Source organism: Solanum dulcamara, chromosome 4 (assembly GCF_947179165.1).
Source record: "Solanum dulcamara chromosome 4, daSolDulc1.2, whole genome shotgun sequence".
Taxonomy (NCBI): Eukaryota; Viridiplantae; Streptophyta; class Magnoliopsida; order Solanales; family Solanaceae; genus Solanum; species Solanum dulcamara.
This window is the reverse complement of record NC_077240.1, coordinates 4261800-4405978: the sequence shown is the minus strand read 5'-3', so window position 1 is coordinate 4405978 and position 144179 is coordinate 4261800. Positions and strand designations below refer to the sequence as shown.

General features: G+C 34.1%; 12 protein-coding genes across 30 annotated transcripts in view; 7 read left to right on the top strand and 5 right to left on the bottom strand.

Moving 5' to 3' along the window:
• LOC129885617 (protein DWD HYPERSENSITIVE TO UV-B 1) overlaps positions 1-8578 on the top strand; it is a 10326-nt gene extending 1748 nt beyond the window's left edge. The window contains exons 3-11 of one of the 3 annotated variants that reach the window (XM_055959964.1): positions 1-131; positions 1200-1785; positions 2151-2789; positions 3247-3687; positions 4659-4853; positions 5009-5065; positions 6000-6062; positions 6150-6267; positions 8446-8578. The exon at positions 1-131 is cut by the window's left edge and continues 123 nt beyond it. In XM_055959964.1, the coding sequence (XP_055815939.1) occupies positions 1-131; positions 1200-1785; positions 2151-2789; positions 3247-3687; positions 4659-4853; positions 5009-5065; positions 6000-6062; positions 6150-6233 (2196 nt within the window). In that variant the 3' untranslated portion in view covers positions 6234-6267; positions 8446-8578. The other 2 variants (XM_055959966.1, XM_055959965.1) reach the window with 2 other exon arrangements.
• A 1043-nt stretch (positions 8579-9621) lies between these two features.
• Positions 9622-15486, bottom strand: LOC129885616 (uncharacterized). Its single transcript, XM_055959963.1, has 6 exons — positions 15196-15486; positions 14000-14208; positions 12110-12383; positions 11646-11753; positions 10296-10540; positions 9622-10124 (listed from the first exon to the last, which is right to left on the bottom strand). Exons 1-6 carry the CDS (start codon positions 15403-15405, stop codon positions 10019-10021), a joined length of 1152 nt encoding a protein of 383 aa, XP_055815938.1. The 5' UTR covers positions 15406-15486; the 3' UTR covers positions 9622-10018.
• A 14534-nt stretch (positions 15487-30020) lies between these two features.
• Positions 30021-32447, bottom strand: LOC129885615 (probable indole-3-acetic acid-amido synthetase GH3.1). Its single transcript, XM_055959962.1, has 3 exons — positions 32016-32447; positions 31796-31897; positions 30021-31686 (listed from the first exon to the last, which is right to left on the bottom strand). Exons 1-3 carry the CDS (start codon positions 32333-32335, stop codon positions 30315-30317), a joined length of 1794 nt encoding a protein of 597 aa, XP_055815937.1. The 5' UTR covers positions 32336-32447; the 3' UTR covers positions 30021-30314.
• A 19058-nt stretch (positions 32448-51505) lies between these two features.
• On the top strand, positions 51506-62440 carry LOC129885614 (pathogenesis-related homeodomain protein). Of its 2 annotated transcripts, XM_055959960.1 has the most exons (9): positions 51506-51872; positions 54516-55268; positions 56399-56564; positions 56659-56782; positions 56894-57006; positions 57107-57667; positions 60403-60672; positions 61277-61366; positions 61499-62440. In XM_055959960.1, exons 2-9 carry the CDS (start codon positions 54769-54771, stop codon positions 62012-62014), a joined length of 2340 nt encoding a protein of 779 aa, XP_055815935.1. In that variant the 5' UTR covers positions 51506-51872; positions 54516-54768; the 3' UTR covers positions 62015-62440. The 2 variants fall into 2 exon arrangements, with proteins under 2 accessions (XP_055815935.1, XP_055815936.1); XM_055959961.1 differs by lacking the exon at positions 60403-60672.
• Positions 62441-62962: 522 nt separating this feature from the next.
• LOC129885613 (TIP41-like protein) lies at positions 62963-69676 on the top strand. The gene is made up of 8 exons (XM_055959959.1): positions 62963-63269; positions 64065-64250; positions 66074-66161; positions 67092-67205; positions 67319-67378; positions 67460-67501; positions 67629-67757; positions 69447-69676. The coding sequence occupies exons 1-8, from the start codon at positions 63130-63132 to the stop codon at positions 69561-69563; spliced, it is 876 nt and encodes a 291-aa protein (XP_055815934.1). The 5' UTR covers positions 62963-63129; the 3' UTR covers positions 69564-69676.
• A 2791-nt stretch (positions 69677-72467) lies between these two features.
• On the bottom strand, positions 72468-73489 carry LOC129885612 (zinc finger protein 4-like). The gene has a single exon (XM_055959958.1). It carries the CDS (start codon positions 73289-73291, stop codon positions 72770-72772), a length of 522 nt encoding a protein of 173 aa, XP_055815933.1. The 5' UTR covers positions 73292-73489; the 3' UTR covers positions 72468-72769.
• Positions 73490-77668: 4179 nt separating this feature from the next.
• Positions 77669-81622, bottom strand: LOC129885611 (uncharacterized). Of its 3 annotated transcripts, XM_055959955.1 has the most exons (4): positions 81369-81622; positions 80546-80664; positions 80199-80266; positions 77669-78001 (listed from the first exon to the last, which is right to left on the bottom strand). In XM_055959955.1, exons 1-3 carry the CDS (start codon positions 81515-81517, stop codon positions 80244-80246), a joined length of 291 nt encoding a protein of 96 aa, XP_055815930.1. In that variant the 5' UTR covers positions 81518-81622; the 3' UTR covers positions 77669-78001; positions 80199-80243. The 3 variants fall into 3 exon arrangements, with proteins under 3 accessions (XP_055815930.1, XP_055815929.1, XP_055815932.1); XM_055959954.1 differs by lacking the exon at positions 80199-80266 and having other exon boundaries at positions 80504-80664; XM_055959957.1 differs by lacking the exon at positions 80199-80266 and having other exon boundaries at positions 81369-81620.
• A 2939-nt stretch (positions 81623-84561) lies between these two features.
• Positions 84562-86422, bottom strand: LOC129885610 (uncharacterized). Its single transcript, XM_055959953.1, has one exon. It carries the CDS (start codon positions 86284-86286, stop codon positions 84673-84675), a length of 1614 nt encoding a protein of 537 aa, XP_055815928.1. The 5' UTR covers positions 86287-86422; the 3' UTR covers positions 84562-84672.
• Positions 86423-90739: 4317 nt separating this feature from the next.
• LOC129885608 (LYR motif-containing protein At3g19508) lies at positions 90740-91413 on the top strand. Its single transcript, XM_055959952.1, has 2 exons — positions 90740-91083; positions 91231-91413. Exons 1-2 carry the CDS (start codon positions 90874-90876, stop codon positions 91282-91284), a joined length of 264 nt encoding a protein of 87 aa, XP_055815927.1. The 5' UTR covers positions 90740-90873; the 3' UTR covers positions 91285-91413.
• A 6385-nt stretch (positions 91414-97798) lies between these two features.
• On the top strand, positions 97799-100019 carry LOC129885607 (transcription factor bHLH113). 2 transcript variants are annotated; one of them, XM_055959951.1, is made up of 5 exons: positions 97799-98235; positions 98357-98452; positions 98567-98632; positions 98727-98855; positions 99609-100019. In XM_055959951.1, exons 1-5 carry the CDS (start codon positions 97975-97977, stop codon positions 99780-99782), a joined length of 726 nt encoding a protein of 241 aa, XP_055815926.1. In that variant the 5' UTR covers positions 97799-97974; the 3' UTR covers positions 99783-100019. The 2 variants fall into 2 exon arrangements, with proteins under 2 accessions (XP_055815926.1, XP_055815925.1); XM_055959950.1 differs by having other exon boundaries at positions 98357-98473.
• A 2892-nt stretch (positions 100020-102911) lies between these two features.
• LOC129885605 (DNA repair protein REV1-like) lies at positions 102912-121009 on the top strand. Of its 13 annotated transcripts, none has more exons than XM_055959949.1 (27): positions 102914-103180; positions 104021-104165; positions 104540-104655; positions 104752-104828; positions 104927-105426; positions 106563-106706; positions 106883-107015; positions 107103-107191; positions 107296-107346; positions 107423-107626; positions 108395-108514; positions 109794-109886; positions 110663-110722; positions 110803-110889; positions 111011-111094; positions 111184-111256; positions 112825-112893; positions 112996-113094; positions 113582-113827; positions 113950-114011; positions 114140-114732; positions 116646-116706; positions 118532-118626; positions 119838-119935; positions 120033-120238; positions 120372-120435; positions 120557-121009. In XM_055959949.1, the coding sequence occupies exons 1-23, from the start codon at positions 102987-102989 to the stop codon at positions 118586-118588; spliced, it is 3357 nt and encodes a 1118-aa protein (XP_055815924.1). In that variant the 5' UTR covers positions 102914-102986; the 3' UTR covers positions 118589-118626; positions 119838-119935; positions 120033-120238; positions 120372-120435; positions 120557-121009. The 13 variants fall into 13 exon arrangements, with proteins under 13 accessions (XP_055815918.1, XP_055815919.1, XP_055815921.1 ...); XM_055959948.1 differs by having other exon boundaries at positions 113941-114011; XM_055959940.1 differs by adding an exon at positions 118755-118830 and having other exon boundaries at positions 112825-113094; positions 113941-114011; positions 119838-119879.
• A 3910-nt stretch (positions 121010-124919) lies between these two features.
• Positions 124920-143013, top strand: LOC129885604 (DNA repair protein REV1-like). The gene is made up of 27 exons (XM_055959934.1): positions 124920-125184; positions 126025-126169; positions 126544-126659; positions 126756-126832; positions 126931-127430; positions 128567-128710; positions 128887-129019; positions 129107-129195; positions 129300-129350; positions 129427-129630; positions 130399-130518; positions 131798-131890; positions 132667-132726; positions 132807-132893; positions 133015-133098; positions 133188-133260; positions 134829-134897; positions 135000-135098; positions 135586-135831; positions 135954-136015; positions 136144-136736; positions 138650-138710; positions 140536-140630; positions 141842-141939; positions 142037-142242; positions 142376-142439; positions 142561-143013. Exons 1-23 carry the CDS (start codon positions 124991-124993, stop codon positions 140590-140592), a joined length of 3357 nt encoding a protein of 1118 aa, XP_055815909.1. The 5' UTR covers positions 124920-124990; the 3' UTR covers positions 140593-140630; positions 141842-141939; positions 142037-142242; positions 142376-142439; positions 142561-143013.
• Positions 143014-144179: the final 1166 nt, after the last annotated feature.

Here is a 144179-nt window from a genome sequence, read left to right as displayed (position 1 = left end):
GCAGTAGATATTATAAATAGATCTGTCTGCATCCTGAGTTGGGAGTATCTTCTTGCTTTGGTGCGTGCTAGCAGTAGGAAGCTTCGAGTTGTTGATCTCCAGGATATATTGTTTGGAAAGGACTTCTTGCTGTACGTATTGCCACAGTTGTATATTCTATTCCCAACTCTTTGCCACAATCGATAATATGTTTTGCTTTGCCGCAGATGCAACCATATTTTGAAAAGGTATATTTGAAAACGTAAATGAAGAAACAAATGCATTTTCACTGTAGGGATTGAACACACCTTTCAATTATGAAATATGAATTGCATCTGTCGGTTTCTTGCTAACATATAGACTATCTCATCTATTACCTGTAAAACTTTTTTCCGCTTAGATTTCTATATTTACGTATTTCATGAGAGATGTTTTAGTTTTGATTAATATATACAGGAGGAATCAGCACATGGTACTAAAGTTATTTTACCTTTCTGGATGGGTTGGTTAAACTCATAAGAAAAGAATAAGAAACTTTGACTCTGTCCGCCAATCAGAATTTACCTTCTAAGATTTGTAATTGTCTGAAAATATTTGGTACATGCATGATATTGATTGTTTGAATAACTGCGATGACGATGTTATGAAAAATGAATACTTTTATAAAGAAGATGTAAACAAAAATAAAATACCCTTACAATTAGAAGAACCTTATTTACCAAAGATTAAGTTTGAAATCTATGGGCTTAGCAGGGGCGGAGCCAAGTGGGTGGAAGGGGTTAAAATTATTTATATATATAGAGAGAGAGAAAGAGAGAGAGAGATTTGAATCTCCTTGACTTCTTTGTGTTTTTTTTATTTATATTTTGATCCCCTTTACTGAAAATCCTGGCTCCGCCATTGGCTTAGCTGATGTAGATTGAAAATGTTTAGATCATATACTCGAAATATATTCGGAATTGGATTGAACAGAAGTATAAAGGGGAAAGTTGTTTTGGATCAATTATTTATTGGATAAACATGTCATGCTATTTCAAAATTGAATGATTCTAAAATTGATCATTTTCTCTTGTAGTGTGCGTGTTTGTTTTCCCCCTATTTTTGACTGATGCATATATTGCTTTTTCTTTTGGTTTGTTTAGGCACAATGAGAAATAGATAACTCCTTTATGCAGTAGTTAAGTTGATGTGCATTCATTTCCTTTAGATGTGTTTTTCAGGGATCTTGCTCAACGCGGCTTACCGTGCCAAGTCCTAAATCTGAGGTCCTCCCATTTCCGAAAGCTTAACATGATTGGGAATTTTACGCGGATGCACACTCTTAATTTGGATTTCAGTGCATCACTTATGAATTTCCGTGAGGACTGTTTTACCTGTATGCCAAATTTGAAGTTCCTCTCATTGTGCGAGACAAGAATCATTAATTTATGGACTACCGCTGCTGCACTTGTGAAACTCCCTTCCTTAGTTGAATTACGCTTTCAGCATTTCTTACAAGATGATGAAGCACAGAAGCATGCTGCATCAGATAGAAGGAATGATTACTGGGATTCAGATCATATGGAGACTAGTATTCGTGATGAAGCACCATCAGTTAGTGGTGAAAATATCATGTATAGGCTTTTTAATGAAGAAGACCAATATTTGAATAATACTGATATGAATCTTGATGTGAGTAGCGAAACAGAAGATTCATCTGATGACAGTGAAGTGGACTTTTCAAGTCAGGATCGTGAAACGAGTTTCATGGAACTCTTGCCTGATGTACCTCCTGGTTGGGAGGATCTGGTTGATCTGCGAAATGAGGTATACCACATTTATTTTTGTATTATTGTTACATATATAACTTAGCGTGGACACTTGACCATATTCCCCTTCTTATTTATATTGGGCTTGGAAGACCAGTGATATAGATAACTGAAATACAAATTACTCCTTCGTGTATAGCTCTTTTCTATTTTCTTTTTCTTTTCCTCTGATCTTAATATCCAAAAAACTAGGGAGTTGTAGTTATAAATTATCCTATCTTTTAACGTCATCATCTGTCTGCTTCTACGAGCTGCTAAAGCTTTGCATGCTAAAATTTGATTTCACTGTTGAACCCATCCCTGAGCCACCCCTGTATTTGAGTGGGGGAAAATGACTATTGTCTTTTTATTGCACCATAACAGGTGTCTTTTGGAACGTTGGAGATGCAGGATGACGAAGAACCCTTCTTCCGGTTGTCTGACACACGGCTTCCTTACATTACTCCAAAGAAGTGTATATCTCATAATCCTTCACCCATATGTTTTGAAAAATTCTATCGAGAGTACATGATAGTTTCACTGCCAAACCTGAAAATTCTTGACAACTTACATATTAGGAAGGTTGACAGAGAAAGGGCCAAATTGATCTTCTCACAAAAATTTGAGCACCTACCATATAAGAGGAAGTATAAGGAGAGTGTTGTCAGCATTCTGCAAAAGCGTGAGATTAGAGCAAACCATACTCATGGGCCCTCTCCTAGGCAAAAGTCGCAATACTTTTATTCTAGGTCATTGTCTGCTGCAAAAGTTGGTTCTGTTGCTTGGCCTGCCCTTCGTCCCCTCTCGATCGTGGGCACCACAACAAGAGATGATAGAAGAAGCTACCGACCACGCCAATTTGAGTATCATCCATCTGATGCAAGCCTTATGGTTTTTGGAACATTGGATGGTGAAGTAATTGTTATCAACCATGAGAGTGAAAAAATTGTCAGTTATATTCCCTCACTTGGAGCAATGAACAGTGTTCTGGGTTTATGCTGGCTCAAAAATTATCCCTCCAAGGTATATCATGTAAAAGGTGTAAGTTATGACTGTATCTTATGAAGTAATCTCCCTGGGAATTGTGTTCCTTGAAATCTTAATCTGTGCGTACATGCTCCTTGCTATTTCTGGTTTTCGCCTGATACTATTATATATTTAGACGCCCATCGTGGTTCATTTCTTGAATAATGTTGTCCAAACACTGAGTAATAATCCATCTTTTGGGCACAACCAGAGGTTGTAATTCTCAAGTAATATCAAAGGGATTTGCCTATATTATGGAAAGTCCATTTCTATGATAAATAGCCATTGGTCCCCTATTTGTTTCCATGAACTTTTCTGCAGAGCAATTGTCAGCTGCGGGGGAAAAGATACATTCGCCATGCATATTCTTTTTTGGTGTTGTAGGCTTAACCATGCCAAGTCATTGAACTTGAGCACCTGCCTAGTTTGATAAAAATTCTTATGTTTTTCTCAGGTCATTGCTGGTTCTGATAATGGTTCACTTAGATTATATGACATCCGGTTGATGCCTACAACAGCCACAGGTAGTCATCAGAGCACAGGTTCAATTATGTTTGATGACTTTGACCAGTTAACATCTGTTCATGTCAACTCTACCGATGAATTATTTCTTGCAAGTGGATACTCAAAACATGTTGCTCTGTACGACATTAGCAGTGGCAGACGGTTGCAGGTGTTTGATGATATGCATCGAGAACATATAAATGTCGTTAAATTTGCACACCACTCTCCATCTATTTTTGCCACCTCATCATTTGATCGGGATGTTAAGTTGTGGGATTTAAGACAGAAACCAAACCAGCCTTGCTACACTGCTTTAAGTTCTCGAGGGAATGTGATGGTTTGCTTTTCCCCTGATGACCAATATCTTCTTGTATCCGCTGTTGACAATGAGGTAATTTATTATAAGTGAAAGGTTTTGTCCCATTTACAATGAATGATGCGTCCGATCCCTGCTGTCATTGTGCTTGTCTGGAACTTTTTTGTGATCTGTCCCTGTTACAAAAATTTCAATGCATAGCACAGAGTAATCATATCATATAACATATTCTTATTAAAAAAAACCATATTGTATTGCATAATCTAGTTCCTGGATTTCACCAAGAAACCTTTTAATCTTAAATGGACTTCCATCGTCACCCTCGTATTCTTTAATCAAGGCTAGATAGTAGCGAGAGAACTGAATTTAATCTGATAAAATCATCAAATTGATAGGAAATGATAAATTCATAATGCGGATAACATATTTGGCCAAAACCTTACCTTGGAAGAGGAACATGGAGAAACGTCACCTGTATGCGCTAGCTGCTACACAAAGAATTGGCCAATGCAACAGGAGAAAAGAGACTCAAGTACTGGCTACGCTCTACAGAATGAGGATTGATGTTTTATACATGCAGCAAAGCTTCTATTAAGTGTGGCAGGAAGAGGACAATCGTTCAGGATCAGCTTCCTGGACTATATCCCAGGAGGCATGTTCCTGTGAAACCAAAGATTGATATGCAAAAAGAGAGCAAGAACTTCTAAAAGCATTTAAAATTCTCAATTCTATGACTCTTCTCTTACCATGTTGTTGAAGCATCTATAAAGCTCTTAGCCAGTCGTTTTTAACTGAGGAATAACTTCTTCTTCCCCTAATTTTCTTTGAGAAGTTGAAAGAACTTCTAACTTTGTTCCATAAAAATTATGGCCCACCATTCATGTGGAGGAGTTCTAGGACTGTTCTAAGCGGAATATGTACCAAACTGACATAATACAAAGTAAAATGAAAAGATTTTATGGAAGTGTTTTTTAATGGATATATTATATGCCGCAAAACGTCATCCTTTTCCAAGATTTATTGAGAAGATGGAAAATTATTGGCAGGTGAAACAACTGTTAGCTGTTGATGGGAGGCTCCATCTAGATTTTAGTATTACTTCAACAGGGAGCTCTCAGAATTACACGCGTTCTTATTACATGAACGGAAGGGATTATGTCATCAGCGGAAGCTGTGATGAACATGTAGTCCGCATCTGTTGTGCTCAAACGGGTAGGCGGCTTAGAGATGTATCATTGGAGGTAACCTGGGTTATTGATTGACACACTTCCATAACCTTCCTTGCTTTTCCATCGTGTCTTACAAATCTAACTGATTCGACAACATGATGATTATTTTTACCATCATAATTGCCACTGAATGCTGTTTGACTTAGATTGTATTTCATGTTGCTCAGGGAAAAGGTTCAGGAGCTTCAATGTTTGTCCAATCATTGAGGGGTGATCCTTTCAGAGTGAGTCCTCTTTTCTCGTGACAAGTTTTTTCTACTTCTCTTTTCTTTCTAATGTAAAAATGCTTCTACTAGTTTTTAAGCAAATTACATTCCTCTTTCCATGTGTCAATTAACGAAATTAGATATCAGCTTTTATCAACATTTGGAATTGTAATTATTATATAACTAATAGCAGTCAGTAACCTAGCTGCATCACTGGTAGTCCATGAGTGTTTAAATAGAGACTCATTATAAAGAAAATGAGTAGCTCATAGTTGATGTATGTAATTATCCAAGGATCGTACCAGACAAAATCTAGAAATTGCAAGTTGAAGAAGTGAGCTGATTTTTTCGCTGGTCTGTTTGTGAGCTTAGCTGCTAGCTAATGGGTCTTACATCATCAGTGAAGAGGGTTTGATTCAATCTGTCCAGAAATAGTTCTTGTGTGTGAGCGCATGGGAGAGAGATTTTGATGTTGAAAACATATTTTTACAGATCTATAGGCTTTTGCATCCAATCTATAAACACGAGGGGAAAAAAAAAGAGGTAAACTAGTATATAAACTTAGTGCTTAGTAGCTTAAAACATCTATTTGGAAGGAAATGTTTGGTTTAATGAGGAAATTTCAAATGACATGATTTAAGTTTCATTTGAAATAAACACTAATTAGAAACAATCTGTGTGATTAAGCACCTTTTTTGCCCCTCAAATTTGATGATCTAAGCCTATTAGAATGCGATACATAGTATCAAATTCTCCATCTAAACAGGTCTAGTGTGCCAAATATTTAGTTGGAACAAGCTAGAGGTTGAAATATCTTTCATGAAGCTTCTCATGCAACCTTAACTTGACACTTGTATTGGTTGAGATCAGTTCAGTCAAGTGTCGAAGGCTGATACAGCAACAAGTCAATCCCTCAAATCTTGAAAGTGTACTGATATTATGTTGTTTTCAGGATTTTAGCATGAGCGTTTTGGCAGCCTATATACGTCCAAGCTCAAACTCAGAAATTGTTAAGGTCAATTCACTGCCTTGACAAGTCAATTTTTGACATTGAGCTGTTATTTCACCTGGTGCCTTATATTCTTTCATGAATATGATGCAGGTAAATCTGCTGGCATCAAATGACCAAGACAAAGGGCACTCGCACACTCGGCATTCTCATCCATTATGTAGTAGCGGAGGTTGATCTTTCTGCAGTCACATCACATCAACTCAAAAAGGTACTTAATGGTTTCTGCATGTCCGGTAGTCTTTGTAGATACACTGTAGACTAGCTAGGTATTGTAGAAATGGAATTAGGACAGCAACAAAAGCGGAATCTAGTATTTCTTCAACTATCTGCTTTTCTGTTTGAGCAACCTGGTGTGTGTTGTAACATTTGTATGTAGTGCAGTGCTGATTTATGAGACATCTGAACTGGTTGTGTACGACTAGGAACTCTGCTGAAGTGTCTCTTTCTCTGATGGTCTCTCATCTTGTACCTACGTCAAATATTGTAAAGACTAGCATCTTGAGCTGTTGATGGTCTTAAAATTAGCGAGGCATTGTGGATTAAATTATCAATCTAGTTGCTCTTGTAACAGAGCAAAGTCTTAATTAAGGTGCATTCTAGAATGAAAAAGAAGGAAGAAATATGAAGTTACATAGCAGAATATTATGTACCCAGAAGCTTCTCTTAAATTAGATTTTGAAAACATTGGCTTATTGCTAACACCAACTTTAGTAGGTGAGTGTACTTAGATGTTGATCCAAATTAACAAAACCAGTACTACTTTTAAGATTGAGAGCGATTCCTAGCTAGACAGAGGCCAGTTCAACACCCAAAATATCTTTTACAAAAAACAATGGATCTACCCTTGCTGTTTTTGCACGTAACGTCAAAATGTGCAAGCTGATATTACATACAAAATCAATAAGCTGTACATTGTGGATTTATGTCATACAATAATGTCCCATCACCATCAGAAGATGGCACGCCCAGTTTCAGAAAGATATAAAGATAAGTGATGAGACAATGGACGTACGTTTTCTCTTTGCAGAAAAATCCGTGTACTGACCTTCCTACACAGCTGTCTCTGCTCACTCTCCTGGCTCCTCTGCTGCCTCGCCCAATTTGTTTGTTCTTGTTTGAATTTCAAAAATAAAAAATAAAAAAATCCGAACAGTTTAACATATATAGCCGGGTTTACCGTAAAAAAAATCTCCATCCGGGATATAATTTGTCATTCTACCCATTCTCGGCTTAACTGGTGGAATTACACTGGGTATGTAATTTATCAAAAAAAATTGTGTACAAAGGCATAACATTTGATTTCTCAAAAGGAGTAAAACTTAGACAATCCATAATTAAGAAGATTCAGATTAAAGATTTAAAATCAAAATAAGTGTTGAGATATGTGGAAAAATGGACATAGAAAATTTCTATTATGGTTTGAGTTGAAATAATTAGGTGTGGAATTATTTGCTTTTGGTAAAAAATTAAAATAGTGCAATTTGGCTAGCGTGTCGGAGACCCCTTCTGCAAGGAACGATGCCATCTAATTGCTTCAGTAGTGGAGCCAAGAATTCACATAAAGGGATTCAAAAATGTATTAAAATGTTCAAAGAAAATTTGAAATCATGATTTGAAGTAATTATCGAACTCCTTTTGCTATTACATTATAATTTTTCTTGTGTTAAAAGAGATTCAATGATTTATATATAAGATGAAAAAAAACGTTTTTTACCCTATTGACATAGTACCCCTAACTCCAAGCTGGATGCTTCACCTAGAAAATTGACTAAACATATGTAAAAATAATTTTTAAAACCAATATACCTTATATTTATTGTTTCTATTAATTAGCGTGAAAAAAAAACACTTATTAAGGAATAGAAAACAAAATAAAAATTAAAAAAATCCCTCAGCTATCTTGCGACGGGTCTATAAATGCACTGTAGTGCCTTTCCACTTGGCTTAAAATTCTTATTTTCCAAAGAAACATTTCTACTCTAAAGTGAAGAGAGTTGAGAGCTAAAATGAAGAGGCTTTTGGTAGCTTTAATGTTGGTGTTTGCTCTTCTTTTGACATCCTCCTTTCTTCAACCAGCAACTGCCAAATCAGGTAAATATCACTGCCATTCACTCTTAACACAAGTTCAATCGAAAAAGATCAGTGTACAAAGTTTTCGCTAATGCACATTGCTTTTAAGAAAAAAAAAAAACCACATTAAATCTGTTGAACAGCCTTCATGGACCGTCACACCATGACAACTCTTGTCGTTTCGTAACAGAATTTCTCACTTGGCCTTATTTTTCGAGTTAGTGGTATTTTTGTTGTTATCTTTTAGGTAATCTGATACTGATTTAGACTCCTAATAATTAAAAAAGTAAAGCTCAATTTCATATGGTATATACAGTGTACTGTGCGCAGAAATGCCAGGTTCGGTGCTCCAAGGCAGGATTGAAGGATCGGTGCGTGAAATACTGCGAGTTGTGCTGTGCAAAGTGCAAATGCGTTCCAAATGGGACTTATGGCAACAAGCATCAATGCCCTTGTTATAGGGACATGAAGAACTCAAAGGGCAAGCCAAAATGTCCTTAGAAATAATAATAATATCTACCAGATTTCAGAGAATAAGGAGTTCCTTTAGGACTTATTAATGTTTGCAAGTCTTCACTATTACCTATTCTTGTACTATGAGAATTGAGATGAATTCTGGACTTTAATTCCTCCCATTTCTTTGTTTTTACTTATCAATGTGTGCAGCCTGTGTCATTTGAAACAACCTCATTACTCTGTTATTCTTAATTCAAAATGTTGTTCTTAAGGGATGAGGTCATACATTAATGTATTTACAAAGTAGGGTATTCTTCAGAAACACTTGTTGCCAGGTTAGAGCTGTATTTCTGTTTTGGAAAGAATTAGAGAACAACAGAACCTATTACACTAATAAGTCCATAACTGCTACAAGCAAGGATTCAACTCTTTTTTCAATCTTACTTCCAAATAAAACACTAGGCGATTACCATTTATGAGGTGTGCAAACTGATCAGGGCATCACGATTATACATCAATAATTAGCAAGACAACTACCGTGACGAACGACTTCAAGCAAAAACGCTAAACAAGATTCAGTTACGAGCGGTTAAAAAACATGATCATATTGCATCTCACCTATAATTAGTGCAAAATAAGACGGGCTAGCTACTTATTAGATTACACTTAATGTTCTGATAAAATCAGTGAATTATTTCTGATCTCAGACAAAGGACACTCTTGGGATTCTCCTTCAGCCTGTACAAACACAGCTGTATAACAAAACAACCATTTTCATTTGTTGCAATATCAAGTTAATTCTCTATTAACACGTCCAAAATATGTTGCAACATGTATCATCTTCTGGGAAAATATCTTGTATTAAATAAGTTAATGGAAATCATGGTTACCATCAACCAAATGAAAAAGTAGATTTAGGCTTTTAAACATCCTAGACGCCAACATAATCACTCCATTTTGATTCAAATAAATTGTGAGGAATGTCCAGGGATCTAAGCTCCTCCTCCAGAAAGGGAAAAGGAAAAAAACTTGGAAGTAATAAATTAGTTCTTCCCTGCTTATAAAAAGGAGTTCTGAACAGTACATCATGAACATCTTAGCACTAGTTCAAAGCCTTAAAAATACTCTTACCTAGTCATACATCAAATTACATATTTTATATGCCATCAACAGTCTCCAGACAAGCATTTGTAAGTCCAAATAACAGGAGAAGACGTACTTGACAGACTAGCATGATGACCATTCTATCGAATATTCCATCAAATAATTACAGAATCACCTACCATATGCAGAACCATACTTCAGCCTGCACAGTGTAGTCAAACAAACTCGCCTATTTACAGAGTCATCCAAGTAAAACAAGAGGAGCGTTCCATCAACTTGCTCATTGATACCTTTCTCGGCCTCTTTTGGCTAAAACAAGTGTCAACTTGCTAATTGCTCGAACCTTCGCTCTCCAACCCACATGGCAAGGACAACAGTTCAGTAAGATCCACCCGATATTCTAAACCTCTAAGGTAGTGCCCCAGCAGCATGCACCTGATAAATTATCAAGGGACAAAGTCAAAGTAACTATCTTTAAATACCAAGTAGTAGTAGTAGTAAAATTCAGCATCCAGCTCAAAGGCAGAAAGCAATTTGAACATATAGGTATTACCATAGGAAAAAACAGAGAATTGAGCATTTAGATCATTGAGAAAGTGTTCTCACCAAAACAACAGACGAGCCAAATAATCTCGAGTCAATGATATCTGAGGTTGGAAGTGAATGGATGTGTTCTCAACAAGATCGATGGAATCTTCAGCTCCAATACTTACAGTTCCTGCAGAGCTATTATCTGATAAATCGGGGGCCTTAGAATGCATTCTAGGGGATAGAGTTGCGAGGAGTCCATGGACTACTGAACAGATGGTCTCCTTTACTTCCAGCGATGTTGGTTCTGATAGCTCAGCAACCTGCATTGATGTTGATAGTTGGCAAAGACAAAGGAAGACAATAAGATAGGAAGAAGGAAGATATAAGTTACCCAACTTCCAATTATGAAAGGAAGTGTGTGAACAACCAAGAGATCACACAACTACAATTACAGAAAGCTAGAGAAAGCATATCAAGAGACAGCAAAAATATAGAATAAGTTAATAAAAAATACTAACGGAAAAACAAGCTGCAATGTTGATTTGGTAGTAAAATCAATCAACACAATTGGGAAAAAAATCCTCCCTACCCTCAATAACAAAACTATGCAAAAGAAAAGAAATAAGAGAAGAAGTGCAGGGCGTGATGTGTGGGTTAGGCGGACATCTAAGATTTGAACCTGCCACAAACAAAAGCCAGATATTTCACTTTGAACCCCACATATATTTTTTACTTTGTCCATAATTCTTTGGTCTCTTTAAGAGACAGAGAGAATCCAATCTAACGAGGTCCTCTTCCATTATGAAACCTAAGGTTTTTTTCATAACCTTATCCCACCCTTTCTCTCCCTAAAATTCACCCCAAAAAAAAACTCATAACAAAAAATCTCTCTTAAATTGATTCCTTTACTTTCTGTTTCATCACATCCAACACATCAGTAAGTTCAGCAAGAACCATATTATATTCCCCTTTTTTTGGTTATAAGCAACAAGAACTCTAATGTATCCAAGCAGATTATGGAAAACAAAGGTGGAGCCATGAAATACATCTTTTCTATATTGTTTTGAACCTGACACTTCCCTTGGATATTTTTCACATACATAAAATGTTTATGCAAAAGATCCATATAGGTAACTAGTTAGGGTTAAGCTTAGTCATGTTGATACACCTACATTAGGTTTAGAATTTGCTAAGAGTCCTTTTAATCTTTCTAAAGATTTATATGTCAGTAGAAAATATATAGAGCCACTTGAAAATTGAAATGAAAAGGGTCCCAAATGGAACGAAGTGGATAGTGAAATTCATACAGCAAACCTCAGCTAGCTTGGCTTGAGGCGTAGTAGTTGTCATTGTTGTAGTATAAACTTCTTATGGAGCTGTAAGCAAAGGACAGTTGACATGTTATACAGGAAAAGAACCATTTACCTTCTCCGGAAGCAATGATCTTAAGTAGTCCAACAACTCATTCTTCTCCTCACCTACAAATTGTTGCATCTGAAGAGCTGCACTTTTCCTCTTAACTTCGCGAAGTTCCTTCCACACACAAAAACAACAGACAGTACAATTTACTGTTCAGATAAGACGAAGCAAGAAATATAAACAAGAAGATATTCTGGAAGTAAACCCTACACTTAAAGGGGACTAAACCATGAATATAAGGTGTATACACCTGTTCAGCTGGAGTAAACAACATACTGTAAACAATTTTTATCAGTTTTTTGACGTTGGCAGCTCCCTAGTAAGCATGTTGGAAGATCTCTGTACTGGAGCTAACCGATTTGACTTTTGCTTGTAATTTTTCAGCATCTATGGGTGCAGTCTTAATTAAGTTTTACTTTCCTTGATTAAAAGAAGAATATAAGGTGCATACACGGGAGTGCTGATTCTACCTTTTTGTAAGATGCTAAGCGAGTCTGTAGGTCTAATATGTATTGCTGAGCTTCAGGGGTCATTTTACCAACGTCTGGAATATCAAGCGAAAGTTCATTCTTTCCTTCTGATATTGGTTGTTTATGTTCTGATATTTTGCTCGATATATTTTCATTCAGCAATGTCTCATCTCCAACTTTGGAATCCTCAGGCTTTTGTCTACCAATGTTTCTATCATATATTTCAAGGTTCTTTTCAAGACAAAGCCTGTACTCGGCATTTCGTAGTGTATACCTGCAATATTACAATGGATTGCACTTTATGCTACACTTCAAAATACAAGCATTGAGTAGAATGAGAAACAGAAGCAATTCAACCTCCTTTCTGCTAGAATTTCGTGAGAATAGTTCATTTCTTCCATCTCTCACTACTCCTCTTCCCTTGCCCCAATGAAATGAAAAACATTATACCAAAAATTTTATTGATAGTAACTTGTGATTCTAGTATTATTTTGTTGTAGTTATTGTTCCTTTTTACGAAATGTTTTGTCATGCTATCTTTAGTATTTTGTCGTGGTTTCTTCACTTCCATTATTTCCTTTCTGTACTGCCTTGATATGCTTTTCCTTGAGCCGAGGGTGCTACGTAAACAACCACTCTACCTCCTGAAGTAGGGGTAAGGTCTTTGTACACACTACCCTCCCCATATGGGATTACACTGGGTATGTTGTGTTGTTTTATTGATAGTAACTTATGAACAACTCTACATATACTGGTTCAGACAGGATCTTTTTCCAAGTTAGAGTGTGATAGCTGACAGGTATGGAGGAGAACGTTTTACATGGAAAATATCTTCTGTGGAGATGTTTTACCTTGTAAAATCATTTTCTAGACCATTTTCCAATATATAAAAATTGGTGGCATATGCTAATTGTGCAACGCGCTTTACAAGGTAACAGAAAACTGGAAAAATGTCTTCATTTTCCCCAAAATTCACAATATCAAACACACCCTCGTTGATGTTTTTTTTTAGGAGAACAGAAAAAAAAGGCACCCGATACAAAGTTGAATTATGTCCCGCATTCAACACCAGTGTGATGCCTATCTATAGAAGCAGCAACACTACTTACTGATTATGTCTACCAAACAATCCTAATTTTCTGTTTTGGCCTATTTGGAAGAAAAAGACCCATATAGGTATTACCAATTAGTTGTGATCAAAGTTTAGTCATGTTGGTACGTTTACATTAGTTCCAATGTTCGTTAGGCATCTTTTAGTCTTGTCAGAGATTTGTATGCCAGTAAAAAAAATGTAGAGCACTCTAATGCTGGAGAGCTTTAATTTATAAAATAGGATTGATACAGGTCCATGTGGAGTGACATAGTTAGTGAAGATAAGAGATGCCAACTAGCCTGGGATTAAGGTCTAGTTATTATTGTTGTTATTTGCACGAAAAAGAGGAGGAATATAGTGTGTAAGGTAACAGAAAAACTGATGCAGTTTAAATCTAACACAACTGCATCCATCTAGTGTTTTAGCCTTTAGGTATTACATTGTTTCTCCTTTCCACCGTAATTAATATTTTACACAACAGGATCCTTCTTTTATTTCTTATCAAATAAAAATGCATACAGTTCCATAGGATTTCAATTGCCTTGAATAGGAGAAACGATGTAATACCAGCTTAAGAAAAGAAAGAAAAAGGAAAAGAGGGGCGCAGGTGGTTCATCATGCTAATGATACTCCCAAAAGACAATGGCTACCAAGTAATAAGATGGACATACTGGCTATAATCTTCACCAAATCTTTTTTCTTCTATCTTTGTTTTGATCCCTAAAACTAAATCCTACTAAACATAAATATGGTGAGGTTATGGGCAAGAGGTGCTCATGCTAAAAGATAAAGCATACCCAGTCATCATTGAAGAGATCAAAAGCTTGGAGATTGGTTGCCACAAAGCTTCAATTAGAACTTGAAACTGGTCTGATGGAAGTAATCCCAACATGCCTGATATAGTTCTTTTCATTGCATCAATGGTAGTGGGTGGTACATCTTTTTGAATAAGGCTCACATCCAATGGCTCTATCTCTTGTATCAAGTTTGAGAGGACTATTTTTTTCTGGAAAGAAACAAAGATGAAAAAAGAAAGAGCGGTATTTAATCACTAACATTTCCTATGAAATAATGCCCAAGGTTGCTTATTTGTGAATGAATAACCATTAGTTGTGCAACATATAAAAGATACAGTGAACAAATCATACTTTTAACCCAAGTCATTATTACGAGAATGCTTGTTTTTCTAATAGAATAAATAAAACCTCAAAAGATTTTGCAGTAGGTCAACAAGTAATGGACTTAAAGAACATAAATGCTACTCAACTCCAGATGTGATTTCTGTTACTGTTACCTACACAATAGTATATAAAAATACTTTCTGAGAAAAATATCATAGCTTTGCTGAATAAGACAAATGCCAAACCTCTTCAGTTAGTGATCTTCTACATTTTCAAGCATTTTCATTCTCCGTAATAAGTTACAGGATGAAAGATCATATGCAACCGTGAATCAACCCAAGGATAAGGATAAGCTCCCATAAGCATCAAGACTACGTCATTAAAAGGAACAAAATTCTAAAGCCAAAATACTTTCTCTTTAGTTAAAACTCATCTCCCAACCAACCAGAGAGCATCCAGAATTTAAAGGCAACGAATACGCTAGTGACATATTTACATAAATTTCTTCTAAAATAGTTCTTTAAAGTTTCAATATGTGGATACATATTGTCCAAAGTTCAACAATGCGCTAAATTCACCTCTAAACCAAACAGTTCTCATTTAAGGTCCGGAGGTGACATCAGTTCGATTGAATTGCTAAGTAGTGATCATTCAGAACCACAAATCAAATTCCGATTGGCGTAATTTGGCAATTACTTTCCGTGTATAGAGAGCGATAAGGCAACCTAATTTAGGTTTAACAGCAAAACAACAGTAACTAAACTACAACGAAAAACTGTGGATACAGACATACATATTAAACCAAATCAACAAAATCAAAAGAGAAACAAAAATAACATATCAGGATATGCAAATTTATTATCTAAACCAACCTTGGATCGAGAATTCTGATTGCTGGCACTGACACCATCGAAAGAAGAGGCTGAAGAAGCAACAATTGAGGCAGTTCTTAAGGTTAAAAATTTATTAGGAAATTTTGTGGAATGAAAGCGAAGAGAAGAGAGTGAGGGAGAAATAGATAGGCGTTTGAAATGACGTATAGGAAGAGGAGAAGTGGAGAAGAAGAAGGAGAAAGCTGCCATTGACAACTACTACTGCTCCTTGTTCTCTCACTCTCCTCTTTCCGATCCAAAACCAGGAAAACTGGTATATATCCGACCCGACCCGAAAAAGGAACGGCCCTAATTGCACTATAAACACATTCAAAGGATCTAAACGTGTGGATAACGTCGATTTGACGAATACGGTCTTTTGGAGCTAGGAAAACTACACACATTAAACTCATTAAAAAATATATTTATTCAAATTGAACTCAATCTAATATATTTAACTATAGTTTTTCTAATTATGTTTCATAGCTATAGTTTTAGTAGCTATGTCAAATTTTTGTTTGTATATCTCGCTACATTATACAAATTGGACTTTTCCATTTGTATATCTGCTATATTATACAAATTGAGCTTTTAAAGATATTGTATATACAATACAAATTTGTTTTAGAGATTTATATATAAACCCTTAAAAAATCTCTTTGTATTCAAATACAAACCTTTATAGATTTGTATATAAGCTCTCACAAATTTGTATATAAGCTCGAAATATACAAATATATAAAAAAATATAAATTTATTTTAGAAATTTGTATATGAGCCCCTAAATTCGCCTCCAAATTTGTATAATAACAAATTTTATTAAACTATAGCCACGATTCATAATTATGTGAAAATATAGTTATATTGAATAATACACTAATAATATTTGTCAATTCACATATTTTTTTCATATATTTACCCTTAATGGACCCAGTACCTAGATATTTTACCAGATTGCCCCTCTTCCCAAATTATAGCGAAATTGATTTTTTTCTACCTGATTTGTGGTCCGACCAACTAATTTTTTTTAGTTGTTTGATAAGATATTCTCTTTATTTCCTATTCATTTTCTTTCCTTTTTTTGATTATTTCTTTATTCTTTATTATTTTTCTTTCTTTTTCTTTCATTTTTTTCTCAAATTATAATATTCTTTATTTCTTACAACAATTTAATTTCATATTCTCGGTCATTCTATATTTTATTTTTTTATTTAATTTGTGATTTATTTTTTCTCATTTCATTAAAAATAAATTATTATTTTTTAGTTGCTTCAATTTGTAATAATACCATTACATTATCTATATATCATCATGATATCATTTTTATTATTTGTTTATTTTTGTCCCCTTTTCTCTTTTTAAATAATTTATCTTGTTTTTATTTTTTCTCTTTGATATTCTATTTTTAAACAAAAATAAAAATAAAACACAAAGATAAAAATATTAGCTAACCACTTTTAGATTAATAAAAAAAAAATATTAAATTCACTAATTTATTTACAAAACTATTTATTCCTTAATTATATTATGTCAGTATATGATATGTTGTGATGGTATCATTGAGAAATAAGTTGATTTTACATGAATGGCAATAGGAAACCTTAATGACACCATAGTAATATATGAATATGTTGTTATAATATCATTAAGGAAAGAGTAGTTTTATATATAAATGAAGGAAATCTTAGTGCTACCACAATAGTATATTCATACATTGGGATGGTATCCAACATGATCTGAAGAGTATTACAAATTCTATAAAATAATCCTTAATGATACCATGTCGGTATAGGATATGTTGTAAGGGTATCATTGAGAAATTATGAGTTCTTCCCTTGAAGGAATGCTCATTAGTAAATGATACCATGACATTATATATATATATTGTACTGGTATCATTGAGGAATGAGTTGGTTATACATGAATGAGTGTGGGAAACCTTAATGATACCATAGCAGTATATAATGTTATGGTATCATTAATGAATAAGTAGTATTGTGAATGAATGAAGTACTGTGTTTGTATCATACATGATATAAAGAATGTTACTGATTATATTAAATATTTTTTAATGATACTATGTCAGTATATGATTGTATCATGAAGGTGTTACTGAAAGATTGGAGTAAACATCAATGATATCATAAAAGTATATATAGATATATTATGATGGTATCATTACAAATTGAAGCAAATCTCAATAATACCAAGTTAGTATATAGATATGCTATGATGGTATCATGAAGGTCTCACTAAAGTATTTAAATATACATAATTGATATAATGAAAGTGTATAGATATATTGTGATAATATCACTGCAAACTAAAACAAGTGGGAAAAAAAACAGAAATAAAAAATAAAAACAAAATTAAATGAAATGAAAAAATAAATAACAAATACAGAATTACCAAAAAACAAGAAATTAAATTATGGTGAAAAAATAAATAATATTATGATTTAAGAAAAAAATGAATGAAAAAAAGGAAAAATAATAAATAATAAAAAATAATCGGAAAACAGCGAAGGAGAAAAGAAAAGGAACATAAAATAAAAAAAATAAAGAGAAGAAAATTTAAAAAATGGAAAAATAAAAGGAACCAATGAAGGAAAAAAGGGGGAAAAGGAGAATAAAATGGAGAAAATAAACGAATAAAGCAATAAATGAGAAAAAAATAAAAAATAAAAAGAAGAAATGGAGTATATAAAATAAAAATAGAGTATGAATTATATTATGGTATACAAAGAAAATAAAAAATAAAAAAATCTAAAAAAAACAAAAAAAATTCATAAAAATAATAATAAAAAAGAAACGAGAAAAAAATCAGCGAATAAAGAAATATATGAGGAAAAAAAGAAGAAAAAAAGTATATAAAATAGAAATTGAGTATAAAAAGTATATAAAATAGAAATTGAGTATACAACAACAACAACCCAGCGAAATCCCACAACGTGGGGTCTGGAGAGAGTAAAGTGTACGCAGACCTGACTCCTACCAAGGTAGGACGACTGTTTCCAAGAGACCATCGGCTCAATAAAAACATAAAATTGAGCATAAAAAAAGTATATAAAATAGAAACTGAGTATAAATTAAATTATGGTATAAAAAAATAAAAAATAAAAAGAAGCTAATTTCAAAAAAATTAAAGAACAAAGAAACATAAAAAAAAGTAGAGATAATGTTGATCAAAATGATTTATTCGTATGGATTAAGACCAAATTGGTGAACCTTCATGTTATAGAGAAGCTTATCGGAGCAAAATCCGACACAAAATAGTCACAGGGTTAATACCAACATACCAACTTTTAGGCACCATTTATTTGTATTTAATAGAGATTTGAATCTTAGTCATTCAGATTCAGCTTATTAAGTGTGTTTGATTTTTAGATTTGAATCTGAACCATTCAGATTCAACTCATTAAGTCCATTTATTTTTTTTAAAAAAAAATCCTCTTAATGGATTTGAAAAGATCTGAACAAATTAAATATGTAGGAGAGTTTTAATAATATTCAGGCTTATTAAATATGCTATAAAATAATTATGGATTATCTCTCTCGCTCTTTGCATGCCTTTTCTCTCACTGCAAGAAACTTTCTTTCTCTCATTTTCAATCAAACATCAATTTTTTCTCCTGAATTGGTAAATTTTCATAAACTTTACAAGTATTTTTTTTTAATATTAACAATTTTTATGGGATGTATTGATGTCTATCAAGAGCTCGTGTTATAATAATATTTTTGGTGTATTGATATTTATCAAGGTTTCTGAGCGAAAGAAATACTAGCTATGATTAAAAACAATAACCATATATACATATTTGAGGTTTCTTAATAGAATTTAGTTTTAGATCATTAATTTTATTGACACTCTTCGATCATCAAATCCACTTGTGAGATTACACTAGATATTTTATCACTGTTCAAACTCTCTATGAGATTACGCTAGATATATTATTATTTTTGAACTATGCATATACTTGAGGCCTTTTATTAGAATTTTATCTTAGATCACTAATTTTATTGAGACTTTTTGACTTTCAAACTCGCTTGTATGGTCAAATTCGTTTGTGAGATTACACTACATATATTATTATTGTTCAACTATGTATATACTTAAGGTCTCTTATTAAAATTTTGTTTTAGACCACAATTAACATTTAAATATATTCAATATTTCTTTGTATATAGTTTTGACATTAGTACTATCGTAACTTATCTTTCCAAATTTTTTTTAAGTTTTTAGTAAAATAACTATAGAACTTTATCTGATATTTTAAATTTTAAATTTAATATACTAATAATATTTTTGTCAACTAAAACCAAATTATTATATTGCAACAAATGACTAATATTTTTAAACTTAAAAGAGCTTTTTCCATGTTATATACTTATTGTTGAACTATGCATATTCTCTTATTATAATTTTATTTTAGGCAATTAATTTTATTGAGATTCTTTGATCATCAAACTCCCTGTCTCATATGCTCATTCATATATTGGAAAAAACAATCTTATTCAGATCTAGAGACCACATCTTATTATTCAAATATGTATCTTTTTCCAAGTTATATACTTATTGTTGAACAATACATATTTTCTTATTATAATTTTATTTAAGGCAACTAACTCTTTGATCATCAAACTCTCTACCTCATATACACATTCATATATTGGAAAAAATAATCTTAATCATTCATTATTCAGATCTAGAAAGCGCATCTTAATATTCAAATGTTTATTTTCTTCTAATATTACATCTACCAGCACCCTCCCTCCAACACCTTGCCTTCCAGCCTCCCCATCCAGACCCCCCACCCCTCCCCCCCACACACCCCTTTTACTTCCACTCTCCTCCCATTTGTACACAATATAATACACGTGCTTGGAAGAAAAAAAATCAGTTGGAGAGGAGGTCCCATACACGCTCTCAGGTGATGATGGAGAGGTTGCTCAGCCTCAAGCTGAACTTCCACACCTCCCCTCCCCTCCCCCTAAAAAAAAGACGCAAACCTCCAAAGTTATGCCACCCAATTTGTAATTTTAGGCGTGGACAATGTTTGTGCTTCAAAATTAAGGAAGGAGTTGATTTCGTATGTTGTTTTCAGTTTAACATCATAAATGTTTGTTTGAGAAGTTGTCTGATACAATAGCATAGTTGGGGGATATGACAAATGTTTGAAGTTAGTTGTATGGTTGATTTACCCATAAGAAACTCAATGCTATTACATACTTTGTAAAAGAAATAATTAAAAAGGAGCTAGATAACTAAAAGTTATAAGAAAAAGGGTATGAAAGTAAGGAAGTAACTATTTTTTAATAGTTTCTTTTTTGGATATAACTGTTCTTTTCTCATTATTTTACGGCCGTTTAAGTAATTTGTGCAAATTTACGATCGTTTAAGTGATTTGTGCAAAAATAAACTCAAGATTACACATTACTAGAATAATAGAAATTATGATTTCACAAGTTATATTGGATGGGCCATGATTTTAAGTATATTTTTTTTTATCTTAGTTATAATTTAAATTATTCACAATTTATGTTGGTTTGATAAATTTGTCTTGTTTACGGTACAATTTACATTTTACCAATTTTTATATTTTTCATAAGTTACAAGTTACAATGGATTGACAAACTTGTCGTATTTCAAGAGTCGTGTTAGACGACACATAACTTTAAATCTATTCATTATTTTTTTATATTTTAAAATTGTCCACGAGTTATGTTAGACGTGACATGATGTTATGTATAATCTTCGCTAATTATACCTAACTTTGGATTAGCGGATTTATGTATATGGAAGGGGCCACCCTTTAGTATCAATTGAAAATCTGTATATATATGTATATTTTTAGATATATTTATAAGGAGAATATAATACTCAATGTGGCACTCCCTGAAATAATAAGATTTGTAGTGTCATTGATTAAAGTTTAGATTTAACATCATAGGGATGCAAGTTCGAACTATGTTGTGAGTGTATTTTCTTTTAAATTTTTTTTATCATGCAAGACATCGTTATCTAATTTATTGTAAAATGAATTGTGGATAAGTAGATTAAAACTATAGACCTTTGTAAGTAAAATTTTAACTAAACCAACATAACAAGTCTAAATTTTGTATGCAAATTTAATAATAAATATTAAGTATTATCCTTTTCTATGCAAATTTAAAATTCTTTTAAAATTCTGAATTCGCCCCCGCTCGTAAGTAATGTTGGGTTGACAAATTTACCTTGTTCATAAGTATCAGATGAGTCATGAATTTAATTACAATTCATTTTGTATATTTTTAAATTACTCAGAGAGATGTTGAATTGAGAAGACTAGTTTATATTAAATCTCCAATTGTTCACAAATTATGTCAAATTGATAAAATGTGATATTATATTTGTTTTATCTATCTTATTAAATTGTTCACCAATTCTACTGGTATTGGCATGACTTTGTATATGTTTTACAATTGTTCTTAGATGAATTAAAGCAATTTAGATCCTTATCTAGAGAAAACTAGATGATGCTAAATTCAACACCCCTAAAGATGAAACCTGGTGAAACACAAAAAAATTAGTACATTTCCTCAATAGCCAGACCCAACCTAATATTTTGGAAGAAATACACAAATTAGACTCATCAAGTAAAGTATATATTCAAATTGGATCCAATCTAAACTATTTATTCGAATTGGACTCACAGCCCAAACTATTTATCCGACTGTCCTCTTGTTCTATTCACTGAACCACTGCCTCTTCATCCTTGATATCATCAGAGTGCGTGTGTATATATACATACATATATATATATATATGATCTAATGGTATTTATATATATATTCTGATAGAATTTATATACTTTAATGGTATCAAGCAATAATTGAGTATTCTTTTCTCCAAAACACTACATGTTATACATATACTATAATGGTATTAAGGAGTAACTGAATAGTATTTTTACTAAAGCACTGCTTCTTCCTCTTTGACACTATTAGGGTATATACATAATCTGATGGTATTAAGTAGTAAACGCGAATTAGCAGTTAAAAATAGGAGAGTATGAAAGTAAGAAGGTAGCCACTGATAAATAATTTCTTTTTTTTTGGAATACAAGTGTTCTTTTTCCTAATATTTTGGGTTGGCAATAATTACTTGATTAGCCCACTTAAACAGGGACCGGTCCCTGACTCCTTACTGGACTAGGTACTAATCCACCTACGTCCTACAATGCCCACCCACGATATTCCTCCGGATATATATACTATCAATTAATATATATTGTACATATTTTATAAACGGGTTAACCAAAATATTTAGGAGTGTACTTATCTTAAATCAATGGTGCAAACATAAATTTCATTAAGAACGTTCAAGATTTAACATATATATATATGAAAATAATTTTTAATCTATATACTTCGTATAATTTTTTATATAAATAATATAATTATTCAGATAAAGAGTGTTCGATGGCTCAAACTAACCTATACGTGGCTACGCCAATCCTTATGGGAGTACTTGTTAATTGTAATATGCATTTATCTATATCCACTCACTCTCAATCACTCACACTCTCTCCCCACTCTCTCTCTATATATCGACATAAGTCACGGATTGAGAGATTAGATTTTGTTTCAATCTGATCTTTTATCTTATCGAATCAATTAGAGAAAAAAAATTGATTAAGAAGGCATTATCATCACTCATGAATATGATATATCTCAGATTAAATGATCTTGGATTGATGCAACAGATTAAAATGCAAAGCATGGTTATTCAAACTTTCAAAGTTGTATGGCTCAAAATCTAAATTTCTAGTTCACATTCCTCTAACCTCTAGGCAGTAGGCATAAAGGATTAGTATGCTCACTAGTTAAGGACTCAAACGTAATTACACTACAAGAAAATTTATACTCATCTATGCTTTATTGGCTTCCTGAATGGTGAAAGAAATTTAAAAGATTTCTCAAAATTAATGAGTTTCTTCTTAATTATCAAAAGGCCCTTACCTCGAAAAAAAATCTTAGTAGCTCAGTTGACTGGTTACATGAATTTTTATTTTGTTGGTGAGTGTTTGAGTTTCCGTCTGGTAATTTCCTTCTCTATTTCCCATTCCATTGTCCTTAATTTTTTTATTTTTTAAAAAGGCCATCACCTTATTTTATGTTTTGTTAGTGTGGCATTTAACATTTTATTAAATTGAAATTTTAGCAATTGTCCATTGATGGCATGTAATGTCATCTTTATTCTATTTTGCATTAGTGCATTTATTAGTCAATCAATTGTGTTTTTTAAACATAATTATCTCTATTAAGTGGTGCACTAAATGATAATTTATTTTAACATAATTATCACTTGTAAGTGGTGCACTAAATCATAATTTATTTTAACATAATTATCACTAGTAAGTGGTGCACTAAATGTTAATGATGACATTTCATTATTTTTTCATCTTTTGAATGTTTTCCTCTCCTATAAATAGATAAGTCTTCTTTGTTTTGAAATGGAAGAAAACATTGAGTGCATTAAGCTTGTCAAAAAAAAGAGTTATTATTAGTTGAAAGGATGTGTTCTTTTTTGTGGAGTTTTAAACTCAACTCCTGTCCAACTCAACTCCTGTCCAGAGTTTGTTGAGTTACTTTTTGTGATAAGATTGTTGTATCCTAGAGGGGACAAGTCAAAAGGACTACTGCTGGACCAGTGAAAAAATTTGTTGCATTGGGCTTGAATCTCCTTAAAGAGAGCGATATATTCGCGCCTCAGCAAAGAAGTGAATTTTTTTTCTTCATTTTATTTTTTCAATTGTAATTTGTAATCTTGTAATTTCACCAACAATTTTAAAGAGATTCAATATGGCTACAATTGAAAAATCCGCGGATATCAAGATGGGAGATCTTATCAAGCCATTTCGGTTCAATGATAATTATTTCAAGAGATGGAAGGGTAATGTACTTTACTACTTAAGTTTTCTCAATGTTTCATGTGTCTTAACTGAGAAGAATCCTAATAAAGTTGACATCCTCTCCATGGATAATGATGAAGTTATTTCTCATCAAGAGAAAGTGAAAAAGTACAATGATAATTCCTACAAGTCTTGGTATTATATTCTTAATTGTCTATCTGATAATTTTTATGATTATTATAATAGAATTTACTCTAGTGCAGAGAAAATTTGGAAAGCATTGTAGAGTAAGTATGATACCGAAGAAGCTGGAGCGAAAAAATATATTGCTGACCGATTTTCTCATTTCCAAATGGTGGATGACAAATCAGTGATAGACCAAGCTCAAAAATTTAAAATTGTTGGAGAGCTCAGGTCCGAGGAAGTCAAAATTGGAGATAACCTTATTGTTTGTGGTATAATAGATAAACTTCCACCTTCATGGAAGGAGTTTCAAAAAATTATGCGCCACAAACAAAAGAAAACCTCTATTGAGACTTTGATAATGAAATTTCGTATGGAAGAGGAGGCAAGGGGCCAAGATGCACTTTTACAAAAAGAAGAGAGCACCATCACAATAAAGATAAATTTAGTTACTTCAAATAATACTACTTCTGAATCTAACAAAAATACCTCTTTGAAGCCTAAGAAGAAAAAGTTTAAGAAAAATAATGATAGATCTACACAAGAAAAATAATGGTGAAAATAGCCAAGCACAAAATCAATGAGTTAGTGATAAGGGACCATGCTTTGTCTATGGCAAGAGTGGGCATATTGCTCGATTTTGCAGATATAAAAAATGTGGTCTTATACCTCAGGCAAACGTTATCGAAGAGCCTTTTGCGACAATAATTACATACATAAACATGGCTGAGAATGTTGATGGATGGTGGGCTGATTCTGGTGCAAACCGTCATGTCTGTTATGATAAAGATTGGTTAAAAAATATACTCCTTTTGAAGAGCCCAAAACCATCATGTTTGGTGATTCTCATACTACTCAAATGCTTGGAACGGGAGATGTCGAATTGTGTTTTACCTATGGAGGGTGTTAACTTTGAAAAATGTACTCTATACTCCTTCCATGAGAAAAAACTTGATGTCTAGTTTTCTTCTTAATAAAGCAGGCTTTAAACAGATTATTGAATCCGATCAATATGTAATTGTGGGAAAGGGGTATGCTTGTGATGGAATGTTTAAACTGAATGTTGAAATGAATAAAGTTTCTATTTCTATTTACATGCTTTCTTCTACTAATTTTTGACATTTTCGTTTGTGTCATATTAATGATCGTTATGTTGGAATCATAAATAGTTTAGGATTAATCCCATTGATTAAAAAGAATTTTAAAAAGTGTAAAGCTTGTAGTAAAGCCAAAATCACTAAAAAGCCTCATTTTCAAGTTGAAAAGAAAACTGATTTATTAGAATTAGTTCACACTGATATTTGTGAACTTGGAGGAATTTTAACCCGTGGAGGAAATAGATATTTTATCACTTTCATTGATGATTTTTGTAAGTTTACATATGTTTACTTGATGAAAAATAAAAGTGATGCTTTTGAAAATTTTAAATTTTCTCTCCATGAGATTGAAAATCAGTTTAGAAAGAAAATAAAAAGAATTAGAAGTAATAGAGGCCGTGAATATGAGTCAAATGAGTTTAATTCTTTTGTTAAATCATTGGGAATAATTCATGAAACTCCTCCTCCTTATTCTCCTTCATCTAATGGTGTAGCGGAAAAGAAAAAATAGAACGTTGGTTGAATTGACTAATGTCATGCCTATTGAGTCAAATGCACCTTTAAATTTTTGGGGTGAAGGTGTTTTGACTGCATGTTATGTGTTAAATCGAGTGCCTCACAAAAAGACTAAACTAACACATTTTGAGTTGTGGAAAGGTCACAAGCCAAGTTTGACATATCTAAGAGTTTGGGGTTGTCTAGCCTTTGTGAGGCTAATGGATCCCACAAGGTTACAAAATTGGCTAAGAAAGTTACTACTTATGCTTTTTTTTTGTTATGCTTTAAATATTATAGCCTATAGATTTCTCAATCTTGTAGATAATATTATAATAGAATCAGGTGATGCTATTTTTCATGAAAATAATTTTTTTTGATTCTAAAAATAGTGGGGGTCAAAGGATTGAACAAAATATTTTATCACTACCTAGTTCTTCTTCTTCCACTTTAAAAAATAAAGAAATTGATGATTTTGAGTTAAGAAGAAGTAAAAGAGCTAGAATACAAAAAGATTTTGGTCCTGATTTTTATGTTTATATATATATGCCTGATTTTTACTTGATATAGTGTTTAAGAAAAATAAAAAAAACTTTTGAATCTTGTGATGTTAAAATAAAAGTATATAGAATGTAACAAATATTTTTTAATTTTGTAATATTAAACACGTCTTGTGGGAAGTTAAAATTTGAAGTTGCCAAAAAAAAGAGACTTTTTTTAAACAGACTAAAAAAATAAGACAAAAAAATTAAAATAGGAAGAGTAGTATAATAATTTTCCTCATAATTTATTTCCTTGTTTCACAAGTTCTTCGATTATTATTTTTTGTCTGAAATACTCTTATCAATATTTTGCCACGTTTCTCGTTGTTATAGTACTTCTTTGTAAAGTTCTTTCGTATTACTTATCAATTAAACCTATTCGATCAGTTGCTCGAATTAATCTTAACATAGTGAATTTGAGTTACTAAGGGGTTATTTGGTGTGAAGGATAACAATAAATATTTGTGAAATTAAATTATAGTGTTATTAATTTATCGTTTGGTTGGCAAGTTCGAGATAACTTATCCGAAATTAATAATTAATAATGGAATAAGTTATCCCTCATCTTGGGTGGTATAGTAATTCTGGGATAAAGTAGAGAAAGTGACTAAATATTCCTTTAAATCTTTTTTATACATCACTTTTCACATTCATATATATTCACATTATTTTTAATACCATGTATAATAATATATACATCTTCACTACTCCTTATTTTTATATTAATTCTATATATATTTTTTATTAAAAAATTAGACGATACAAATATAATTTTTATTTACTAATTTTTTTGACTTATTCTTATGTTTATTTATATTTTGATTTCTCTACTACTAAATTACATATTTTTAATTATATATTTTTTTAGTCACTTTAAAGCTTGTATTTTATATATCAACTAAAATAAAAACTTTAGTATTTTACAATTTAAGAGTGATATGTGCTTAAATGAAGTGATATAAATAATAAATTCACTTTTACTTTAGTAAATTTAAAATAAAAGTTCTATTTTTAAGCTAAATAAGATGAAGATTTTATTTTTAAATGCATATGGCACTATCATGGAAAAGCACACATAAAAATATTATGAAAAAATTATTTTTAAGAATGAATAACTAACGGTTGCAAAGAAAATATAAAAACTAAATAAAGTGGAGTATATTTTTGCAAACAAATAACTTGTTCTTAAAATTTATGCAATAAATATTATTTTGAATACAACAAACTAAAAAATCAATAAAAAATAATCTTAATATAAGTTATTTCATCAATATTAATTTCAATATAACTTATCATATTATAACTAATTTAATCATAATTTGCATTCAAACGAAACGACCAATAAGGGTGCAAAAAGGAAAGGAGTTCTACTGAAGGAGTAAATAAAATTATATTAAAAAAAGTATACTTATTTCTAATATTCTTTTTTTATGGTCCGTCATTTATTGCTATCAGTTGGCAGGCCATATTATATTATATAGCAAACAAAACTAACTAATTTTTTGTCCATGAATTTCCCATTGAATTTCTGTCTCGAGTCAAGCTGGCCGCTTTATACATCATAATTTTAAGAAATATCTACGTTTTCTCAATTAGTCCACGAAAAATATTAATTAGAGACAATTAAAAATTTATTAGAAACCCAAAAACAAAGTTGGAAAAAGGAGACTCAAATTTCTGTTAGGCGAAAAGCCAAAATAAAAATAAAAATTGGATTCCTAAAAGTCTGGCAAGAGTATCTAAGGCTAGACAGACTTAAATTATATGCTACAAATATAAAATAGAGCTCAATAATGTACCTAAAATATATAAGAACTAATGGGGACCTTCCACTTTCCGTGGAGGGGTCATGTTCATCATGAACAGATAATATTTTAAAACATAGAGCAAAATAATACCTTCCGTTTTCTTTTTTATGAGATTATATCTATTTCCACTGCATAATATTTTTAAATCATCATATCAAGTTAAGTTGCATGTATAACAACTTATAGGAAGCATAATTTAATAACCTGAAAAATAATACGATTTAAACTAGTGTGTACATTATTAGCTATAGCGTTCAAATATTCTTAACAAGTTATTTTTGGGTGAAGTTTCACCATGTATTTGGCCACAAATTTTTCAAGAATATATTTGATTATTTCAAAAATATTACTTTGTACCCATAAGTTTTAAAATTTATTAAAAATACTCATATGTTTGTATGATCAATTTATAATGAACATGTTCCGTTAAAAAAAAAATTATAATATAATCGATAACAATCAACCACAACAAAATAACAATATGTGCAAGAACAATATATTAATCACATCAAAAATAAACTGTTCTTTTTTTCTCAATCTTATTACTCAAATTATTATTTTTTGGAGGAGGTAGATAGAGATGTTATTTAATGGTGTTTGTTGGCCACGTTAATGAGTAAGTTGGTAAATAAATATTAGTTGAAATTAATAAATGATGAGTGTTTTTATAAAATATAAAAATTTGGGGTAATTTTTAAATTTTTAAAATTTTTCAAATATTAGAACTTGACCCAAGTTCTAGTTTTTTCTAGAACTTGAAAACTTGGGATGTTTGTCAAATATATTTGTCAAGTAATGACAATTAATTATATGGCCAGACATCAATTCCCAAATTTTTTCCAAAAATTATTTAGGGTCAAACGGCACTTTAGTCGAGACAATTTAAATATTACTTGGAATATGTATAAAATATTTTAAACTAAAAAGTTGTGATTTATGATTTTTAATAATCTTAACATTTATTTCGAGAATTAAGAAGTCGATCGACATCCGACTTCACATACAAACAAGGTGTATAGACTCTTCTGGAGCGGATTTCCATAGGTACTATACCAGGTTCATTTCTATCTGATATTTTCAACGTAAACCATAAAGTTTTGGGTAAAAATCACTAAAATTATAATAAATAATAGATATGAATTCATAATTAAAAAAATATAACGAATTATTAACGTTAACAAATTTTAAAAATTGAACTCGTGAAATCTAAATTTTGATCCGTATTTTTTTTAAAAAAAGGTAAAAGGTCTGATTTATTCCTGAACTTTATGATATGGACCTAATATATCCTCCGTTTAAAAATTAACCCATATATAGCCCTGCCGTTATTGAAATGACACATATATACCTCCACCGTTACAAATTAAAAATAGCTCACATATACACCTTTCATCTTAAGGAAGTGAAAAAATTAATTTTTTGATTTTTAATTTTAAAAAAAATTAATGTATGGGTATGTATCTTTTTTGAGAAAGTAAAAAAGTAAAAAATTAAAATTTATATACCCATACATATAAAAAAAATAGCAAAGTTTAGGGGTATATATAATCTTTTTCACACATAATTTTTTTTTTGACTTCTTTAATTATTATTATTTGAGTTTCTAATTCTTATTTTATTTTTATTTTTTCATTCTTTGGTGTAAATATAAGAGAAATAAAAAAAGTGTGAATGAAAAAAAGAGAAAAAAATAAGAAAAAAATTTAAAACTATTTTGCAGCTATTTTTAATTTGTAACGATGGAGCCTAAATGTGTCATTTCAATAATAACTAAGGTATATATGAGCTAATTTTTAAATGAAGGATATATCAGCTCCATATTATAAAGTCGAGGGCCCTTTCACTTAAAAATACCTTAGATGAGCTAATTTAACAAGCTTGGTATATTACATCATTTTCACAGGTTAACTGAGCCATAACGTACAAACCTAATTCTGCCAAACGTCCTCGTCTAGTTACAATCAGGACCCATCTAATCATAAAAGTAAGACAAGAAAATAAAATTAAAAAACAAAAGACCAAAAAAAAAAAGTTTAGGGAATCATCCTTCATTGACTCTCCTCCTACTGATGCATGTGTAATTAATAAACAGTTCTCCTCCTCAATGAGGTCGTTCAGGTGTCCATTGAGGCAACGATGGGCTAAAGTGTCTTGACGTTACTCTTGAATCAAGAAGTTCCAAAATAGGTGCAAAATTCACACATCTTGGAACTTTATATTGGTTAATTGAAGCACCCCTTGAAATTGCATAGTCCATTAGTTCTTCAAATGTCCCATTTTTCACCACCCGAATTTCCAATGGACCAATTGAGTTGCAAGCAACTCGGCCTTGTCGATACACTGTGTTAAGTGACTCTTCCATCGCCAAACAACACTGGTTCAATACTTCATCACTAGGTGAATTGTTCAAATCCTTCATTAATAACTCCCAATAAATCACGTAATGTCCAGGAATTGTCTTCGTATCTGCATAACTAGTGTACTCGACCACGCTGGTGTTGAATTCCCTGAGTAATTTCGAAGCATTCTCTACGGCTCCCTGTAACTCAGCCTCATCAGTTTTGTCCGAGTCAATGCTCAATAGAACATTTTTTCTCCGGACGAAATGGAACTGCGGCGCAGAGTTATGAAACCCGGTGACTCGGAGAATGTCTCCGACTCTGTAACGGTATAAACCCGCGTACGTCGTGATGACGAGTTCATACTCTTTTCCAACTTCAACATCGACAAGGTCAACGAGATTGTTAGGTGAGGAAGTTGTTGTTGTTGTTGTTGGGTCATGGGGTAAAAATTCGAAATAACCCATGTTTGGCATGATGGTGTACGAAACTTCCGAAGGTTTACACATGGGATTTAAATTTAGCCCAAAGTAACACTCGGAAGCTGCGTACATAGTGCACGCTTTTGGCAATCCACCACTGTAATAATCCAGCGTAGGAATGTACTGAGCCATAGCACCCGTGACGATAACGTCAAGGTACTTAGTCTTAGGCCAAATCCTCGTGATAATTCCTTCCCAATTTTCCTTACAACATTCATCAGTAACAAAATCAGCTAGCTCTGGATTCGGTTTCATAATTTTCCCCATACGTTCACAAACGGATGGGTTGGTAATTTGTGAGTTAAGAGTTCCAGTTCGAATATCATGAGCGAGTTGCTGCCAGTGAAGCTGCAAGAACCGAATGGCTCGGACAAGGCCCGAGGCAAAAACAGCGCCGAGACGAAGAACTTGCTCGCGCTCATAGAGACCGCAGAGCATTTGAGTGTACATACTCTGGAAAGAGTCAGCACAAAGGATTGTTTCATTTGGGCTTGTGTAAACATTGTACGGGTCATGAGGTCTGGTTTTGAAATGATCACTTTTGTAATAGCTTGTGAGAACGGGCCGGGCCAATAGCCCACCTGGAGTTTTCGTCTCGGACTTGATAAACAAGAAGTATAGTCCTTTGCCTTTGTCTAATCCAGGCACGTATCTGTCACGTAAATGAAGTTTCGTAAGAAATATGCTTTATGTTTTCCAAATAATTCGGATACCAAAACAGATAACCTAACTCTATTTGCTTTTGCATTTATTATACTTACAGGTTCATAACTGGCATTAGAAGACTGTAGAGTAGCTGGCGACGATCCAATTCTTCTTTAATTGTTGGCATCAGTTTCCTTTCACCAGCTGACGTTCCAGAGCTGTTAACCAAAAAAAAATACATATCAATAACTTTAGTTCGTAAATTAAAAGCTTAGTGTCACATAAAATAAAACAGATGGAATGATAATATATTCTCCGAACAGCGCGCTCGCTTACCTAGTGAGGAATTCAGAGATGGGATGAGCGGATAAGATAGGAGAACGGTCGCCGTTAGCGATCCGTTGGATCTCCGGTTGAAGATCTTCGTAAGTTACGACCGGAATATTGGATATAAAGGTTTGACGGTCGCTGACGCCGTCAAGTTGAAAGCGTTTGAGGTATTCAGTTTGAGAATTTCGGGTCAATATCTCATCTAAGACTCTTTGTTGGACGGCATCAGCATTTCTAGTCATCTCTTCGATGAATTGAAGTGCTTTTGCATCTTTTTCACATGCAGGAGGACCCAAAGGAGATGAAAAAACCGAATCAACAGCCATATTTCGAAGTAAAAAAAAAAGAGGGTAATTTACCAAAGCTTATTGAATAATTAACAGTTGAGATCACTTGAGAGGAAAGAAAAAGAGTTTATTTTGTATAATTGGAAAGTGTGTGGAGGATCTGACTAAGAGGGGTGTTTAAATAGGGAAGAGATGGGGGAGGTGACACGTCACGTGCCATGTAATAGTGGGACCCATAAGGGCGGCAAAGACAAAAAGAAGGTTGGAAGGAAGTCGACGCGCGGGGCCGTGCACAATTTTGTAATATCAAGATGTTGATTGAAGAGGGGACAAAGTGGGGCCCAAGCACGTCTACAAAGCCCTAATTTAGGGGTGCAAAGTGGGGCCCAATACTTGCCACCTCAGCTTATGGTTTGGTTTTTGGTTGGGGGTGGTGCATCACCCAACCACGCGACTCGTTTCTGGTAAAATTGTTGGACCCCGATTACGATAGCCCACTATAATTTCCGTTGCAACAAGCGGGGCAAAGTTAGCAAGGTCCAATGGATTCATTATGCAATATTATATTAATTTTATATAATTTAATTATTTTTAAATATATATATATATTAGATGTTGATTTCTTTTTAATTTTTTTGCATATTACATCTTCAAACCCTGAAGTTTTGATTCTGCCAGTGACTACAAGCACACGACATTATTGTGCTTGTGTTTTCTCGAGCGTTTGATCTTAAATTTTTATTTCGCAGAGTAAAATTTTTATAATAAAATCAAAAGTTGAAAATTTTACTGGGAAGGACCTTTTTACTCATTAAGCATAAATTCATTATTTTCTTTTCCCTATAAGATGGAATTTGTGAATAATTTAGCAGGTTCATTATTTTGAAGTATTCTGACATTATGTCTTATAGGCAGAATTAATTTTATGTGGCAACGAAAGCTTTGTCTGGAGAATTTTCTAAAGCAAAAGCTATTTTTTAAAAGTTTATTAAGAAACCCCTACACCTACAAGCATGCTGCATGACCTATTACGTGTTTTCGTTATAATTTATATTATTTAATATAGGATATGAAATTAATATCCTATACAGGAAAACAGACACTTAAATGTTGTGTTTTCCTGCGTGTATTATGCAAGTATCACACAAGGTAGGAGAAAGTGATGAAACAAGAAGTGTTGCTCTTTCTTAATACATATGGCATGCATCATCGAAATAAAATGATGCATAGATAATAATATTTTAAGTCTCTCTGGGAAATAATACTGAAAAAAGATCAAAAGAATATTGATTTTGTTAGCTGATAAGAGGATAATTAAACTAACAATAAGTGATGCATTTTATTGAACATATCATAACCACATGCATCTCTCTATGTTCCGCCATTAATGAGCTTAATTACAAGTTTACAGCAACAATAACATACCTAGTAAAATCTCATAAGTGGGGTCTAGTTAGAGAGAATAAAGTGTACACATATATTATTCTTATCTCATAAAAATAGGTAAACTGTTTTTAAAATACCTTCAGCTCAAGTACACTAAATCATTATTAATGAGCTTAAATAAAATGTAACAGTTGCATATATAATATATTATTTTTTTTATAAAAAAAAACGTTTGTATATAGAACTATATATATTTTTGTGGATTTGAACTGAGGAGTGTGTGATAGCTATAGATCCAAGCAAAGTGGTGGAATAGTAGTAGTAATTAATTAATATAATGGAAAATTCACGTGGTGGGTAATTTCGTTTGCAGTTCCTGGAACTTTCATTTTATTAGGAATCTCAGGATTATATTGTTGCACATCGACAAATGAAGCCCCCTAGGAACATTCAGACGGCGATTGTAGTGTTACATTTATTTTCTTTTCTAATTTATAAACTAATCATCAAAACTACTGTTGAGGTAGCAGAGTGGGACTTATATTTAATTCTCATGTCATTTTTAATTATAATAATTAAAAGCTACTTGTAGTAATTTGGTAGAACTCAACTAAGTAATTAATAATAAAGTTAGAGAATAGTAACTGTCAACCTCATTTTAAAGGTGGTTCACTTTTCCAATCCTTTTTTTTGGTTGATGAGTTGTTTTCAATTTGTGTTTAATTTGTTGTCTGGACTTGAGATAAGATCAAGACAGGAACGGACGGTTCAGAAAAACGTTTTTTTTTTATATAAAAATTCTTTATTGAAAATGACATAGATTTTTTTCAAAAATTATGATAGACCTATTAATAGGAAAAGAAATAAATCATATAGTAAGTTTTTTTGGTTGGTATCTCATTCGGGTGTCCAGTATCGTGTTGAATTCGCTGTGATTTTTCATATTCAAGACTCAAAATCGAGACATGTGATTAAAAAAGAAGCAGTCGCATTCATTGCACTATCATATTCTTTTATGATATACTTTATAATAAATTGACATCAAATGATACTCCAGAAATACTTTCTATATTATTTAGGGTATATATAAAGAGACAATAATAGATTTTTTGACTTGAGCTTGAAACTTGTCTTTTGGGTACAATGAATATGGAGCTCAATTCAGAAGAATTCAAAGACATCCATTAATGTTGCAAAATTTAAAGATGGAATAGATTCTGCCTTATCCTCCCAAGTAATATTTAAGCATGTGTTATTAAAACAAAAAGTTTCGCAAATTCTAACAATTAGTATAGTACAGCTGTGGCCAAATTTTCTTGTATTTTCGTATCATACTTTGTATTATTTCCAATTGTACTAAATATAACTATTAAAAATACGTTTATTTGTCTTGGTTCAAATTCAAAGACGGAGCCAGCTGGATTTTAAGTTTATAGGTTCGGAATTCGGCCGAACCCTAGATTATACTCTAGCTACGCCCTATATCTAGATGCAAGAACCAACCCACAGTTTCTAAATTCAGCACTAAGTTAAGAATAGGCTTTTGGTATCATTAGATGTCATTGGCTACGTCGTTTATTCCTTTTATTGACACCTTTTTTATTTCTTTGTCGATAACTTTAACACCAAAGATATATATTCTCATTTATTTTGTTCGAATTTCATGTAGTACCATCTCCACTTTTTGATTGAGAGGGAAAATGGATGTTCGTAGGCATATTTATTGTATATTACTTATTAAGTATCATATATATATTTAGTTGAAACTTGTAACTCTTATACATATTACAAAATATTTGACTTCATGTTACACGTCCATGCACACTAACACTACAAAGAATTTGTATGTTGCCAATGCAATTTAACGGGCTGCAATAGTAATATCTTATTTTCCAGATTATTATATCAGGCTTGGCATTGAGATCACATAGTGCATGCATGTTATTGCAAATCAATTTAACCTACTATAGTATAACAAATATTTACATAATAAAGTTTAAATTTTAAATCTGCCCTTCGATCAATGATAGATGCACAGACACTCTAAATATAGAGATAGAATAACAAGTTTATGTGTCACAAATTAATAGTCAGGCTGTTTAATTACTCTCACAATAATGCTTCTTCTTTTTTTCTCTAAGTAGTAAAAGAGAAATCTTTAAATTAGGATCTAAAACGAACTCTGTGTACGTATGTGTTCAATAATGTTTTTCCAGTAAGGACATATCGTACGTACAACTAACCCCGCGCTTAGCCAACTTATTAGATTCTGATTATCTTAATAGTAATATAATTAATATTTTATGTTAAACTAATTTGAGGCCAGCCATTATTAGGACATTTTGTACTTCCCCTCAATCCCCGGAAAGGTAGACATAATTTGCTTAATTGGAGTATTTGGTCTTGTTGGTACTATAACAAATAGGTATAAGCTAAACTTTCTAGCTTTTCATTATTTTAATCCCGCGTGTAAACTGTAAACTGACTCATGAATAGTAGTAGTATTACAAACAATATAATTTAATAGGCAACTGTACAGATTCCTTTTTTTTTTCCTTATGTTGAAAATCAAATAATGTTCCCAATGTGTTGACTGGTCCTCAGAATGTTAATTAACTAAAACGTTAAAAGGGATTAATAAAATAACCGCCACAATAATGCTGCCGGCCGGCTTACGATTAAAATAGTTTGCCAGTAAAATAAGCTCTTCGGGGCTGCGGATTTATGAACCCAAATACTTTAATGCAAAATTTAATAGATTAAATTTAAATTGTGAATTCGAATGTATTAAATAGATGATTTAGCCGTGTCATGCAAAAAAATATTTTTGCATTTATACATATAATTGGATTTAATGGAGACATCTTTCATGCTTGATCTGGAACGACATTTGATGAGAGGTGCTACTTCAGTGTCATGTGATTATCTAAATATAATGGACATTGGTTAGGTTTTTGTTTTGATTAATTAATAGCGCTTATTAACAATAAAAAAAGAAGAGCATGAGGCATGAACATGTACCTAACCCACACTTTTTGTATTATGAAAACAACCTCTACTATAATGGAGCTTTGTTAGAACAAAGACAAATTAAAGAAAAGTCTAGATTAAACTATTTAACAATGTAAGGATTAAAATTGCTGACATTTGGCATGGAGAGGATAATATAAACTGGATTAGTTTTTGCACAACACGGAAAACACTTCCTTAAATCAATATGATAAAATTAAAGATAACAAAAAACAAAAATACATCACCACTAATCTCGTTAGGAAGTCTTTCACTGCAACAACATACTCAGTATAGCCTCAAAAGTGAGACTTGTAGAGGGTAATGTGTACGTAAAATTTAACCTTATCAGTCTCTCAAAAAAATCTTTGACAACAATAACATAATCAATATCGTTCCACAAGTGAGATCTGAAACAATAAAATGTACACAAAAATTATCCTAACTTGTCTTATTGCAAGTAGGTCTTCGACTATTTTGATATATTATCTTAAATTCGTCACTTAATTTTTATTGATAAGAGCCTTTATATTTTAAATTTTCCCACGTACCCTGTTCCCTTTTGTCTGATCAACAGAAGACATTTAAAGTGATCAATACTTTAGAAAATGGGTTCGTTAAACTATATCTCCATCTTATTTCAAAGTAAACTATATACTATACTTTTTGTATTGAAGATAAAAGTTGTTGTAGAGTTTGGCGATCTTTCTTGTCTTAGAAAATAAAGTAAATGGAAAATAATAACGTTTCCCCAACATGCACGTAAAAGTATTGTTCGTTCATTTGAAGCACTTATTTAGATAATTTCTAGAAAGACTACCAATACCTTATTCAAAAGCCTTAATTTATCAATGGATTTATTTATATATTAGGTTAGAGTACGTGCGATGCATGTGTGTATTATGACAATATAAAAATTACATATAAAAATAATAAAGAATAGATTATAATTATAAATGCAATAATATATTTATTCAAATGAAATTACAAAATATGCAATAATGTATGCATTTAAATGAAAAATGATTCTTTTCTAATTTTACTATATGTATGTTATTACACGTGTATGTTGTGTCAATTAATTAACACTAATATATATATAAAGAATAGATTGTTGAAAAATAGCATTTGACGCTGAAAAAATATGAGAAAATTCATGTATAAGGCTAATACTATAATAAATACGGTGCTCCTATACCCCCACTAAACCTAAATCCATCAAAACGTGAGTCAAAGTTCAACTAGTTGCTAACTTTCTAACTTAATCCACGAGATCCACACTCTCCTATCTAAGGTCATGTTCTGAGTAATCTAAAATTGTGTCATATCCTATCTAATTACCTCTCCCAAATACTTCACCGGTCTACATCTAGTTTTTCTCATATCTACTATATTTAACCTCTCACATCTCCTTACTGTCATACATATATTTCTCATGCTTTATTTACAGAACTCCTGTGTTATTTTTTTGTTGATATCATGTAGAAAATGTCATAATGACTAATATAACATTTGTATAGATTATATTTTAAAAAATATATGATGGATGACTTAAAAAATAATTATATTTAACTTATAATAAAAATAAGTTTACAAACCTTGATGTCGATAATTTCATCTACTTGACGTTTTTGTTTCATTCACTTCATGGTCATGAGCTCATGGGTGCATTGCGTTTAAAACGAAATTGAAGGTTATCAATATGTACAAGAATTGTATGCACTATTCCTTCTATAGAAATTTCAATTGGATGCATATAAATTAAGCATAAAAACATATCAATCACACAAATCACACTAACAACAAAAATACTTAAATTGACGATTATAAAAGAAACTTTAAAATACAAAAAAAAAATTAAATTGAAAGAAAGAACACTGAAATAGATTTCATGTAAGTAAAAAGAAGGTTCGAATGCCGACGTATATACTTTTGCTAATTTACTTGGAAAAGAGGTCCAAAAATTCAGAACATTAGGAAAAAAACCTAAGAAAAAAACTCTTATACTTGACAATAATTAAATGGCCTAAGTGTAGTTTATTTGTACAAAAGACTCTTAAACTCGTACGAATTAGTATGCTGATACTATTGCTAATTTTATAACAAAAAGTTCCTAACAAAAAGGCTCTAAAGGAATTTACCAAAAATTCTCTGTAGGCACATCGAAAAGCAAAAGACTCCTATATGGGAAGAAAATCAAAACTTTAGGGATATATGATTAATGTCTATCACTAACTATTAAAAAATTAATTAAATTTAAAATCTTAAATATCAAAATAATAATTATTTGAGAAAAATGATAAAAAGACGATTTTATCTGAAGCGAAGTTTTTTAATGAAGGGCAAAAAGTTTAATAAACATTTTAAGGACCTTCGTGCTTTTAATATAGTATAGATTTGACATTATAAATATTTTATATTATCAATGTACTTTTAATCAGTTATAACAAATAATTTGTTTTATTTTTCAGGTTACTGATTCAACCTTTCACATATGCTAGTTCAAATAAAATATCTTTCTTTATATTATTTTACACTATCCGTGTATATGTAGAAGTCAAGTCTAAGTTTAATTTTCTAACAGTCAAAACTCAAAAAGGGTGAAGAAGAGAAAAGGAGAATCTATTTTCGAGAACTTTTAGGACATGTTTTCTTGGTTAGGTATTTATGGAAAAATGACTGTGAAGACCATGACTTAGGAATCCTAAAGCAATAATGGAACATGTCAAAGGCAAAGTAGCATTATGGATGTTCAAGTATAATTGGTATTAGGAACTTTAATTTGGCTTTAGTTCCTAACCAAACTTGAAGTTTATTAATTACTTGCACTTTGTTTAACCACGTCTCTATCGTGTTATAAATTTTATTCATATTTGAGTTTGATATATTTTACTTGAGTCAATGGTCTATTAGAAACAACTTCTTTATCTCCACAAAGTAGGGGTAAATTAAATTTGTGTACACGTAATGCTTTTTCTTGACTCCACATATAAAATTACACTGAATTTATAGGCGGTGGTGTTGACCTTTATAATTTTGCTTTAGTTTCTAACCAAATTTGAAGTTGATTAATTACATGCACTTTGTTTTGATCACGTCTCTATCGTTGTTAACTTGTTATAAATTTGTCTAGAACAAGTGACTTGATATGTTTATTTGTTTAGCAAATTACGTCAATAGCTCGTTGTGTGTCCTCTAATTAGGATATCCTTCCACTTGGTTAGGTATGAATGCTTTGTCACTAATTGCCATTTGTGATTTTAATTAGCATGTCTTAACTTAATTTTTGCCTACACATATTGAACTTTCTAAAATAATGTAATTATTTTAAGAGTGTAGTATACGCCAAAGACCGTTGAATTTTCGTTTATATTATGGTCCAGCCTCCAATAATGGTTAGATACATCATTTGTTTTTAATTTTATCATGATGCTTTTTAATTTCTAATGCTGAACTTTTAGTTGAGTATATATAATAATAAGAAAATATTTTGACTACTGCAAAACAGATGCTATATGATATTAGTGTCTAATTACTGATCATGATATCGTTCAACAATAAATGAAAATGGTTAACTCTCATCGTTAATGTTTGTAAGACCTAATCATATATTAAAGTGGACATTGTGCGTAAACTAATAGTAAAGGTGAGCCCAAAAAATATGTCTAATTAATATTATAAAAAGAGATTATAAAAGTGGGGATTATCCAAAATTATAAGAAGATCACTAATAACGATATAATCAATAAATATGGAACTGATCTAATACCCTATTGTCTATTGAACGCATGATCAACTAATCGACGCATGATAACATAAATAACATGGGACCCAAAACTAAAAAATTATCATAGGAGTAATACGTATAAGTTTGTCTCTAATTCTAAATTATGAAAATGAATATTGAATATATAATAGCTCAACTTCAAAATTACCTAAAGAGCTATGAGGTGAGAATTATTCATAACCAAAAAGAGACTACAATATAATTTATGTATACTCTCAGGTCTCAAAAAGTCTAACATCATCAATAATTTCTAGTTTAAAAAGAAAAAAGAATGGCCATTACCTCATCATCAATTATTTTTTAAGAAAAAAACACAGATATAATTATTGTTAGACTGAAAACTCATGCACAACTATATTAGTAAAATAGTTGTAATACCCAATTATTCATATATCTGTCCTCCCGGTTTATCTTTTAGATAGTCATTTAATTAATAATAATTTTCAAAAAATATTATTTTCCTTTTTAATTTGAATTTTTTAAAATTTTTTTAAAAAATAATAAATATTAATTAACTGACGATCTAGAAATCAACTTCTATCCGGCCACGTGAAAGTGTATATATATATATATTAATTACAACGCAGAGAGAGGAGGGGAAAATATTAAGGCTAAATGATTGTGTTCAGTACGACTGGCTGAATAAGACCCGAAACGAAGTCGGTTGCAATTGTAACCAACAATTAGGCCATGATGTGTTGACTAAACAATTTAAAAAAATCTCCACTTTTTCTTTTTTCTTTTTTTTTTCAACACAAAAATCTCCATTTGACTGAATAACTTTACGTAACAAATTTAGAGACACGAACAGCGTTGTGAATCATATTGATCTAGATTCATAGTCAAATTTTTAGTAAGGAGATTCAAATTTTTTTTAAAAATAGACACGTGAACTAGCCGAAGAAAATTCAACATCTAATATATATATATATAAAAAATTATTTTAATTATATATAAATAGTATATTTTTTTATCAAAGTGGATTCGGATGAATCTCCTGATTGCTACGGCCCTGGCCCGACTACAGATTAATAATGGCCGATTCAACCTTTCGCCGACGAGACAATTCGATTAGGTATCAATTTCCACCAAAATCTAATTTTACATGAGTAGAATTATCTCACTCTAAAGAAAGGTAGTGATGGCAAATGAAGAATTGATAACAAGTTGTACGTGAAAAAACGTGGGAATAATATAAGGGGGAGGCATATGGGAAGCTTCAGATAGCTAGGAATGGGTCGTGGTAGTTGAATATAATTAATTAGTTGGGAGTAGATTTTGCTCTGTCTTTTTTCCAAGTCAAAAGAGTGCACCGTGCACGTGAAGGATAACACGTCCATTTGCACAGTCCCCAAAAACTGCCGTCAGGGAAACATCCTCCCTCTATCCTAAACCTGTCAAATGGGCCGGTTGCCCCCAAAGACCGGCCCATTAAGGATCCGTCGTGGGGAGATCGGATAGGCTATTGACCCAGTATAAAAAAAAATTAAGCTGGTTTGGTTTATTTTTGGCTTCGGATTGATAAGAACGGCCTGGTAAGGAGATCGGTACCGGCTCATTGGTCCACCGGCCTGGGACCGACCTGGTCCGTCAAAATTATTTTTTTATTCGAAAATTTCAGATTTTGGGTCAAATTCAAAAAGAGTAGTTAGCCCAACGGTCAAAACTGAATATATGCCTTTTTTTAAAAAAAATAATTAATCAATTTTTTTTCTATAAATACCTACAACATTTAATCATTTTTTCCCACCAACAATCATCCAATTCTCTCAATTTCTCATTTCTCTCTTAAAGTGATATCAACCTTTTATTATTTTTTGCAATTAACAACATCAAACGGAAGTTTTTAACTTTCAAGTGTTCAACATTTCTTCAATTTTACGATTCTTTGTTTGATTCCGGTAATTTGGTATAATCGTTCCTTTTCTTGCTTTTATTTCGTAAATTAATTTTGGTATATTTAAATATTTAATTTTTTTCTTTATAATTTTTATTAGTTTAATTTGCATAATGGGTAGATTAAAAAATATAGGTAAAAGTGTTAAAAAATTGTGTTCCGATAGAAGTAGTGGTAGTAAGAAAAAAGTGTTTTCAGTAGAGGTAGTATAAGTAGAAATTATTTTCGTATGCCTGAAGCATCACCTAGTGAATTTGGAGAAATAGGTGTAGGTGCACATGATATTAATGAAAATGAATATCAAGAAACATACGGTATAGAAAAAACAAATGAATTTAAAGTAGAAATAGAACAAAATGATAATGATGATGTGGATGTTACACCAACTAATCCTGATGTAGATTTAGGTAATGTTCAATCTAGAACTGTTAATCTTCTTCCACGAATTATAAAAGAAAGAAAAAAACTAGTTTAGTATAATATTTTTTTGAACGCATAGCCGGAACAACTAAAGTTCAATGTATAGAGTGTCAAAAAAAATTCGAGCATAAAATCGGGGATAATAGTGGTGGAACGGATCAATTGACTAGACATCTAAACAATGAGCATCCCGGTTGGAAAGAACGAATAAGGGGTGCTAATGGGCCAGTGCAAGGTAGAATAAACCCACAACCCAAAAAATTAACAACGACGTATAATAAAATGAGAGACCGTGAAGAGATGGCGAAAATGATAGTTGTGGGTTGTCTACCTTTTTCATTTGCTTTTTCTGATGCTTCTGTTCATTATATACAATCAATTTATAATTCATGTTTAACTGTATCCCTGGAAGTACTTGTAGATCAGATATTTTTAGACTTCATTGACAATATGCATATTATTTACGTTGGTTATTAACAAATCTTCCATATAGAATTTCACTTACTTCTGATATTGGTCGTGCTATAAATAAAAATGATTATTTAACTGTTACTTGTCATTGGATATATAGTAATTTTATTATGCAAAAATGTATTTTAGCATTTCAATTTGATATCAATGGTTGCAAAATATTATGGTCTTAAACACAACGTTTTATGTATTTCTTTTGATAATGCATCTAACAACACCGTTGCTATTAATTCTTTGAAAACTGAGTTTTCCCCCCTTTAAATAATATTTTTCATGTTAGATGTGCTTGTCATATATATAATTTAATTGTAAAAGATGAACTTTATTTTTTTGAGCCAACAATTGAAAAAATTAGGCATGCGGTTGGTTTTATTCAAGAAAATAATAGAAAAGCTAGACTTAAATAATTTAAAAGAAAATGCGACAAAAATAATCTTAGACCTAGATTAATGCCCGAAGAAATTGAGATTAGGTGGAATTCAACTTATAATTTTTTAAAGACTTGTAATATTTATAAAACCCCTATAACTACAATTTTTAATCAGTATGCATATAAATTTTCCGAAGTCACGTTGGAAGAATCTGATTGGACTAAAATTGATGATGTTGTTTTGTTTTTAGAAAAAATCTATTTGGCTACTCTTGAATTTTTCGATGCTTATTATCCTACTGTTTCTAATATTTTAGCTTATTTAGTCAAAATTTCTGTATTGCTTATGAAATATAAAAAGATAGATGATTACAAAGAAGTTGTCGCTGAAATGATAGAAAAAAATTAAAAATATATTTTTCCTATTCTTCCTATTTATTTAATTGATGCTGTATTAAATTCGTATATAAAATTTAATACTATGTCTAGATATGTTCACCTTATATATACTTCTATAGAAATTGGAAAAGATGAAAATTCTAGTATTTTAAGGCGATGAGTGATACAAACGATGATATTCAAGCATTATATAATCATTATATCGATTTACTTGATAATGCTATCCCTAGTCATAATGTTCCTCTATCTCGTCCTTCTGACGAGCCATCATCTTCTAAAAGGCAGACACGTGGTATGCTTGCCCGTGATTTTTTTAATTTATCTATTTAGAATAGAATACAACCTACATCAAAATGGAGCATAAATTGGATGAGCTTAATTATTATTTGAGACAGACTACAGAGACCTATGATGGAAATTTTGTCACCACACTGAAATGGTGGAAGAACAATTAAAAATAATTTTCAGTATTATCAACAATGGCTAAAAATGTGCTAAATGTTCCAATGTCAACTGAAATCAAAGAGCGCATTTAGTCAAGGAAGACAGCAGATCGGAGACAATCGACACTCTTTGGGGAGCAATGCCATGAATATTTTAGTTTGCCGTAGAGATTGGATTAGATTAGAGCGTAAGAGTAAAGAAAGTGCAAAAGACACGGAAAAAGATGAAGAACTTAAAAAACAATGTAAATTGAAGATCTTTCGACACAAGCTAATCCAAGTTACGAATTTGTTGATTTTGAAAATTATGAGCCAATTCTTGTTAATATTAATACAGATGAATTGGAGAAAATAATTCGAAATATGTAGAAGTTATAATTTATTATATACAACTAATTGTAAGTTTGTAACTTGTATGTTTTGAATTTTATCAATATATTAATAAAATCAAAGTCTTTGCATTTCTTAATTTTTTTTCCTACAAATTTTGTATGATTCAATTAAATAATTATTTTACTTTACATAATCGTCTAAGAAAAAATAAATTTGTAGTCACTATAAGATTTCAATAATTAAAAAAATATTATTATAATAAATAGTATATTATGAGTATATATTTGTTATACATTGTAAGTATATATAATATATAATATAAGTAATAGATAGTATATTATGACCATATTAGATATACATTGTAAGTACATATAATATATAATATAAGTAATAGATTGTATATTGTGGGTATATTAGATATACATCGTAAGTATATATAATGTAAATATATCACTATAATATATAATATATTGTGAGTATATTAGATGTACATTGTAAGTATATATATATTATAATATACTAATAGATAGTATATTGTGAATATACAGTGAGTATATTATTATATTAGATAGTATATTGTGAGTATATTAGATATATATTATAAGTATATATAATATATAACACAAGTATATTATTATAATAGATATACATTGAAAGTATATATAATGTAAGTATATCACTATAATAGATAATATACTGTGAGTATATTAGATGTACATTGTAAGTATATATATTATAATATAAGTATATACATACCAATAGATAGTATATTGTGAGTATATAGTGAGTATATTAGATATACATTATAAGTATATATAATGTAAGTATATCACTATAATAGACAGTATAATGTTAGTATACTTGATATACATAGTACGTATATATAGTATAATGTAAGTATATACACACTAATAGATAGTATATTATGAGTATATTAGATATACATTGTAGGTATATAACATATAAGATAATTATATTATTATAATAGATAATATATTGTGAGTATATAGTGAGTATATTATTATAATAGATAGTATATTGTGAGTATATTTGATATACTTTGTAGGTATATATATAATATATAATTAATTATACCACTATAATATATAGTATAATGTTAGTATATTAGATATAGATTGCAAGTATATATATAATATATAATTAAGTATATCATTATCATACATGGTATATTGTGAGTATATAAATTATTATAATCACTTCTAAATTAAATAGATAACGATACACTATATTCATGATTGACTCAACTTTTCGGACACATAAACGCCGAAAAAAGCAAGCCCAATGGGCCGAACCGGGCCCGGACTATTAAGCATGGACCCTATACCCTTAATGGGTCATGAGTCGGTTTTTTCATGATTTTTCACTGTTTAGACCGGTCCAGCCCAGCCCAATAAGGATCTGGTCTGACTCGGACCGTCCCGATACCGAGTGATCCAAAAAAAGGTGGGCCGGTCTGACCCGGTCCGGTCCATTTAACATCCTTACTCTATCCTTCTTCACGTGTTTGTAATAACGAGCATAAATTTAAATTAATCAAATTTCAAAATAAATATCGGATACTCGGTGAACCCCCCGCCCCGCCCCACTTTCTTCTTTTTCTTCCTCTTTAATTCCCCCTTTTGACGTTTTGGACTTTATAAACTTTTATAGTTGCTCTTATATTTTTGACATGGGAGACATTAAATTTTTCATACATCATTTTGCATGTGCAATTAAGCCTCAACGTGTGAGATATTATATAGTTTCAACATCCTCGTTTTGTATGTGTTACCGTTCAATTTCTTAGTTTGCCTATATAATTAAGTTTTATGTGGAAAAGCTTATTATTCATAATATTTTCTTAATGGTGAAATCCAAAAATTCTAGTTAGGGATTCGAAAAAAAGTGCTAGAATACAACATTTACCATTTGTTAAGGAAATTCAACAATTGAACAAAAAAGGGATTCGGCAACATGTATGTATGTATATTTATTAATTAATATATACTGCTGAGAGGTAAGACTGCGTACAATAGACCTTTGTGGTCGGGTCTTTCCCCGAATTCTGTGCATAGCGAGAGCTTAAGTGCACCGGACTGCCCTTTATATACTGCTGAGAGGATTCAATCCAACTTAAAAGACATTCTCAATATTACATGTTTATCTGTTCTAGATCAAGAGAGTGTTTGGCAGAAAGGAAAATATTTTGAAGAAACATAAGTGAATTTTTTACTTATTTTTTTAGGGTTCATTGTATAAGTAAAATATATTATTCTAAAAGTATTTGAATATAAGAAAGTTTAAAAATTACAATGAGAAATGTGGGTAAGGAAAAGGGGTATGGGTATGAGAGTTACAACTTACGAGGAATGGATTGAGTGAAGATTAGGTGTGTTGAAACGGCCAGAAAACAATCAATATTGAATGGGTGAAATATATATATATATATTTTTTTTTTTTTTTTTTTCCTCGTACCAAACACACCCCAAGTCTGCATTTTTTCCCTACAATTTTTAATTTTTAGAGGTCAAAGCTGCCCCTGTTTTGTAACCCTCACCCCACAACGAAAAAAAAGAAGACAAGCCATTATTAGCCTGCCTTCCTGTGATGCAACTATTTAGCTAATGCAGTGCACTTTTGGACCACCATTTTATATTTAGGACAAATTACGCGAATTGACAAATATTATTAATATATTATTTAATATAGTTATAATTTTTAAAAATTACTCGAATTGACTATAATTTAATGAAATTTGTTATTATACAAATCTAGGGGCTCATTTGAAAGCTTAATTTGTATAATGCAGCGAGATATACAAACGAAAAATTGACATAACAACTAAAACTATAGCAATGGAACGTAATTAAACAAACTGTGGCTAAGGAGTCTAATTATATTTTAAATCTTTGCTATTTTTGAAAGTTCCCCTTTTATTTATTATATTGTCCTCTAATTACAATATTTCAAATTGAGATCTAATATTTTTTCATAATAATTTTAATTTGTTCAAAAAATAATAATTTAGGGAACATTTTTCCTCAAACAATCTGAAGAAAAAGGATATCGGGCTTGGACCATCACATGAAGCTTAACATAAGACGTGCTTCGTGTTGGGCCTAAAATGAAGTTTAATTTGAAGTGGTCCAAAATCATTGAACCTTGACATAAAGTGCCCTTATCCAATGGACATTATAATGACATCACTGAATCTTAACATAAGTTGTTAGGCCTAAAAATGACATTGTTTTGAAGTGATCCATGATAACAATTCTTAGCTCTCTGATTATATAGCATGTGATGAGTTTAAAGAAAAATCACGGGACAAGGCAAGCATATGTCCTTTGTTTTCCATTTATAGATAGAGTTTAAATTTTTTTTACAACATATAGCGATAGATTAGGTTTAATAGCAATATATCAAATTTCATAGCAAATAAATTGTTAACCCGTCTTTTTCTTTTGGTTCTTTCTTTGTAATCCCGCTTCTATTTAATCCTCCTTTACATGGAATCTAAATTTCTGTTGTGTTTTTTTGTATGTATCTTCATTGTATTTTGTTGTATGAAAGAGAGAAAAACATAGATTTAGGTATTCTTCTTTTTCATTAAGGTACACTAAAAAATTAATATGAGAAGGTTTTAATGTTTTACTTTATGTTTCAAAATAAATTTTAAGAAAATAGTTGCAAACATAAAGTATCTTCCTTTTTTTTGTTTTTGCTAAGCGGCATTATATGATATTACCTTTTTAAAGAGTGACTTCGCCGCTGAGCACACGAAAGTCGTGGAGAGGGTTGCTAATTTTAAACTTTGCTAATTTTAAGTGCTTTTTTATATTGTTATAATTTCCGAAATCCAATAAGAATGGACATCACAACTAAACTGTTGCCGAATTGCGTACATCATTTAAAATAGGTTGGATTTTAAAGGTGTGAATAGAAAATAAAGGGTTGCGATTTTTATGAAAGATTGTGCCTTTTCTAAAGGGTTGTGATCGTTATAAAAGTTATGCTTTTTTCAAAGGATTGTGATTTTTGCGAAGGTCTGTGACTTTTTTGATGAATTGTGATTTTTCTGAAAGATTGTAACTTTTGCAAAAGGTTGTGACCTTTCCGATAAGGCACAATAAGCGCATGTTCACACTATTATTATTTGTTCATAAATAAAGAATTTTTCTCTCATTTTTAAACATTTAATTTTCTCCTTTTCTGCATACATTTCTTACCAACAAAGTAGAATCTTTGTGTGATTTTGTTGCTGACTTTTGAGTTCCTGAAGTTCTTGAAGTTTAAGGTGTCGCTACTTCTCTAACAGGTATATCAGCTTTATCCTGTGAAAAAATAATCCATAACCTCAGGTACAGTGAGGAATTAAATTTCTTAAGGACACAAGGTGAATTATTTGGTCTTGGATATTTGGTTATTATAGTTAAACTTTTTTTTTATCTTTGTTCTTTTTATATTGTTGTTGAGCAAGGTACCCATCAAAATATATATAAAATTATAAAACTATATAAAGTATATAATTATTATAATAAAAGAGGCAAAAATTATAAATGGATAGAAGTGAATATATATTTTATTATAGAAATAGCACCACAAACACATTTTGACGTCGCTGCTCCTAGACAATATCATAAATTTTCAAAATTATACCAATGATGAAACTTTATGATGATGTTTTGAATTTCTTAAGTACGTTGAATTTGAAACTCCATGATAATAGTTATATTTGAAATTAGGGATTGAGTAGAAGTTACTTAAAGTGGACTAACCAATAATGACGCACAAACCACTACTTGCCCCATCCCCTCTGCCTATTTCTTTTTCGTTAAATTAAGTCTCCGATAATAAACAAAGAAATTCTAGATCTCTCTATCGCTGTGTTGCCCTTTTCTTCGATAAAGCAACACTGAAGATACGATAAGTAACCAACAACGACACAAAAATCACTGCTTGTTCGCTCCTGTGCTTCGTTTTTCTTCATATACTCAAATCTTCGATAATAGCGAGTGAAACCAGACCTGATCAACAACATACTGCTCCATTCCCCCTCACTCCTATGTTTTCATATTTATTTTCCAAATTTGACTAAATTTTATGTTTTTCGATAGTGTTCTGGTATTTTTGTTGTGGAAGCAAAGCTGTGGGTCCTCTATTCCCCCCCCCCCCGATGATGTTGATTTTACTGATTCACATTTCTCTATGGTCATTTGGTACAAATCTATCCATATAAAAATGTAGATAATGACTATATAAAAAATGTATATAATATGTATATGAAAAGTCTGTTGATAAAATAAAATAAATAAATGTATGTATTCTTGATTGGTGCATTTCATATTTTAAAAAATCATAATTAAAAATTATTTTGAATATTAGATATCAATTGATATTGTATGATGATTTTCATGTCAAAGACATAAATTCTCTCCTGAACTTATTCCGAAAAGTCAGTTACACGATTAAACTATCATGACTATCTATTACACACATTTACTACTCAAAAGTGAATTTAATACCACCCTCAAAGCTGGCGTGGAAATACAATTAAATACAAAATTAAAGAGGCGCGTTTGAGTCAAAATAAAGTCAATTTTCCCCCCCCCCCCCCGCGACCACACCCTCCCTTCTCCTTCACGCCACTCTTTCTTTCTTCTTCTTCGTTTCTTTTTTCTTATCACAAGCTCTTTTTGCTATGGCTTATGAAAAAATAAGCCAACTACACTCTTTTTTCGTGATAATTTTATGAGAGAAAAATAGAAAACATGCTGCAAAGATCGATAAAATTGTTCAATTAGTTAGGTTTGTTGTTCGAAAAAAATTCCTGTGATAAAATTGATCGATCCTTATTACTTCCATTATCAAATTCGTCAAATAAAGTACTGATTATCCATTTTATACAAATCTTCCTTTTTCTTTGTAAAAAAGTTTATGGGTTTTGCAAAAAAAATCAAATCTTTTAATATATTTTTATAGATCTTTCATCTCTGAGAAAAATCCTCTCTAAATTTTCCTCAAAATCAGCGATAAAAAATTGAGCACTATTTTTTTAATTACTTAACTAAAATCTTTACAAATAAATATTGATAATTGTTCTTTGGATGTCGAGTGGTGATATTGATGTTAGGTATGGTGATTTTTTGTGGCAGTGATGTTGTCTGATATTTGATGATAGGCGTGGTGCAATTACTAGATGGTGATGGTATTGAATTTTTTCATGGTGGTGGACTTGATAATGGTTAGAAAAGAAGATTATGAAGGAAGAAGAAGATGACATTGCTGATGGTCTTTTTGATGCAAAAATAGAGTCGTTTAGCTAAGAATGAAGAGAGAAAATAAAGCAAAAATGGTTGAGAAAAAAAAAATATTACACGTGTAAGTTTGCAAAGACATAATAGGCACGTGTAAATCACGCTGGATTGTGCGACTGGCTTTGTATGTTTAGGGGGTATTAAATTTACTTTTGATCAGTAAAAATGTATAATAGGTCACCATGATAATTTAAACGTGTAACTGACTTTTCAAACCAAGTTTAGAAAGGAATTTATGTCTTTTCCCTACTTCGGCCTAAAGGTTATTCGTGTACTTACCCCCATGCAAAATTTCCTAAAAAGTCAGTTTAGGCCCAATAGCAATTGGATCAAGTTTAAGCCCACATAAAAGGCCCATGGCGTGAGTCACAAAAAAGCACATCTGGAATGATCGAAGAGTGAGGCTAAGGAGAGGGAAACAATGGCGGCGCGGCAAAAGTGACCCTAGTGAGTGTTAAATTTTTCGCTTGAAAAATACTACCCCGCCCGCACCCTGATTTCAAGGACGACACCCACCCAGAGAGCTTTCATCTCAGAGTACTATTATTATTATCGGGGGGCTTAGAGAGAGCCTCGTTAACACCAATATCTACCAGCCACTCTTCCTACTTTTCATACTCTCATCCACTCACTCGCTCACTCTTCCTCATCCCCCCAAAAATACACCATACACCTTCAGTTTGAAGCCCTAGTTCCCAGATACTTGATTTAAACTCTCTCTGTCGATTTCTTTCTCTGCAAACAAAGGTAAATCTTGAAATCTTGAAAGTATTTTAAGGTTCCGTTTTCCGTTTTCAAACCCTCACATTATTGCAACCTAAATGTGGGTACAAACAAGAAAAGGGGGAAACTTGACACATTTTCCATATTACACTAAATTCATGTATTTGCAATTATATTGTTTGTTTATTCTACTTTTGGTTTTAGTGTTTCTTGTTTTCTTTTATCTCAAAGTGGCTGAATTTTGCCCTCTCCATTTAGTTCTGAATGCTCAAGTACAATCTTTAGGGTTTTCTTGGACACCTTTAGTCAGATGAGCTTTAAATCTGAATTGGCCGTTGGATGTTGTGTATAATTGCAACTTAAGCTTCTGTCTCTCTCATTCTTACAGATAAGTTTCTAAAGACCTAGGTTTGGATAGATAAGCAAATAAATGTTAAGAAAAAAAAAAGCGACTTTCCCCCTTTGGTTAGGAGGTAAGTGAATAAATGATTTGTGAAACACTCAAATCTAGAGGTTATGACTCTCCAGTGCGGCAAAGTATGATCTAAATGACCAAACAAATGTCTTACCAAATAGATACACATGTCTTTCCCACAATGTATGCATGTTATTATCAAACTAAATACCAGAAAATAGAAAGAACCAAAGATCTTCTTTTATTGTTTATTTGTAGGATAATAAACCAAGACCTAGCTTCCTATTCCATTCAAATCTATGAAATGCAATTTAGTGGAGATATGCGTACATTCATTAAGTTGAAATTATGATCCTCTTTTCACTTCTTGAACATGTAATTAATTTTGAGTTTTACTCTTATTCTGTCTTGATGTCCTATTTTGACTTCACAGGATGATTAACGTGAATGGTAGCAAGTTAATATATCATATAGTTCAGAAGAAGATGTATGGGTAGTAATTTCTATGAATAAAGAAATAAAATCTACTATGAAGAGTATAGTGCCACATTTCTATCATTTGTTTAATGGTATATCCTGTTTAGATTTGTTTAGGGAAGTGCACATTATTTGGAACAGACTGTTGAGGTAAGTATGCTTTTGTAGTCACACATTTATTCATTTGCACGAGGCCTCAAGCTGTCCCTGCTGGGAAAACCATTTATATAAACTGAAACTACCATATAAGTCTTTATATTTCTTCCAGAAACTGATAGTTTTGTGCACCCAAGGGTGTGACCTAGTGGTTAATGAAGTGGGTGGGAACCATTAAGTCTCATTTTAAATCCTAAACACTAGGTGATTTCTTCCCAGCTGTCCTAGGAGTCCTAGCATTTGGTGGACAGAGTTAAACACTAAGTGATTTCTTCCCATCTGTCCTAGCCATCCTAACATTTGGTGGACAGAGTTAAACACTCGGTGATTTCTTACTATCTGTCCTAGCCGTCCTAGCCTTTGGTGGACAGAATTACCTAGTATCTGTGGCTGGTGGAAGGTGACAATACATGAATCTTGTGGAATTTGTCTATGTGCACACCAGACACCATGATTATCAAAAAGAAAAAACTAATAGTTTTGTAGGCCAGGCCAGTGTACTCATGCAGTCTGCCAAAAGGGTGTTGAAACTATATGCGTCTCTATGCCCAATTTGTGTAAATTATATACGAAACAAACTTTTTAGAAAAAGTGGTCAACCTTGCAAACTTTTACTTGCCCTAGGTTCACAGCTTCTTTTCAGGTCTCACGTGGCCGCTGGGAAGTAACTAAGTTAAGCCATTCCACTAAAATGCTCTTTATTGATTGAGCTTTCTGGGAAATATTATTATCTTTTTTCCTCCGTATTTAATGTTGCACCCCTGTGCTATCAAGAAGATGGAACACTACTCATTGAGTATTTTTGCATCCATCACTGAATGGTTAAAGCACCCGACCTAGCAAGGGTCAAATTGCAGGTTCGATTCGTACTGGGCAGGCTGAGAGCAGTGTCTGCTCCCCTGTACCTGCGGGAGTTGAATGGCTGTTTCGCTATTTGGGACTTTGTTTATGGGCAAAAGAATTAGTATATTAAGTAAAAAATTCAATATATATTCATAATTGAGCTTCTAGATTCATTAAAAAGGAAGAAATGAATAGGCTAAGGGCTGTACATCATTCTCCAACCGTATTGTTGTTCCTGAGTAGTAGTCTTTTTGTAAGTAAATTATAAGTTACACATTTTAATTTTTACATTTGACAATTTATGGACTAATTACCAGTTCCTGGGACTTCATGTAGAAATTATAGCTGGAGGACTAGTGTATTTGGATAATTGTTTTTGCCCCACTAGTTGAAAGCATGAAGGTGCTGAGAGCTGGTGTTATCTATTCATGCTTCATATCCTCATTACTCAAAGGAGATCAGTTAGCCTCTGTTCTTCTTTGGCTCAGTTGCATTTATGAAGTCTAGCCAAAAGTAGACACGTATTTAATAGTGCTTCTGTAGTAACATGTGACACAATGATGCTCGTTAGAGAAAATACCAACAACCAAATGTTAACTAATATTGCATCAAACATTAATCCTCATTATTATAAGCTCATGATTGGATGAGCTTTTCTATTTTTTATCACTCACATTTAAGTATTTGGTGCAATTAAATATAACTTTTTTTTAATAACTGCAACGTGATTTGATATTTAGGTGCTCATGCCTCTTTTTTTTCTTTTTTCTTGTCAGAGAAGCAATATTGGATTTTTCAGTTTGGAGTATTAGAAATTTAGCCCCATGTTTTTTGTGACAATTGGGAGAATGGGTTTCTAGTGATCTTGTATCATTGAATATATTCATCACTGCAGTAACTTAGAACTTGAGCTCAGAGGTCATTAAGAAGAAAATGAAGAGAAGAAATTAGTGGAAGCAGGTATAGTAGGATTTACATGTAGGATAATTGTCTCGTATATACATTTTTTGTAATGCCAATCAGGAAGAGATGAGACCTCAGTTAGAAGATCAAACTGAGATGTCAACTCTTGGAAACACATCAGTGTCACCTGAAAAGGTGGCAAGAACAGCTGTTGGGGGCCATTGCACAGCATCAGCAGGTAATATGTCTGACAATCCCGGTGTTGACCAATCAGGAGAAGCATGTGAAAACGCAGTTCCAAATCTTAACCAATCAGAATGTCGAGAGAAAACACCTGGTCAGCCTAGAAAAAGAAAATCTATTTCAGGATCCCCTATTAGCAGTACTAGACTCCTACGCTCGAAGTCAAAGGAGAAGTCTGTTGCTTCTGAGGCAAATAATACTGTAGTAATTCATGATGCTACTGAGGAAAAGAAAAGAAAAAGGAGAAAGAAAAAACATGGTAAGCATATAGCTGCAAACGAATTCACAAGAATAAAGGGCCATCTGAGGTACTTGTTACACAGAATAACATATGAGCAGACCTTGATTGAAGCTTACTCTGGTGAAGGCTGGAAAGGACAAAGGTTTGTTACCTTTTATCAGAATTGTTATGTAGTAAAATATGTGATAATTTAAGTGATGAATGCTTAATGAAGGTTGGAAAAGGTAATCTTCTGTAACTTGTTGCAGCTTTATTGTACACAGTTCTTTGACGTCCAAATACTTGACAGCTCATTGCAGCTTGGTACCCTAAAGCAATATTTCCTATTTGTGAAGTGTGAACAGTATACAAGATCGATATTGATGAAAAAAGGCACAGTACTACTTTAGTTCATTGAACCGAGAGATGCAATTCTAAAATATTCTAGGTTAATGCCTGTATACTGGCCTTCCCCAATATCAATATAATTATTTACCTTATCAAAAAAGAAAAAAAAATCATCGGTCAATAGTGCTTATATGATGATGGCTTGAGGTTGCAGGTGAGCACCGCTAACATTATGTTGTGAAGTAGAATTTTTTTTTAATAAAGTAATAAATTTCATTAAAGAAAGGGTACAGGCTTTCTTCACTCTTAAAGCTCGTTGCAGGATATTTATGTTTTTTTGTTGGCAGTTTTGTATAATTGTTCTGTTGATGTATGTTTTTGAAGTACTCTGGGAGGTACCGACTAATCTAAAACCAAAAAAGTAGTCATGGAGGGGTACTTTCGAGCTGTTCATGTGTTGCATTATCAGTGTTGGTTTGATATGATGGTCTAATTACTTGCCCTAGGGAGGAAGCAGGTGTAAGCATACTAACCCTGTAGACTTATTTGTATTGTGCTTTGCTGACATCTGTCATAGTCTAAGGGCAATGGGTTTAGCACCCACTAGATTTTATTGCAACCAATAAGCTGATTCTATTTTACCCCATGATGTCACATTCACAAGGCGGGGAGAATATGTATGTTAATATGCTGAGTGCATTGTTTTTATTTTATAATTATCTGCTCTTTTACACGGCGCTGCACCCTTAGCTGCATCTGCCTGCTTAACCTAGCCTAAAATTATCTGACCTGTTGGAAAATTATATAATAGAAATCGTGTTCATGTCTGGTAGTTGTTATTTCTTGCTTAGCTCACTTTTGCTGTATTTTCCTGTTTATTTTAAAATTTTGAGATCATACTTTTCAAAGTCATTGTTGGGTTTTATGGTGTCGACACTCTTGCAGCTTAGAAAAGATAAAACTGGAGAAGGAGCTACAACGAGCCAAGACTCATATATTTCGTTACAAATTGAAAATAAGAGATTTGTTTCAACGCCTTGATACATTACTTGCTCAAGGGAGGCTTCCAGCATCTTTATTTGACAATGAAGGGGAGATTGACAGCGAAGATGTAGGGCATGCTTGTTAGCTGCTATAATTTTAGATGTGTTCACGTTGCTATGATGTGATAACTGGATTACTCAGGCATCTTTATTCTTCTGCAGATATTCTGTGCGAAGTGTGGCTCTATGGATCTGCCAGCTGATAATGATATTATCCTCTGTGATGGTGCTTGTGAGCGTGGATTTCACCAGTTGTGTGTGGAGCCACCTCTGTTAAAAGAAGACAGTAATGTTCAGTTATCCTGTTGATAGTTATTCTGATGGTTCTGTTGTTCTTTGCTATGCTCACAGTTGTTCCTTATTCTCATGGTTCTGTTGTTCCTTGCTATGTTCACAGTTCCACCTGATGATGAAGGCTGGCTTTGTCCTGGTTGTGATTGCAAAGTTGACTGCATTGACTTGCTTAATGATCTTCAAGGAACAAACCTTTCCGTCACTGACAGCTGGGAGGTCATGTCTTGATCATTCTTTCCGGATAATCAGCAGTTAGTTTTTCTGATCGTTATGATCTTAAGTGTTGTTCCTAAGTGTCTTCTTCTAACATGTGTAGAAAGTATATCCCAAGGAAGCTGCTGCTGCTGCCTCTGGGGAAAAGTTGGATGATATTTCTGGTCTTCCATCAGATGACTCGGAGGATGATGACTACAACCCCGAAAATCCAGATGTAGGAAAAAATGATTCAGAGGATGAGTCCAGTTCTGATGAATCTGATTTTTACTCTGCATCTGAAGACTTGGCAGAAGCCCCTCCTAAAGATGATGAGATATTGGGGCTTTCTTCTGAAGACTCGGAAGATGATGACTTTAATCCTGATGACCCAGATATGGATGAGCCGGTTAAAACAGAAAGTTCAAGTTCTGATTTTACGTCCGACTCTGAGGATTTTAGTCTGATAGTTGATACTAATAGGCTGCGAGGTGATGAACAAGGGGTTTCCAGTTCAGTAGATAACAGTATGCCAAACTCGGCTTCCCAAGAGGAAAAAGCTAAAGTTGGCAAAGCTAAAAGGAATTCGCTGAAGGATGAGTTGTCCTATCTTATGCAGTCTGATAGTCCTCTTGTATCTGCCAAAAGGCACATAGAGAGGTTGGACTACAAAAAGCTGCACGATGTAAGCTTCTATTTATTATTTATAATTATCCACATATATGCTTTCTAATTATCTGGAGTGTAGTATTTATGTATATAACTAATGTAGTACCTTTCAACCCTCTTGACATGCTCTTGCCTTGGTCTATCTCCTAACGGTTTAGATTCAGAGTATGAAATTTACTGATGTACTCCATGTAGAATATCTGTATTTGTTAGAAGAACACATGGAAACTCCACTGGCCTTGATAATGCGATTTTTGCTCGACCAGTTTATTTCTGTCATCATTTATGAGATTATTGTATATAATATTACTCTGGGTCTTCTTTAGCACAAAGATTCAGTTCCTGTTTGGGTTAGTTCCTTGATTTTTTTCTAGATGCAACTTATCTATCGTCAAGTGGTCATTCACATAATCGCATTAACATAATTTTCTGGTTCGGTCCATGATTTCATCAGTACAAAATTTGTCATGAGAGCCTATTCTGTTTTGACAAGGATAAAGGGAGATAAGTGGGAACAAAAAACACAACACCCTTTTGTTGGGACTCACATTCTGTCTCTTTGTGATTGGGCATTGTAATCACCTTCCGGGGTTTGAAGTTTAGAATATCAGATTGTACATGGCATATATACAAGAACTGGGTCACTGAATTTTACTACAAAAAGGTTGAAAAACAACATAAGCTCTTATCTAAAACATTCAAATTGAATTCTAACATCTGAGTCGATCTAAGTCCATATAATAGGTGATTAAGTTGTACAAGCTGTCAAGCACTTATCATTATAGCGGAGAACTGTTTCTCTTTAAGAGCTGCATGACTAATTTCTAGGTTACTGAGGTATGTTCTCGCTGTCTCAGTGGCCAACCTTCTTTTATTTTGATATCTTCCTGAGTTGGCTACTTGATATAAGGGTCATCTCCAGGAAAGAATAGGATTCTCCACGCCGTGTAACGTTCATATGATGTGGTTCAGCTGGTGGAGTTGATAGACAGTTACTCTGGCACAACCAAGTAGGAGGGGACTCAGAGCACTTCCCAGTTGTGATGGGGTTGCATCAAGGATCAGTTCTTAGTCCGTTTTTATTTGCCTTGGTGATGGATGGATTGACGCGACAAATTCAAGGTGAGGTGCCATGGTGTATGTTTTTCGCGGACGAAATAGTCCTGATCGATGAGACTCGTAGTGGAGTTAACACTAAGCTGGAGGATTGGAGACATACCTTGGAGTCTAAAGGGTTTAAGCTGAGTAGGACCAAGACAGAGTACTTAGAGTGCAAATTCAGTGAGACACTTCAAGAGGTTGGCGCGGAAGTTAGGCTTGGTGATCAGGCCATCCAAAAGAAAAGTAGTTTCAAGTACCTTGGGTCTATCATGCAAGGCAGCGGGGAGATTGACGAGGATGTCACACACCGTATTGGGGCAGGGTGGATGGAATGGAGGCTCGCTTTCGGTGTGCTATGTGACAAGAAGGTGCCACCACAACTTAAAGGCAAGTTCTACAAAGTGGTGGTTAGACCGGCTATATTATATGGGGCGGAGTGTTGGCCAGTTAAGGTCTCTCACGTTCAAAATATGAAAGTTACTGAGATGAGAATGTTGAGATGGATGTGTGGGCATACCATGAGCGACAGGATTAGAAACGAGGCTATTCGGGACAAGGTAGGAGTGATTTCGGTGGAAGATAAGATGCGGAAAATGCGACTGAGATGGTTTGGACATGTGAAAAGGAGAGACACAGATGCTCCAGTGCGGAGGTGTGAGAGGTTGGCTATGGATGGTTTCAGAAGAGGTAAGGGTAGGTCGAAGAAATATTGGGGAGAGGTGATTAGACAGGACATGTCGCAACTACAACTTACCGAGGACATGACCTTAGATAGGAGGGTGTGGAGGACCCACATTAGGGTAGAAGGCTAGTACATAGTTTTGTTATTTTACCTTATTAGTAGGCGCATTAGCGCACTATAATTTCTTATGCTCTGATTTCTGCTATTATCTATTACTTTTTGTACTTTGATTACTCTATTTTATTTGTATCGCTCTCGTTATTTGCTTTATCATATCGCTTTGAACTTCTTAACTTCTTAGCCTTATCTAACCTCTTTTTATGCTTTTATTGAGTCGAGGGTCTTCCGGAAACAGCCGTCTTACCTTGGTAGGAGTAAGGTCTGCGTACACTTTACCCTCTCCAGACCCCACGTTGTGGGATTTCACTGGGTTGTTGTTGTAACCAAGTTGAAGTATCAAGCTTGTACTTATCTTGGATTTTAAGAAGATGAATTGTTTGGTTTTGTTTCGTTTTTGGTGTAAACAGGAGTATATGGAAGATCTAAAATCAGTAATGAATGCTTTAGGCACCTTGTAATTTTTGCTTTTACAGTTGAAGATCTTCCTGATACTCAACTATATTTGTTATTAGTAAACCTGTAACATGTTGTGGCAAGTTTGATTTTTTTGGAATAGAATATAAGTTGTTACCTTCTCAAAAAAATAATAATTGTGAAGGCTTAACTACTATTTTTATGGGAGGGTTTGAGGAAAGCGCTTGTCTGCAATGGGATATACTATTTTTCGTAATTGTATTTAACATAAACAAGATCTATTATATTGAAAATCGATTTGTTTCATTTAAATGGTATGTCTCTGCATGTCATAGATTCATCAACCATGTATGCACTTGTGTTCTTCAACGTGACTCCTTATCTTTGTCTTTCACCTGTTGGATTAATTTGCTCGGATTCATTGGTGAATGAAGGAAACATATGGAAATGGATCTTCTGATTCTAGTGATGAAGATTATGAGGATGGTCCGTTACCCAAGGTGAGAAAGTTTAGAAATGCCAAAGGTGCTATGGCTTCTCCTAGTTCGACTCCTGCAGATATCAACTATCAAAGTGGGAAACAGAAAGGGAGTGGACATACTTCTGATAGTGGAATCTCTGAGAAACTCAAGGTTGGAGGCACGGGCAGCTCCGAATCTCATTCAAGTGGTAAAAGAAAAACATATGGAGAAGCCGCCACCAAGGTATTTGTGGGCTTTACCCTGGTTCCAACTGTTGACATAATTTGATCAGCGTTTATAGTTCCAGTGACATCTTACTTTCCAACAACAACAACAACAACATACCCCGTGAAACCCCACAAGTGGGTTCGACATCTTTCTTTCCAATGAAATTAAAAACAATCCCTATTGAATGTAGGAGGAGGTCATATTTATGTCATCCTTGAAGAAATAGTGTGCAATGGATAGATAAACTAAGTTCATTAGCTTTTAAGCTAACTGTATTTACTCTTTAGTTGCCCCAAAAACGAAAATAGAACTTGTTTATAGATGTGCTTGCCTAATATGGTGATGCCTTCAGAAAGGTTTTTTTCTCTTCAAAATGTTGTATGGCTTTGTGACTTTTTTAATCATGTTTTTTTTCTTTTTCCTTTTTGGCTTGAAGAGACAAATTGATTAGTTTTTGAATGATATATGTCTGAAAAGAACGGGATGGGTTACATAGGATTCATATGGCAGACCCAACTAGTTTGGGATTGACATGAAATTTTCTAGTTTACTAGAAGAATATCCTTTGTTAGTTTTCATGCATTTCCCCACTTCAGCCTAATGCATTTTTGGGTTTCAGAGACTCTACGAATCCTTCAAGGACAATCAGTATCCTGACCGTGACGCAAAGGAGAAGTTGGGTAAAGAATTAGGCTTAACAGCTCACCAGGTTTTATAAGCTCTCCCTGACATGTGTTAATTTCAGCTTCATCCTCTTTTTTGTCACTTGTATCTTCTTTATTGTTTCGTTGCTGCCATTTTTATTCTTTCTTGTTTTTTTTTTTAAAAATTAAATATGCAGGTCAGTAAATGGTTTGAAAATGCTCGTCATTGCCATCGTCATTCTTCTCGCTGGAACACAATTATGAGTCAGAAAGTGTCGAAAGAATGTCCATCCTCATCGCAGATAATTGGAGAACCACTTGGAACTGAAACTAAAAGCATCATGAATGATGCTTCCTGCAATGGGGTTGAGAAATTGGAATCACCAAAGCAATGTCTTAATGGAGAAAAAGGTCATGCAATAGATAAGGGTGAAGAAGATTTGTTGATACTGGAGGCCAGTGGAAAAAAATCTAGTAAACCAAAAGCAAAAGTTGATACGACAAATCAAGGATCGGATGACACTCCCCTCAGTAAGACTCCCAAGAAGCAGAAGGGAAAAGTTGGTACCACGAATTCTCAGAATGATAAAACAACAGATCAAGGATCGGATGACCCTCTCCAAAATAAGACTCGTAAGAAGCCGAATTCAAAGGTTGATACCCCGAATTCTCAGAACGTCCGTAGAAGTAGCAGGTTGCAGAAACAAGGCTGAATAGTGGAAGTGCCAAATTCTGGAATGTACGAATACTCGGAGTGGAATATAATCTAACCTGGAAGTTTTCTGATATCGGTGAATGGTTAAGATTGAAACGTTAGCTAGTTGAAGGTGGTGGCGTCCTCCTGTCAATCTAACTTAAATGATACGCATTATGGAGAATCCAGGAGATCAGCTGAATTTTTTTCTTATCAGTCAGCAGTGATTAAAGGTGGATGTAGAAGGGACTAGATGGTATTTAAATATCGATCATACATTACATTTATGTCTCAATCGTACAGTAGACATGGTATGGTGTCGTACGTATTGCAGATTAAAATATTTCTCTCTTTTTATTTATTTGATTTTTGTCGTCCTTCTGTTGTGCAACCTCTCAGTAAAGATGAACCTATTTCAGTTGGATTACAGCTCTATTTTGGTGAAGCGTCTAATGCGACAGTAAGGAGCTTTACAGCTCTTATTCGCGACAGAATATCCCATCGAAGGGTTAGACACATCATCGCTTAGAGTTTGGTAGGGTGTATAAAAATAACGACGATAATCTCTCTATTTCTTTTTTCTTCTATTAATTGATAGAGTTTTAAATATATGTACTCATTATATTTTTTAAAGATATTAACTCAATATTAATAAATTGAGGGTATAATAATAAGAAAAAAAATTGTCCTTTCTTGATTTGTCAAAATTGACAAGAAAAAATTATTAGAAAATATTTGACAAATAAATAGAGAGGGAGAAAGTATTAGTTATAATAATACCTAATAGAGTGTACAATTACACACAACTCTCAAACCAACATAATTCATTTCAAAACCAGCTACTAACGGAGTCCTTAATTATCTATCAACCAAATAATTTATTCAGTCAAACAAACAGTCAAGTCCAAACAGGCCTTACCAATTCTTTTGCTAATTGTGTGTTTAGGTTAGGTATTAACAAGAGAACTATTTTCAGAAATATTTGTATTAGTTTTTGTGAAAACTATTTTAACTTCTTTGCTATTTTCGTGAAGACATCTATATTTGGATCCACAATTTGTCCTTTTTGGAGAAACTGTTACTTATAAAATTTTCTAAACCAAACGGTAAGGTACTCTGCCGGACGATCGGGACATGGAGTGGGAGAGTGACGAGAGAGAATTAAAGGCTGCCGGAGCTGAGCCTCTGCCGGACGGACGGAGTGGACTCCGCATTCACGGCTGGGAGATTGAGTCTCGGAAGCGTTCCATTCTCACTTCTCTTCAGCTTCAACAGTACTCTTTTACCCTTTTTATATGTACAATTCAATTAAGCACTGATTTGTTTTTATGACTGCAACTGTTTGTTTCATGTTTCATGTTTTATTTTACACTTTATAGGTTTAAAATTCGTACCATCTTTCGTTGTACGAACAGAACTTACTACTGATGGAATCATTGATTTTGGATTGCTGCGTACTTGATTGATTAACTACTCGGAAACAGAAAGTCTTGCAGGCTACTGTAGGAATGTAGGGCTTGAATTGGTTAGGATGTGAAACATGAAATAAGACTTCTGTTCCTACCAAATTAGAGTTATAGCCTTTTCCTCTACTTAATCTGAACTGTTTTCATCCACAACAGCTATCTGGATGATAATTGATATGCCATTTCGTATTGTGTGATCTTTTGCACTGCCATGGAGAACTCCTCATGATGCTGAATTACAATGATTCATCACTCAGGCCTGAGGTTTTAATAATTCTTATCTTAGTGTATGCGAATCCCTGCAAATTTTAGGTTGAGTGCTGCATATTGATGAGGGTTGTTATGCTTTTTTGGTTCAGAGAACATTTGTCGTTTTCCCTTCCCGCATGTGACAGATGACCTGTGAAGAAGCCTCTCTAAATCTTAAACTCTCCCCAGCTCCACGAAAAGAATTTGCCATGCATTTTCTATATTGAACTTTTTTTTGTGGACTTTTATGTTTTTGCATATAATAGTTCATATCCTCTTCTAGGAAAGCACACTTATCCCTTTGATATCTTGAAAGGGTCTAATTCCACCATAAATCGCTTGATATGCATACAGATGGGAAGAAGAACTTCAGACCTCTCACTTGCCAGAGATGGTATTTGGGGACAATTCTTTGGTGCTTAAACATGTGAATACTGACACAAAAATTCACTTTAATGCATTTGATGCTCTAGTTGGTTGGAAACACGAGGCACTACCACCTGTTGAAGTTCCAGCAGCTGCAAAATGGAAATTCAGAAGGTATTAGTAGCTTTCCAATTAATTTCATTTGATGAAAGAAAGTTATCTGCTGATATTTCTGGATATATTAGAGGAATATCTTTTGGGAGGTTCACAGAAACCCAGAATTAGCTGTTAGCATGCACTTCTTTCCGGGGGGTTAAATTGCCTAAAGAACTCATTTAGCTAACATTGCGTACCAGGAGTGACTATCAATTTTAGCTTCTTTTTTGGGAGTTGGGGTTTGGTGCGGTCGGGGGAAGAGGGGGTGAGTGGGGGAATTAGTAATAGGGAAACCAAAGCTTTTGATTTTTTAATTGAGGACTACAAGATTGCATTTTATATGTCAAATTCATACTTATATCAAATATCATTTATTCTGGATCCTCTTTTAGTTCTCTCTCACCCCTGGATCCTCTTTTAGTTAACTCTTCCCTTAATCTCTATATTTGATATAAGTTTCGTATGTAACTGAAAAAAAAAAAATAGAAGTAGAGAATTCATATTGTACTTTTACTTGGAAGTACTGGCTTGTGAAGTTCACAACGATCCTAGAAGAATTAGTTGGATTTTCATTGCCTTTTATTGAGATCAACGCTCCTACATTCATGCTTTATTCTAGGCTAGTACCCATATTTCATTTGCTATATTTGTGTGGATGCTGTTAACTTTGACAAGTAACTCATGCCTATGTTGCCCAAACTCGGGTGTGGGTGTCGGATACAAATCTAGAGGTTGGATTCGGCATGATCCAAAATTTAAGATCATGTCGAGTCCAACCTCTAGATCCGTACCCGACACCCGCACTCAAATCCGAACAACATAGGCAAATAATAACAACTCTATTCTGTATGATGTTGGTTAAGTTTTTCGGTGATTCAAATGATAGAGTGCTTATGATCTCAGTCAATAAAGGATCCTAAGTCTTGCTCCGTATCTACGTAGAAGCACTACTCCCTGAAAGAGGATGTTTTGTCAGCTGGTGCAAGCACCAGCATATGGTGGTAGAGTTTTTGTGAGTTTTGTCAGCTGATACACCACAGTATGGTGATAGATTTTTTATATTGATAAAATATCCTTGTCAGGGCTTTCGTCAATTGGAAGGTTGATCCCTTCTATAACCCCGTGATAGAGTTCCGTATACTGCTGAATTGCAAGCATCCAACATAGACATAAATTTGGGCCAGTCAAATAGATTGAATGTGACCAGGATCAGCTTTCAGGCCTTTGGCTAAACAAACCAGTAGACTCTGCAAAAAATACCATCTCACAAAAACAATAGTTTGTAAGTTCAAATGGAGCTTCTCTTAGAAGTTAAAACAACCGTATGAAGGCTTTAGTACATTTTTGGTACTTGCATGAATGGTTCTTGGCACATTTGAAAGGCTTAATCTGTAAAAGAAAAACATAACAAAAGGAAAAAAACAGAAACAAATAAATAATTTTTTTTAAAAAAAAAGCACCAGAAACTGTTTTGAATGTTGTTCTTCATTCTTTCCTCCTAGTATGTCGGTAACTTCTAATAAAAAAATCTAGGAGCATGTCCAATTTCTAATAACATTGGATTACCAAAAAAATGACATGGATGATGGCGATATTTTACTTTAGCTTGACCTGAAAGAATGTTGATGACAATTGGATGATTCTGGTACAGGACTTAGACAAACTAGAGCTCATATGCTTTAAAGCAGATCATGCCTTTTACTTGGTGTTCATTTCTTACTTTTCCCTTCAGATATAGCTTTTGATATCTATAGTGAAAGTCATCTGACAGACTTTCTTCATTTCCTTTATCTTTCTTTGCCTGACTCTCTCTCTCTCATTTCATTTGTGTGTGTTTGCAGTAAACCTTTGCAACAGGTGGTGCTTGACTATGACTATACCTTCACGACACCTTACAATGGAAGTGAAACTGTCGAAAGGAATGCCGAGGTCTGAATCTTATATCATTGGAGTAACACTTATTAAAGTTTGAGGACGTTTTATTATTCACTCACACTTTCTAGATTGTTAAAGCTAATATGCCAGCTGGTTTAGTGCGTGCTACCTTGGTTAGGCTGTTTCATCAGTTATTTGGTCCTTATTTTCCAGTCAGTGACTCAAATGTTGCATTTTTTTTGAGAAAGGTAATCACTTATATTAACAGTAAAACTCCTCTACAAAATGGAACTGAGTTGTGAGCATTACATACATATAAGGGGGTTCCTGAACAAAACGAAAAGTTACACCTTGCCTATTAAATCTACCAGTTCACCTACTTCCCCCCACATGTTCTGTTTACACCAAAAAAAGAAATGACTAAGACAATTCATCCTAATTTTCTGGATAGGATTGCTAGTGCATTCAAAGTATCTTGAATTCCTTTCCTTCAATATTATCGACTATACACAAACTAGAATGATCTGCCACCAATCTTCTTCACCTCCTCTCTTACCCATACTCTTCCAGCAGTTAAGAAGTTCCATAGTAGAACTAGGCATAGTCCAGTTTATACCAAGGTTACAATTTAGCAATAATCGCTGATCACTTGGAAATTTAATCTATTTGAAGTAATTTTGAGGACGGTTTATTATTCACTCACACTTTCTAGTTTGTTAGAGCTAATATACCAGCTGGTTTAGTGCTTGCTACCTTGGTTAGGCTGTTTAATTAGTTATTTTGTTCCTATCCTCCAGTCAGTGACTCGAATGTTGCTTTTTGAGTTAGACCTTAGCAATAATCGCTGATCACTTGGAAAATTTATTTATTTGAATGGGTACATTTTTATTTATTTTCCTTCTTCTATCTTTTCCTTTAGTTATTGCTTCTTTGCCGTCAAACTCAAAGTTCTTTGAACTATTCTTGTTACTTTTGTATAATTAGTGTGTAGGAGGGTTATCGAATGAAAGCAGCTGCAGTCTTCAATGGGAGCATTGCATGGACAAAATTGATTTGGTTGCACTGACATCAAAAGAACCTATTCTCTTTTATGATGAGGTTAGTGATCAGAATTTGGTGATTTCAGGGTCAAGTAACTGAGTAATGTTATCCATTTTCTACTTGTGATACCTTTCTAGCACCCAAGTTGATTTCATTTTTTCGTTCAACAGATCGTCTTATATGAGGATGAACTTGCTGATAATGGAATCTCACTTTTGACTGTCAAAGTGGTAATGTTATTCTGGCTTTTATTAAGTCATCAATATGTCCGACTTCAAATTTACTGATGAACGACTTTTGTGTATTTCTAGAGAGTCATGCCAAGTGGTTGGTTCTTATTGCTGCGTTTCTGGGTGAGTGTCTCTGTTGGAATTTTTTTACATTAAACAATTAATACCATGGATCCCAGGGGAATCTGTTTGTTGCAACCGAGTTATTGTTTCTTTATCTCTTTTATTGATGGTTGAATGCATTACACAGCTTAGAGTTGATGGAGTGCTTATGAGGCTAAGAGACACTCGTTTACATTGTTTATTTGGGGGGCATATGAAATCAGTTATTCTTCGAGAAAGTTGCTGGAGAGAAGCCACATTTCAAGCCTTGTCTTCTGTAAGTACAATATCATCTCCATACATGTACTAGGGAGACCTACTTATAAAAAAGATAAAGAGTAGTGCCAGGGAGATCTGCCTATGATGATGACCCTAGATTTCCACAGTTGCTAATATTTGTTGTCGATTTCAAAGTTGTTAATTTTGCTATCTGAGTTGGCTTTCACTTCTGGTGCCTCCCTAACATGTTCTATAACATAGACATTATAGGTTGTTTGGGATAGTAGAGACCATTTTATTCACTGTTTGAGCGGGCAATCTCGATGTTACTTCATCTACTCCTTTTATAGACTGATTGGCATGTTTCACAATCCCTAAAGGGTTGTGATGCAGCACTGATTCAGGAAACTGTGGTGCAGAAATCAGTTACATGAAACAGAATAGTTGACAGGCTTCAGGGAGGATTTTCGTAAAGAACAGATTAGGACTTGGAATAATATTGCTTCTGTAGTGAGATGAAGAAACCAGATCCTAGTGCAGTGAGAAGAAACGCAGGAAACAAAAGAAGAGAAGAGCAAGTAGGAGAAAAGGGGTGGGAAGGTGGGCAGTCCTCTTTTACCCTCATGTGGGTTGAAATCTATCTATACACCCCACATTTCAAATCATAATCTTCTTCATAACCAGACCATTGCAATTCATGTTTCAATTACAACTAATAACAAGCACAAGTCTTGGAGATCAAAACGTCTTACTGCAAAAGAATATTAGGGGACTAAGTTGTAAGTAGACATCTTAAAGATCAACTTTACTAGGAGTACTTACTCAATTATATGTCTAGAAACGGCCCAAACCGCTATAACAGATGCCCTATTGTGCAAGTGAGCATAGGCAAAAAGAAACAAATAAGATGGGAAATGTCAAAGAAAAGTTGTTGGGCTCGTTTTGACAAAAATCTCAAAATAGCCTTGACAATTGAATGTAAAAATTCCTTGAAACTAATGTCTGCAATATTTACATCGCGTTAAAGTCTCTCTATACATGACTTCACTGGTAAGAATTTTGAGAGAGTTCAGTTTAGTCGATCCAATTAAAGTGAAGCAGATCTTTCTTCTTGTATACCCATTTTCAGAAAATTCATAACTTTGGACATGCACTTTGTATCTATTTTTTTATAAATGGTAACTAAAGATATTAAAAAAATATATACAGCAATGCACCAAGATTGTGCTGCGAGAACCCCCTATCGAAAAATAAAAAGAAGGTTTCTTTCCTATACAAATTCCTATTCCTGAAGTGAGTTAATAAAATCTAACATGCTGTTTCCAGCCTCTTAAAAAAAGTTGATCAAGTGAACAAGTTTTCCATCCTTCACATGCTGTATATTGCACCAAAAAGCCGATAACCAAAGTCATTTGTACTTTAGCTTCTGTATAGAAACAGCTTTCCCTTCAAAACATCTGGAATTTCTTCTTCCCCACAAAACCCAACACACGCTGGAAACTGTATTCCACAAGATCCTTGCTGATTTCCTGATCCTACAATTGCCTCAATCAGTCAACATTCTTCACATTGAAAGGCATATCAAAATGCTGGCTGAAATGATTGAGGAACAGATCCCAAAGTTTGTAACTAGTTAGCTCTTCATATATTGGGGATGTTAGGATTACTCTGGTGTTAGATCGCATTTACTTCAACTTACTTTTAGTTTGTCTTAGAATTCCCTTACAAATCTTCTTAATTTTTGCAGAAAGGATATCCTTCTGAATGTGCTGCGTATAGTGATCCAAGCATTATTAGTGAAAGGCTGCCCATCATAATGCAGAAGGTTCAAAAGCTCAGTATTGAAATACCATGTAAGCACTAGGTGTGCACAATATTATTGTATCACATCTTTCTTTCTATGTTCCTCCTATTTGTGGAATTTAGTCAATTATAATTAATTCTTAAGGAAGTTATGGAATTATTTGATTTTCCCGACTTCTGATTTTCTTCTTCTTCTTCCGACTTTCGATTTTCTTCCCCATGTAAGTGTAAAGGATGGGAAAAGACACCGCATTGAGACATGCAAAGAGCCCAAGAACATGTTTGGTGCCTTGGATAAATGGAAGTGGAATGACACAGTAGAGACTATTACATTCGAGACTTTCTTAATAGAATCAAAAGGCTCTATGAGCGATGAAAACACTAGGTAATTTTTTTCCATTTACCTAAGTCTTGATAGGCAGAATTACCTGGTACTTGTGCTAGTGGGAGGTAGCAGATACCCGGTGGAATAGTCGAGGAGCATGCAAGTTGGCCGGACACCACCGTTATAAAAAAGGCTCTATGGACGCTAAACTTTTGACTCTCTACACCTTCCCACTTAAACTTATTTTGCAAGCATTTGACTTTCAAACTCCCATAATTATGCATCTGTGGCCTTTCACAAGCTTTTCCTCACATAGCCAACAAAAATGTCTATCGGCACTTCATCAGGGCTTAAGTGTTGGAATTTTAGTGGTTCTCTTGGGAAGAGGTTGCTGGTAGTGTTTTGATTGCACTAGCAGAGTTGTGCTGATCAAAAAGTTCAAAATGAAAGCACATAGTATATTTTTCGTGAAACTCCCTTCCCTTGGTATAAGATCAAGTTGAGCAAACAAATCCATTGTTCATTAACTTTTTGATTGAGCAACAAATGTTATTGGTAAACTTGCTGATGAGTTAGTTGGTAAATGAACGACACAGAACCACCCATTTATGATGATAATGGTCAAGTTATAATGAACATTATTTCAGAAGTAAAATAAATAAATACAATTTAATATGATTTCAGAGCAGATAGAGGTTCTAAGTTTGAATTTCACCGCCTTCATCAACAAGACTATTTCGTGTACTTTTTACCCAAAAAATTCAAGGCTGCACTTGAAAGGACATGTTGCAAACATAAGACAAATATATCGAAGTGTTCCTTGCCAGGGTAGTGGGGTTGATTCAGTCACTAGCCAACCTTTTTCCCCATAATTACTTTCTTCAAACTTTCTCTTTGTCGAGGTTTTGTTAGAGCATGTAAATGAGATTGCCTTCAACTATAGGGTGTGGTTCTGATCTATGTATTCCAGAAGATTGCAAAGTCCATTAGAGTTCTGATGGTCTATGCCAGTACATCTAGGGAAATGATGAGATCTAAAGGGCATTTTCCATTAGTTGGCCAAGCAGGAACACTAGGTTCAACGGGTTATACTGGTATATCTTAGATAGTGGAGGAATAAAAAGGTTTATGAAGTGCATTCAAGCATATATGCAGCATGTACAAATAAATATAGTCAGAGGTGGTGAGTGGTAGTTTTGTAAAATGTGAAAGGAATCTTGTAAGCTCTGTAGAATCTTGTACCATTGTTAACAAACATTAATAATGGATGATAACTTGCATTCCCTACTATAGGTAACTGTTGACCTTTAATATCTAAACTGGCGGTCAAGTGGTGCGGGGTGGCTTTTGTCAAATTGATATGAAATATAAAAGCTTCAAAGCAATCAGTAGTAACATCAAAATTTCAAGGTGGGAGTGGGAGGGGGGTGAAGGTGTCCTGGCCTGTTCTACACCTACATTTTAACTGCCTCATGTCATATAGAAGAGCACTACTTCTTCCTCAGAGAAGTTTTTATGACAAAGTGCATGCTATGCAATAACCTGAGGAAGCACCACTTCTTCCTCAATGTTTTTGAGAAGCTCAAAACTTTAACATTGCCAAATTGAGAAGTCAAGTTCTCTTTGCTACTGACTCTGAAATGTTATAACTTCAACTGGTTATGTAGGTTCCTAAGTATGTAAGTGAAGTTACAATAGATTGAACATTTGGTGTTACAATGAGATATTATCTTAAGTTGCTATCTCTTATGTATTAGACAATCTGAAAGTTGAGAGTTGACGACTAGTAGGTCCGCTATTTCTGTAGAATCCGATGGCAGTAAGGGTATAGCTCTGAACAGTTGGAGTGATTACTGACATGCTTTCACACCAACCTTATGAAGCACTTTGTAGTGAATGGCTTGCCGACTTTGGTGCTGAGTAAAGTAGGCCTAGACTTCTGTGATTTTGGAACGGGAAAGTATAAAGTGTTATATTAGACTTGTGTTTCATGCGTGTGCGGCAGAAGTTCAACAAAATTCTTGATTGGTTCAACAAAATTCTTGAATGGTGCTATTGGTGGGTTTCTGTTTTGCTGCTTCGTGCAGTACTTAAGTGTTGTTGCTGACCATAAGGCCTTTTGATTTCTGTTCGTTTGGCATGGAAAGAGGTCTAACTTACATTTGACATGTTGAAAGCAATAGAGGTGAAGACCCATTCATTTCATTTCCCAGTGTACTGTGTGACAACTTTGTCCTGAACACTATCCACCGTCATCTAAAATAACAAGAAAGAAAGTAGGGAAGGCGAGAGACTAGCTATCCATTTCCTTCTGTTAGATGTTGCTAACCAGGGATTGGAGTTACATCTGCTCAAATATTTTTCTCAGTATGAGGACTTCCATAGCTTCCATCTGCACTATTACCTCAGTGCTCCGTTTCACGCACTGGCTCCCTCCTCTCTCTCTCTCTCTCTCTCTCTCTCTCTCTCTCTCTCTCTCTCTCTCTCTCTCTCTCTCTCTCTTTTGCGAGTGTATCTCTTTAAATTCATCAAGAAACCAAGATAGAAAATTGCTGTTTCCTCTAAAATTCTAATCGGATTTGTCTAATTTCTTAAGCTTAAACATACTGCTCTAGATTAGCGGAGCTTAATACCAAAAAGTTTAAAATGCATATTCAATAACCTTCTGCCACTATTTGGGAGAGAGTAAGATGTTAAAAAGTTGTTCTTAGTGCAGTAGGAATAACAAGAAACTGAAAAGTACATATTACATTTAGGTATCATTCATTTGACAGGTTTACGCTGGAAATCTTGACATTTAGGAGCACTACTTCTCTAGATCTTTTACTCTAAACAGGTCTCGCAGATCATACAGTCAGTTCATGTACTGATGATGAACCAAGCTGAAGCTGTTATAGGAGAGGATAGAAAATAGTTTCATTTGCGATAGATGAGTAGAATAATTACAGCTTGAGATTCAGATCAATCTTATTTGTATTTGAGTCCTGGTCTTCTGATTGTTGTGGATTTAGTCGAAAACTTCCTGGCCATCTCAAATCAAATCCTTCATCTACTGGATTGGGATGAGATGTCATTTGAAAGCCTGTACTAGCCTCGCTGAACCTTGCCACAGTTGTACTTACATCTCTACCTGTTTTATGCACAAGTGAGTGGGGAACCATGCCAAGAGATCTGAACATGGGATTGTTGATAGGCAAAGCCATCATTGTCATCATCCTCTGGGACTGATACTGTCTCACTGCCCCTCTTTCTCTCTTGTGAGCATTCTGGTGGCCTCCCAGAGCCTGTGAACTGTAGAACTTCCTCATGCAGAAGTTACATGAAAAAACCTTGCCAGGAGTAGGTCTTGTCTGTGACTCAGATTCTTTAGATGTTGAAGGTGAGTTTCTTCCTAAGCTCAAACTCAACCACTCACCTTGATCAAGTATTGAAGTTCCCCGGCTGCCATCCTCAGCACTTCTCATTCTGCTGGCTGTTGCAATTATGCAGAAGTCTTTTTTCTTCCCTCCCCTACAAGTTTGCTGAAGAGCCAATTTTAAATTTGTAGATGACTAGATATAGGAAGAGGCTTTATGAAGATACTGACCAAATGGACTCTTAAAGGGCCAGAGATCATAGAGGCAAGGAATAAAAATTAGATCATGCAGGAGGTGAAGGTGAGATTAGGTATTGAAATTTATCATATCTCTTTTCACTGTCCCCACCTAGTGAGGCTTGGTGTTCCAGGGGGACAATGCTTACGTCATGTTTCACTGCAGTCCCTGTCAAGGCCGCGATTCCCCCACTTCTTTTTTTTTTTCTCTTTTATCTAATCAAATAATACTGCCTTTAACAAGTTCTCGTTGGAGTTAATTGAGGTTGAGTATCACTGTGATTCAATTTATGGTCTGATAATATAATCCTACAGTTTCTTTACTGTGTTTTTAATGTAGACTTTGTCATATAGGATGTACTTGATTATGCTAGTATTCAGTATGATACACGACTAAAGTTTATGGGTTTGAGATCAGTTTAAAAGGCATAGATTTTGGATCTGGCTGCTTGATATTGAAGCTTGTCTGACTTCGAAGAATTAGTTGGGTTTTAGAGCAGGATATTTGCCTGATAGCTCCAAGAATAGATCTTCTGCTCTGATTGTCTGTGTCATTTTTGCTGTTATTATTGCTAGTGATGGGTAAAAAAAAATTGTAGCTTGCGAAAACTTTTCATATAAAGTAGGTGCGGAAGTATTATAAAGATGGAACCCACCAGCAGTGACTTGTTTCCTTTGTGAAAGAACGAGTGAATGAGAAGATTTAGGAAGCAGAATGTAGATGTTGGAGTGAGTGGTGGTAGTCATACTATATTGAGTGTGACTTGTTTCAATGTCTGATGGAGTGGTAGGGTCCAAAGATTTGTCAATAATAGTGATTAAAATAGGAAAGAGATGAGATAGCATCTTTTTCCAACTTTGTTTAGTATTTTCTTCTAAACATGAGGACCTATGTGGGTGTCTTCATGTTGGGTTTTCTTTTCTGACAGATAGTGGGCATTGTATATGAACAGCAGAAACCCCAGTTTACCATGAGATATAGATACCCCCACCTCTCTCTCTCTCTCAATAATTAAGGTGTTGGAGGGAGTTGATAAAAAATAATTGAGTAAAAAATATTTGTTCTGTTGAGAAACAGATCAAATCCTCTGCAACTGAATCTGTTGGGAGGTAATAAGTATCCGGTGGAATAGTCGACATCAAAACAAGTTGACCTGGCTACCACTCTTATCTGAAAAAGAAGTTTCTGCAGCTGATGCTAGAACCATCATTTCGTTACTGTCAATTGATGTTTTTTCTTTTTATGGAGCACCGAATATTTGGTTAGAGGTTCATGTAATGAAGTGTTATACTGTCACATATGTTGAAGGCAATAATCAGTTCAGCATACGTTCAGATTGTCCGTTTCTAGACGTTTTTAACAAGAGTTTTGGATTTTTCCTGCTGATTAGTCTGTTTCGTCATTAGTTCACTTCCAGAAAATGAAATACCACTTTTTACGTCCCAAATGCCTCATGATGTATGGTGGGTCGCACTATTGCACTTGTTACATATCCCTATTTCTTTATATGTTATGTTTGGGGGTTTTCCATCTTTTTTCCTTTTTTAAATAACATGGTGTTCGAGCCAACTATCTCTTGTGCTCTAGGTACCAGCTAATTCTGCCCATCAAAACTTACACGTATGAGAATAAAATCACTGATAGTCCTATATATTTTTTTGACATACTATGTTGATCAGTAGGTCACACTATTGCATGCTGGTAGTTCGGTGTTTCTCTCCTGGATCAGGGCTTACGAAAATTATCCGTACATCATTAGCAAAAAAGGTAGTTGTCATTGGAAACAAAGTGGTCCTTAGACCTAGTACTATGAAAAAACTTATTTGGCCTAGTGTATTCTGTTATATGTACACCAAAGTGGTGCATTCCAACTTTTCAAGCTTCCATGTGGTCCAAAGTACCAGTAAGGTTTATTCCTTGATTTAGGTACTAAAGAAAGCAATAGGTCTGCTGACCTAAATTGAAGAATCAATGAGATAAGGCATATTGAAGAGGATAACGATAATGATGCGACTAGTCAATCTATATGTCCTTTGCTATATCTCAAAGAACCTTTCCTCTGAACTATAGTTTCTCAAAAAGAGATAAAGAGGAATCCTTCAAGTAAAAAAAAATTCTTTGATTAAGACACTTCTTAGTGGAGGGACTATTTAAAGTGAGGAGAATTTTTAGTATTGGAACTTGGCCAATTGGGAGCCAAAATGGTGCCTTTTTAAGTGGCAGAAGGATGAAAGCCAAAGAGTAGTCGGTGTTGCTGATTATTGGACGGACGGAGAGAATGAGATAATAAAAACGATACATATTCCTCTTGATTGATTGAATGTACTTATGTAACTCGGAGATCTTCAATTATTCTTTTTTATTTGAGGTACGCTAATTATATTGAAGCTCAATTAATTCAAATTCGTGTCTGACAAGATCTATTTATGAAGCAAACAAGACTTCTGATTAAAGGTAGAGAGATTTTAATCATCCTACCACACCAATCTATATGGAGGAGATCTTTAATTATTCATTAAAGTTGAGCAAGTGCAAGGTCAACTATGGTAAAGATCAATGAAGTACTTGATGACTTGCATGAGACTAGCTAGCATACTTTAGAGAAAGAAGGTATCATATTATTCATATCATGGGTAAGATCATAGGGGCATCATGAGGACCCCTTTAGGGAAAATGCCAAATTACTTTTTTGTTCACTCGAAGGAGATATCTTTTTCGATCATTCTTTGTCATGAGGGGTTACAAAATCACTAACAGATCTGAGGAAATAGTTTTTCCATTGAGTGCAAGTAATAATTAGCTCGTTGGGCATAAATTATTATACTTAAGTATTTGCAAATATGGGTCATGATTTCTATATGCTGGACTTGAGTATTTGAACTTCATAAAATACTAAAATACTGGTTTGAAGGTGTATCGATTTCTATTTTTGCGATCGACATTTTTAGTTTTGATTTTTTAAAAAGGTGAGTGAAGTGTCTCTGAATGTTGAGTAATTCATTACATTAATTTTAATCCAAAATTATGTAATTTATGGAATACTGTATTTGGCGGAATTGTAGCGGTCACATCAGATTCCCTGAATAAAAAATCAAGAGGAATTTGAAGATTAGGTAAGCAGCAACATCAAGTAATAGATGTCGGAAAGCCTTTTATTCCGTCTTTTGGGAAAACAAAATAAATTGAAAGATTTGCCGTCCTTTGTTGGTCCTTTCATGGGAAGTATTATCGTGCTCGTTTATTTTTATTTATTCATTATATTAAAAAAAATTATTTATCTATATTAACATATATATATATATATATATATATATATTTGATGTTTTATCCTTAATATTTATTACTTATTTTTCAAACTATCTTCCAAAATTTAAAAACTATACAACAATAGGTCTTATGAAAAAATATATACTTTATTTTTTTTTAAAGTGCAGAGTCCATAGTGGACAACTAAAAGTGAGCAAAGGGAGTATCTATTTCCAAAGATACAGTGATTGATGTATTTTTTATTTTTTTTCGAATTGATCATTCAATATCTGAATTCGTCCAAATAGGCAAATGGGTAAGGTGTTCTCTACTGAAAGGTTTTTTTCGTTTCATAATACAAACTCAATATCTCTAATTAAAGGTTTTTTCGTTTCATAATACAAACTCAATACCTCCAATTAAAGATATAGCCACAGAGGAGAAGGGTCTCAGTTATTTCATCAAATCCCTTCCATTGGTGGTATGAGGTATGTTTTCATTATTAAGGTTTACTCACTTTAAGGAGTAGTTCGGGAATAGGAATGTTGGGATTAACATTTATACTACTTTATACACCTAAAATAGTTTTTAACATTTATCACTTGTAAACTTTACCAAGTTTTAAACAGTTTGTAATCTTACCAAGTCCAAATTTAAGAAGGATCCAGACTGAGACTTGACGCTTACATTTAACAAGCTATTCTTTCATTTGCTCTTAATCTCACATCATCCAGATACAAATTTTAGAAAATTGCTCCCACTGGCCGCTTCGTTCTTGAAAATATCCAATTTATTTTTCTAGATAGGCATTACAGAAATGATCAATATTTAATATCTACACCAGAACATAGAAGTAAAGGTTCTATAGAAGTTTTAAAAAAAACAAGTACTTACGCACATCTGCTCATCACCCCTCCAGTAGTCCAGTGTTGTATCGTTGCACTAACAATAAAAGATGGCCACAGTAAGGCGCACGATTGCTCCTAAAGTATGTGCACAATATACAGCATAAACCCGGTTCATTTTTATCAACCATACTGGTAAAAATTCCACTCTGACATCATACAAGATTGCGAAAGAGACAGAGAATAAGAAGATTTCAAATTGCTTACATAAGATAGGTCAACACGAATGAGCACTAAACTGAACAAATATAATCTCTATGACACTGTCCGTCAAAAATATATTTTCTAGTTTATCTTTAGAATGTGAAAAACAAAGATTACACCTATTATTTTATGCATCCAAAACAGATTGCCAGAGATGCATTTACCCGTCAAGACTACCATAAACTTCGAGCAACTTTGTGCTGCTCCAGTAATTGTGTTCAAGTACCTGTTAGATACAAATCATGTGGTATTGTGTTAGTCAATGGAAGTCTATGGAACAACTAAAGCAATTCTAATAGTGCCAGACTGCCAGGTTTCAAAAGCAACTCATGCAATTTAGGTCCACTATCGAAAACACATGGAAACGTGCTGATATTCTTTGACATAGAAATCTTGTTCAATGGTAATGGTGCGTCTATAATTCTGGATCAGAAGTATATTACATTATATTACAGAGCTCTTAGTGGATTTGAGTGATTCTAGCCCTAGATTAGACTAAACTCCTAGCAGGCGAATGAACAGAAAGAGAAAGCTATTTAGAGAAAAGGTGCTCATGAAAAGCTGCTTGATTTTGGTCTGCAGTCCACAAATGCTAGGGGGAAATGTGGACTGGAGGCCAATAGATGATGATGTTTCTGAATTAAATGGAAGTCTGCTTGTTTAGGTTTTGTACAAATTACAGACATTCCACTTATCTAAAAACAAAAGAACGAAGAGATACTTTATTAGGCCCTCAAATTTTAATTTAGGTCCACTGATTTTTTCCTTCTCCAGTTTTCCTCAAGGAGCAGTTTGTTATTTCTGTTTTTCCTTCATCAAGTTGTTATTTCTATAAATATTATACTAATGAATTCCTGTGTTCTTTGGTTTTCGCTTCTAAATTATAACTTATTGTATGCAGGTTCATTGAAGTAATGTAAGTGTGTCTTTGTATTATACTCGATGTGCACCCGCCTCCAATTTCAAGTTTACAGATTTGGGGGCATCCCTAGAATCTGTACACTTAATTTCAAGAAGAGAACTAGGATGCTGACTTATTAATATGTTGTATCTTTTGACTGACCTTACACTCCCTCTTAAACCCAAATAAGATAATTCCACAGGATGGGATTAGGTAAGGCCAACAAAGCTCCATCTTCACATCTATGTACACACTTTCCACCACAACAGGGTCAGTTGGAAATGAGTGACTTTTCTCTGTTTGTTGCACATTGGTACCGCCTGTTGTATGAAGGTGCTTCATAGCAATAAGCGAGAAACATCTTGAATTTTCAAATCTTACTATTTGGTGCTTTGAAGCTCATACAAGGTCTCTATTATAGATTGTTAGTAAAATACAACAGTGTTGACGATCTGCTTCTTTCAAACCACCAATGCCTATTGTGAACAATCTCACAACCTGCCAACCCACACCCGGGCATCTCCCCTCACTTAAATGTTTAGTTACATTTTTATTGGCTTAACATATGGCTGATTTTACTTGCTTGTCTGTAACAAATAGATGGCTAGACCATATAATTGCACTCAATCCTCCTACGCTGCATCTTATCTGGTTGAATTTGAATCCATCCACCCCTGTGTGGGAACTAAAAGAAACTTCTCAAAGATAGGAAATCCATTACGTGATAAAGATCATCTTCCAACTTGTCAATCTATAAGAGAGTTAGTCACCCCCGGCACTGAATTCTTGTCCCTCCCAACATATTTGAGTGTTGTTTTGAATTTTAGTTCCCTTTGGATTACTTCCATGATGTCTGCCTGGCTGTTTATCCCATTTGATTACCAATTAGGTTAACTCTTGACAACTCCACTATGTTATGTCATGCTCCATGGAAAACATTTGAACTGAAGTTCTACATTCACAGATCACCTCTTGAACTATACACTCCAGAAACATACACTTTGACTGAACTACTTACAGATCTACAGTCTGTAATAAAAACAAACTGTCTTGAACTATGAGGTAGTTTTTTAAATTCTGATACTACAAAGTGAATAGGAATATTTGGGAAATAACTTGTAATTTACACTAGTTAAGTAATACTAGAAAAGAGCAGAAAGACAAAAATTGGCTAGAACCTAATAGTTCCTTAAACACCAATGAGGCAATGATTATGCTAGGCTTAAATTGACCAAATGGCTTTGATCATACAGATTTAATTTACCATGCAGAAAACAGGTATGAAACGGTTTAGACGTTTAGCATAAGAAGAAGAGTAAAACAAAGAAAACTGCAAGGCGATAGCTCCCTTAGATCAAATGCCTATCTATTTTATATAAGGCCACTCAAACTCTGAAGACCTATCATTTCTCCCACTCAATGCACATTTATTTTCATCAATAATGCAGAATTGCTAACTTAAGATGATATTATATTATCAATCAAAAACCATAAAAAAGAAGGTAGAATATAAGAAACCTACAAAGCTTCAAAATGTCCCACTGGAGGTTTGGAAGTGCTGCTGACATCACCCATCTTTTCCATTCCTCCCTATAAATCCCCAATTCCTTCTTATCAACCAACATCAACAAACAAAAACAATATTTAACTAGAACACCCCTTAAGTTCACCAATGAAAAAGCAAACAACATTCTCACTTTGCACAAATAGCATACTGAAAAGAACAATTCCAGATGCAGAAGACACGATCATGTAAACAAAGTCTAAAACTGCATTCCGAACAAAACCATTTTATTTCTTCTATCCTAAAAACGGAACAAGACTCACAAAGAAACTACTAGCGATCCTGACAAGAACGTTGGAAGGTACCATGATACAGCTCGCAGCAAGCCCGCACGTTAACTGACAAGTGAGAAGTCAATCGAGTTCCAGCCACCATATTGTGCAGCGGTAACAATGACTGAGTACACCCCAAAGCTCCCAATGTCCTAAACAGATGTAAAAACAAGAGTTGTAATAAAAACTTTTTTTTTTCATTTCTTGGGAGAAGGATGATGAAACAAATCTTAAATACAATATTGATGGAATTCTTTTTTTTGACAAGGAAAAGCAATAATACTGATGGAATTCTTAACAACACAAACAAGGCCTCAATCACAAACTAGCAGCAGTGGTCACTGTGAATATTCCACATCCATTCTGCTGTATTTCGCCCATCTAATTCTAGTTTTAATTAATACGCCTCAATCACAAACTAGCTGCATTGGTCAGTATGAATCTTCCACGTCCATTCTGCTAAATTTCGCCCATCTAATTCTACTTTTTATCTCATCATCAATAACAATAATTGATACGCCTCAATCACAAACTAGCTGCAGTTGATCAGTAAGAATTTTCCACATCATTCTGCTATATTTCGCACATATAATTCTAGTTTAATATCGCACAACAACAACAACATACCCAGTATAATCCCACTAAGTGGGGTTTGAGGAGGATAAAGTGTAGGCAGACCTTACCACTAGTAGAGAGGCTGTTTCAATAATAGTTTAATATTATAATTCAATAATCAATACGCCTCAATCCCAAACTAGTTGGAGTCCGCTAGGTAAATTCTACATATTTAGTCCTCTCTATTGATATACATTTCGTTCCAATATTCAATAAGTTTGAAAAAAGTTAGATGGAGAACCTGGTACTGGTAAATGAGAAGCGGCGCGTGTTGGAACGAGGGGCGGAGATCGGAGGAGTGCGTACGCGGTTAATGGTCGGAGATGAACGGGAAGTGGAAGCCCTAGCGGTGGAAATGAGTGATCTGGTAACGGAACCACGCCAAGCCATAGCTGCTGAATTCTGTTGATTTCCTCCAAACACAGCAAATTGGTCTTTGTGGGTTTAGAATTAGGGTTTAGGGTTATACTATAGTGCTGCGCTTGACCAGGGAAATGAACGTGTACTCGCCTAAAGTGAACCCAGGGAGTATGATTTTAATTGCATAACTAGTCCCCATTTCTTCATATGGTGAATATTTTCCTCCCAAACTAAAGTCTTGTTTGATACGTGGGATAAAATTTGGTATTAATTTTAAGTATAACTTACATAAATCTCATAATATTAAGAGTCAATTACATCTTATCTCTATTCTTTTTCAAATTATAAAAATCACTTTTTTTTAGAAACTCGGATATATAAGTCATCTTCCCTGATACATAGTGATGCATTTAATGTTGTTGCGTAAAAAAGGAAAATTAATGGAAAATCTGTTAATTGAATATTTTGTTGCGTTTAAAAAGGAAAAAAGTAAACAAAGAAAGCATAAATTATGGAAAAACTTTTTTGGCAATGGGATTCAATCCCTGACAAATTGAAACATGCTAATACAATTCAAAATTCTTCTTCCCATTATTCCAAAAGAACTTTCAATTTTTGAATCAAAATTTTAGATAAATTGTATTAATACAACATGAATCTGTCAATCTTGTTGAGACATTACGAATTCTGAAAAAGTGAGGTGAGGTATGAACGATACAAAAGTGATGGAATTGTTGTTGGTCAAAATACGGGTGTTGGTGGTGGCTTCGGTAAGGCTTTGAGTCAAGATCCATGAATGGATCCATTGTTGAAAGGGAAAAAAAGTTACGGGAGTTGGTACAGAGCAAAGAAGAATGTGTAGAATGATTTCGTCATCACATTTTTTTATTTTCAACAAATCAGAATGTTGATTTTTTTTTTCTATTTTTTGTTGTTTATCTTTTTGTGATACACATAAGTTCAAATTTTTAATGTATCTAGTTGTTTTTCTTTCTAAAATTAATGTATCATGCCTTCTTTTCAATTTTATGATACATTACATTTTTATCATGTACAATATATTATGTTCAAATATTAGTTTTGATACACAACCTTAATTTATTAAAACACAAATTAGTATGTATCATGTTCATAGTTGTTTATTTAATACATAACTATTATAAATTTCATAATTTTTTACTACCAGATGCATACATCTTAACTTATTCAACTAAAAGGTTATGTATCTGTAGACATTATCCGATATAATTATTGACATATAAACACTAATATTTTTATAACAATATCAGTTTGTGTCATATTCATAGTTATGTATATGACACAATATTGATAGAACAACTTGTTGATTTTTGTTGTTGTTGTTGTTAATCTTTTTTTGATATACATGAGTTCTGGACATGATACAAAAATTTGAATTTATAATAAATGTATTTGATACATAACGACTACCAGTAATGTATTTATTTCAAATATAACATCTCATGGGCAACAATTACCTATTTAAGGTATCTAGTAGAAATAATGTACTTAACAATTCAAACAAGGTACATAAATAGTAATGTATCATGATAAATCTATCCATCTCGAAAATAAGATGCAAATGTAATATATCATAATGTTGAAATGAAGGCATTATACATTAATTTAAGAAACAAAAACAACTAGATACATTAAAAATATGAACATATATGTATTACAAAAAGATGAACAACAAAAATCGACCTTCATCCATATGTATCAGCAATTTTTTAAGATGAAAAAACTAAAAAAAATAATTAAAAAATACTTAAGTGATAGAAAGAAATCTACCTCTTGAATAACTTGAAATCATTAATTGAAAAGAGAAAATATTTAAAATTCAAAAATAGATTAATGAATGTAACTGTCGAGAGATTTGTGGAGTGAAAAAAGGAAGAAAATCATAAGTATGATATTCTGATTTGATGTATCTGAAAAAGGAGATGATGGAAGCAAAAGAAGAGATTTTTGATATTTTTTGAAACGGTAGGAAAAATAAGAAAATATGATAAAAAGGGGCGTATAGTTAAATAATTTTTCCTAATTTTAATCTATATTTAATTTGAGGTATTAATTAATTTTAAATTTATTTTATCTCACCATTTGTACTAAAACAATAAGATTACTATCCTAGATACGATAAAATAACTATACGAGATATCCTTACTTATCTTATCTCTCTTATCAAATGACCCTAAAGTTTTTGCAATGCTTGTTGGGTATAAAACATGAAGTTCTATAAATAAGAAAATAGTCATTGCCTAAACTATAGTTTCACTATACTCTAATCACTAAATCACATTTAATTGATATACATTTTCATCTGAATCGTGATTTCGCCGTGATAAATTAGTATGATTTGGTATTTTTTTAAAAATTGTAATTCGATTGAGATAAAGTAAACAAATTTCTAATAATATTCACAATCCTCCAATATTTTGTGTTTTCTATCTAGCTACTATGTCACCTTCTTTTCTTTTTTTTTTGTAAAATTCTCTTATGTGCTTGAATGCCTATGGTGATAGGATTTTACTCTATTGAGAACGGAAAATGTACAAATGCCACACTCTATTGTGACCAAAACCAATCAGCTCTAGCTCAAGCTTTAGGCAAAATCACAAATTAAAATGCTTGAAGGTGTAAATATAACACCTGTAACAGGAAAAGATAATATTGTATAATCCTATGCAAGGAAAAGGTTAACCTTAACATATTTGATAGTAACTCTTTATAGAGAGATTTTAGGGAAAATTTTATTGTTAGACTAATTATCCCTATTGGATTCTTCTCGTGATATATATTCTTTGTCCCGACCTTAAATTGTCCACCCAAAATAAGTTTTATTTACAGGAATATTGTAGAGTTTTTGTGGACATATTTTGGTTGGTATGTGTTTACAAATTCTTCAGCCTTTGACAAGTGTCTTTCATTATGTGCTACATCAAAATAGATAAAGAGCTTGGTACTATTGAATAGACGTATGACTATTAATTAGACAAGCTTTGTTATTCAATTCCCATAAGCAGTTGCAAAAAATATTTAAAAGTTGCACATACTTCATCAAATATGATAGCTTTATTTCTGTTAAACATACAAACATACATAATATACACAATATATTAGTATTACATAAAATAGGTACTTAATTAGTCACTTATATATCATTCCTAAAATATTTTCCCAGGAATCAAAGGCAAATCTACCTCATCACACCACTCCACAAACCTTGTCTCATAATATGAACTTTTCACGTTATTTGGCCAATAACTCAACCATACTTGACCCCCTACTCTCCATTTCAACACACTTCCTTCCATTTCTTTGCTCAATCTCCATCCCACTTCTTCACCACATTCCTCCCCTGCAAATACCAAACCACCCTTCTTAGTAAATGCTCTATTCCCTCCAAAATATCTTCCTCGAAAATTGTTCATAGGTTGATTATTCTTATCATCCCCATTAACCGGCTTCCATGTGGCTATTTCACAGCCAGACACGTGGTCGTATAATATCGCTTCGTATACGGCTGCATTCCCTTCAGCTTCTTGGTCCCACCTCCAATTTTTCATCTTTGATTTTGTTGCCATTTTTGCCCTTGTCTTCACTTCTGGTTGTTTGGAGTTCCCGAAATTGCCCTTTAACACTCTTTGCATCTCGAATTCGCGCTCTACGTTGTTAGTGGACCGGCCCAAACTTAACCCGCCAACATAATTAGCACCTATTTCTGGCCCAACCCAAACTCGAATCCTAGATGGAAAATACTTCTCTTGCAAATAAGAATCTTCTTCATCCTCATTTTTGTTAAAGCCCAATCTTGCCACACCAATACGTATGTTATCCAAACGGGCCCTAACTTGGATAAACCCATCATAGAATCCAACCGTATATTCAAATTGGATCACAGCCTCGAGCTGTTGATGGGCCAGTGTATATTTTAGTGCAATCTCTTTCGATTCAATTACAGGAAATTGAATTTTGTCAACGTTCATGCGCGTGGATTTCATTGCCTTCACAGGCGCGTATCCTTTCAACATCCATAACCCGTGAGCCTCCGTGGCGTATGAGAATCCTAGGCAATGAGATGCTAACGGCGTTAACGACTTTAATCCTACGCCGCCAACTTCCTTTAAAATCAACCATTTTGCTAACATGTACCCAAACGTGCGCATGAAACAGAGTTCCACGTCAGTCCCTACTGAAATAAAGAAGGTTCGCAGGACGGGCGCGTGCTTGCACGAGAAGGCTTCAAGGTTCGGAACTAGCATAGAGTGGAAGTAAAGAGAACCCACCGCCGGAGGCGCGTCGAAGGCAAACATCCAGAAAAGTCGCGTGAGGAAGATGAGATTGAAGAAGCTTGAGAATGATTCTGGTGAGTGTGAGTCGAGGATCCATGAAACAGGGTCGGGTTGGAGCTTCTGGAGGTGCGAACGTGGGCATGAGCTACCATGCGCCGTGGGCGAACGCGAGATGATTTCTTGAAGCAGTTGCAAAACGAGTGGCAAGAATGGCTTGTCCGAGGAAAGATGACACGTGTCAGAAGACCAGATAGTCACCTCTTCATGAGTGGTGTCATGAAACCCCAACAAACATATAGAGAAAACCAAAGAAGAATTTGTCTCTGTGTTATTAGGCTCAATTTTTTTTTTCTCAGCTTTGAATAGAATTGATTGATTGGAATTGGTTATGGAAGTAGCAAGATTATAAATGAGAGAGGAATCTTCATTCTCAACACTCCATTTTTCTGAGTCAGGAAGTTCACATATCCAAGACCAAACATCCATAATTTGTGTTTTGATTTTGTTGTGTCAAAATTTGCTTTTGGAAGTTTAAGGTTATAGTGTGGAAGCTAAGTGTGAGAATTTATAAAGTGAACGAGTGAATAGAGGGTGGCCAACATGGAGGTAATTTTGTCCGAAAGAATTAGTGGTTATAACAGGAAGGACTTGTATATATGAGGTTTAAGTTTATTGCATTAAATGCTCCATGCAAACATGTCAACAGATTTTTTCCGGTAAATAAATAATTTTCTATTTGGAGAAAATTGCATTATTGAATGAAAACATACAAATATTGTTTTTTCTTAGGGTACTATACGATAGTTAATTAGGATAGAGACTTATGTGGTGTAAATAGGAGGAACGTCGAAGTCATGCATGCAAATATGCCAAATTTCTACTAGATTTTAGAAAGAGTGAGTGGAGAGTTAGCAACCTTTCATGTTTCAATGACAAAATGGAGACATGGGTTTCGACGAGGGAAACACAAATCTAATAAGTAGATTTTTTTTTATATTATTAGCATTATTAATAGAATGAGGGTTTTAATATTTTATGAGAAGATAATGATTTATAAGTCATAAAAGAAAAAGCATATAATATATATAGATTTTGAACTCTTTAATTATAATTTAAATATATGAGTAGAGTTTGATTTAGTTGTTTAGGAATTATAAATTCACCTTAAAATTCAAATCTCAAATACTATATTTTTATTTTTTAAACACCTTAATAAAAAATTTGAATAATCCACCACAGTTCATGATGATGAGTATACATGCAACTGACTTTTACGGTTTTACGATATTCCACGTTCAATTCCTAAAAACAAAGTGACCCTGCTGGCTGCTGATGGCCTCTCGTGAATGAGACGCGTGTTATTTAATTTCTACTATCTATGTCAATTATTTGGCGGTAGATTTTCACGGCTTAATATTTAGAACGAGATCTTTTTCTTTCCAGAGGAACTAAAGTTGAATTCTCCATGCAATATGTTATTGTAAACTTGTATTCCACGAAAGTGCATGTAATTATAATTGTTTGTCTTAATTTGACTAAAAAATAATTAGAAGAATATTGAATTTTTCAATCTTAATTAAGATATTTATAATATATCAAAATTTCTTTTAATGTTATGCTTTAAATATTATTAGTAAACTGTATTGAAAACAAATGATGAAACAATAAAAATAAATTCTGAAATAAAAATCAGAATTAGAACAGAAAATAAGAATAGGGTCTGAAAAAATTATGTAAAAACAAAAAATCGAACTCACTGAATACACAATATGTCCTTAAGAAAAATTAATTACTTTGATGAATAAAAATAAATTATCTCGATGCACAAATTATTCCCGCGTTCATACAGTCCGGAGCCAAGAACTTTGAAGAATGAAAGATTTATTTAATTTTGTATAAAGTTGAATATGGTCTCCTCTCTCTCCTTCTTTCTAGTTCACTCGAATTTAGTTGTGTTCGCTTCGAAGTTATCCGGCTCTCTTTTTCGTTTTCTCAAACTATTACTTGGATGTGAGATACTTGGCTACATGTCTGTCCCATTTAAAAATTAATGGTTCAAAATATTACTTGGATGTGAGATACTTTGGCTACATGCATGTCCCATTTTAAAATTAATGGTTCAAATTTAACTAATCAAAACCAAACCTTATCCATAGTTAGAATAATAAATACTGCATATTTTTGCTTCCAAAAGATTTGATATTCCACAATTCTAGCTACTTAGTTTATTTTTTTCATTGTATTACCACCTACTTTTTTTCAAATATTCAAGAATCTGATTAGTACTTTTTAACTTTTGCAATGATCGTTCATCTAAAAATATTCCACATGTTTAGTAAATTTTACCTAAATTTCACGGTGATTCTTTTTAATTACACTTTATTTCTATTCTTTAAAAAATTGTCCGAAATTTCTTCTTTTTAATAGAATTCGGATACATCATTTACGTCCTGATACATCACTTTATGTGATGTATCCGATCAATTTATCGCGTAAAATAATGTATCCGACGTCCTGATACATCACATAAATAATGTATCTGACCGATACATCACGTAAAGTAATATATCTAACGTTTTGATACATCACGTAAATTGATGTATCCGACCAATACATCGCGTAATCAGAGAGTAGGAAAGAGTTAGAATTTTTTGTAATTTTTTCAAATGATAAAAAATTTTAAAAAATATAATAAAATAAATTATGTATTTAAATAATTTTTTCTATTTTTTACATTTAGCAGTGAGCTGGAAAAGCAAAAATTTACTTCTTTTAGCCTCTTCCTGATTTACCATAGATAGGCTTCCCCGACACTAGCATGGACCTTGAAATCTGACTAGCTTTAAAGAAAATATTATAAAGTTTTTGAAAATTAAATACGAAACAACTATTATTCTAAGTATGATTTATGGCAAATAGTAGTTATTAAGTTTAATTTTGTTATATTTAATATAGAACACGTGCCCTCCATTTTAATAAGAACACCCGAAAATTCAAACCAAATGGAGTGAGCCAAATCGTAAAGGTGAATTTTCTCATAATACTCATTCAAAAATATCTTAATTATACTCCATAACTATAGTTTGATAATTACAATTCATAGCTATAGTTATAACAATATTTGTATAACTCGCGCAGCATTTGTATACGTTTATATAATTCGCTATATAATTTGCAGTTTTTGTATAGCGTTTGTATATTTCACCATATAATTCATGCACAACATTTGTATAATTCGCTATACAATTTGTAGTGTTTATATATTTCGCTATATAATTCGATTCGCGCACAATGTTTGTATAAATCGCACGAATTATACAAAACTCAACTGTATTCGCGCACAACTTTTGTATAATCGCGCACAACATTTATATAATCGCGCGAATTATACAAAATTCAAACTGTAATTACAACTAGATGTTTGCCTCGAGCCATAATTAATTCAAACTATAGATATATTAACTAATTAACTAGTATATGTTTGTTTATTATCATAATTTTCTCAATCGTAAATGTAGCTACTAAATTAAAGTGAACCAGCCATTAGGCCCAGTTCCCTGTTGGGTTGTGGCCGTCACTCTGGAGGTTTTGCACAAATAGTATGATTTGTCACTGTTTAAATATTGTCAAATTTTAAATATTTGAGCTATAATAATTCCATGCTACAAATTTATTTATCAAGAATGACTATAATTGATCTCTATAATTAGCTGTATATTTGTATAAATATATTTTTTATTATTTATACGGTAATACAATCATAAATATAATGCATTAAATAAGATAAAATTTGTTAATATAACTGATACCTTTTTATTTACGTTCCTAAAATTCTCAATTTTCTATTATTAAATTAACAACTACTATTTACCTATTTGAGGCATATCTGATTGGAATCTAAATAGATTAACAGAAAATTTGGGATACATCACTTCTTCTATTGTTTTCATTGTTCTTATTAAAATTTGGCATATTTGATTAAAATATTAAAGATATAATCCATTGTAGAAAATATATTAATATACAATGCGCCAATTTAATGTACAATTAACTTTGCTATTCAATATTTAATTATATCCATATAATATAAAAAATATAAAGTGTAACTATTTATATTAAATATATATTGATGTTTGCTATATCATGTAGTTTTTCCTAACTTGAATGCAATCTTCATCCTATATATTTTGTTAAAATATTCATAAATTTTACCAAGCTGACAAAACTCATGCTATTGTTATTCTATTCATCCTGTTAAATTGTTTATTATTTTTATTTAAATCTTGCCTTTGTTATTCAAAAATAGGGGTGTGTAAAAATCGAACCTATCAATAAAGTGAATCGATAAAAATGCTATTGGTTTTGTTATTGGGTTAACAAATTTTTAATGATTTTATAAAAAAAAGTTATTGAATTATCGATTCGGTTTTGCTTTTTTAATATTGAGTTATTGGGTAAATCGATAACCCATTAAGATGGTAGTAATTTACTAATTTACCCCTAAATAAAAAATAAATATTAATATCAGTACCTTACTTGTTACTACCTTTTTCCTTTAGTCTTCAATTCACATTATTGTCCTAGTTATTCTATTTGTGTTGCACCTGTATAATTCTTTTTATGTTAGTTACTATTATTTTTATTTTAGGAGCATTATGTAAATTTACACTATTGTCACATTGTGCCAAATTGTTGGAGAAGACATATACTTGTTTTATGAGCGTTCTTTTATTGATTAAATCAAAAATCAGCCGTTAAAGACCAAGAACCAATAAATTGAGAATTGATAAAAACATCTTACTGATTTGATTATTGATTTAGCATAAAAATCCAACAAATCGAACCGATAAATGATCGACCGATGCACGAAAAAATAATAATCTTGTTCTATTTTTATTTATTTTAAATTTAAATGTAGCATTACGTCAATGGGTTAACAATAATCCGGCCTTAAATCCGTACCCGATCCATAGGCTTCACAGGAGTCAGGACTCGGAAAAGAAGAAAGGAGGATTTTCCTAAACAATATTGCGTTGTATCACTCAAGATTTTGCGAATTGCTATTAACGATAAATGATTCTTCAAGAAATGCAGAAAGCTATAGGTGCTTACAGGGAAGTGCTGAGGTTGGTGAGACGACTACCGAAGGACTCGAGGCCTTACTACGCAAAATACGCCAGAGAAAACTTCGTCAACTACAGAGAAATCGACTCAAATGATCCAAATGCTCTCCAAGAACTCCTTCAACGAACTTACAACCATTCCCTCTGGGTCCTCAAGAAGGTATCATATTAACACGAAAAATTAAAATCGAGGGACTTGCGTTCTAGCTATTGTACAACTCAGTAGCACCTTCGTTTATTTTAATGTTTATTTTGAATTGGATCGAGTAATTGATATACCCCCTTGCAATTTCTTATTGTTTTTCAGTATTCGGTGGACCAATCTGCGGCGGATCGCTTGAAAAATATATGCTCTCACTGATGGTTCGTCTTGTCTACCAACTGTTTGTTACTATTTCGCAAAGAGATTTATTCCTTTGTTGCTCTTTCTTTCTTCCTTGTACTTTGAATTGGGATATTCTGCAATAGACACTTAGTACAGTTTCTGATACATCATAATCTTGTGTTTCTGTTATTAGATACAATAAGTCTATTATCAGATACCAGAAAGTAACTTCTGGAGATTGAACGAACATTCTAATATAAAGGCGTAAACTTTTCGTATTAGAAGGTGGTTGTACAGTACAAAAAGCTGTGCCTTTTGATAATAGTTAAGTTCTGCTAATAACTGTTCAGAATAGAATTCATGAAAAGTAACTAAGTTTTAGGTAACTTGTGCTCTAAGTCCAAGATCCATCTATGATATAAATGAGGTCAAGTCAAACTTTCACATGTGATGGACAAGCACTTTGATAGGAAATGGGTGGACAAACTCTTTTAGACTCATTTCTTCTTTTGCACATATATGGGGCTTTAGAAACCCAACACATTTACTGATTTACCAAACTTTTTGAAGCCATTCGTCTTACTTAATAGTGAGGTGCATCGATATGATAGTCTGGTTGTTTTGATAGTTAGACACCCTATTTATTGTCACTTTCTGATTACAAACTATACATCACTATCACAGTGTATGATCTCCAGTTTTAATGAGGTGTCACTTAGAGTCCTGCAGCGTATTGCTTTTATGGTGTTAAACTAAACTGTTGTATTAAGATGGTGATGTATCCATGGTGGAAAGACTTCAGTTGTATAGTCAGTTTTAGTCCTGAAGAGTCACTGGTCCTGAAAAGGTAGCTTAGTAAGACTGTAAGAGGTTGAACAATTAAAAATGTGAAGCCAACTCTTGACATAATTAATCACCTTACATTATTGCGTCAATAAGTATTTTTAAGGGCAGTGCTGAATACTTTGTATTTTGAGATGGTTTGCACATGAATCTTGCTAGGGGAGAATGTGTATAGAATCATAAGTTACCATATAGTTCCAATTTAAGAATCATTGTATTATGGATGAAGTGTGTGTATACTATAGAAATAATTGCAGACATGCTGTTTAGTCTGCACAGGTTTCTCTTCGGTCCTTTGTGGGTTGTATTTTGGTATCTAACAATAAAGTAGTAGCTTCCTTCAGTAACGAGAGAAGTTCTTTATTAGACAGTGAAATGGCAAAACTATTTTGCTTTAGTTAGGGCTTAAGTGTGTGAATTCTAGTTTTATTGGAAGTCTTTGGTAATATAACTTCAAACTGCTGGTTTTAACATATCTGATTGTGTTTAGCACTACAGAGATGTAAAGTGGCAGATCAATATCACATTAAGTTCTACTTTTGTAGAGCTATTCAGCAGCTGGTAGAATTAACGTCAGAGATTGTAGTTTCTTCTGTATGATATATCAAACAAAGCACCCTAATTTTCTTCAGGTTTTTGGACAGAGTTACCTGATACTTGTTTCTGGTGGGAGGTGACAGGTATCCCGTGGAATTAGTCGAGGTGCGCGAAAGCTGGCCCGGACACTACAGTCATAAAAAAAAAAAAACTTCAGGTTCATGAAATAGTGAAAGTTGAAATGTTTACTATATTAGGCACATTCCATTTCAGGCCAATGTGCTTTTACAGGAAGGAAGTGTCCTCATTTCTTTCTTTTCTCACTTCTTAACGGATAGATGCTTTTTTGAAAACCAAACAAGTGTGTAATTTGTGATGGTCCTGTTCATACAGAAATTCAGCAGTAGTTTCCTTAATTGAGATTAGTTGAGGATGGAAACTGAGGAAGGAACCTCTTACACCCCCTCCCGCTCTCTCTCTCTCTCTCTCTCTCTCTCTCTCTCTCTCTCTCTCTCTCTCTCTCTCTCTCTCTCTCTCTCTCTCTCTCTCTCTCTCTCTCTCTCTCTCTCTCTCTCTCTCTCTCTAGGAAGAACAGGTCGCTTTGTTTCTGTCACTTTGTTGCAATTTATTTTATTAAAGATGGTATGTTCTAAAATAAAGAAATATAGAGGAGGTGTGAATGACCTGGGAAATGGAAAAGCACTTGCAGCCTACTTCCCAGTTCCCTGATTAGAAAAGTGTGATTTTATATCTCTATCATTATGTATATACTGTCTGTTGAGCAGTCATTTCTACAAGTCGAATGAAGAGGTTTTGGGTGATTTCTAGAAGTGAACTGCGTGTCAATATATGTATTAGTTAGTTCCTGCTCGAGCGGTTTGCTTCCATGGACCACAAAAGGCAATTTGGAGGCGGTAAGTGGTGACAATGAATGAAGAATTTATAAACCTACAAGGTTTAAGTTAAATGTATTTAATTGCGCCTGATTGGATATATTGATTACTGCAATTCTCACTCTCAGCCATTTTGCCACGTCCAGTGTGATTTTAGTTCCAACTTTAGAATGAAATAATATGTTCCAAAGATCAAACGGCTGCAACAGGAATGGCTATTTAGTTAAGATAGAATGGCGTGTGTTAAAATTAGAAAAAATATAATGATATCTTTTGGATCCTTAATTAGCTGCCTTTAGCTGTATTCGAATCTATTGCAGCCTTTCGAGCACAAGTATCGACAATTATACTTATTAGTACTATAATCTTCCTCATTTACATGCACTAAACACTAATACTCCCTCCATCCATATTAGTTGATCATTATACTAAAAATTGTCTCATATTAGTTGTTTACCTTACTAAATCAAGAAAACATTAATTCATTTTTTTCTGCAATTAATTCTTTTGAAAGTGTTTGCATTGTAAAGTTCCCAAGAAGTTTTTCAAGGGGTAAATTAGTAAAATTATCTTCTTATTTATGATTTCTTAAGTACGTGCGAAATAAAAAGTGATCAATTAATATGATACGGAGGGAGTAGGTGAAGTGCTTGGGTTTTGGACCAGCAAAGAGTAGAAGCTTAATCGAACTTAGAGATTGACCAATTTTGCATCGTCCAAAGAAGCTAAAATGTCTGGCTTTGGTTTGCTCGGGTAGTTGGTACATAGCCCTATGCGCTATGTGTTAGGGCAGCAATCTGCGTAATTCTTACGCTTTCTCACTAGTATATTGAACCCTTTCTCGCACTTGTCTACCATGGGGCTTAGATTTGCCTCGTCGTGACGGCCTCTATGGAAATCTTGTTCCACGTGCAAAAATCACCGTTCTGAACATAATTCTATGCGATTTTTTTAATACTTAATTGAAAGTACTTATGCTACATTATCATTTAATTAGAATATTGTAGACTCAATTGAATATAGTACTCCGAGATTTAATAATGTCCTTTCCATTCTTGGGGTCTGAGTATCAAACAGTAAAGATTTTGTGCTATTTGAAGGTTTTCCATCCGATTACTTTTCCAAGAAATGGACTAGTTTAATCTGTATTTAATTTGTATACAGTAACTTCATTCGTTCACCAGGTAGTTTAGGATAATAGCATACAACAACAATAACCCAGTGAAATCTCACAACGTGGGGTCTGGGAAGGGTAAAGTGTACGCAGACCTTACTCCTACCAAAGTAGGACGACTGTTTTCGAAAGACCCTCGACTCAATAAAAGCATAAAAAGAGGTTAGATAAGGCTAAGAAGTTCAAAGCGATATGGAAAAGCAAATAACGAGAGCAACACAAATAAAATAGAGTAATCAAAATACAGAAAGTAATAGATAATAACATAAATCAGAGCACAAGAAATTATAGTGCGCTAATGCGCCTATTAATAAGGAAGAATAACGAGACTATGTACTAGCCTTCTACCCTAATGTGGGTCCTCCACACCATCCTATCTAAGGTCATGTCCTCGGTAAGCTGTAGATGCGCCATGTCCTGTCTAATCACCTCTCCCCAATATTTCTTCGGCCTACCCCTACCTCTTCTGAAACCATCCATGGCCAACCTCTCACGCCTCCGCACTGGGGCATCTGTGTCTCTCCTCTTCACATGCCCAAACCACTTCAGTCGCATTTTCTGCATCTTGTCTTCCACCGAAGATGCTCCTACCTTGTCCCGAATAGCCTCGTTTCTAATCTTGTCGCTCCTGGTATGTCCACACATCCATCTCAACATTCTCATCTCGGCAACTTTCATTTTTTGAACGTGAGAGACCTTAACTGACCAACACTCCGCCCCATATAACATAGCCGGTACCACCATTTTATAGAACTTGCCCTTAAGTTGTGGTGACACTTTCTTGTCACATAACACATCGGAAGCGAGCCTTTATTTCATCCACCCTGCCCCAATACGGTGTGTGACATCATCGTCAATCTCCCCGTTGCCTTGCATAATAGACCCAAGGTACTTGAAACTACTTTTCTTTTGGATGACCTGGTCACCAAGCCTAACTTCCGCATCAACCTCTTGAGGTGTCTCACTAAACTTGCACTCTAAGTACTCTGTCTTGGTCCTACTCAGCTTAAACCCTTTAGACTCCAAGGTATGTCTCCAATCCTCCAGCTTAGCGTTAACTCCACTACGAGTCTCATCGATCAGGACTATGTCATCCGCGAAAAGCATACACCATGACACCTCACCTTGAATTTATCGCGTCAATCCATCCATCACCAAGGCAAATAAAAATGGACTGAGAGCTGATCCTTGATGCAACCCCATCACAACTGGGAAGTTCTTTGAGTCCCCTCCTACTGTCCTTACCCTGGTTTTAGCACCCTCGTACATGTCCTTGATCACCCTAATGTACGCCACAGGTACACCTTTAGCCTCCAGACATCTCCATAATATATCTTGTGAAACTTTATCGTAAGCCTTTACTAGGTCAATGAATACCATATGCAAGTCTTTCTTCCTCTTCCTATACTGCTCCACCAGTCTCCTCATAAGATGGATAGCTTCTGTAGTTGAGCGTTCCGGCATAAATTCGAACTGGTTCTCTGAAATAGACACGTCTCTCCTCACCCTCATCTCCGCTACTCTTTCCCACACTTTCATAGTATGGCTTAGAAGCTTGATACCTCTATAGTTGTTGCAGCTCTGGATATCCCCCTTGTTTTTGTATAGGGGGGTCATTACGCTCGACCTTCATTCTTCGGGTATCGTTGCCGTCGTAAAGATGACATTAAATAACCTAGTCAGCCACTCCAAACCTACTGAGCTCGCGCTCTTCCAAAATTCTCCAGGAATATCGTCAGTTCCGATCGCTTTTTCCCAACGCATCCTACGAACAACACCCTTAACCTCCTCGACCGTAATACTCCTGCAACCCCCAAAATCGTGACGCCTCCTTGTATGTTCTAAATCTCCCAACACAATCTCTCTGTCCCCTTCTTCATTCAAGAGTTTATGAAAGTATGACTGTCATCTCTATTTAATGAGGGTGTTCTCTACCAATACTTTTTCATGCTCGTCCTTAATGCACTTCACTTGATCAACATCGCGTGCCCTTCTCTCCCGCGCCCTGGCTAGCCTGAACAATTTTCTATTCCTGCCGTTCTCTTCTAGTTCAACATAAAGGCGTTCAAAAGTTTAGGATAATAGCATATTAAGTGTAATCTCACAAGTGGACCTGAGGAGCCTAGGATGTACGCATACTTTACTTTTATCTTTGTAGGGTAGAGAAACCGTTTTCTATATATGTTCGGCTCAAAATAAATCAATCAATGCAAGGAAGTGAGAAAGAGAAAGAGACAACAAAATAACAATGTACAAAACAAGTATAGCAACATATATTAATAAATACACATTGGGAAAAAGAAAACTACGCCATATCTTAATCATACTACTAGTCATACAATAATACTCGACTACATATTAATCTTATACTCTAATCCTCAATTTCCACATCTTTCTATTAAAATCGCCTTATGTTGAAAAGTGTTTTGTTCCAAGTGTTTTTTGAAAAAATAATATTGGAGAATAGCAAGTGTTTTCTTGAAATGTTTCTGAAAAAGCAATGTTGAAAAATAATCGTTTATTTGGCCAATCAATTTGATTTTTTTTTATTAATATTAAAATAGCAATTGTGCTTGACCGATGTTTGAAAAGTAATTTTGCTATTCTTCAATAAAATTTATTCAGTTTTGTAAAATTTGACCAAACACCAAGCCACTAGTAAAGGACTATTGACTATTGATGACTAACCCTTCATTCACCACGAGTGTTGTGTAGTTGATCAAATACAATACCAGCAAGGTTTTGTTTTGTTGCGTTCCCAAAACAATAACTTTGGGAGTGTGGAGGAGAGAGGGGTAGCACGGTTTCTCGGGTAAATTGTTTGACTGAGACAGTACAGTAGGGACGATACTACCGAAGCCATAGTCCCCATTCATTTTTGCAACGGCCGTAACGCCTCCACTCAAATTTACATACCCAGCACGACAGACACGTCCTTGTTACAAAACTCATTATTCTTATTACGTGGAACTCCCTCTTTATTTTCATTTCTATTAATTTACATTTTAAACTTAAATAATGATATATTTTATTTATTTTTATTTGTTTGTCTAATTTTATATATAAAATGTACCAAAATATACGGGACAAAGGTCCGAGAAGCCAAACAGTCCTACTAGTAAGAAGAGAACAACAGAGTGTATATAATCTATGTTAGTCCCAGTCCATGTTTGTTAAAAAAAAAAAAGACTTTAAAAGAAGCTTCCGTCGTTTACTCCCATAAACAAACCCACCTTTTTTGCCCATCAAAAAATCCAGCAGCTAGTGTCAGATAGAGCAATGGCGGGTGAAGAAGAGAGTACACTGGACGGAGGAACCTATTCAGAACTTCTATTTGCCGACGACGATGATGGCGGCCTAGCAGGATGTTTCAGTTTCACTACTTCATCTTCCCCAAAAATGCTCTGTTTTGGTAATGATACTCCCATACTTGAAAATTGTTCTGTACAAACACCAGAAGCAAAAACCCAAAAATCTGGACTCACATGCAGTGGAGATTCACAATCTGCTTGTTCAAGTAGCAACATCAGCAAGCCCAATGTATGTAAACAATTTTAATTTTCCTTATTTTTGTACTAGAAATTAAAAAAAATAAAAATTTGTTGCATTTTGTGTGTGAGTTGTTTTTTGGGGTTTCTGGACTATTTGTCGGTTTGTGCAGAAAAAGCGAAATGGCGTAGGGAAAGAATCGGTTGAGAAAACAAAAGCTGGAAATCAGAGAAATTGCAAGAGGACAAAGCTTGTAGAAAATTCAAATGTGAGTATAGCCCATGCAAAGGTCAGAAAAAAATAATGAAAACAGACAAGTCACAATTTGCATCATTAGCGTTCCCAGTTTCTTTCTAATTTTGAACAATAATAACTAATGCAGGTTAAGAAAGAGAAGCTTGGTGAAAGAATCACAGCACTACAACAACTTGTATCTCCCTTTGGCAAGGTTCATTTTAATTCCTCTCTAATTAATTAGTATCTTCAATTGTAGTCAATGCTCCCAATATTAATGTGACATTAAAATTGATGTGTAAGCGCAGACAGACACAGCATCAGTGCTACATGAAGCGATGGGATATATCAGGTTTTTGCACGATCAGGTTCACGTCTTGTGTTCTCCTTACTTGCAGCGCCAGAGCCAGAGCCAGAGCCAGTCTCCCTCCTTACGTGTAAGTACTTTCATTTTGGACCAATTCGCTTTTCACTAAAAAGTCCTCTCTTTTACTACTGGACTATTTACTAGTACAGCAACCCCCCTTTCCTTACGGGGCCTCCCTTTTTGTTGTCTTGGAGATTTGAAATTTTCATGATTTTCAAATAAATTGAAATTATTCTAGGAATAAGCGAATATTTTTTTTTTTTGGCTAACACAGGTCCTTAGAAACCAGGGTGTTTTAGGTAAAATAAAGTTGCCACTTGCTATGCCATTTTTATAATCCCTTCTTTATAATTTATTTGTTTTACTTTTTTTTCTTTACCATCTCTAATAAAACATAATTTTATTTTATTTTGACAATTCTTTAATTTCAACTTTCAAATAACATGTCTAAGACGGTTAGAGCGGGTAAAAGTCCACATTGATGAAAGAATGGTGGTCTATCTATATGGAGTTGGCAATTCTCTCCTCATAAGCTACTAGTTTTGATGGTTAAGTTAGGCCGAAGTGTTATCTTTTTACAAAGACCATAAGATTAAAAAAGACTTTTAGTATATTTTACCTATCTTTTCTTTGAGAAAAGAAATATTCCAAAGTCTTTTTTTAATTTTTAAAATTGTATTAATTTAAAATTAGATAAACAAATTAAAATAAAAGTATGATTTATTATTAAGGTGCACGATCACCCGGTCCAGTGTCCAGACACATGATCATAAATTCTTTCTTATTAAATTTTTTTAACATGTTATGAATTATTGTGACACAGGAGGGCGGAGAAAGCGGGGAAACGGAAGCATCGAGAAATGAAGTGTTACTGAGGAGCAAAGGACTTTGTCTAGTCCCAATAGAGCTCACTCTCCATGTAGTTGCTACTACTGTCAACGGCGCTGATTTTTGGTCACCTGCCGCCATGATGGACAACAATAATATTACCCAATGAACAATCCCTTTCCTGTCTTTTTCTTGTTTTGGGGGGTTGATATATAGGGGAAACCCCCATTTTTGGATGTAAAAAGACATGATCAAAACTAGTAGGTATAGAGCAGTAGGTTTTGAACGCTGATGGAAAACATGGGGTTTGAAACTCTGTTGGGTGTTGGAAATTGTAGGCTTCTAGGGAAATGGAAAAGTGTTGCTCTTTTCAGTTCGAAAAGTATTCCTCCACTCCTTTAATTAATTCTTGTTTCCCTTGTTTGGTACCAATTCTTATTTTACAATCTTAAAACCGGTATAATTAAGCCTATAACATCAAGCATTACAAATTTAGTTTTTGTTTTGTATCCTTCTATTAAGAGATTTTTATTTTTTAACATAAAAAATCTTTATTTTTACTCATAATTTTTTTTTCTATTCAATTTATAAGTGAAATCATTTCCTTTATAAGCACAGGGGTAAGATAAATTATTCATATCGTAGTACTCCCTTGCTTTCATTAAATACCAATTAAATCATTAATTAAACAATGAGTTAGTGGGGGGAAACGAGGGTTAGAATCTTATCGAACAAATCTAGCAAAATCTCATTGAAATCATCCAAAATTGAGCTCTTAATCTCTCAAAATCGAATTATGGAAATATCATTGTTCAAGTACAGTGATCTTTGTTGAAGAGGACATTTTTGTCATCAATGGGGGCTCGCTGAAGCAGAGCATCGATGAGAATCCGTCGTAGAATCAGCCCCTGGTCGCAGGTGTAAAAGACGTCCGTATGTGCGGCATAGGCTGAGTCCACCCAAAATTGCACAAGCGACCCCTCACTTGCCTAGGCGCCTTCGCGACGCATAGAGCACCCAGTCAATTCCAAAAATAGCCCAACCCTCGGAATTCACCCTCCAAATTCATTTGGAATCTCACAAAAACAAATTAAATATGTAGATTGATCATAAAACATGTTTTAAGCGTGTTTGAATCATTAAATCACCAATTCAAGATCGTCTTAACTAAAAGTTGATTGTGGTCAAATTTAACTTTCTTAAAATTCAAAAATTCAGCTAATGTCTCAAATCACTCCCAATGCCTCATAATTCATATCAATTGTCCAGCTAAGTTAAAAATCATCTTCTAGACCTAACTGAAATGTCAAAATTCGAGCCCAACTTTATTAATCTAGAACGTTAACTTGGTTAAACGTCGCAAATTTTGAACCTTCAATATTCATTTGTTCATCTCGGAAATCGAGCCAACTATCCTCAAGTCACAAATGATAGACAAAAGCTACATGAAGTGTCAAAATATGGAAAACATGCAGAAATTTTTTTAAAATGAATATGAGGATCGTTACATTTAATTTATTCGGTCCTTTTATTTTATCCTAGTTTTTGTCCTTTTAAATAAAATTTATTTTTATTTACGCTCTTAATATGTGTGTAATTCACGTTTTGTCCAACTCATTACATTACCGCCACATAGGTTTGGTTAGTGGTCAAAAGTGTTTGAAATATACATTTTGATCAACTTGAAGTGTCTGCTTGAAACCTCGTGAAGTATAAGTAAGGTGTTTCAAATCCAAACTGTAATCGATAATCCAACTGCAAAATTGGCTTATTAGTATTGAGATATCAAATTAATGATTGGTGAACAAATTAAAAATTTATACTCAACAATTTATTTATATGTAGCGGCGGATTACTCAAATTTCTTATTGGGTAAACCGTTAACCCATTAAGAATTATCTTCTTACAATTTTACCCATATGCATATAAAGTACATATTATTAAGCCCAACTTCCTATTTAATATTCCGCCTCTTTATATGACTTGATACATATTGTCCCCGTCTCATATTAGATGGACATCTTACTAAATATGTTTGTCCCATATTATTCCCTCCGTCCATATTAATTGTCATGTATACTAAAAATAGTTGCCTCAAAATACTTGTCAATTTAAACAATCAAGAGAGAATTAATTATATTTTTTCAACTTTACCCTTAGCATTAATTATTTTAGAATTAAGAGACACATAAATAAATAAATAAATAAAGATTAAAGAATTAATAAAGGATATATTAGTCAAATAACGCTCCTAATTAATGTTTTCTTAAGAATTGTGCGGAACATTATCATGACAACTAAAATAGAACGGAGGGAGTACTTGATCACTTACTAAATCAAGATAGAATTAATTTTATTTTTTTTAATTTTACCCCTACAATTAATATGATCTTTTGAATGTAAACAATTCCCAATACTAGCTATTTCTATACTCCGTGTATATTGTATTGATATAAACAAAGGGTAAAATGATAAAATTTTCCAATGTATTAATGATTTCTTAATTATCGTGTAAAGTTAGTAGTGTTTATCTAATATGAGACGGAGATAGTATTTGTGAGTTGGATTTCTCACCGGTGTACTTAGTTAGTTTGATTCATAATGGACGGATCTTCACTTTTAGCATATAAAAATGTATATTTTATTTTTGAAGCAATAAGTTATTGTACAAGTGAATCTTTGTTAAATAAATGCTTATGTTCATGCATTCTCAAAATTAGCTTTTTTCATGTATTTCTTATTGTGAGTAATAACTATATATTTGTTAACTTAAATAAAGCTAGAAAATTGTTTTGTTTGCTGAAAGATTAGTATATTTGTGAGTGAAACGGAAAGAAATGAACATGAAATGATTGACCCAATACATCGATTGATAATTTATAACACGATCCTGAACCAATCGATATCTTATTTATTGGCTAGCATATTAATAATTTAAAAATTAATACCCGATAAGCGAACCCGTCAAGCATAATTATCCGCTTGATAAGCAACCCTAATGATAGAGTCAACAACAACAAAAATATACCTAGTGAAATTCCACAAGTGAGATATGGAGATGATAGAATGTACATAGACCTTAACACTACTTCGTGGAGGTAAAAAAACTATTTTCGAAAGACCCTTGGCTCAGGTGAAAGCAACACATCAGGTAAAAAAGAAGAAAACAATAAAAAAAATATAACAAATAACAAAAAAATGTTTTAAATTCACCCTCTCCATCAAAAAATAAAAATGTTTTGGGTTAACCGACCCGATTCCTCCTTAAGATCCGTGTGTTTATAAATGATCCCTTGCTTGCATATATTTGCCGCTTCATTTTAGAAATTGCGCAACTCTTCTGCGTCTCAACTCCCAGAAATCGGAGACGAGCATGGAACCCTCACGCTCTGCTAATTCCGGTTCCAATTCTAAACGAACCCCAAATTCAAATCGCAGTAACAGCAGCAATCAAAGCAACAAGAAGAAGAAGGCGAGTCAAAAGACCCTAGGCATGGCCTGGGGTGCCAATTCTCGTTCTGCTTCTCGTCCTGCCTTCTATAGTTCACCTTTCTCCAATTTCGGAAGGTTTATTCTTCTTCTTTCTTTACTTAGTTTGGATTGATTTTGGGAATTTTTGAACGTTGTGTACACTATCTTGAATATTTGAACAGTTCTCCCCCGAGTTGATTTCGAATAGATGATCATCAAGAAAGTTGGTGTTGATCATCAAGAGATATTATTCTTATTACTTTATTGACGTCAATGCTTGGAATGAAACGAGTCTGCTTAGAATGGAATTAATATAGAGTATTTTTGTCGGTGAGGCTTACTATTTGATTTTGGGTATAGTTGATTGATTTTTTATGGACTGTTTTTAGAGTTTCACTTCATATGTCTTCCTCTATATGGGCTAGTTCACTTCTTGCACAATCTACTTCATAAATGCACCCCTCCTCTCTGATAGTCTGTTTTGATGTGCATAGTGTATGCTATTTGACTTGTTCTTGGTGCTGTACATCATCTTAAATATTTGAATGGTTTTCCTTTGAGTTAATTTCGAATAGACGATCTTCAAGAAAGTTTAACCAGTGGAATTTGTTGATCATCAAGAAATATTGTTCTTGCTACTTTATAGACGTTAATTCTTGGAATGAAACGAGTCCACATAGAAAGGCACGAATATAGAGTGTTTTTATAGGTGAGGCCAACTAGTTGGTTTTGGGTATTGTTGATTGATTTTTATGGATTGTTTTTAGAGTTTCACTTCATATGTCTCCTCTATATGGTCAATTTACTTCTTGCACAATTTACTTCATAAATGCACCTCTCCTCTCTGATTTGATGCGTATAGTGTATGCTTTATGACTTGTTCTTGGTGATGACTTCCTGATCTTCTTATTGTGGCTTTTGACAACTTTGCTGTAGTTACATGGCCGTGAAGAATCAGAAGCTTCACGAGCAGTTTGAGGTGGAGGCATCAATCACTTCTCTCAGTGGTCCAAGTTCTTCAAAACCTATATTTCAGGGCGTATCCATTTTTGTTGATGGATACACGGTTCCTTCCAGTCAGGTTTAGTACATTATGGTTTCTTTCTGGTCTATTTCATGTGATTTTCTTGCCGGGGATTAATCTGATATGATTGCTTGAAGATTGACAACTTAAAAGATCCTGAATCGAATAATGAATGATGTCGAATACTGTTTCATCAATAAAAAACTTCTCTAACTTTTGAATTGGCGAAACAAACAATTACTTGTATTCTTACTTGTAAGAAGAGTTCATTCAATCTGCATGTAAACCCGTGTACAAACATCCATCATCATTGTAATCAATACCTTGACTATATAGCTATCATATTCTTTTCCGTACCTCACTGGATTTTCTCATATGGAAGATTAGGTTGCTTCTCTTGTAGTTTATTGATTTCAACAATATCTATCCAGGAACTTCGAGGATATATGTTGAAGCATGGAGGCCGTTTTGAAAATTATTTTTCTAGGCGTCGTGTTACTCATATAATCTGTAGTAATCTTCCTGACAGTAAGGTCCAGAATTTAAGGTCAGTTGTAAAACCAAGTTCATCAGTTTCCTATTTTTTGTATCTCTGTTGAAAATAAAAGTATTTTCGTCTAAGTTTTGTCTGAATTTCATATAGGTCCTTTAGCAGGGGACTTCCAGTAGTCAAACCCACATGGGTGTTGGATTCTGTCTCTGCAAAGAAGCTTCTGAATTGTAAGTTTATATTTCTATGACTTGATTTTTAATGCAAACGAGCAAGTTGACTGCTTGTTTACTTATTAGCTTTTCTATCATTGTTTTGTTGTTTTCAGGGGTTCCTTATCAGCTTGATCAGCTTGCAAGTGAAGTTAATAACCAGCCTAAGCTATCTGCTTTCTTCACAAAAAACATTGCTATTTATGATGATATGACAACATGTTCAACTGTCCAAGCCACATCTAGAGTTGAGAGCCCATTGTCATATTCTGGACCAATTGAAGATCCTGTATCCTTTGAAGAGTCGCAATCTGCAGAAGATTTGGAGCCTCGTGCTCTAGAATCTAAAGATCTAATGCAAGCAAACTACAATGTAGATAGAATCGAAGAGTCAAGTTGTAGCATGGCAATGCAAGAACTGAGTGATGCTGCAAGTGGAGATGGAAGCCAAGCTCCATTTTCAGCACCTTTCAGTCCTCATAACGATGCATCAGTTTGTAGCGACTGGATGAGTGATCCTGTTAACACGGCCCCATCAAATTTAAAGATTCCTAGGTCTCCTAATCAGCGACATTCAACTCTAGTTGATGCTAATTTTGTGGAAAATTACTTCAAGGTACACACGTGGCTATCTTGACATTGGCTTTGCTAGAACATCTTGTATTTATCTTCCAGCCCCCCTCCCCCCCAAAAAATAAATAAATAAATAAATTAAAAAATAAAAAATAAAAAATGATTGTAATGAACAATCTCTACTCTCAAGTTCATTTTTCTTTTTCCTTTTTGCTTAAGTGTTGAGTGTTGGCGTTAGAAAGTTAGTTTATATTGTTATTATTGTTAAGTTAATTATCGTCACATATTACAACACCTCTCCGCAAATATAACCTGTTTTTTGGAGTTCACATGTAAATTTCGATTCGGACTTGTAAGTATGGAAATGGGCTTATGAAGTCGATTTTGATAGATGTGTTGGACTAAACATCCAACCTGGACTTTGAGGCAATGGGTCGAGTAACTTAAGATGAACTCCCCGGGATGCCCTTTATACAAACGACGTGGGATATAGTATATACACACACTGATAACTTGTGGGATGTTATGTATCTCCAACACCTTTGATAAGTGAAATGCCAGGATATGTTATTTTTACCATAATAGGGCACCAAAGAGGGGCTTTTCATGTGCAAAAAGCTTTTGCTCAAAGGATAGAGAAGGCTGAGATCATAAAGAAAAACATGTTAAAGGTGAATATGACGTTGGTTTTCTTTTTTTCAATAATTGCCAAAAGGAGATCCACATGCTCATAGCAACCTTCTTTTTTTGGGTTATAATTTCCTTTAATGATTGACCATTATCAACTTACTTTATGCTTTTGCTTCTGCTGTTACTGGATCTGGGATGACACAATGATGGACCTTTCAAGATTGTGGAAGATCTAATCTCAATTCTTTTTTTCAATTGAGAAACCGAATATCAAGAATCAACAGCCAACTCATACCTAGATATTGTGTTGCTTATATTACTTCTACTAAATTCTTGGCATCCAGATTTTCTGGGGCCTTCTGATGTGAAGAAATTACCTGCTTTTGCTTGTGGATCTGTTATTTTGAATTTGTTTATTTGAAGCTATTGCATTGTATAACTAATATATTCATAAATGTATGTGCACATTGATAAGTAATTGCATATTAAATACTAAAAGCGCCTAGTGACAAAGTGGTTGACATATTCCTCGGGTGCTTTTGTCTTCAGCATTCTAGGTTGCATTTCATTGGCACCTGGAGAAACCGGTATCGTAAACGATTTCCTAGCTCCCCTGGTGGGTTTAGATGCATAAGTTCAGGCCCTAGTTCTTCAGCAACAGCAAATAAGACAATGATTATTCATGTGGATATGGTAATTTCTGCTTCGATGGTCTGAAAACTCGACTTGTCCTCTTTATGTTTTTATGACTGCGTCTATGTTCTGTCTCCTTTTCCGGCTCACCCTCTTTGATCATATATATGACATTCTACCCGTCTCTGTTGATTATTCTCTGTGCTAAAACAATCAGTTCAACTTTACTTGTTCAGGATTGCTTTTTTGTGTCTGTGGTCATTAGAAATCGCCCCGAGTTGAAGGATAAACCTGTTGCCATTTGCCATTCAGATAATCCACGCGGAACAGCAGAAATATCTTCAGCCAATTATCCTGCTAGGGGTTATGGTCAGTCTTTCAGTCAGTAATCCAACCTTTTCTTAAATATCATCCTGTGTTTGAAATTTGATTGTCATTCAAGTTTTTTTCTCATAGGAGTTAAGGCTGGAATGTTTGTCAGAGATGCCAAGTCACGTTGCCCTCACCTAGTCATTCTTTCTTATGACTTCGAGGCTTATGAGGAGGTGGTTATGATATTTCAGTTTCTTCATCTTGTTCTTTTTCCCCTTTTAATTGGATTCTTTTGTATTTGGATATCGAGTCCTATAAAATCTGATTTCATTTTCAGGTTGCTGATCGGTTTTATAACATATTGCACAAGTACTGCAACAAAGTGCAGGTATGGCCTCAAAACTGCTTGTTGAACAATTTCACGATGTTCTTATCTCTTGATTGATAATTGCTACTGAATGCAGGCCGTAAGTTGTGACGAAGCATTTTTAGATGCCACTGATTCTGGAGTAGAGGAAATTCAAGCTTTTGTCTCAGTGATCAGAGATGAGATTCTTGATGCGACAGGCTGTACTGCTAGTGCTGGTATTGCTGAGAATATGCTTATGGCGCGGCTTGCTACTAGGATTGCAAAACCAGACGGGCAGTGTTACATCCCTGCCGAGAAGGTAGCTTATTTCGAGCTGACTTTTTGATGTATGAAGAGGGGGGAAAACTTATGTCTTGATCTTTGTCATCTAAATATGTGCATCTTCTACCGTATCACAAATTATATTTTGCAGCTACATCTTTATTGGTTACATGTCATTGCCTTCTCTTTAACTATTTGTAGTAAATCTCTTCTTACCTGATGACCATGCATTGTGAATTTGCATGTACTTCTAGAAAGGGCATGACTGCAAGTGAAATCAGATTTTATAGGCTCCACTTTCATAAAGCGAAGTTTCTGCCGGGGCTTCTCCATGCCCTTGCCACGTGAGATGTTTCTCCATTGCCACATGATGCTCTTTTTGTTTCACTTTGTTTATGTCGATCCTGGTCAAGCATAATAACCTTTTCCGCTGCAAGAATCTGGTGTTAGATGGAAATCAACATGAATCCGTGAATTATTTTACTAATGTTTTTTTAATAAATTACAACTTTCTTATTACCTTTTATAAAAGAAAAACAATCTGCGGATATTTTATTAAGGATTAGTCCCAGAAAAGGGCTATTTTGATCACTTAGTTTTATCCCATCACAGATACTATTCAATATCAAAGACATTTCTCTTGTTTAGATCTTCGCTGATTAACTCCCTTTTTGATCATCTTAATATTTTAGTGTCTACTGCATGTAGTGGCAACAGAGGAAAACAAAGGCTTGAAGATCATTTTAGAGAATTAAAATAATTATTGTGATTTTATTGTCCTGATTTATCTTGTTGGCTATATTAGGTGGAGGAGCACCTGTGTGAACTTCCAGTAAAAGCACTTCCTGGAATCGGTCATGTGTTGGAAGAGAAGTTGAACAGGAGACAAATCACAACTTGTGGGCAGCTGCGTATGATTTCCAAGGTTCTCATTGTTTAGTATTTGTTTCCTTCTGCAATATATTGGTGATTGCTCTTGCGGTTTTGATTTTCTATCTCGTTATAGTTTGTGTACAACAAGCACTCTTTTGCATCTCTTTTGATCTGGTTTCTCTCAGATACATTTCACGCTTGAAAAAACACTACAAGAATACTTCATGATGAATCATTGAATCTCTTGCTACAGTATTTGTTTTAAAAAATAATAAGATAATGGTGTTTTATCAAAGCTAGTACCAGGAAGGTACTGCAAATTGTATTAAGGTGTGTGTTTTTAAGAGTTCCTAAGAAGAATTTCTGTCAAGCCGGGTGGCCTAACGTTTAGGAGCTGGAGTGACAACCTTGGAAACCAAGGATTGCAGTCTAGCATGGACGACACTTGTTGAATTATTCCGATCTTCCTACGCTATGGAAGGAGGGAGGGAGTTGTGGTGGTGTAGTGTTGTTTGATACCTAGGCCAGTGGGGGTTGTTGTTATTTGGTGGATTAATCTTCTTGTTTATTTGCCTTCTCCATCCAAAGCTCTCCATGAAACTATATTTTCCATTTCTTGTGAAAAAGGGTTTCACATTTAACAGGTAATCTCAACTGGATAGCTATCAAAGAAAATTGAGGTTTGTTATTCATGCCGTCTGCTTGAGTCAGAGTCCTCTTTGTCACTTGTTCCCCAGTTTCATGGGCACATTCCTGCCCATGTAAAGTTAAGCATCCTTGGAACCTTCATTAACTAGAGCTGATGAAATAGCGGATATATTGTTTATTTAAGACAACATTTACACCTATTTGGCTTACTCAGCTCCTGGAGTTTATTTCAGCTAATGATGTTTTGTTAAACTCATGGTTAAAATGTTTCCAAATGTATGATCATTCGATGAAATGAGAATATCTCGTCTTGTGGAAACTATTACTTAATTAGTGCTTAAGAAATCCCTTATTGGCATGGGGGTTGTTTCTTTTGAGAAGTATGTCGAACACATTACAACACTTGTTTGTTCGTTGATTAGTTATCTTTTCTTAGAATAGCTCAAGACTTGTCTTACTGATTAAAGAAGCGATTTCTTATTTGTGAATACTTTCATAATTTTTTTGCTGTTATTCAGCCGGACGAGTGGGATGCTTCTCTCCTTTATATGATACTTATCGATACACCAATCGTGGTGGCACAAAGAATGATTTTATATATGTGGCCTGCCATGTTTTGGGTTGACATGCATTATACTCAATATTGGACTACATATATTCCCACTCATTTGTCGTGTTTCCAGGAAACTCTCCAGAGGGACTTTGGTTCTAAAACTGGCAGTATGCTATGGAACTATAGTAGAGGGATAGATGATCGGTTGGTTGGCATGATACAGGTTAGGATCAACACAGAATATCTTACTGTATCGCTTTTATTTGTAGGCTTTCTTTTGGATTTTTGTCATTCACACAACTGACTCGCGAACTCCCATTGACTCCTTTATTTCACTGTTATTTTTTTGAATATTGGAGACTTGGAGCCTGTTTGGAATTTGGATGGACTTATTTTAAGTAACTTATGAGTTGAAAACTGCTTATAAGTTTTAAAAAAATAAGTAGGTGCAGCCCAACTTATTTTTTTTTTAGTTATAAGCTATTTTCAACTTATAAGTTGCTTCAAATAAGTCCATCCAAACAAACCCAATTATTTATTGTGACTTATTTTAAGCACAAAATGACTTTAAGTTGGACAGCCAAACACTCAAAAAAGCTGAAAACAGCTTATAAGTAACTTATAAGCCAATCCAAACGGGCTCTTGCTTAATGATTGATGAGTTATTATTTTGCCTCCTGTGCTGCTTGTTGCTTCTAACTTGCGTCATTGATTCTGGTGCTGATATAAGCAGTCCCTCAAGTGGTACTGTGTGCGCGCGCGTATATATTTATGTATTTTCAGAGCAAGTTTTGGTTCCGTTTCGAATGTAGTAAGTAGGACATATACACTTGCATCGTATTTCTGTAGAGGTCTTAAAAAGCTGTTCTAGTGTCTGTCAAAAGGAAGCAGATACTAGTTACATGCTTCACGAATCTGCATCATGAAGTTTGTCATTTTGTTTATAATCAGTCATGCGTGTTCAAGCCAAATATATAAACCTCTCGATAACGTTTGCAGGAAAGCAAATCCATTGGTGCAGATGTTAACTGGGGCGTGAGGTTCAAGGATCTGAAAGACGTTAGATCTCCACTAAATATCGTTGTTGTTTTGGCCATTTGTACTAATGCTTATTGACACTAAACACCACCTCAATTCAGGTACAACATTTTCTGTTAAACCTTTGCAAGGAGGTTTCATTACGTTTGCAGGGATGTGGAGTGATAGGGAGGAAGTTTACCTTAAAGGTCTCTCTCTGTTTTTTGCTTTATGAAACCATTATTTATATTGAGATTATAGTTCATTTAGTATAAAGTAGTCGTATAGTTGGTTCTTATGCTGCTTTTGCACCTATATTTATCAATACAGATAAAGAAAAGAAAGGGTGATGCAGGGGAGCCAGTAAAGTATTTGGGCTGTGGTGTATGTGATAACTTGAGCCATTCTGTCACGGTATAATATTTTCTGTGATAACCTTGTTCTCTATGTTTTTTAATTGAAGAAATTTCTATTTTCCTTTAATTGCATTGTGCCACTTGTAGGTGCCAATGGCAACAGATAGTGTTGATGTGCTTGAGAGAATTGTTTCACAGCTTTTTACGACTTCACACGTGGGTAATTGCTTTCCCTATGTGAATGTTACTCTTCAAAATAAGGGTTTAAAACCGCACCCAAGTGTGTGGCCTAGTGGTTCAATGAACTGGGCGTGAACCTTGAAGATCAGGTTCAAATTCCAGCAAAGACAAAAAAACACTAGGTGATTTATTTCTAGGGTGAATTCCAAAATGGAAATGGATTATCTTAAGAAATTTTAGCTAATCTCAATGTCATTTCAATGTGAATAGTGTGCTTACCTTTGTTCTTTGGGACCACCAATTCACTTCACATTCACACTTATGGGCTTTTGTTGTGATTTTAATCTGCATTATCCTTCTTGTTTCCTAGTTTTGTTTTTTATCTTGATACATCTGTGCCAAAATGATTATCTGATCTGCTTTGGAAGTCGAACAAAGATTTTTTGACTGTAATTCTTAAATATTTTTTGTCATATGAAATGGGAAAATATCGAACTGTATTGTTTTTCATATAGTTCTAGTACTTGATTTAATTCTCAGCAGATGAAGTCATATTAAACTTAAATAAACAAAATAGGTCATATCAATTTGGGACGGAGTATCAGCTTTTGTGTGTGACATTCCATATCTGAGCAACTTTCAGTAAACTAATCCATTTGATACATGATGTTATTAAGGAAAACACTGAGCCAATCCTTTGAGCATCCTATGCTTCTTGTTTCTTATGCTTCTTCCACTTCTGTCCCCCATTTGATTTTTGGAAGAGTAAGAATAATAATCGTAAGTCCGCAACCTTCTTTAGGGCTGAGGTAATGTCATTGTATTTTCGCTCTTTGATATAGTTTTTGTGTATTGACACAGACAAACTTTTCTCTACTGATATTTCTGTGCTGATAAGCTTAACAAAGAGGGAGAAATGGTGAAGAGCAAAGATGCACGTTTCCTCACATGCAGAAGCTCGACCACTTGTTTTTCATGATTTTAGCCAAATTATTGCAAGAAACAAGATTTGTCTTTCAGAGTCATGTTAACCAAAAAATCTTGAGATTCGTGTTTTAGCTATTTCATATTAGAGTCCCAAGTGTTAGGATGGTGAATAGAGCTCAGAAAAGCCTTTTTTTCTTTCCCTTCAATAGGGAGTTTCTGTTTTATTACCCAAGAATGTTACAGTATGTTTTTTTTTTGAGTTGGGCTTGAGACCTGTCAGAGAATGCTATTGCCTGAAACTTCAAAAACCTTATGTATAGCCTAAAGGGGAACTAAAAATATACTGGTGCAGCTCTGATGCTGATGAAACTTTTAAGTGCATTTTTGATGTTCTTTGGTTTCTGCATTAGCGGCGTTTCTTTTTTCTAAATTGTTAGATGTATCAGAATCAATCAACTCACGGTGAATTTTGAACATTGCAGACCAAAAATTTTCTCTAAGGATGTTAGAATTCCCTTTGGACCAAATGAATTTAGAGTAACAAACTTAGATTTTTCTTCCACGTCAACCATATCTTTGTTCAGCAACAACAAATACATACCCAGTGTGATCTCAGTATGACTTGTAGTCTACCCTGTTTCTTCTTCTAATATAAATGCTGTTTTGACAATCGCTGTGCAGATGTGGAGGACATACGAGGCATGGGATTGCAGGTCTCAAAGCTTGAAACTGCGGATAGTTCCAAGCAAGGTCTTTTCTTCACGTTTTATATCTCTCTCTATGCCAGTTATGATGACGACAGTATGCCATTTATGAACTGTTTTTCTACTAATTTCATTGACATAAATCCAGGGAAAGAGAGATGCTCCATCAGATCTTGGCTCACTGCTGCCTCTGCTAAGACCAATTACCAAAACAGAAGCAGTAGTCATGAGAAAGGTGCTGATGCAGGTTTGACTTCTTCACTTATTTTCATTGGCTTGTCCAAATATTTATTGCCTCCAGTCATGCCTATTACTTGATAGAAGTATTTCTAACACACTTAAACTGGTACTGAAACTCTGTTGTGGTTCCTTGCATTGGCCGTGTTCTAGCACATGAAAGGTGGTATACCTTTTATAGGAATCTCTTTAATTTGCGTGTCCTAAGAAATACTTGAGGACATCATAATTGTTTCCTTTCTCTGTCTACAACATGAGCAACTCAATGGGATTTTTATCTCAGCAGCACTGATGGATATGGAATATCTTTTTTAATGCTTCTGTTAAAAAGTTAGTATGATGGTCTTATGTTGTTTCTTCATGTCAACTTATTCCAACATCGATTCTGTGTTTTCAACAAGTTCTTAACTAAAAAGTATCGCCTAAACTTTTATTGAGTTCATTTTCCACTAAAGACAGGATGAGTCTGAGTTCGATCTGCTTCTCTGATATGGCAGATAACGGTAAAAACAGTGTTCATGAACGCCAGGCTCAGTTGCAGGGTGATTCAAGTACACCTTTCATTGAAATGACTGCAACGTCGCCCTCCGGTGCTGCTGGTTTTGGACAGAGAGGAACTCTTCCTCCTATGAACGAGCTTGATATAGGAGTAATAGAGTCTCTTCCTCCTGAGGTCTTTTCAGAAATTAATGACATGTATGATGGAAAATTGGCTCATTTTATTACTGAAAAGAGAAGCAAAGGTAAGGATGCATTCCTTTAAATTACAGAAGGCAGTTGGTTAACCCAATTAGCTTATACATATATACCGTTTTGTTATAAGCTTTTGCCTCAATTCTCATATCTTTTAAATTAGGTGTATCAGAAAAAGAAAACATATCTTCTGTTTGCCCTGCTGCACAGGATGAAGTTTTTGCTGCTCATGAGGTATCTTCAGTTTTTCTCCTCTACTTGGGCTGGCTTATTGTTTCTCCTTGTTTAATGTTGATGATGAGGTTTATCTTGTTTCTACAACTTCATGGTGTTGATTCTGGTGACTATAATTGGAGCATCAGCATAATGAAGAGGAAATCCAAGCGGTCTCTTATCCTAATAAGCTTTTTGCTGATATGAAAAGTGGGACACTGTCTGATGCTAGTGTACCAAATATGGATGTGGTTATTAATGCTCTTGTCTCAGGAGGTATCAGTCTAATGCCCTCTTCTCTAAGTCAAGTAGACACCTCGGTTTTTCAGGAATTACCTGAGGAGTTGAGGGCAGATATACTTGAACTCCTTCCTGCACACAGGAACAATGAATCTTCACTAGATGCTTCCTTGGTCTGTGCTAATAATCAGAACTGTAGTCCTTCTATTTCAAGCATTGATTTGTGGGTTGGAAATCCACCTGAATGGATTGACATATTCAAAGCCAGCAATTGTCAGATTTTGTGCGTTTTGGGAGAGATGTATCAAAGCGCAGGGGCAAGGAAACAGTTATCCTCTATATTGCAGAGGACTATGTCTCAGATTTATATTCTCCCTGATGTCGGCACTGACGGATGGGTCGAGGCTGTTAGTTTCTTAAGCGAGCTTATCAAGAAGTATCTAAAATTAAAAATTTCAACTGATATTGAAGAGGTTTATACTTGTTCTTGCCTTTTAAGAAGGTATGTACCAGAGACTAAACTTACCTGCAGTATGCGTTCATTTTCTTGAGCACATCTATTTTCTTGGCACGTGCTTCTGTATTTTCATTCCTCTGTGTGATCTTAAATCTTTTTTGATGCTATTGTATTCCTTTCATCTTTGGAATCTTGAAGTAGAAACTCAATGTGGTGTGTTTTATACATGCAGAACCCAGGGTGATGAGGAAATTAGACAGCCACTAAGTGTAGTTTTCCAAGTAAATATTTTGATAAGATTTCTCAAGTAAAATTTTGAAGGACACAGACTGGTAGAGACTTGCGGTCTTTTCTGTACTACAACGACGACTACACCTCAATCCCAAATAACTTGGGGTTGGCTATATGAATCCTCACATTTCTATTTAAGCTCAACTCATGTCATCATCATACCAAATGACATCATACCAAATAATAATATAAGTAAAAGATAAACTAAATATATATAATAATAATAATAGCAATAATAATAATCAATGTTATTAGAAGTTCTCTAACAAGTCTAAAACCTATTCCCATCTAGTAGATATTATCTATATGGAATTTTTTCTTCAATTATACCCTATCTTTAGCTAATTCTCCATTGATTCCAAGAAATTGTTGGTCTTTCGCGACGACTTCCTTCCATGTGATTTTAGGTCTACCCTCGTTTTAACATCCTCACTCATCATAGTTGCACACCTACGTACTGGTGCATCTATAGGTCGACACATGACAGCATCTCGAGTGACCTTCTCTCTTTTTATCTTCATTGCATGCTATTTGCACATTTTGGCGAGTGTGACCATTTTTATTTTTAACAAATCTTGTATGAACGCACATTCATCTTAAGAATCCGCCTCTCGGACTTAAGCAACCTAACATTTACTATCATATAGCATTGTCGGTCTTATAGTTTCTGAAGAACTTACCATTCACTTTGGCCGCTCGGTAACACATTTCCATTTCAACCATCCAATTTTATTTTTATGAGTATTATCTTCATTTATTATTCCATTCTCTTGAAACAACAAGCCTTTATGTCTAAATTGTTTGTATTTTTGCACTACGATTTCGTCTAGTCTCACCTCAATTTCGCTCTTCTGACTAAACTTGGTGCATATATTCAGTTTTACTTCTATTTTTTTTAAAGATCTTTACTCTCTATAATGCTTCTCCATAGTTCATGCTTTTGGTTGACACTTGTTTTGTTGGTTCACACAATATGATCAGCAAATAGCATCCACCATGGGACCTCATTTTATATTGTGTTGGTTAGCTCAACCATAACTAGGATAAACAAGTCGGGGCTCAATGTTGATCCCTAGTGTGAACTCACTGTTACGAGAAACTCTTTGTATTTGTATCTCCTACTATTATTCTCATGTTAGTGATGACTCCTTCATACATGTCCTTTCTGACATTGATATATTTAATATGAATTTCTTTCTTCTCCCTCACCCACCAAACGACCTTTTGTGGTACTCTGCCTCAATAAATAAATAATAAGAAGTATGTTGTTGTTATTGCCAGAAATGTAAGTATTAACACAGGAAGAAGGGCTTCTCCTGTTGTTTACCTTCAAACATGGCAACATTCCCCACAACAGCTGGTGAGGAAGATTAACTGGAGGGACTCTTGAAAGCTGTCTTTTCAACTTCTTCCTCTTCTTTGTCATTTTTTCTGGTGCTTTTGGTAAATACCTTGTCTAGCACAATGATGACATCTCATCGATATCTTTGTTGTTTGGATGTTTTGGATTCCTTTTGCATTGTTTTTTTTTTAAATTTAAAATAATACTATTTACCTCTTTTACTGCGAGCAGTAGCAAAAGTAAACATGGGAAGTTTAACAGGGAAAATGCATTTGTAATTTGTGATGAATGAAGACCGGGTCTGACATTGTAATTGTGACATCAGGTTAACTGCAAGGTCAAAAGTTTTCATAGAAGTTTACAACAACTTGCTTCCTCATTTTCAGGTAACATAAACAGTTCCAGTTATTTTCTTGTTGAGATGTGTATCCATATTGTGTTATAGGGAAAAATATGGTTCGGATAATCTTTTTCTCATACTTGTCTTTCTGACTCTCAGTGGAAATCATGACATTTAGCTATATATGTAGGAAGCAAAAATGTTTGCTGGCTGTTGCCTTGCAAGATTATGTACATGATACTAGTTTCGGTCCCTTTATGGTTTTTGCTTATAGTTACAGGCTCTCTATGATATCACATTGTAAACTGGTTTCCCTTGTTTATGACATGTACCAAAAGAATGATATGACTTGTATGCATTGTTGAAAGAATTTCTTCTAGATATTGATTTAACAACGTTTGCGAAAACTGGGCAGGCTGTCCTGCTGTTCTCGTTAACCCATTAATTGATATGGTTTCTTCTAGATTCGTTCTATCGTTCTAGGGTTAGTTTTACTTCTTAAGAGTTGTTTAAGATTCTACTATGTGGAGAACCACTTCCAATGTGTAGTTCAGGGCCTGGGAACATGACTTAAATGAATAACTATGTGCTCATTTATTCAGCTGACTTCTTTTGGTTTTCATGTAAACAATTCAAACATGTTTTATTTTATATAATAAGTAACAATGCATGAGGGTGATGATATTTCGTAAGAATGCTGTGTGCACGATTACAATCTTACAGTAGTTACAATACATACTGTTACTTCATTTACGAATATTGGAAAATGTTATTGAAGTCTACCCAGCTAGATTGTTATATGGGTAGAAAATTCCCCACCATATCTGGTAATGGTGTTGGATGTTGAGTATCCTCTTTGATGCCAAACCTATCAAAAACTCCTTCAAGTCTGCAAATAGGTAGTACCCAATCTGTTGGTCTGCTGACAGATTTTGCATGGAAAATTATTCCAGTCTTTCAGTTAACAAGCGTGTTGAAGTCCACATCGGTTGTGGGAGGGAATATTGGCCTCTTTATATGATCTCGGGCAATACTCGCCTCATGAGCTAGCTTTTGGAGTTGAGTTTGGCCAAGGGCCATTTCCTATCATGGTATCGGAGCAGAAAGAATTAAGTAAATAAAACTGTGCTCTCTGTAACAACTTAGCTTTTAGATGAGATGATAACATACTTCATCTTGGTATCAGAGCTACGCCCATCCCAATTCTTTGTTTACCCGATGTAAGCCTCCAACTTGTATTGTCCATGCTCCAAATGTTCAATCCTGGGCATGCGAGGGGGTGTTGAAGTCCCACATCGGTTGTGCGAGGAAAAAATGATCTCGTTATATGGTCTTAGACAATCCTCACCTCATGAGCTTGATTTTGGGGTAGAGTTAGGGCCAAAGTCCATTATCAAAGCGGTTCCACAGGTGATTCTGTTCTTCCTCTTAAGTATGTAATGGTCTCACTGTGCACGTTAATTAGTTTATTCCTTTTCCCTTTGTAATATAAGTGTGTCAAGTTAAATAGTTAAATACTGCATTGATGATTCAGGACTGTTCTGGTTGGAGTTGTCTTTGCAGCAAAATAGCTTCCTTTGTTCCTCCTTTTTAATTAGTAACTGCAGGCTTTTAGTTGCAAAGCCAGTTAAACTTAGATGATAATGAAATTTTTAATTGTAGGTAAAATCTATTTTTTGATAGTGGTTACAGAAGACTTGCTTAAAAAGGTTAAAGTATAATGTTGTGACATCTTAGAAAGTCTTTGATTTTGAAACCATTGGTTTAGATGCATAGCATCCTTTTTTTTACAATAGCAAATTCAAGTTTAGAATCTGCTTTAACAGTGAATTTGTGACCTAGCCTGATCAACTTTTTATCTCAATTTGTAGGCATTGGTTAGTGAGAACTATGGTGGCAGCTTTTACATGGCTTCTGTGACAGAGTGATGTGTGGCATGCCTTCTTTGCCAAGAAAAAAGTGTCAGGTGCTCTATGTCTACAAGTCCGCATTCCATTTGTGATTTTTTGTATCTTCTTTTCATTTTCATATGTTACTTGAAGTTCTCGCATCTTTCACTGATATCCTCTCTAAGTTGAAATCATAATCATATAGAGTGGGGGACCCCATGGGATGCATTGGGTCTGATAAGATGTCTTCCCAGGTTAAACTGATAGTGCTGGAGATCATGGTAGGTACCTGTCTGTTCTGGAAGTGTTATTTCCAATTTGTGTAGGTATACATTTGTCTTCCCTCTTGCTTGAAGTCAAGTGGGGCTTCATTCTTTGGATGAATAACGTTAGGTGATATGAACTGCTTGATTCAGTTGAACAATGTATTCATTTTTGTCGTAGGCTTACTTTCTGAAGGTCCTGTATGGATGATGTTCAAGAACATCCTTGATATTAATCCAACTGAATAGTGAAACAAGAATGCTATTTTTAACTTCCCATTGTTGATGCAAACCTTTGTTTGAATGTTGTCTCTTCCTAGAGGGAATCTAGTTAATGAGAAGTGTTTAAAACAATCAAATAAATAAAGTCTCTCTTCTCTAGCAGTTGGGAGCTTTTCTATGCCATGCTCACACAATTCAACATGGTTATCCAAGTAGGTATTCATCTGTTAACAGATTAGTATTTAATGTGCTTACCCATGAAAAAGGAATGAAGGAGTCCATACAGAATTAATTGGATAAGTACAAATATTCTCTCTCTAATAATTTAAACTTTTAGATGAGGTAGTAGAGACACAATTAGACAGAAAAGAGAAAGGAGTTTGTGGCTTACAAGGCATCAAAATTAATATTTGGAGAGGTATTAGACAACAAAAGTATGAAGTGGCATGTGTTGCTTCCTTTGCCCTGTGTGAGGATAACTTTTCCCCTTCTGTGTCATCATTACTTAGACCTGATAACATTGCATTCTGTATTTGTCAATGATTAAACTTAAGGAAGTAGTGCTGTTGACATTATTTAAGAGTTCAGTGGTAAACTGCAGCACTAGTCAGGTCCAAGTAAAGTTGCACACAAAAACAATTTCTTGATTCACCTGTGTTAGCCAAAAGAAGAAAGGAGTGTCCTGATTAAATAAATGCATATGTAGTCTATTGTTGTTTTCTTTTTTCAATTTCAACCATCTCAGTCTATTCGTCTTGCTTGGAAAAATTCTAAGAAGTTTGGTTGTTACAACTTCTATTTAGGTGTGTGCTGTCAAGAAAACTGGTTGATGGAAAACAGTGCCTGTATGTCCTTGACTTGCTCGATTCTTCTGTTTAAGGATATTTTTATCTGCCTTTAAGTATGCTCTATTCTCTTCCCACTTTTCTCTCTCTTCTTTTCTAGTTTTATTGTGCCAGTGATGATAGTGCTTATCTTTTATTTTATTAATATTGCAGAAAGGAGTCCTAGGAGTCTGCATTTCTCTGTACTTTGGCATTATTGATCAGGCCTAACTACACTGTAAATACTGGTTGGAGTGAGGAGCAGTTTCCATGGTTGTGGATTGCTCAGAAGCAGTGTTGGGGCAGACAAATGCTTGTTGCAAAGCTCATGGGTGACCTAAATTAAGTGCTAGAAGGATTGCTCTAGAGTTCATTGGATGGTAATTATCTTATGATCTGATATGACTATACCAAACTTTGGTTTGATAAAGTCATTTTTATTGTGTTTGCATGTCATAAGATATTGGAAAATGACTTTTCTCACTTTACGACTAAAGTTATTCTTCTTTGCAGTTACGTAACTTATTGACCTCATATCACTGCTACACGTAAACATTATTATCCATACCGAAGGTAGGTCGTTTTTCTGAGTATTTATCTTTTCTCATACCGAACAGAGTGTTTGTTGATTTTTCTTGTTAGTGAAAATAGAATATTTTATGCTGAGTCAAGTACATAATTTTCTGAATTTCAGGTAGATATTATGTGTTGACTCAGGTGAAACTTTGTTTACATGAAAAACGGTGGCCTGTCATGGTCGCAACTCGTAATTGAAGCATATATGCAAGGGTCAGCCATCACCTGGTCTGACCATGAAAATGAAAGAATACACTCGTGCTCAAATCTACTTTGCCAATGCATTTTTCAGCGTGCTGTATATGTTAAACAGTTGAAACCGTACTGTTGGTTTACAAATTTTTTGATTTATAATTACATATGTCGGGAAGGGTGGAGATAGGATTCCAACTTTATGAATTTTGAATGTTAGGTTAAAGCACGACTTCAAGTGCTAATATATGAGTTAAATTTAAGGGAAAAGAACACTATGCCCCCCAAAAAATATTTATCCTTAAATGTTCAATTATTTTCATATCTTTTTTTTAATTTTAAATTTGTGTATCAAAGAGTAATTGAGCAGTGTCTTCATTGAAGGACTGCTTCTTCCTCCTTGATACCATCAAAATATAATATATTCTGGTGGTATCAAAGAATAACTGGACAGTATTTTTATTGAGATTTGTCTTAGTCCTTCAATGAGATTATTCAATCATCCATGATACCACTATGATATATCTACATATTGTAATGGCATTGATATATGCTTCAATTCTTCAAAATTTTAATTTAAAAACAATTAAAAAGTTCATAATTTAGATACAATTTTCTAAAAAAATTGAAAAAAGAGAACAAAATTATGAAAAAATATATTTTTTCTATTAATTTAGAGTTTAATAAATAAGTTTTTTCTTAATTGTTTTTTATTTATTTCTTAAAAAAGAGCCAAATTGTATATGATACTGATAGGGTATAGATATATCGACGGAATATCAAAGAGGAATAAGTTTAGCCTTATATGATATCGATATGGTATCAATATATTGATGGAGTATCACAAAGGATTAATTCGTAATTGTGATGCTGATGTTATATTGACGTCATGCGCGAAATAAGAAAAAAAAGTGGGGTAGCGCGTAAATAGTTTGGCCATAGATCCATTAAGGGTAAATAGTTTGAATTTGATCCAATTTGGATAAATAATTTCACTTATGTATCAAGATATAATTTTCTCTAAATTTAAGGGTAAATTATCTAAATGTACGATAATCAAGAAATATTTACCACATACAACAACATAATTATTTTAACCATATATAGCATATTGTTTGAATTAAATTAAGTACAGTCCTTACTCTTATAAAACTCTCACCCGCGATTTTCTCTTCCTCTGTTTCTCTCCAAATTTGCTACACCAATATTCTCTCCAATCTTCACACCCACGATTTTCTGAAAAATTAGGGCAATACTTACCTTCCCAGCTTCTCAACCAAGACTTTCTACAACATTAATACTCCAATTTTGGAATTCAGTGATGTGTATTTGATGGTTATTGCAGAAGAATTGCGAAATTTAGGTGAATGCAGATTTGAATCAGTTGAAGAATTGTGATTTCTGAGTAGAGATATGTGATTACTTAAAGATTTGAATGGTTTAATGTTTAATTGTTTGAAGATTTGAATTAGATTGCATGCCTAATTCATTAGCAATACAAGATTTGTATTCAGTTGTGATTCAACATGAAAGTTTATTTACGTTTCTATGTTTATCACGATTACTTATTTAATGTGTGTGTAATACATTTGTTGTTCAAGTTTAATTCATTTTTGTGGCCTACAGATTACTGAAGGCTGGTTTTGTTAGCTACATGTTTCATTTGTGTCTAATTCTCTTCTAATTCAAGTTTAATGTGTGTGTAATACATTTGTTGTTCAAGTTTAATCCATTTTTGTGGCCTACAGATCACTGGAGGCTGATTTTGTTAGCTACATGTTTCATTCATCTTTAATTCTATTCTAATTCAAATTTAATGTGTGTGTAATACATTTGTTGTTCAAGTTTAATTCATTTTTGTGGCCTACAGATCACTGAAGGCTGATTTTGTTAGCTACATGTTTCATTCATCTTTAATTCTATTCTAATTCAAATTTAATGTGTGTGTAATACATTTGTTGTTCAAGTTTAATTCATTTTTGTAGCCTACAGATCACTGAAGGCTGATTTTATTAGCTACATGTTTCATTCGTGTCTAATTCTCTAATTCCCTTCTAATTCAACAAAAAAAAATGCAGGAGAAAAATATGGCTAATCTAGCTGTGCTTCTTTACTTCAATGGTCCATGAAATTCTAGTAACAAGTATATTAATTACTTGGCAGATAACATTTGCTAGTCTTTTTTCTGTGATTGCTACTCAATTGCCAATAGAAACATCAACAAGTAAAGTTGAAATCAGTTATAAGATTGATGAAAGGTCTCCTCCAATTCAAATTCATAACGATATGGGGGTAAAAGTGTATGTTGAAACCAAAAAAGGAACATAGAGATATGTCAAAATACCTTTTATGTGTCACAACAACTGAATCGATCAACTTGGAGAGTGATTCCACCCTAATTCCACTATTATGTTCAGACACTTCAGAAGATATGAGGATTACACACAATTCATACTATTCTAATGCATTTAGTGGTATCGATGATGCACTAGAGTTAATTGGCTTTGGATCATATGAGGAAGTTGATGAGCAAGAAGAAATACAACCAGGCATCATTATAAACCTTAATCAATCTTTTTTTGAGATAGATCAAGTTTACAAAAATAAATATGTCCTTATTAGTGCACTAAAAAGACATTCCATTCTTAAACACTTCAAATTCAAGACATTGAGATCAAGCTCAACATGGTAAGACTCAAATTCAAGTTAGTTTATATTATTGATTGTATATTAATAAAAAAAATCAACAGCTATTCAATACAATGCCTCGGAGAAAACTGTAGCTGAAATTTAGGCGCTTCAAGCGTGAATAAATCTCAAATGTTCGCTATTAGAGATTTTGAAAGGGAACACACGTGTTTGTTGCTACATAATTCATTATCGAAAAATACAATCAAGCAAGACAGTTGTTGGGAGTATTATTATTGCCAAATGTATTGATCCAACTACACACCAAGAGATATACAAAATGACATGTTACAGGAATATGATGTGCGGCTCATATGTTACAGGAATATGATGTGCGGCTCTTGAATTAGTCCGAGGTGATCCAGCTCAATCATATACAAAGTTGTCAAGTTACTTTCACATACTAGAGGCAACTTACCCTGGTTCTTATATAAGATTGCACAAATCAGAGGATGACCATTTTCTATATCCATTTGTAGCTCTGTTTACATCGATAAAAGGATGGGAGTATTGTAGATCAATTGTAGTTGTTGATGGAACTTTTCTAAAAGGAGCATACAAAGGGACAATGCTAACAGCTAATATCTTAGATGCAGCAGATGAGACTTTTCGAATACAATACTAGTGCTTCTATAAATGAAATTCTAATTTGTATTAATTTTTTTTTAATTTTACCCCTACAATTAATATGATCTTTTGAATGTAAACAATTTTCAATACTAGCTATTTCTATACTCCGTGTATATTGTATTGATATAAACAAAGGGTAAAATAATAATTTTTTTCAATGTATTAATGATTTCTTAATTATCGTGTAAAGTTAGTAGTGTTTATGTAATATGAGACGGAGATAGTATTTGTGAGTTGGATTTCTCACCGGTGTACTTAGTTAGTTTGGTTCATAATGGACGGATCTTCACTTCTAGCATATAAAAATGTATATTTTATTTTTGAAGCAATAAGTTATTGTACAAGTGAATCTTTGTTAAATAAATGCTTATGTTCATGCATTCTCAAAATTAGCCTTTTTCATGTATTTCTCATTGTGAGTAATAACTATATATTTGTTAACTTAAATAAAGCTAGAAAATTGTTTTGTTTGCTGAAAGATCAGTATATTTGTGAGTGAAACGGAAAGAAATGAGCATGAAATGATTGACCCAATACATCGACTGATAATTTATAGCACGATCCTGAACCAATCGATATCTTATTTATTGGCTAGCATATTAATAATTTAAAAATTAATACCCGATAAGCGAACCCGTCAAGCATAATTATACGCTTGATAAGCAACCCTAATGATAGAGTCAACAACAACAAAAATATACCTAGTGAAATTCCACAAGTGAGATATGGAGATGATAGAATGTACATAGACCTTAACACTACTTCGTGGAGGTAAAAAAACTATTTTCGAAAGACCCTTGGTTCAGGTGCAAGCAACACATCAGGTAAAGAAGAAGAAAACAATAAAAAAAATATAACAAATAACAAAAAAATGTTTTAAATTCACCCTCTCCATCAAAAAATAAAAATGTTTTGGGTTAACCGACCCGATTCCTCCTTAAGATCCGTGTGTTTATAAATGATCCCTTGCTTGCATATATTTCCCGCTTCATTTTAGAAATTGCGCAACTCTTCTGCGTCTCAACTCCCAGAAATCGGAGACGAGCATGGAACCCTCACGCTCTGCTAATTCCGGTTCCAATTCTAAACGAACCTCAAATTCAAATCGCAGTAACAGCAGCAATCAAAGCAACAAGAAGAAGAAGGCGAGTCAAAAGACCCTAGGCATGGCCTGGGGTGCCAATTCTCGTTCTGCTTCTCGTCCTGCCTTCTATAGTTCACCTTTCTCCAATTTCGGAAGGTTTATTCTTCTTCTTTCTTTACTTAGTTTGGATTGATTTTGGGAATTTTTGAACGTTGTGTACACTATCTTGAATATTTGAACAGTTCTCCCCTGAGTTGATTTCGAATAGATGATCATCAAGAAAGTTGGTGTTGATCATCAAGAAATATTATTCTTATTACTTTATTGACGTCAATGCTTGGAATGAAACGAGTCTGCTTAGAATGGAATTAATATAGAGTATTTTTGTCGGTGAGGCTTACTATTTGATTTTGGGTATAGTTGATTGATTTTTTATGGACTGTTTTTAGAGTTTCACTTCATATGTCTTCCTCTATATGGGCTAGTTCACTTCTTGCACAATCTACTTCATAAATGCACCCCTCCTCTCTGATAGTCTGTTTTGATGTGCATAGTGTATGCTATTTGACTTGTTCTTGGTGCTGTACATCATCTTAAATATTTGAATGGTTTTCCTTTGAGTTAATTTCGAATAGACGATCTTCAAGAAAGTTTAACCAGTGGAATTTGTTGATCATCAAGAAATATTGTTCTTGCTACTTTATAGACGTTAATTCTTGGAATGAAACGAGTCCACATAGAAAGGCACGAATATAGAGTGTTTTTATAGGTGAGGCCAACTAGTTGGTTTTGGGTATTGTTGATTGATTTTTATGGATTGTTTTTAGAGTTTCACTTCATATGTCTCCTCTATATGGTCAATTTACTTCTTGCACAATTTACTTCATAAATGCACCTCTCCTCTCTGATTTGATGCGTATAGTGTATGCTTTATGACTTGTTCTTGGTGATGACTTCCTGATATTCTTATTGTGGCTTTTGACAACTTTGCTGTAGTTACATGGCCGTGAAGAATCAGAAGCTTCACGAGCAGTTTGAGGTGGAGGCATCAAGCACTTCTCTCAGTGGTCCAAGTTCTTCAAAACCTATATTTCAGGGCGTATCCATTTTTGTTGATGGATACACGGTTCCTTCCAGTCAGGTTTAGTACATTATGGTTTCTTTCTGGTCTATTTCATGTGATTTTCTTGCCGGGGATTAATCTGATATGATTGCTTGAAGATTGACAACTTAAAAGATCCTGAATCGAATAATGAATGATGTCGAATACTGTTTCATCAATAAAAAACTTCTCTAACTTTTGAATTGGCGAAACAAACAATTACTTGTATTCTTACTTGTAAGAAGAGTTCATTCAATCTGCATGTAAACCCGTGTACAAACATCCATCATCATTGTAATCAATACCTTGACTATATAGCTATCATATTCTTTTCCGTACCTCACTGGATTTTCTCATATGGAAGATTAGGTTGCTTCTCTTGTAGTTTATTGATTTCAACAATATCTATCCAGGAACTTCGAGGATATATGTTGAAGCATGGAGGCCGTTTTGAAAATTATTTTTCTAGGCGTCGTGTTACTCATATAATCTGTAGTAATCTTCCTGACAGTAAGGTCCAGAATTTAAGGTCAGTTGTAAAACCAAGTTCATCAGTTTCCTATTTTTTGTATCTCTGTTGAAAATAAAAGTATTTTCGTCTAAGTTTTGTCTGAATTTCATATAGGTCCTTTAGCAGGGGACTTCCAGTAGTCAAACCCACATGGGTGTTGGATTCTGTCTCTGCAAAGAAGCTTCTGAATTGTAAGTTTATATTTCTATGACTTGATTTTTAATGCAAACGAGCAAGTTGACTGCTTGTTTACTTATTAGCTTTTCTATCATTGTTTTGTTGTTTTCAGGGGTTCCTTATCAGCTTGATCAGCTTGCAAGTGAAGTTAATAACCAGCCTAAGCTATCTGCTTTCTTCACAAAAAACATTGCTATTTATGATGATATGACAACATGTTCAACTGTCCAAGCCACATCTAGAGTTGAGAGCCCATTGTCATATTCTGGACCAATTGAAGATCCTGTATCCTTTGAAGAGTCGCAATCTGCAGAAGATTTGGAGCCTCGTGCTCTAGAATCTAAAGATCTAATGCAAGCAAACTACAATGTAGATAGAATCGAAGAGTCAAGTTGTAGCATGGCAATGCAAGAACTGAGTGATGCTGCAAGTGGAGATGGAAGCCAAGCTCCATTTTCAGCACCTTTCAGTCCTCATAACGATGCATCAGTTTGTAGCGACTGGATGAGTGATCCTGTTAACACGGCCCCATCAAATTTAAAGATTCCTAGGTCTCCTAATCAGCGACATTCAACTCTAGTTGATGCTAATTTTGTGGAAAATTACTTCAAGGTACACACGTGGCTATCTTGACATTGGCTTTGCTAGAACATCTTGTATTTATCTTCCAGCCCCCCTCCCCCCCAAAAAATAAATAAATAAATAAATTAAAAAATAAAAAATAAAAAATGATTGTAATGAACAATCTCTACTCTCAAGTTCATTTTTCTTTTTCCTTTTTGCTTAAGTGTTGAGTGTTGGCGTTAGAAAGTTAGTTTATATTGTTATTATTGTTAAGTTAATTATCGTCACATATTACAACACCTCTCCGCAAATATAACCTGTTTTTTGGAGTTCACATGTAAATTTCGATTCGGACTTGTAAGTATGGAAATGGGCTTATGAAGTCGATTTTGATAGATGTGTTGGACTAAACATCCAACCTGGACTTTGAGGCAATGGGTCGAGTAACTTAAGATGAACTCCCCGGGATGCCCTTTATACAAACGACGTGGGATATAGTATATACACACACTGATAACTTGTGGGATGTTATGTATCTCCAACACCTTTGATAAGTGAAATGCCAGGATATGTTATTTTTACCATAATAGGGCACCAAAGAGGGGCTTTTCATGTGCAAAAAGCTTTTGCTCAAAGGATAGAGAAGGCTGAGATCATAAAGAAAAACATGTTAAAGGTGAATATGACGTTGGTTTTCTTTTTTTCAATAATTGCCAAAAGGAGATCCACATGCTCATAGCAACCTTCTTTTTTTGGGTTATAATTTCCTTTAATGATTGACCATTATCAACTTACTTTATGCTTTTGCTTCTGCTGTTACTGGATCTGGGATGACACAATGATGGACCTTTCAAGATTGTGGAAGATCTAATCTCAATTCTTTTTTTCAATTGAGAAACCGAATATCAAGAATCAACAGCCAACTCATACCTAGATATTGTGTTGCTTATATTACTTCTACTAAATTCTTGGCATCCAGATTTTCTGGGGCCTTCTGATGTGAAGAAATTACCTGCTTTTGCTTGTGGATCTGTTATTTTGAATTTGTTTATTTGAAGCTATTGCATTGTATAACTAATATATTCATAAATGTATGTGCACATTGATAAGTAATTGCATATTAAATACTAAAAGCGCCTAGTGACAAAGTGGTTGACATATTCCTCGGGTGCTTTTGTCTTCAGCATTCTAGGTTGCATTTCATTGGCACCTGGAGAAACCGGTATCGTAAACGATTTCCTAGCTCCCCTGGTGGGTTTAGATGCATAAGTTCAGGCCCTAGTTCTTCAGCAACAGCAAATAAGACAATGATTATTCATGTGGATATGGTAATTTCTGCTTCGATGGTCTGAAAACTCGACTTGTCCTCTTTATGTTTTTATGACTGCGTCTATGTTCTGTCTCCTTTTCCGGCTCACCCTCTTTGATCATATATATGACATTCTACCCGTCTCTGTTGATTATTCTCTGTGCTAAAACAATCAGTTCAACTTTACTTGTTCAGGATTGCTTTTTTGTGTCTGTGGTCATTAGAAATCGCCCCGAGTTGAAGGATAAACCTGTTGCCATTTGCCATTCAGATAATCCACGCGGAACAGCAGAAATATCTTCAGCCAATTATCCTGCTAGGGGTTATGGTCAGTCTTTCAGTCAGTAATCCAACCTTTTCTTAAATATCATCCTGTGTTTGAAATTTGATTGTCATTCAAGTTTTTTTCTCATAGGAGTTAAGGCTGGAATGTTTGTCAGAGATGCCAAGTCACGTTGCCCTCACCTAGTCATTCTTTCTTATGACTTCGAGGCTTATGAGGAGGTGGTTATGATATTTCAGTTTCTTCATCTTGTTCTTTTTCCCCTTTTAATTGGATTCTTTTGTATTTGGATATCGAGTCCTATAAAATCTGATTTCATTTTCAGGTTGCTGATCGGTTTTATAACATATTGCACAAGTACTGCAACAAAGTGCAGGTATGGCCTCAAAACTGCTTGTTGAACAATTTCACGATGTTCTTATCTCTTGATTGATAATTGCTACTGAATGCAGGCCGTAAGTTGTGACGAAGCATTTTTAGATGCCACTGATTCTGGAGTAGAGGAAATTCAAGCTTTTGTCTCAGTGATCAGAGATGAGATTCTTGATGCGACAGGCTGTACTGCTAGTGCTGGTATTGCTGAGAATATGCTTATGGCGCGGCTTGCTACTAGGATTGCAAAACCAGACGGGCAGTGTTACATCCCTGCCGAGAAGGTAGCTTATTTCGAGCTGACTTTTTGATGTATGAAGAGGGGGGAAAACTTATGTCTTGATCTTTGTCATCTAAATATGTGCATCTTCTACCGTATCACAAATTATATTTTGCAGCTACATCTTTATTGGTTACATGTCATTGCCTTCTCTTTAACTATTTGTAGTAAATCTCTTCTTACCTGATGACCATGCATTGTGAATTTGCATGTACTTCTAGAAAGGGCATGACTGCAAGTGAAATCAGATTTTATAGGCTCCACTTTCATAAAGCGAAGTTTCTGCCGGGGCTTCTCCATGCCCTTGCCACGTGAGATGTTTCTCCATTGCCACATGATGCTCTTTTTGTTTCACTTTGTTTATGTCGATCCTGGTCAAGCATAATAACCTTTTCCGCTGCAAGAATCTGGTGTTAGATGGAAATCAACATGAATCCGTGAATTATTTTACTAATGTTTTTTTAATAAATTACAACTTTCTTATTACCTTTTATAAAAGAAAAACAATCTGCGGATATTTTATTAAGGATTAGTCCCAGAAAAGGGCTATTTTGATCACTTAGTTTTATCCCATCACAGATACTATTCAATATCAAAGACATTTCTCTTGTTTAGATCTTCGCTGATTAACTCCCTTTTTGATCATCTTAATATTTTAGTGTCTACTGCATGTAGTGGCAACAGAGGAAAACAAAGGCTTGAAGATCATTTTAGAGAATTAAAATAATTATTGTGATTTTATTGTCCTGATTTATCTTGTTGGCTATATTAGGTGGAGGAGCACCTGTGTGAACTTCCAGTAAAAGCACTTCCTGGAATCGGTCATGTGTTGGAAGAGAAGTTGAACAGGAGACAAATCACAACTTGTGGGCAGCTGCGTATGATTTCCAAGGTTCTCATTGTTTAGTATTTGTTTCCTTCTGCAATATATTGGTGATTGCTCTTGCGGTTTTGATTTTCTATCTCGTTATAGTTTGTGTACAACAAGCACTCTTTTGCATCTCTTTTGATCTGGTTTCTCTCAGATACATTTCACGCTTGAAAAAACACTACAAGAATACTTCATGATGAATCATTGAATCTCTTGCTACAGTATTTGTTTTAAAAAATAATAAGATAATGGTGTTTTATCAAAGCTAGTACCAGGAAGGTACTGCAAATTGTATTAAGGTGTGTGTTTTTAAGAGTTCCTAAGAAGAATTTCTGTCAAGCCGGGTGGCCTAACGTTTAGGAGCTGGAGTGACAACCTTGGAAACCAAGGATTGCAGTCTAGCATGGACGACACTTGTTGAATTATTCCGATCTTCCTACGCTATGGAAGGAGGGAGGGAGTTGTGGTGGTGTAGTGTTGTTTGATACCTAGGCCAGTGGGGGTTGTTGTTATTTGGTGGATTAATCTTCTTGTTTATTTGCCTTCTCCATCCAAAGCTCTCCATGAAACTATATTTTCCATTTCTTGTGAAAAAGGGTTTCACATTTAACAGGTAATCTCAACTGGATAGCTATCAAAGAAAATTGAGGTTTGTTATTCATGCTGTCTGCTTGAGTCAGAGTCCTCTTTGTCACTTGTTCCCCAGTTTCATGGGCACATTCCTGCCCATGTAAAGTTAAGCATCCTTGGAACCTTCATTAACTAGAGCTGATGAAATAGCGGATATATTGTTTATTTAAGACAACATTTACACCTATTTGGCTTACTCAGCTCCTGGAGTTTATTTCAGCTAATGATGTTTTGTTAAACTCATGGTTAAAATGTTTCCAAATGTATGATCATTCGATGAAATGAGAATATCTCGTCTTGTGGAAACTATTACTTAATTAGTGCTTAAGAAATCCCTTATTGGCATGGGGGTTGTTTCTTTTGAGAAGTATGTCGAACACATTACAACACTTGTTTGTTCGTTGATTAGTTATCTTTTCTTAGAATAGCTCAAGACTTGTCTTACTGATTAAAGAAGCGATTTCTTATTTGTGAATACTTTCATAATTTTTTTGCTGTTATTCAGCCGGACGAGTGGGATGCTTCTCTCCTTTATATGATACTTATCGATACACCAATCGTGGTGGCACAAAGAATGATTTTATATATGTGGCCTGCCATGTTTTGGGTTGACATGCATTATACTCAATATTGGACTATATATATTCCCACTCATTTGTCGTGTTTCCAGGAAACTCTCCAGAGGGACTTTGGTTCTAAAACTGGCAGTATGCTATGGAACTATAGTAGAGGGATAGATGATCGGTTGGTTGGCATGATACAGGTTAGGATCAACACAGAATATCTTACTGTATCGCTTTTATTTGTAGGCTTTCTTTTGGATTTTTGTCATTCACACAACTGACTCGCGAACTCCCATTGACTCCTTTATTTCACTGTTATTTTTTTGAATATTGGAGACTTGGAGCCTGTTTGGAATTTGGATGGACTTATTTTAAGTAACTTATGAGTTGAAAACTGCTTATAAGTTTTAAAAAAATAAGTAGGTGCAGCCCAACTTATTTTTTTTTTAGTTATAAGCTATTTTCAACTTATAAGTTGCTTCAAATGAGTCCATCCAAACAAACCCAATTATTTATTGTGACTTATTTTAAGCACAAAATGACTTTAAGTTGGACAGCCAAACACTCAAAAAAGCTGAAAACAGCTTATAAGTAACTTATAAGCCAATCCAAACGGGCTCTTGCTTAATGATTGATGAGTTATTATTTTGCCTCCTGTGCTGCTTGTTGCTTCTAACTTGCGTCATTGATTCTGGTGCTGATATAAGCAGTCCCTCAAGTGGTACTGTGTGCGCGCGCGTATATATTTATGTATTTTCAGAGCAAGTTTTGGTTCCGTTTCGAATGTAGTAAGTAGGACATATACACTTGCATCGTATTTCTGTAGAGGTCTTAAAAAGCTGTTCTAGTGTCTGTCAAAAGGAAGCAGATACTAGTTACATGCTTCACGAATCTGCATCATGAAGTTTGTCATTTTGTTTATAATCAGTCATGCGTGTTCAAGCCAAATATATAAACCTCTCGATAACGTTTGCAGGAAAGCAAATCCATTGGTGCAGATGTTAACTGGGGCGTGAGGTTCAAGGATCTGAAAGACGTTAGATCTCCACTAAATATCGTTGTTGTTTTGGCCATTTGTACTAATGCTTATTGACACTAAACACCACCTCAATTCAGGTACAACATTTTCTGTTAAACCTTTGCAAGGAGGTTTCATTACGTTTGCAGGGATGTGGAGTGATAGGGAGGAAGTTTACCTTAAAGGTCTCTCTCTGTTTTTTGCTTTATGAAACCATTATTTATATTGAGATTATAGTTCATTTAGTATAAAGTAGTCGTATAGTTGGTTCTTATGCTGCTTTTGCACCTATATTTATCAATACAGATAAAGAAAAGAAAGGGTGATGCAGGGGAGCCAGTAAAGTATTTGGGCTGTGGTGTATGTGATAACTTGAGCCATTCTGTCACGGTATAATATTTTCTGTGATAACCTTGTTCTCTATGTTTTTTAATTGAAGAAATTTCTATTTTCCTTTAATTGCATTGTGCCACTTGTAGGTGCCATTGGCAACAGATAGTGTTGATGTGCTTGAGAGAATTGTTTCACAGCTTTTTACGACTTCACACGTGGGTAATTGCTTTCCCTATGTGAATGTTACTCTTCAAAATAAGGGTTTAAAACCGCACCCAAGTGTGTGGCCTAGTGGTTCAATGAACTGGGCGTGAACCTTGAAGATCAGGTTCAAATTCCAGCAAAGACAAAAAAACACTAGGTGATTTATTTCTAGGGTGAATTCCAAAATGGAAATGGATTATCTTAAGAAATTTTAGCTAATCTCAATGTCATTTCAATGTGAATAGTGTGCTTACCTTTGTTCTTTGGGACCACCAATTCACTTCACATTCACACTTATGGGCTTTTGTTGTGATTTTAATCTGCATTATCCTTCTTGTTTCCTAGTTTTGTTTTTTATCTTGATACATCTGTGCCAAAATGATTATCTGATCTGCTTTGGAAGTCGAACAAAGATTTTTTGACTGTAATTCTTAAATATTTTTTGTCATATGAAATGGGAAAATATCGAACTGTATTGTTTTTCATATAGTTCTAGTACTTGATTTAATTCTCAGCAGATGAAGTCATATTAAACTTAAATAAACAAAATAGGTCATATCAATTTGGGACGGAGTATCAGCTTTTGTGTGTGACATTCCATATCTGAGCAACTTTCAGTAAACTAATCCATTTGATACATGATGTTATTAAGGAAAACACTGAGCCAATCCTTTGAGCATCCTATGCTTCTTGTTTCTTATGCTTCTTCCACTTCTGTCCCCCATTTGATTTTTGGAAGAGTAAGAATAATAATCGTAAGTCCGCAACCTTCTTTAGGGCTGAGGTAATGTCATTGTATTTTCGCTCTTTGATATAGTTTTTGTGTATTGACACAGACAAACTTTTCTCTACTGATATTTCTGTGCTGATAAGCTTAACAAAGAGGGAGAAATGGTGAAGAGCAAAGATGCACGTTTCCTCACATGCAGAAGCTCGACCACTTGTTTTTCATGATTTTAGCCAAATTATTGCAAGAAACAAGATTTGTCTTTCAGAGTCATGTTAACCAAAAAATCTTGAGATTCGTGTTTTAGCTATTTCATATTAGAGTCCCAAGTGTTAGGATGGTGAATAGAGCTCAGAAAAGCCTTTTTTTCTTTCCCTTCAATAGGGAGTTTCTGTTTTATTACCCAAGAATGTTACAGTATGTTTTTTTTTTGAGTTGGGCTTGAGACCTGTCAGAGAATGCTATTGCCTGAAACTTCAAAAACCTTATGTATAGCCTAAAGGGGAACTAAAAATATACTGGTGCAGCTCTGATGCTGATGAAACTTTTAAGTGCATTTTTGATGTTCTTTGGTTTCTGCATTAGCGGCGTTTCTTTTTTCTAAATTGTTAGATGTATCAGAATCAATCAACTCACGGTGAATTTTGAACATTGCAGACCAAAAATTTTCTCTAAGGATGTTAGAATTCCCTTTGGACCAAATGAATTTAGAGTAACAAACTTAGATTTTTCTTCCACGTCAACCATATCTTTGTTCAGCAACAACAAATACATACCCAGTGTGATCTCAGTATGACTTGTAGTCTACCCTGTTTCTTCTTCTAATATAAATGCTGTTTTGACAATCGCTGTGCAGATGTGGAGGACATACGAGGCATGGGATTGCAGGTCTCAAAGCTTGAAACTGCGGATAGTTCCAAGCAAGGTCTTTTCTTCACGTTTTATATCTCTCTCTATGCCAGTTATGATGACGACAGTATGCCATTTATGAACTGTTTTTCTACTAATTTCATTGACATAAATCCAGGGAAAGAGAGATGCTCCATCAGATCTTGGCTCACTGCTGCCTCTGCTAAGACCAATTACCAAAACAGAAGCAGTAGTCATGAGAAAGGTGCTGATGCAGGTTTGACTTCTTCACTTATTTTCATTGGCTTGTCCAAATATTTATTGCCTCCAGTCATGCCTATTACTTGATAGAAGTATTTCTAACACACTTAAACTGGTACTGAAACTCTGTTGTGGTTCCTTGCATTGGCCGTGTTCTAGCACATGAAAGGTGGTATACCTTTTATAGGAATCTCTTTAATTTGCGTGTCCTAAGAAATACTTGAGGACATCATAATTGTTTCCTTTCTCTGTCTACAACATGAGCAACTCAATGGGATTTTTATCTCAGCAGCACTGATGGATATGGAATATCTTTTTTAATGCTTCTGTTAAAAAGTTAGTATGATGGTCTTATGTTGTTTCTTCATGTCAACTTATTCCAACATCGATTCTGTGTTTTCAACAAGTTCTTAACTAAAAAGTATCGCCTAAACTTTTATTGAGTTCATTTTCCACTAAAGACAGGATGAGTCTGAGTTCGATCTGCTTCTCTGATATGGCAGATAACGGTAAAAACAGTGTTCATGAACGCCAGGCTCAGTTGCAGGGTGATTCAAGTACACCTTTCATTGAAATGACTGCAACGTCGCCCTCCGGTGCTGCTGGTTTTGGACAGAGAGGAACTCTTCCTCCTATGAACGAGCTTGATATAGGAGTAATAGAGTCTCTTCCTCCTGAGGTCTTTTCAGAAATTAATGACATGTATGATGGAAAATTGGCTCATTTTATTACTGAAAAGAGAAGCAAAGGTAAGGATGCATTCCTTTAAATTACAGAAGGCAGTTGGTTAACCCAATTAGCTTATACATATATACCGTTTTGTTATAAGCTTTTGCCTCAATTCTCATATCTTTTAAATTAGGTGTATCAGAAAAAGAAAACATATCTTCTGTTTGCCCTGCTGCACAGGATGAAGTTTTTGCTGCTCATGAGGTATCTTCAGTTTTTCTCCTCTACTTGGGCTGGCTTATTGTTTCTCCTTGTTTAATGTTGATGATGAGGTTTATCTTGTTTCTACAACTTCATGGTGTTGATTCTGGTGACTATAATTGGAGCATCAGCATAATGAAGAGGAAATCCAAGCGGTCTCTTATCCTAATAAGCTTTTTGCTGATATGAAAAGTGGGACACTGTCTGATGCTAGTGTACCAAATATGGATGTGGTTATTAATGCTCTTGTCTCAGGAGGTATCAGTCTAATGCCCTCTTCTCTAAGTCAAGTAGACACCTCGGTTTTTCAGGAATTACCTGAGGAGTTGAGGGCAGATATACTTGAACTCCTTCCTGCACACAGGAACAATGAATCTTCACTAGATGCTTCCTTGGTCTGTGCTAATAATCAGAACTGTAGTCCTTCTATTTCAAGCATTGATTTGTGGGTTGGAAATCCACCTGAATGGATTGACATATTCAAAGCCAGCAATTGTCAGATTTTGTGCGTTTTGGGAGAGATGTATCAAAGCGCAGGGGCAAGGAAACAGTTATCCTCTATATTGCAGAGGACTATGTCTCAGATTTATATTCTCCCTGATGTCGGCACTGACGGATGGGTCGAGGCTGTTAGTTTCTTAAGCGAGCTTATCAAGCAGTATCTAAAATTAAAAATTTCAACTGATATTGAAGAGGTTTATACTTGTTCTTGCCTTTTAAGAAGGTATGTACCAGAGACTAAACTTACCTGCAGTATGCGTTCATTTTCTTGAGCACATCTATTTTCTTGGCACGTGCTTCTGTATTTTCATTCCTCTGTGTGATCTTAAATCTTTTTTGATGCTATTGTATTCCTTTCATCTTTGGAATCTTGAAGTAGAAACTCAATGTGGTGTGTTTTATACATGCAGAACCCAGGGTGATGAGGAAATTAGACAGCCACTAAGTGTAGTTTTCCAAGTAAATATTTTGATAAGATTTCTCAAGTAAAATTTTGAAGGACACAGACTGGTAGAGACTTGCGGTCTTTTCTGTACTACAACGACGACTACACCTCAATCCCAAATAACTTGGGGTTGGCTATATGAATCCTCACATTTCTATTTAAGCTCAACTCATGTCATCATCATACCAAATGACATCATACCAAATAATAATATAAGTAAAAGATAAACTAAATATATATAATAATAATAATAGCAATAATAATAATCAATGTTATTAGAAGTTCTCTAACAAGTCTAAAACCTATTCCCATCTAGTAGATATTATCTATATGGAATTTTTTCTTCAATTATACCCTATCTTTAGCTAATTCTCCATTGATTCCAAGAAATTGTTGGTCTTTCGCGACGACTTCCTTCCATGTGATTTTAGGTCTACCCTCGTTTTAACATCCTCACTCATCATAGTTGCACACCTACGTACTGGTGCATCTATAGGTCGACACATGACAGCATCTCGAGTGACCTTCTCTCTTTTTATCTTCATTGCATGCTATTTGCACATTTTGGCGAGTGTGACCATTTTTATTTTTAACAAATCTTGTATGAACGCACATTCATCTTAAGAATCCGCCTCTCGGACTTAAGCAACCTAACATTTACTATCATATAGCATTGTCGGTCTTATAGTTTCTGAAGAACTTACCATTCACTTTGGCCGCTCGGTAACACATTTCCATTTCAACCATCCAATTTTATTTTTATGAGTATTATCTTCATTTATTATTCCATTCTCTTGAAACAACAAGCCTTTATGTCTAAATTGTTTGTATTTTTGCACTACGATTTCGTCTAGTCTCACCTCAATTTCGCTCTTCTGACTAAACTTGGTGCATATATTCAGTTTTACTTCTATTTTTTTTAAAGATCTTTACTCTCTATAATGCTTCTCCATAGTTCATGCTTTTGGTTGACACTTGTTTTGTTGGTTCACACAATATGATCAGCAAATAGCATCCACCATGGGACCTCATTTTATATTGTGTTGGTTAGCTCAACCATAACTAGGATAAACAAGTCGGGGCTCAATGTTGATCCCTAGTGTGAACTCACTGTTACGAGAAACTCTTTGTATTTGTATCTCCTACTATTATTCTCATGTTAGTGATGACTCCTTCATACATGTCCTTTCTGACATTGATATATTTAATATGAATTTCTTTCTTCTCCCTCACCCACCAAACGACCTTTTGTGGTACTCTGCCTCAATAAATAAATAATAAGAAGTATGTTGTTGTTATTGCCAGAAATGTAAGTATTAACACAGGAAGAAGGGCTTCTCCTGTTGTTTACCTTCAAACATGGCAACATTCCCCACAACAGCTGGTGAGGAAGATTAACTGGAGGGACTCTTGAAAGCTGTCTTTTCAACTTCTTCCTCTTCTTTGTCATTTTTTCTGGTGCTTTTGGTAAATACCTTGTCTAGCACAATGATGACATCTCATCGATATCTTTGTTGTTTGGATGTTTTGGATTCCTTTTGCATTGTTTTTTTTTTAAATTTAAAATAATACTATTTACCTCTTTTACTGCGAGCAGTAGCAAAAGTAAACATGGGAAGTTTAACAGGGAAAATGCATTTGTAATTTGTGATGAATGAAGACCGGGTCTGACATTGTAATTGTGACATCAGGTTAACTGCAAGGTCAAAAGTTTTCATAGAAGTTTACAACAACTTGCTTCCTCATTTTCAGGTAACATAAACAGTTCCAGTTATTTTCTTGTTGAGATGTGTATCCATATTGTGTTATAGGGAAAAATATGGTTCGGATAATCTTTTTCTCATACTTGTCTTTCTGACTCTCAGTGGAAATCATGACATTTAGCTATATATGTAGGAAGCAAAAATGTTTGCTGGCTGTTGCCTTGCAAGATTATGTACATGATACTAGTTTCGGTCCCTTTATGGTTTTTGCTTATAGTTACAGGCTCTCTATGATATCACATTGTAAACTGGTTTCCCTTGTTTATGACATGTACCAAAAGAATGATATGACTTGTATGCATTGTTGAAAGAATTTCTTCTAGATATTGATTTAACAACGTTTGCGAAAACTGGGCAGGCTGTCCTGCTGTTCTCGTTAACCCATTAATTGATGTGGTTTCTTCTAGATTCGTTCTATCGTTCTAGGGTTAGTTTTACTTCTTAAGAGTTGTTTAAGATTCTACTATGTGGAGAACCACTTCCAATGTGTAGTTCAGGGCCTGGGAACATGACTTAAATGAATAACTATGTGCTCATTTATTCAGCTGACTTCTTTTGGTTTTCATGTAAACAATTCAAACATGTTTTATTTTATATAATAAGTAACAATGCATGAGGGTGATGATATTTCGTAAGAATGCTGTGTGCACGATTACAATCTTACAGTAGTTACAATACATACTGTTACTTCATTTACGAATATTGGAAAATGTTATTGAAGTCTACCCAGCTAGATTGTTATATGGGTAGAAAATTCCCCACCATATCTGGTAATGGTGTTGGATGTTGAGTATCCTCTTTGATGCCAAACCTATCAAAAACTCCTTCAAGTCTGCAAATAGGTAGTACCCAATCTGTTGGTCTGCTGACAGATTTTGCATGGAAAATTATTCCAGTCTTTCAGTTAACAAGCGTGTTGAAGTCCACATCGGTTGTGGGAGGGAATATTGGCCTCTTTATATGATCTCGGGCAATACTCGCCTCATGAGCTAGCTTTTGGAGTTGAGTTTGGCCAAGGGCCATTTCCTATCATGGTATCGGAGCAGAAAGAATTAAGTAAATAAAACTGTGCTCTCTGTAACAACTTAGCTTTTAGATGAGATGATAACATACTTCATCTTGGTATCAGAGCTACGCCCATCCCAATTCTTTGTTTACCCGATGTAAGCCTCCAACTTGTATTGTCCATGCTCCAAATGTTCAATCCTGGGCATGCGAGGGGGTGTTGAAGTCCCACATCGGTTGTGCGAGGAAAAAATGATCTCGTTATATGGTCTTAGACAATCCTCACCTCATGAGCTTGATTTTGGGGTAGAGTTAGGGCCAAAGTCCATTATCAAAGCGGTTCCACAGGTGATTCTGTTCTTCCTCTTAAGTATGTAATGGTCTCACTGTGCACGTTAATTAGTTTATTCCTTTTCCCTTTGTAATATAAGTGTGTCAAGTTAAATAGTTAAATACTGCATTGATGATTCAGGACTGTTCTGGTTGGAGTTGTCTTTGCAGCAAAATAGCTTCCTTTGTTCCTCCTTTTTAATTAGTAACTGCAGGCTTTTAGTTGCAAAGCCAGTTAAACTTAGATGATAATGAAATTTTTAATTGTAGGTAAAATCTATTTTTTGATAGTGGTTACAGAAGACTTGCTTAAAAAGGTTAAAGTATAATGTTGTGACATCTTAGAAAGTCTTTGATTTTGAAACCATTGGTTTAGATGCATAGCATCCTTTTTTTTACAATAGCAAATTCAAGTTTAGAATCTGCTTTAACAGTGAATTTGTGACCTAGCCTGATCAACTTTTTATCTCAATTTGTAGGCATTGGTTAGTGAGAACTATGGTGGCAGCTTTTACATGGCTTCTGTGACAGAGTGATGTGTGGCATGCCTTCTTTGCCAAGAAAAAAGTGTCAGGTGCTCTATGTCTACAAGTCCGCATTCCATTTGTGATTTTTTGTATCTTCTTTTCATTTTCATATGTTACTTGAAGTTCTCGCATCTTTCACTGATATCCTCTCTAAGTTGAAATCATAATCATATAGAGTGGGGGACCCCATGGGATGCATTGGGTCTGATAAGATGTCTTCCCAGGTTAAACTGATAGTGCTGGAGATCATGGTAGGTACCTGTCTGTTCTGGAAGTGTTATTTCCAATTTGTGTAGGTATACATTTGTCTTCCCTCTTGCTTGAAGTCAAGTGGGGCTTCATTCTTTGGATGAATAACGTTAGGTGATATGAACTGCTTGATTCAGTTGAACAATGTATTCATTTTTGTCGTAGGCTTACTTTCTGAAGGTCCTGTATGGATGATGTTCAAGAACATCCTTGATATTAATCCAACTGAATAGTGAAACAAGAATGCTATTTTTAACTTCCCATTGTTGATGCAAACCTTTGTTTGAATGTTGTCTCTTCCTAGAGGGAATCTAGTTAATGAGAAGTGTTTAAAACAATCAAATAAATAAAGTCTCTCTTCTCTAGCAGTTGGGAGCTTTTCTATGCCATGCTCACACAATTCAACATGGTTATCCAAGTAGGTATTCATCTGTTAACAGATTAGTATTTAATGTGCTTACCCATGAAAAAGGAATGAAGGAGTCCATACAGAATTAATTGGATAAGTACAAATATTCTCTCTCTAATAATTTAAACTTTTAGATGAGGTAGTAGAGACACAATTAGACAGAAAAGAGAAAGGAGTTTGTGGCTTACAAGGCATCAAAATTAATATTTGGAGAGGTATTAGACAACAAAAGTATGAAGTGGCATGTGTTGCTTCCTTTGCCCTGTGTGAGGATAACTTTTCCCCTTCTGTGTCATCATTACTTAGACCTGATAACATTGCATTCTGTATTTGTCAATGATTAAACTTAAGGAAGTAGTGCTGTTGACATTATTTAAGAGTTCAGTGGTAAACTGCAGCACTAGTCAGGTCCAAGTAAAGTTGCACACAAAAACAATTTCTTGATTCACCTGTGTTAGCCAAAAGAAGAAAGGAGTGTCCTGATTAAATAAATGCATATGTAGTCTATTGTTGTTTTCTTTTTTCAATTTCAACCATCTCAGTCTATTCGTCTTGCTTGGAAAAATTCTAAGAAGTTTGGTTGTTACAACTTCTATTTAGGTGTGTGCTGTCAAGAAAACTGGTTGATGGAAAACAGTGCCTGTATGTCCTTGACTTGCTCGATTCTTCTGTTTAAGGATATTTTTATCTGCCTTTAAGTATGCTCTATTCTCTTCCCACTTTTCTCTCTCTTCTTTTCTAGTTTTATTGTGCCAGTGATGATAGTGCTTATCTTTTATTTTATTAATATTGCAGAAAGGAGTCCTAGGAGTCTGCATTTCTCTGTACTTTGGCATTATTGATCAGGCCTAACTACACTGTAAATACTGGTTGGAGTGAGGAGCAGTTTCCATGGTTGTGGATTGCTCAGAAGCAGTGTTGGGGCAGACAAATGCTTGTTGCAAAGCTCATGGGTGACCTAAATTAAGTGCTAGAAGGATTGCTCTAGAGTTCATTGGATGGTAATTATCTTATGATCTGATATGACTATACCAAACTTTGGTTTGATAAAGTCATTTTTATTGTGTTTGCATGTCATAAGATATTGGAAAATGACTTTTCTCACTTTACGACTAAAGTTATTCTTCTTTGCAGTTACGTAACTTATTGACCTCATATCACTGCTACACGTAAACATTATTATCCATACCGAAGGTAGGTCGTTTTTCTGAGTATTTATCTTTTCTCATACCGAACAGAGTGTTTGTTGATTTTTCTTGTTAGTGAAAATAGAATATTTTATGCTGAGTCAAGTACATAATTTTCTGAATTTCAGGTAGATATTATGTGTTGACTCAGGTGAAACTTTGTTTACATGAAAAACGGTGGCCTGTCATGGTCGCAACTCGTAATTGAAGCATATATGCAAGGGTCAGCCATCACCTGGTCTGACCATGAAAATGAAAGAATACACTCGTGCTCAAATCTACTTTGCCAATGCATTTTTCAGCGTGCTGTATATGTTAAACAGTTGAAACCGTACTGTTGGTTTACAAATTTTTTGATTTATAATTACATATGTCGGGAAGGGTGGAGATAGGATTCCAACTTTATGAATTTTGAATGTTAGGTTAAAGCACGACTTCAAGTGCTAATATATGAGTTAAATTTAAGGGAAAAGAACACTATGCCCCCCAAAAAATATTTATCCTTAAATGTTCAATTATTTTCATATCTTTTTTTTAATTTTAAATTTGTGTATCAAAGAGTAATTGAGCAGTGTCTTCATTGAAGGACTGCTTCTTCCTCCTTGATACCATCAAAATATAATATATTCTGGTGGTATCAAAGAATAACTGGACAGTATTTTTATTGAGATTTGTCTTAGTCCTTCAATGAGATTATTCAATCATCCATGATACCACTATGATATATCTACATATTGTAATGGCATTGATATATGCTTCAATTCTTCAAAATTTTAATTTAAAAACAATTAAAAAGTTCATAATTTAGATACAATTTTCTAAAAAAATTGAAAAAAGAGAACAAAATTATGAAAAAATATATTTTTTCTATTAATTTAGAGTTTAATAAATAAGTTTTTTCTTAATTGTTTTTTATTTATTTCTTAAAAAAGAGCCAAATTGTATATGATACTGATAGGGTATAGATATATCGACGGAATATCAAAGAGGAATAAGTTTAGCCTTATATGATATCGATATGGTATCAATATATTGATGGAGTATCACAAAGGATTAATTCGTAATTGTGATGCTGATGTTATATTGACGTCATGCGCGAAATAAGAAAAAAAAGTGGGGTAGCGCGTAAATAGTTTGGCCATAGATCCATTAAGGGTAAATAGTTTGAATTTGATCCAATTTGGATAAATAATTTCACTTATGTATCAAGATATAATTTTCTCTAAATTTAAGGGTAAATTATCTAAATGTACGATAATCAAGAAATATTTACCACATACAACAACATAATTATTTTAACCATATATAGCATATTGTTTGAATTAAATTAAGTACAGTCCTTACTCTTATAAAACTCTCACCCGCGATTTTCTCTTCCTCTGTTTCTCTCCAAATTTGCTACACCAATATTCTCTCCAATCTTCACACCCACGATTTTCTGAAAAATTAGGGCAATACTTACCTTCCCAGCTTCTCAACCAAGACTTTCTACAACATTAATACTCCAATTTTGGAATTCAGTGATGTGTATTTGATGGTTATTGCAGAAGAATTGCGAAATTTAGGTGAATGCAGATTTGAATCAGTTGAAGAATTGTGATTTCTGAGTAGAGATATGTGATTACTTAAAGATTTGAATGGTTTAATGTTTAATTGTTTGAAGATTTGAATTAGATTGCATGCCTAATTCATTAGCAATACAAGATTTGTATTCAGTTGTGATTCAACATGAAAGTTTATTTACGTTTCTA

Bases quoted from the DNA above. Each gene is read 5' to 3' on its own strand.
- LOC129885616 (XM_055959963.1), bottom strand. From the start codon at position 15,405: ATGGCAGCTTTCTCCTTCTTCTTCTCCACTTCTCCTCTTCCTATACGT. The intron at 11,754-12,109 runs GTAGAATCAGCA...TGTGTGTGGAAG, and splicing joins GCTTAGCATCTTACAAAAAG to GAACTTCGCGAAGTTAAGAG. The intron at 10,125-10,295 runs GTGAGAACACTT...ATAATTTATCAG, and splicing joins TTGGCTCGTCTGTTGTTTTG to GTGCATGCTGCTGGGGCACT.
- LOC129885615 (XM_055959962.1), bottom strand. From the start codon at position 32,335: ATGGCTGTTGATTCGGTTTTTTCATCTCCTTTGGGTCCTCCTGCATGT. The intron at 31,898-32,015 runs GTAAGCGAGCGC...TTTGGTTAACAG, and splicing joins ATCTCTGAATTCCTCACTAG to CTCTGGAACGTCAGCTGGTG. The intron at 31,687-31,795 runs GTAAGTATAATA...TTTACGTGACAG, and splicing joins CTAATGCCAGTTATGAACCT to ATACGTGCCTGGATTAGACA.
- LOC129885614 (XM_055959960.1), top strand. From the start codon at position 54,769: ATGAGACCTCAGTTAGAAGATCAAACTGAGATGTCAACTCTTGGAAAC. The intron at 60,673-61,276 runs GTATTTGTGGGC...TTTGGGTTTCAG, and splicing joins ATGGAGAAGCCGCCACCAAG to AGACTCTACGAATCCTTCAA. The intron at 61,367-61,498 runs GTTTTATAAGCT...TTAAATATGCAG, and splicing joins TAGGCTTAACAGCTCACCAG to GTCAGTAAATGGTTTGAAAA.
- LOC129885613 (XM_055959959.1), top strand. From the start codon at position 63,130: ATGGAGTGGGAGAGTGACGAGAGAGAATTAAAGGCTGCCGGAGCTGAG. The intron at 66,162-67,091 runs GTCTGAATCTTA...TTGTATAATTAG, and splicing joins CTGTCGAAAGGAATGCCGAG to TGTGTAGGAGGGTTATCGAA. The intron at 67,379-67,459 runs GTAATGTTATTC...GTGTATTTCTAG, and splicing joins CACTTTTGACTGTCAAAGTG to AGAGTCATGCCAAGTGGTTG.
- LOC129885612 (XM_055959958.1), bottom strand. From the start codon at position 73,291: ATGAGAAGTGCTGAGGATGGCAGCCGGGGAACTTCAATACTTGATCAA.
- LOC129885611 (XM_055959954.1), bottom strand. From the start codon at position 81,517: ATGGCTTGGCGTGGTTCCGTTACCAGATCACTCATTTCCACCGCTAGG. The intron at 80,665-81,368 runs GTTCTCCATCTA...ACATCTGTTTAG, and splicing joins TTCTCATTTACCAGTACCAG to GACATTGGGAGCTTTGGGGT.
- LOC129885610 (XM_055959953.1), bottom strand. From the start codon at position 86,286: ATGGATGTTTGGTCTTGGATATGTGAACTTCCTGACTCAGAAAAATGG.
- LOC129885608 (XM_055959952.1), top strand. From the start codon at position 90,874: ATGATTCTTCAAGAAATGCAGAAAGCTATAGGTGCTTACAGGGAAGTG. The intron at 91,084-91,230 runs GTATCATATTAA...ATTGTTTTTCAG, and splicing joins CCCTCTGGGTCCTCAAGAAG to TATTCGGTGGACCAATCTGC.
- LOC129885607 (XM_055959950.1), top strand. From the start codon at position 97,975: ATGGCGGGTGAAGAAGAGAGTACACTGGACGGAGGAACCTATTCAGAA. The intron at 98,236-98,356 runs GTATGTAAACAA...CGGTTTGTGCAG, and splicing joins GCAACATCAGCAAGCCCAAT to AAAAAGCGAAATGGCGTAGG. The intron at 98,633-98,726 runs GTTCATTTTAAT...GTGTAAGCGCAG, and splicing joins TTGTATCTCCCTTTGGCAAG to ACAGACACAGCATCAGTGCT.
- LOC129885605 (XM_055959939.1), top strand. From the start codon at position 102,987: ATGGAACCCTCACGCTCTGCTAATTCCGGTTCCAATTCTAAACGAACC. The intron at 105,427-106,562 runs GTACACACGTGG...TTTTGTCTTCAG, and splicing joins TTGTGGAAAATTACTTCAAG to CATTCTAGGTTGCATTTCAT. The intron at 111,095-111,183 runs GTATAATATTTT...TGCCACTTGTAG, and splicing joins ACTTGAGCCATTCTGTCACG to GTGCCAATGGCAACAGATAG.
- LOC129885604 (XM_055959934.1), top strand. From the start codon at position 124,991: ATGGAACCCTCACGCTCTGCTAATTCCGGTTCCAATTCTAAACGAACC. The intron at 131,891-132,666 runs GTTAGGATCAAC...TAACGTTTGCAG, and splicing joins GGTTGGTTGGCATGATACAG to GAAAGCAAATCCATTGGTGC. The intron at 132,894-133,014 runs GTCTCTCTCTGT...TTATCAATACAG, and splicing joins GGAGGAAGTTTACCTTAAAG to ATAAAGAAAAGAAAGGGTGA.